This window comes from Pipra filicauda, unplaced genomic scaffold (assembly GCF_003945595.2).
Source record: "Pipra filicauda isolate LSUMZ 115617 unplaced genomic scaffold, ASM394559v2 scaffold291_size933811_pilon, whole genome shotgun sequence".
NCBI lineage: Eukaryota > Metazoa > Chordata > Aves > Passeriformes > Pipridae > Pipra > Pipra filicauda.
In genome coordinates, this window is record NW_024104411.1 from 80,458 (window position 1) to 218,721 (window position 138,264).

Genomic DNA, 138,264 nt, shown 5'->3' on the forward strand with positions numbered 1-138,264 from the left:
TAATTTATAAATCTCTGCTTACAGCTTCAGACAACTTCCTTCTCTGCTTTTCCTTTTCAGCCCTCATCCTCCCACGAGTTTCTGACTCTGCAAGCCCCCAGCTGCCCTCGGCAGGGCGGGGAAGCACCGCGGCACACCCAGGAGCAGCACAGCCATCCCGGGAGTGGAGCACGTCACCGGGGCATCCCTCAGCACCCCAGATAGTCTCTCGAGAAAAACAGGGCTGCCCCACCAGCACCTTTCTGACTGGCTGCCCCGAGAGCTGCTCAAAGGGAGGGGAGGATTGCACCAGCCCAAATCTGCCTGCAGAGCTTTTATTGCTTGGGGAACTGTTTACATCCCAAGGAAGCGCCGCTTAGCAGAGCAAAGTACGCCCACGCTGGGAATGCTTTGCCGGTGAGGTGATCTATAGTCTCTAGGGCAGGTAAAGGTGCACGTAGCCAGGGAAGAGCTGCTGCCTCCTGCCTGCTCTGCCCTGGCACTTGCTGCCCACTGCCATATCCCCAGCACTGTCATGCCAACACAGAGCTGCCACAAACCCTGTCCCACCCCACACTCTGATGCCACCTCTCAGATACCATTAAAGAGGAGCCAGGAGATCCCTCCAGCCGTCCCCTTTCTGCCTGGATGTCCCCTCTCCCTCAGTCCCTGAATAACCTGGATGAGTTTGTCCAAAGCAGAGATGGCTGGAGCAGGATGCTCAGCCCACAGCTCTTCAGGGCTGGACAAAGGCATCATGGCTTTCCAGCCCCAGCACTGCTGGAGAAAGTTGTCCCTGTGGTGCAGATGGACCTTCACTCACCATCACAGCACGGGAACAGGGGGATTTGGGCTGGAAACACACCCCAGGTGTGGCTCAGCACTGCTGCTCACGCTGGAGAGGCAAAAGACAGCTCAGGGTGATCACAAACCTTTATATTTCCTCGATCTGACATGCTACTGCTGTCCCAAGTACACAGATAAGACTTCAATATCTTAACAGCAGGCAGCTGGGAGGGAAAAGCCTCTGATAAGGCAGGACTCCTCCTCAGTTGCAGCCCCAGCTCAGCCTCTGCTGAAACGAAACAAAATCTAATGCCTCAGAGGAATAGATCACTTTTCCCCATGATTACGTGTCAGAGTCAGAACTCTTCTAAACACAGCTTGGGGACCAGTGGTTATCAGCACTGGGTGCAGCCAGTCCGGCCCAGCCGTGCCAGGGACAACCAGAGACTTTGGAGCCACATTTCAGGCTCCTTACACACCCACAGCCAGAGAGAGCACAGAGGACACATATATTTATATCTAATAAAGAGTGTTCCTGTCCTGCCTTAGCCCCCGCTTTGCAACCCCAGCTGTTGCACCCAGACACAGAAACACAATAAACCAGCAACACTCTTTCAAAAAAATATTTATTAACTCATTAAAGTGACCTGTCGCTGCTGCTGTTGCCAGATAAAGTTTGGAGAAACCCCAGCACTCCGAGCACCCGACTCCTTCCAGCCGGAGACAGCGTGAGCATCGCTGGCAGGGCACACGGGGGCCCTGGGCTGGGACCTGGTGGGAGCCGCAGCGGGTAGGGCAGCTGAAGGAATCCTGGGGGAAGGGGGTTGAACACCCCACCACAGAACAGCTGCTCAGATCCGGCAGGGAGGGACCGGCAGCGCCCGGCTCCCGCAGGATGAGGCGCCCGGTGGGATGTGGGGACCGGGGACACCGGGGTCCCCCCTCGTGAGGAAGTGCGAGCTCCTTGGAGCGTGGCCGCTGGGCTCAGCTCTGCACGTTCAGCAGTACGGCTCTGCCATGCAGAATGAGCTTCCCAACCAGGGCTTTGCTTAAAAATCGCCGTTGGCTTAAAAAAAAATCCCAAAGACTGGATTTTTTTTTTTTTTGAGAAAACTAGAAAAGGACCCTAAATCCTCAGAAGTCACAGCTCTTCCTGGCCCTCTGGGTTTCTCTCTTCCCACTCCTTCCCCCAGTAGACCTGGGCACCCGCCATGACCGCTGTCACAACAGCTCCCACCTGTTTCTGCCACCCAAAAATGCCAGTGTCACACACAGAACCCAACCTCCTGGGGCCTGCACCCGCACTGCCACAGAGCCCTTCCTGGTGTCGATGATTGTACATATCCATGGAATTCTTGCTCTTGGCATCCCCTCTCCATCCCTGCAGCCCCTGGGGATGGGGAGCAGCAAGCTCCCCTTATGCCAGACCCCTTGGCAGCTTCACTTGCTCTTCTCCTTTTGCTCCTGCCCACTCCTCCAATGGACAGTGCTCTGGCTGAGTCTGCCTATGAGGCAGGGTTGATGAGCCAGAGCAGGATAACTATTCCAAGAGAACAGGGGAGGAAAGCTTTATAAAAAAATAGGCTCTTTTTTTCTTCTCTCCTCCATACAGGGCAGAGCACTTTTGCCTTTCCCTTCTCTGGGCATCCTTCCTCCCCCTTCCTTTCCTCTGACCTGAACCTCCTCACTCCCAACACGAGCCGTTCTGAGTCTTGTTAGCCCGTGCCCCTCATGACACCACTCCTCATCCCACAGTGCAGCCAGAGAAGAGGCAGTTCCCCCCAGAGTGGCACAGCCAGCGTCCCTCCAGGCAAGTCCCCCCCCTCACTTCTGCTCCGCCTCGTCGGCCACTGCAGTCACCTCGATGGCGGCGGCAGCGTGCTCGTCCCCGGCGGCCTCGGCGGCACCAGACGGGACAGTCACAACCGTGCTCCCTCCAGGAGCTATTTGTGTCACATTCTGGATGGTCGTGCCGAGTCCTGGCAGCGTCAGGAGCTGGAAGGGGCTCACCACCTTCACCACTGTGCTGCCGTCCTGGACCGCGGCCGTGCTCAGCACCGTCAGGTTGGAAGCGTCCGGGTGGATCTCCACCGTGCTGGGGAAGGTGGAGCCGGCGGAGGCCAGCACCGTGTACCCCCCCAGCAGTGGGGAGGCCGGGGAGCTGGCAGCGGGGGGCTGGGTCGGGCTCTTCCCCAGCACTGAGGGCGGGAGGGCCGAGACCACTTTGCCGAGAGGGAGGTTGGCAATCTGGGAGACTGGCACGCCAGGGGTGACTGCGAGCTGTGCTGGCTGGGACAGGACCTGGGAGGTGATGGCAGCTGGTCCAGAGGTGGCCCTGGTCAGCCTGGGACGTTTCAGAGGTGTGGGGACGGAGACAGGAGTGAGGGTCATCAGGACGTTGTTGAGATGCTGCGATTTGTGCTTCAGCTCCTTCGCTCGCTTGCGGTGCTCGTCACACTGCTGCTCCAGAGCTGGAGAGAGAAGAGGTTTGGCTCAGCCTGGATCCTGGACAAGCTTCCCAGGGACTGTGGCAATGCCTGGAGCCAGTCCCACCATGGCTGGTTTAGCAAACACCAGCTTTAACACAAAAGCCCAAAAGAGAAGGCAGCAATGACCAGTGTCACACCAGTCTGAGGACATACCTGCCAAATCCCGTGTGTACTGCTCCCTCGAGCGATCCATCTGGCACTTGTGGCTGGCCAGGACCTTCTTGACCAGATCCAGCATACCAAAGTTCTGGACTACGTTGTTGAGTAAAACAGCATCTTAAAAAACAAGACACAGACCTTTGAGGAAGCAAAATTCCCCATGCAAGCTACTTACGGCTTGGAAAAAGCCACACGACAGCAAACACGTCCAGCTGAGACAGCCAAAATCTGCAGGAGGGTAACGCAAGAGGCTGGGGAAGAGGAGAAGGCAGAAGCCATGAGAAAGGGCAAGAGGTCTCCAGCGCGTAAACAGTCCTCTCCTGCCTAGCAGGGGTGATAAGAAATCTGCTGGCACAGTAGCTGCTTGCTGTATCGTTATTCCAATGGCCCAGATTCCACCTCAGTTCCCAAGCCAAGCACTTGTCCAGACCCAAAGCCAGCAGAGAGGAAGCCCCAGGCACAGGGAATTGGAGAACTGAGGTCACCTGAAGTGTCCCTGAGCACAGCCAAGAGCCTGCCCAGGGAGCAGCCAGAAATGGGATTTGTTATGATGAGCTATGTTCCTATAGTGCCATCCATATATCCCCAAGGAGAAATAAACCCACAAGCCCCTCTCCCAAGATGACTGAGCCCCGTGCCCAGGTCCTTACCCCCGAGCTGCAGCGGGGGATCCTGCGCTCGCTGCTGCAAGCCCTTCATGGTCTCCACCAACTCCTGATGGAACTCGTGGATCACTTCTTCCAGGAGACCAGTGTCTTTCAGACCTTGCCAAAAAGCAAAGGTGTCATCTGCAGAAAGAGAAAGCAAGGAGAACCTCAAAATCCTCAGCGGGGGTTTAATGGCCATCTGCTGTGGGTTCGCTGCAGACAACCCCTGCAGGGGTGCAGTCCTACTGGGCTGGAGGTCAGGGGGCTGGGGCAAGACCCCTGGGCCCAAAGGAAGGGCAGCCAGGGAAGGACATGCTCTCCCAATCTCTGTCCCACACAAACAGGACACTGATGCTACAGAAAAGCCCAGTACTCAGAGCACACCAAGGAAAAAGAATGATTTTATGACCCCTCTGATAGATTTTTTTTTTTTAACCCCTAGAACCACATTTGGCTGTGGCTTTGACATCTTAATGCTTGGAAACAACTTCTTCCCCAGGTGATGCTGCAGCCAAGCCCACACACCAGTGGGATATAACACCACACTTTGCTCCATAAGCAGCAATGGAATAATCCCAGTGGAGATTCATGCAAGGCTGATCTGGCAAGAGGGTCCTTCCTGCTCCTCATCCCTCCTATTTCCCTGTTTCCCCACATCTCCTTCACCCAGCTGGGCCAAGCCTGGCAGGATTCTCAAGCCATACCTCCAATGCTGGTGCTCCAATCACTGGCATCCTCGCATGTTTCTATGGTTATTGTAGCTGGGGATCCATTCACTGCAACCAATAGCAAAAAAGAAAAGAAAAAAAAATTCCCAAGTCCTGATTTTTCCCCTGTATTTTCACGGGCTGTTTCCAAGGGAAGCACTCCCTTGCTGCACTTCCATGACTGCTCCTTTTTATTGGACAGGATCACTTTTGTTTGAATCCAACTCTCAACACCAAACAGAGGGAGACGCCCAAGTGGTTGCTGTGCCAGCTGTACTTATTTTTCCACATTGGAGTGCAATCCCCAGGGATTACTCCTGCAACCCTTGCAGCACAAGAACACATGCTCAAAATCAGCATTTCCCTCCCATTTTCCCCTGCAAACACACCAGTACTGCTAAGGGCAAAAGTCAAACAGATTTAGTCTGATCTTTCTGGCAGCCCTTTTTACCCAGCCACTGTTTGTCTGGAGGGTTTCTAAAGCCTCGAAGGGGAGAGCAGCCCCCCAGCTGTGCAGGGATGCAGGAGGGCTCCCTCCCTCCCTCCAGCTCTGCCAAATCTCAGTGGTTTTGTTACCATAGAGCCAAGGAACCGGCGTCATTCAAGCCGTGCGCAGGAGCGGGATGGATGGGAATCTGGCCAGAGCCCCACGGAGCTGTGCAGAGTGTTTGGAATGCTCAGTTGCTGCCATTAAATCCAATCACTCTGCTCCTTTACTCCACAGCCCTCGGGGCTCTGGTTATTCCAGCACAGCTCAGTGGCATGGGAAGTGTCTCCCATTGATGAGCTGATGTCCATGTTTATCAGGAGGGCTTGGAACAGGTTGGGCTGTGCATTGGCATCACCTTCCCACCTCAACACCAGGATGTGGTGCCATGGGAACTCTGGAGAGCCAGACAAGGGGCTTACCCTGTCCCACAGCACCACTAGGAGCTTGGGACATGGGGAACTTTGGGGGCTGTTCTTCATGCTCAGATGGAAAAGTTGTTATGAAATATAGAAGTATTCCAAAATTAGAAAGCGTTCCAATAAAACAGCCACCTGTAATTACAGGTCAAGTTCATAAAATCAGAGAATGGTTTGGATTGGGAGTGACCTCAAAGCTCATCTCATTCCACCTCTCTGCCATGTGCAGGGACACCTTCCACTAGACCAGGTTGCTCCAAGCCCCGTCCAACCTGGCCTTGAACACTTCCAGGGACAGGGCACCCACAGCTTCTCTGGGCAACCTGTGCCAGGGCCTCACCACCCTCACAGGGAAGAATTTCTTCCCAACAGCCAATCTAAACCTACCCTCTTTCAGCTCAAAGCCATTAAGTTCAGGGCTACAGCTATATAGCCCCATCACTTTTAAGATCTACATTCACAAGTGCAGATAAAAAAGTAATCTGCTGTGTCCCCCAGTTCTCTTTAATCTTTCATCAGACCAACCTGATAAGTGAGCCTTAAATAAAATCCCCTAAATTATTCCAGAAGAAGTCAGGTTAGAGCTGAGAGAAGAAGAGACTCCTACCCAGGCACCCTGTGCAGCAGGAGAAGCCAAGCTGATCCCTATGGACACAGCCCAACCAGCAGTGAGGACAGAAGGGAACTTCATCAAACAACAGCTACAGATTAATTGCAGTCCTCTGCTTCAGCTGCCTGGTTTTGGGAAAGGCAGGAGGCCAGAAGGGAAGCTCCAGCCCTAAGGGACCTTGGTTACGTAGCATGGTTCCTGTGCTTTGATGTGAGGAATGGCTGGACGTACCATCGGCAGAGGCGGGAGTCAGAGGGATGTATTCCGTCGATGTCTGGCTGGTCAGGGACACCCTGGCTCCAGTCAGGTCGATTTTGGTGCTCCGGCACGTGTTGGAACACACCTTAGTGTGCTGGTAGAAATCCAGCTCTCCTGAGTCCATGATCTTCCTGAAAGAGGGGGAGCAAGCACAGGGACAGGCACGTCAGCAAGAGCCAAGAGCTCCGAGATGCAGCTCCTGGCAGCCTTCACACCAAACTTCTCAGAGGCAACAGGAGCCCTTACTGGAGCTGATGAAGTCGTTTGTTGTGGGAGGAAGGGGAGGAGAAAGTCCCTCTCTGGTCGCACCAGCACATCCCCTCAGAAGCTGCAGCTTCCAGCAGAAGGGTCAGCTCAAGTCTCAGTTCAGGGTGAGACCGCAGGGAGCCTCTTCCTTCCTTCCCTTTCTGACTCTACACCTCAAAAAAAGATGGGGCATAACCCTATTCATAAACTAAAATCAGGTCTCTCATCTCAAGCAAAGGGGGTGGCAACACTGGCATTTGGGATCTTCCCAGTCTAAGCACATTGTCTCCAAAGCATCCCCAAGCCTTCCTGGCCAACAACCCCCTGAGCTTCCCAAGGATTCCCAGCTCCCATGGGCTGCTGGGCTTGCCTTCACACATTCCTCCTCTAGTTGTTTTTTCTTTTCCCCCTCAAAGCCCTGCCTTGTCAAAGCCTAAGCCTATTATGCAAAATCTACGTGGAGGAAAAGCTGCTTAAGAGGAATATGGGAGAGGCCTGCATTGAAGCAGAAGAATATAGGGAGAGGCAATGTCACCCTGTGAAAAGAGCACAAAGCCACTGACAATTCCTGGAGAAAGAGGTGATGCTTTTTTATCCTGCCCAAAGGCAGAGACAGACTTTAATTAAATCACAGTCTCAGGCTGGTGTTCAGGAAGACCATAGAAGAATTGAATTACTGTAGTTAAGACTAGACAAGATAAATGCCTGCATAAAGAATCTCTCTTTTTTTTTTTTTGCCAAGTGATGTCAAGCAGACGTGCTACAGCCAGAGCATTAGTGATGACCAGACCAATTCCATCTGGTGGGTCATACTGGGAACCCACAGACAGCATGGCCTGACCACCAGTGACCATTAAAATTTCCAGTGTCCTTACACCAGCTGAGATCTCAGTGTGGTTCAAGTCCTAAAATGACCAGAGAAATATTTCTTGCCCCAAATTATTCCCTAGGCACAAGGACAGAGCAAAGCCATTGGACTGACCACATTTGGGGCCAGGTTGTCATTAAAACAAACGTTTAGTGGTTCATTTGCTCCCTCAGCAGGAAAACAACTGTGCCAAAGGCTCTGTTCTGCCCCACCACTATTCCCTGAGAAAGAAGTGTCCGCAGATAAAAAGGAAGAGACTCACCGGAGCATGATCCCGTTCATCCGGATCGCCCGCTTCCAATCCTTCAGGGTGGACTTGCCTGCCAAGTGGACAAACTCCTTGGGGCTAATTAGGTGATCATCGAACTGCAGAAGGCAGAGGTGCAACATCATTGCCACAAGCTGTAAATAACCCAGGGGTGCCCTGCCAGCAGGGTTCAGCACGGAGCCCGGCGGCATTTCCTGGTGCCCAGCAGTGGGTGCAGCTGCACCGCAGCCTCCACGTGCCATTTAACACCACCAAACCAGATGGCTGGCACATATTTCCCACCCCAGAGAACCCTGGCCAAGTTAAAAAGATTAAAGCCAAACATGGATGGTTAGTTAACAGCTGCTCAGAGCCAAGGGCTTGGGGTCTGTGTGAGTTCGGAAGTGCCCAGCCCAGGCAGGACAGCTGGGAAAAAGCACCCGGAGCTTGTGCAAAGTATCATTAACAGCAGGGAGCTGCTCACACTCCCACTAACAGTGGACTCAGCAAAAGCTGGGCTGCACCAGTAACATTTGGGTCCAGGGACATGTTAAGGCCCACAGGAGAGGGGGAAGAAGCCCATTTGTGGGATCAAAGACCATTTGGTCTTTGGACCTCCTGCTCCCGAGCCCAACCATTGGTATCAGTGGAACCTCTGGCCTCTCTCACAGCACACACCCACTTCTACTGAAAACCAGCTTCAGGCAGCTGGCACACACCTTGCCAACTCTTTCCCTTTCTTTTATTGCCCTACACACCCAGCCATGACTGAACACATGTGCTGACCTAACAGCAAACTGCAGAATCACAGAATTATAAAATCGTTAAGGCTGGCAAAGACCTCCAAGTTCCTCAAGTCCAGCTGCGAACAGGCAGCTCTCTAAAGTGTTACCTTACAGACCATCTCAAAGGATTTCCCAAATCCAGGGCTCCTCCTCTCCATGCCCACATTGACCAACACAGAGCAACACCACCATGAGTGCATGAGAAACTGCTTCTCTTAACAAGGACATGGGCTTCAGTGCAGAGGATGGATTTTAGGTGGCAGCAACATTACTTGCAGCAGTACCTGTCCTCTGCCTTGGGGATGGAGAAGACCATCTCTCCTAGGAAAGGCAAGGACCATCCTTTGGGAGCCCTCTTGCAGCAGAGCCCAAGGAGACTCTCCCTTAGCAGGGTATTGTTTAGGCCATGTACAAATGCCAGCAATGACTCACAGTGCATTAGTGAATTCATGAAAATTTTAACCATGAGCTACCCAGGACACAGTAGCAGCTCTTCAGTAGGTCCCCACTTCTCCAACTATCAACTTTCCAACTGAGCAGATACTGGAAGTGCCCCAATTTCTCAAAATTTTCAATAACACATTTAGTTGAGGCAGCATCTCTCCAGCCAGAACTGCTTGACTTGGCCAAGGCCAATATCAGGTACCAACTACCAGGAAAATTTCCTCCTTTCCCAGCAAGATGTGGTTCTGATGCAGCTACCACAGCTCATCACAACCAGGACAGGCCAGGTGAGCCCACAACACAGGCATGAGCCCAGAGTTGGGCTCTCTGCTCTCACCTGCACACACTTCACATTGATCCCAGGGCACACAAACTTCCTCCAGATGAGGTTGGCTTTGCTGTCCCCGCAGGTGATGGGGTAGACAATCTCTGCCTCCAAACTGTCCTCATCTTCAGCCATCTTCACTTCTCACAGGGATCAGAGGAAGGGACAGATCAAAAAGAAACATGAACCACAGCCCTCCATTCACCTCCTCGAGGCACACATGCAGTGAAAAGCAGTTTTGAAACTCAGGAATGAAAAAAGAGTAGATGTTGCATGGTGGAGTGTATTGGGTTTGTGGCCACCACTCACTTGCACTTTGCTACTAAAGCATCCAACCACCCAAACTTCTCAGGCAAAACAGCCCAGGTAGATTTATGCCAACTGAGCTGCAGCTGAGCACATGGAATCTAAGAAGTCAGTGGTCTCACTCTTGATTAAAAAAAGAAATGAATGATGCTATTTGGTGGAGACACCCTTGGTTTTAGACTAAACCTGGTTTTAAGTCAACTCCAGCCCAGCTGGTCACAGTGTTTGCTCCCTATATTCACTTTTACCTGTAACCAAAGCCAGTGAGTTTGCTGCAAAACTGACATTGCCATGGCAGGCTGGAAGGGCAGAAGCCAGGGATGGCCAGGCACAGGGACTCATCCCGCACCAGGAGAGGGCAGCAGCAGCCCAGCCAGGCACTGCCAGCTCCCTCCTGATCACCCAACCCCCTGCTGCCCACTGGGCTCCCCTGGATGCTGGGAGAGCATCCCTGGTACCCCTGGGAGAGCATCCCCAAGGCCAACAGGAGAACATCCCTGGTACCCCGGTGGCTCCGCACAGCAGTGCCCAGACTTTCTCAGCCAGCACCAGAGCAGGGTTGTGCCATGTTTGGGGTAGTGGAGCTGGCACAGCTCAACCAAAGGGCTATGGAAGGAGCTGACCTACCTAGAACCGCTTCCTTCAGGTGTGTGGAGGCCGTGAAAGCAGCAGCAGCTGCAGCAGCTGCATTTTCAGTCTCCAGAGTGTCTTCATTTATGTCACCGCTGAAAAGAGAGTTGGAGACATCCTTAAGCCATGTGCCTGTGCCACCCCCACGCCCGATGCCCCGTGGAGACATTGCCTCAGAAGTCCCTCAGACCACATTTTCCCACAAGAGCTAAAAGTCAGCTCTGGGTTTGGGAGGTTCAACTCCATTTTTCCATGTGGAGATGAAGAGCCCCACAGCAGGCAGGCCCCTGTCAGCAGCCTGGCTGGCTCTGCCTTGCCTCCCCTTTAATCCCAGCCCCATGGAGCTGCCTCCAGCCCAGCCCATGCTGGAGAGCTGGCGTGGAGGGATGCTGTCAGCACAGCTCCTTGCTCAGAACTCACTGCCAGCTTCTGGCAGCTCTGCCTGAGATTTCCTCAGGAAAAACATGTGTGAAACATGCTGCTGCTGTCTGGGCAAAGGACTGGCTGAATCCCCTGGTATGCAGGATGCTCGTGGGAGTGGGGCCTCAAGGAGCCGCAGAGACACTGTAAAGAAGTTTGACAAATCCCAACAGCAGATCTGTAAGCAGAGATGACATGAGACAGACCCTCACAATCCGATCTCTGAGCCTCTTAGAACCTGATATACCCATGATATCCACTAATAGCTAGATATCCAGCTGCTTCCATCCTTCTCACACTGGAGATCTCTGCCTTCTCTTAGTGTTTTGCCTGCAGATTAACACAGTGGGTCCTGCACAGCACCCACACCCTTGTTGTTCTCACGTCCCAGCTCTCACTGTGGCATACAGAGCCTCAAGCCCCTTCAATGAGTTTTGGTGCACACTCTCAGGGAACAGGCATTTGGAGCTGTGATCAGGGACATGTTCCTCACCCCCTCAACTGGTACCCCCATCTGGTACCCCTACAGATCTGACCTGTGCATCACAGCCAGTGCTCAGCAGGGACCATTCCTAATGGGTTTTCATTAAACCACAAAATGGTTTGGGTTGGAAGAGACCTTAAAGACCATCTCATTCCAACCTCTCTGCCACAGGCAGGGACACCTTCCACTATCCCAGGTTGCTCCAAGCCTTGTCTGACCTGTGCTTGAACACTTCCAAGGATGGGGCAGCCACAGCTTCTCTGGGCAACCTGAGCTGGTGCCTCACCACCTTCACAGGGCAGGATTTCTTCCTAAAATCCCATCTAAATCTACCTTCCTTTTAAGATGTATGTTTGGCAGTGTTATTGAAGATGAGTAATTGCTGCATCAAGCTTGTCCTGCAGGGGAAGGGGGGGGAATACAATTAGCTTTTCACTTCGGCATATAAACTTTCTAGGAAGACTGTATGGAGAAAACAAACCTGAAATCTACCCCAGTTTGGTATCATGGGTGAATTAAAAGATGGTCCTAATGACTCACTGCCAACCGCATTTTCCACCTGCGGTGCCACAGGGACAAGGAAATTCAAGAGCAACTGGTTTTTCCATCCTGATTCCTAACACACAGCTCCAGGGTGGAACTGCAGCTTCAAAGCATCCCTCCCCTTGGCAGCTGCAGGGCAGGTACCTGTGGGGAGCAGCACAGAGATAAGGAAGGTGTGGGTGGCAGCTCGGCCTCACCAGGTGAGTAACTTGGAGATGCTGCTCCAGAGAAAAGAGAGATGGAGACAGATGCAGCTGTGACAGAAAGGGGATGGATGTCACAGTGCCTCTGCACCTCCCAGAGACCAACAGCCCAGAGCCCTGGGAGGGGAAGGAGATGGGTAACACAAAAGAACTCAAAAAGGCAAACTCTTTCCTAAGGCATCTGCACACAGGTGAGTATTAGAGAAGTGGCAGTCTGACAGAAGAACAGAAGAACCGTAACCTGTTTATTTTTCATGAGTGTGCTGCCAGCTTCTTGCATTTCTCCAGGTACATTTGGAGAAAAGTATGTACCACTTCAGCAGGGTGCCAGAGGCAGCAGCCACCTCTGGTGTGCACAGCCCAGCACCCCCACAGCTCTGCCCCTGACCTGCCTCCACCTGCCACCAGATCAAGAATCAACACCAACTTACCAAGAAGAAACCCCTGCAGCAGAAAGTCAGCACCTGAAACAGAGTTTCCTCCAGGACTCCATCGCATTCTCACTGCTCCAAAAAATGACCGAAAGGCACGACTGGATGGGGAGGAATAACCCAGCCCACGCCTTAAACCTCCAGAGGAAAACAAACCAACTCCAAGCTTGTACTAAAGATTCAAGCCACTAAAGTCTGTGTCTGCCATGGAGATATAACTGGGGAGGAGATAAAACCACAAGAAAAGGCGAGCGTCTCCACACTGCTTCTCCCATCCCATTCCAGAGGCAGAGGCAAGAGAAAACACAAACACCTTCCAAGCCCCAGCAGTGCAACCCCCCAAGCCAGTCCTGCCTTTGCTGGTTGCCATGACGAAGCCCAGGGAGGATGGTTCTCATCTTCCTCCCCAGGAGGATCCATAAACCAGATGGGAGGAAGAGAAGAAAGCACGTGTGGATAACACACCAGGCCAGCATCTCCTTTCTCCTCTCTCCTGCCTCGCCTGGGAACTTGAGTGAGAAAAGTCTCCCCCCAAAAACCTTGAGCTGGGGCTGCTGATCAAAAATACAACTACCTTGTCAGAGCACCAAGCATAGACCCTTTCTAATCGCAGACCAAAGTGAAAAGCTTCTTGCTCATTATTATTTTCCCATTTCCCTCTGCCTTTTCCTTAAGAACACACAGACTAATTAAGCTCTTAACAATTGGTTGCATAGGGAGTTTTTTTAATAGCAAATCCATACCCAAAGGAGCACTAGAAAAAGGCACCAGCCCCCAAGCTGAGCTTGGTTTAAGTGCCACACAAGGCAAGTTGAAAGCTCCCCGTGTGAGTGGTGACCAAGCCAACACCGAGGGATCTCAGCCCACACCTGCAGTCACTCTCCTGATGCCAGCTGGGGCTACAGAGGGAAAGGGAGAGGAAGCCAGCATCCCTGTGGGAGTAGAGCCCCATGAAGGCAACCATCCAAAGCCATGAAGAGACTGTGGGTGGCTCATGCTGCCACCCTCCACCAGCTCCACTGCCCTGCTCGGCAAGGAGAGTCAGGCAGGTTTTGCTCCATGACCCCAAAATCTACATCCTTTCCATGGACCCACTACCATCTCCAAGCAGGGGGGAGTCAGGAGTCTGCTCAGCAGCCCTTCTCCAGAGAGCTGCATGGAAAACCCTCAGGGAATCTCTCTTTGTGCCTGCCAAGGTATCTCTGCTCATAGCTGCGACTAAACGAAAATGTTCCTCCCTCTGCTGTGCAGAGCTGTCCCGCTCCTGACCATCCAGGGGACACTGGGAGGGTGAGAAAAGGTTTCCAAGCTAAAACAGGAGGGGAACTAAGAGCAAAAAGAAACCAAACTGACTGAGTCAAACTCTGCTGTGATCCATGTTCCCAGACAACACGCACGTGGATCTGCAGAGGCTCAGCCACTTTACAACCAGGAACCATCCTGCATCCAAGAGCAGACATATCCCAGGTTTCACGTCTGGCTGCTTCTCCACTGAGGGAGCCAAGGAAGTCACCATGGGACAGAAAGCAAGAGGAGTGGAACCCTTCTTCCCCACCATCACCCACTCTTCTGGGAATGGAGAAGGCTTTTGGAAGCACTCACAGACTCAGGATGTGGAGAAGCTGGGCAGATCCTGCCCATCCTAGCAATGACAGCTCTTGCCTCTGCCTGTGTCCCTGTCCGTTCTCTACCAGAAATTCATCTGTTAATGGGTTTTATCCCATTGGATTGGAGCAGCACAAAGGGAATGCACTGTCCCCTTCTGCCCTGCCCAAAGCCCCAGGGCACTGACACAGAGACCTGTTTGAGAAAAGGAGACAAACACCTCCTTCTTCTGGAGAGGAATAAACAGCCACTCACCACCTACTTATTTCAAATACAGGGACTTCTGGATCAGACAAACCTGCCTAGATCCAGCTCCAGGTGTTAATCTGGATTTTCTGCCCACCAAAAGAGCAAAGCACAAAAATGGCTCTGGGCACCATCCCATGAAAAACAAAGAAATAAAGCAAAGAGCTCATCACCACATGGGCCTTCAAGGTACCAGCCAGGCTCCTTGGCCATGGCCCACCTGCCACTGAACAGGCCAGATCTGAACCAACAGCCTCAAATCCAAAATTCCAACAAAAAAGGCAGAAATTAGGCAAAGCAACAGCACTTGGACAATCAGACACGTTCACTCTGGGTTTTTTGAGCAGTGCCTCCCCGTTCAGCACTGTGTGGTTTCAAGGCCACCTCTCTCACTCCCATTGCTGGCAGTGCAGGTTCCTGCAGAGTTTGGCTGAAAAACAGCCCCAAACTCACCCACCTTCAGGGAAGGGGAGCCCAGCTGCATCACCCTCACCGTGCTGCAGCCAGACTCATCCCTTGGAGGTAGGCAGCTCAGTGAAGCAATTGTGAAATAAATAGCAGAAAAACATTGATTTAGCTCCTGGTGTCCTGTTCCAACCGGATTTGTGCCCATTCCAACATCCACATCCACTCAGAAAAGGATATTTTGGGTTGGGGTTTTGTTTTTTTTTTTTTTTTTAGTTTTTTAAGATATAAATAAATAAATAAATAAATAAATAAATAAATAAATAAAAAGGCTTTATTGCTTTTTACTCTGGGTAGCACCAGCTCAAAACCACCAGTGGTAACTCAGCTTTAACAGAAAAAACAGTGGAGCCTGCTCTGCAAGTTCAGAGCTGCAGAGCCCTGGGTATGGTCCTGGGGTGTCAGCAAGGCCCTAACGAGGCACCGGGGACTCCCCGGTGAGCCGTGACACGGGAGGGAGCAGTGGGGGATTAAATCCCAGCCCAGCTGACTACACCAACAGGTGGGAGGGTTTCCAGCACATCCCCTCGGTGTGCACCGACCCTGTCTCTTACCCGTGCTGGGACAGGTTGGTGGTGACCAGCACTGTCTTCACCTCCTCCATGCCCCCGCCGTCCACGGCGCCGTCGGGCGTCGTCACCACCACCACCTCCTCCATGTGGACGCTGACGTCCGGTGTCGCCATCCCAGCAGGAGCGGGAGAGCCCTGGGTCACCAGCTGCCTGTGAAGAAACGAGGGGAAGCCCCGTGTCAGAAGGTCTCCCTGATAGCCTTGGTCATGGAAGGAACATCGGTGTGGTGGGACAAGGGGCTGCAAGGACCACGTGTTCCTATGGAGAGTGGACAAGCAAATCCCCAAGTGATCCTTCCCAGGAGGAGGGATGAGGGGAGGCTCAACCCAACACACACCCTGCAGGCTGGGTGAGAGTGATGGGTGTGGGTGGGACTGAGGTGCAGGAGATGAAGGGCAGAGTATGAGAGAGGTCAAAAAAAAAAAAAATTGGTCCTGGCATCCACCGAAAACTCTGTGAAGATACGTTTGGCAACGCACCTTAACACTGAGCATTTCAAACTATCTCAGAAGGATTTCATGCTGCCAGAGAAGCTCATCACTGTCTCCTTCATGGCAAAAACAGGGACTCTTCCTTCCTCCAAAGTCACACACACAAAATTCAAATTAAAAAAGCATGTCAAGCCCGCAGAAACAAAGTGACATCTGGAAACTATTTAAAAGTGTGCATTTCTAATAAATCAGCAATAGATGTAAGACAACACTCCCTCTCCAGCTCTCTTGGAGCCCCTTTAGGCACTGGAAGGTTCTCTAAGGTCTCCTCAGAGCCTTCTCTTCTCCAAGCCAAACACTCCCAGGTCTCCCAGCCTGTCTCCATAGCAGAGATGCTCCGGCACTCAGAGCATGTCCATGGCCTCCTGTGGACTCACTCCAGCAGCTCCACATCCTTCTGATGTTGGAGGCCCTAGAGCTGGAGGCAGCACTGCAGGAGGGGTCGCAGCAGAGCAGAGCAGAGGGAGAGAATCCCCTCCCTTGCCCTGCTGCCCACAGTGCTGGAGATCAGCCCACGTCCAGGTATGGAGAAGTCAGTGCCAACAAAGCAAGTTGTTCAAGCTCAGACCCCTATGAAGTCCTTCAAGCAGTGGCACAAAGCACGGCAGAGATGCCACTTGGCTCTCGCCACTTCCCCAGGACGTGGCTGGAGCAGTGCCCTGACCCAACGCGTCTGATGTGACTTCACAAGCAGGTTCACGCCCTGCAGAAACACCTGCCTGACCCACAGGGACCCCACAACGTGATCTTCACCTCCACGGAGCCCATGGATTTATCCAAGGTGGACTGGCCCCTCCATGCCAGCCCAGCACAAAGCCACCAACAGAAGCACTTTAGTTTTCACAGCAGTGCAATCGCTCAGCTGCATTCGGCTCAACTACTCCCATTTTTGTTGTCACTCCATCTCCACACTTGTCCTTCCTTTCAGGGTAAAGCCCCTCCTGCAGCATTAGCATCACCCACAATGGCCTCTGCACCAGCACCTGGCTTTGGGATGCTCCGGACATCCCGCCCAGCATCATGGGATTGAACTCCACATGTGCTTCTCAAATGCCTTCAGGGAGGAACTGGCATGCAATGGAGAAAAACTGAGCTGAAAACACAATTAATCTAAAAAGTGACTAAAATCACAGCAGCAGCGGGGTGCAATGGGGTGGTGGAGGGGGACGAGGGGCATAGGGGAGCACCCCAGCTCTGCCAGGGCACAGGGTGCCCACGTACATCCCTCCTGGTGCACCTCGCAGGGTGATGAGGGCGTATTGAGGGTTGCGGGAAAGATTTGGGGTGAAGTGGGGAAAAAAATACAAAAAGGAAAAAGAAAAAAGCATTGCACAACTGGGAGGGCAGGAAAGGAGTTTTGGGGTGCAGCATTGGGACGGTAGAGAGCAGGGAGAGGGTTGCATGGGGGGACACCACTGGGGACAGCAATCAAGGGGGTGCACAGAGGGAGGGGGTGAAGGTGGGGGTGCAGGGAGAGTACTTGGGGGTGCACAGCGAGGGAGGTGCATGAGGTGGGCTGCAGGAGAGCACAGAGAGAGGGGGAGCACAGGGAGGGGGCTTCAAAGGGGTTGCAAAAGGGTGCACAGGGGGTGCATGGAGAGGTGGCTTCACAGAGGGGTGAGATACAATGAAGCACCAGGGGTACTACGGGATGTGGGCTGCATGGAGGGGGGGGCACAGGGGGCTGCGGCTGCACGGGGTAGGGGGGTACACGCGGGAGGGGGAGCTGCGCAGAGGAGGTGCACGGAGGGGGGCTGCCCGGAAGAGGGTTGCAGGAGGGTGGAGAGCGGCTTCCCAGGAAGCAGGGGGGACACGGAACGCAGCACGGGGGGTGGAAAGAGGGGGCCGGAGAGGGAGTGCACGGGGGAGGGGGGGGGGGCTGCGGCTGCACAGCGCGGGGGGACAGGATGCACGCGGGGGAGGCTGTGCCGAGTGGGGTGCACGGGGGGGGGCGCTGCCGGGGGGTGCACGGGGGTCCCCCAGCGGCGGGTCGGGCGGGGGGTCGCGGGCGGGCAGGGGGTGCCCCGTGTGCCCGTGCGTGTCCCGCCCCAACCCCCCGATGCGGGCGCGGGGCGGAGGGGGGGGGGCGCGTGGGCGCGCTCCCGCTGGCAGGGAGGAGGAGGAGGAGGAGGAAGAGGGGGAGGAGGAGGAGGCGGGGGGGCCGCGGGGCGGGCGGGCGGCCGGGCGCTGCCGCCGCCGCCGCCGCTGCCGTAACGTCCTGACGCTCCGCAGGGACCCGGGCGGCGCGTGCGGCGGAGGCCCCGCGGCGGGCGAGGGCGGAGGCCGCGCCGGGGCCGCTTACCTCGGGCCGGGGGTGCCGCGGCCCCCCCCCGGTGGGGCTCGGGCGGTGCGGGGCGCGGCGGTGGGCGCGGGCAGGGCGGCGGCGGGGCCGGGGGGGAGCGGGGTCCGCCGCGCGGCTCCGGGGCCCGCGCGCAGGCGCACGGCCCGCACCGGCTGCCGAGACTTATTTGGCGCGGGCGCCGCGGCCCGCGCTCCCCGTGAAATAGGGACCGGGCGAGGCGCCCGTGCGCCTGCGCGTCCGACCGGGCCGGGGGGAGGGAGGGAAGGAAGGCGGGGGGAGGTCGGCGCGCGCCGTCGGTGGGGTCCGTGCGCGTGGGGTCCTGAGGGGGTCCTGGGATCCCCCCCGTGTGTCCTCTGTGCCCCTGTCCGTCCCCCCCCCCGTGCCCCGTGTGCCTCCGTGTGTGTCCCCTGTGTGTCCCCTGTGACCCCTGTATCCTCCGTGTGACCCCAGTGACCCGTGTCCCACCTGTGTGTCCCCTCTGTATGTCCCCTGTGCCTTGTGTGACCCCAGTGACCTGTGTCCCCCCGTGTGTTCCCTATGTATGTCCCCTGTGCCTCATGTGTCCCCCATGTGTCCCCTGTGTCTCCCCCGTGTGTCCCCAGTGCCCCATGTCCCCTGTGTGTGTGTGCCCTGTGTGCTCCTCCGTGTCTCCTGTCTGTCCCCTGCCCCATACCCTGCATGTCCTTTTCCCATTTCCTGTGTTTCCCCCCAACCATGCCTCCTGTGTACGCTCCTTGTCCCCTGCGTGTCCCCCTCCGGGGCCCTGCATGACCCCTTGTCTCCTGCGTGTCCTTTTCTCGGATCCTGTGTGCCCCCCGTGTTCTCTGTGCCCTGCTTAGCCCCTTGTGTCCCCTGTCTGTCCCCTGCCCCATGCCCTGCGTGTCCCCCTCTGAGGTCCTGTGTGCCCCCTGTGTCCCCTCTCAAACTTTGCATGCTCTCCATGCCTCCTCCATGTCCCCCCTGGGTTTTGTGCCCCCGGAGTGTCCCCCCCACCATGCCTCGTGTGTGTGTCCCTCATGCTTCCTGCGTGCCACTCCTATCTCCTGTGTCCTCCCCGAGCCCTTTGTCCCTCCCTTGGCTCCCCACATGCATTCCAGGGTTTGTGCAAGCCCTCAGCTGTTCATGGCTGGTTTTCATGCACCTCAGGAACACTCTGCACAGGTTTGCTCCATCATGGCAGAGGCCTCCACCTACCTGAGGTGTCTGTGAGCTCTTCGGTGGTGTCCTGTGCAAAGGCCATTCACAGAATCACAGAATAGTTTGGACTGGAAGGAACCATAAGATCATCTCATTCCAAACCCTGTGCCATGGGCAGAGGCACATTCCATGTTGCTTCAGACCCTGAACACTTCCAAGGATGGGGCAGCTGCAGCTTCTCTGGGCAAGCTGTGCCAGGGGCTCACCACCCTCCCAGGGAAGAATTCCTTCCTAATATCCAATCTAACCCTGCCCTCTGGCAGTGTGAAGCCATTCCCCCTTGTCCTATCACTCCATACCCTTGTCCAAGGTCTCTCTCCAGCTCTCCTGGAGCCCCTTTAGGTGCTGGAAGGGGCTCTAAGGTCTCCCTGGAGCCTTCTCCAGTGTTTGAGAAGTGCCCTTGTCCTTGTCAGTGGTTTTCTGTCTGTTGCCCAGGAGCCATCCCTGAGCTGCCGATGGTCCATATGAGCACTAAGGATTGTGCTGTAACTCTGCTCTCTGTGTTTCCCTGGCCACCATGAGCTTTCACAGATTTTGGTGTCATTTCTGCTGTTTCTGTGCCCGTGCTGTCCGGGGTTCGGGAGGCACAAGGGATTTCTCAGGGAGGGCTTTTCACGTGATGTTACCACATTGCACTTTTTCCACAAGTAGATAGCTAATGCACTCTGAAAAGGGAAGAGCCAGGCCAGAGGCCTCAAAAGACATGAACCCCTTTTGGAAACACTTGCTATGTTTCCATTTGTTGCATTTTCACAGTAACCGGGTGAGTGGCTTTTCCCGCCAGGTGTTCAGGTGGTGTTTAGTCTGTTTAGTATTTTTTACACAAATTTCTAATGCACCTGCCAGATACATTTGTGGTGGTTTATTTAATGCTTTTTTCCCCCCAAGGCTCTTCCTTTTCTTTTTCTGTCCTCCCCATCCAAACCAACCATGCCCAATAACCAGCTGCCAGCTCTATTTCCCTCATGTTCTTTCTCACTTGCCAGTTTACCCAAGCTAATACCATTAAAGTGACATTTCGCAAGGAATTGTATTTCTTTTCCTTCTCCAAGATAACCAGCAGTAACCAGCAAGGTTAAATAACCCACTGGAAATGATGACTCCATTTTCCTTGGAAGCCTGTCTGTATCTCTACAGGTGCTGCTGCTGATGTCTCCTCTGGCATCAGCATCCTCAGGATCACACTGGGGCTGGATGGGGCAGAAAAAAGGTCCCTTTTCTCACTACAACCAGCTCCTGGCAGTGCCCAAGGGCAGAGGCCTTATAAAGATGGTAAGAAGGCAGCAAAACCCCAGCGATGCTGCCGTACACCAGTTTTCCCAGCAGTCGGTGGCCTCTTAAAAAGCAAAACCTGGCTTTTGCTGTCTGATCCCAGGACATGGGAAGGTCCTTGGGCTCCTCTTAGCACCCAGGGTAGGATGATTTCACCTCCTGGCACCTTATCTGCTCCCTGCTCTGCCCCTTTATCAGTGGGCAGACTCACTCCAGCCACAGTGCCAGAGAGGCTTCTGAGAAAGGATGAGCTGTTATTTTTCAAACCCAATTACTCTGCAAAATCTCTATTTTTTGGTTGCCCAGGTGAGCTTTTGCATTTACTGTGACAGGGTTGCTGTTCTCTTCCCTTCCCGTCACTCAGGCACAGCTTGAGCACTTTGTAGGGATCCCTCCAGGAGTTATGTAGATATTTTGCTTTCTCGACCTGCTGTTGATTTTTTCAGAAGAGACTTTTGACATGGGCAAGGAGTGACAGGACAAGGGGAATGGTTTTAAACTGACAGAGGGCAGGGTTAGCTTGGATATTGGGAAGAAATTCTTCCCTGTGAGGGTGGTGAGGCCCTGGCATGGGTTGCCCAGAGAAGCTGTGGCTGCCCAACCCTTGGAAGTGTCCACAGACAGATTGGACAGGGCTTGGAGCGACCTGATCTAGTGGAAGGTGCCCCTGCCATGGCAGGGGGGTTGAAATGAGAAGAGCCTTAAGGTCCCTTCCAACCCTAAACATTCCCTGATACTATGATTTTGTGGGTGCTACGGTCTGGTCCAAGACTTCAGTATCGTGTCTTCAGCACTCAGCCCTGGAGGGCTCCACGGTGGGCAGGGCAGGAGGGTGGTGGGAGCCTCTCCATGATACCTCCTGCTTCTCCCACCCCCCTGCCCCAACTGATCCCATCCCTCCACAGTTTCCTCCTTCAGATGACAAAAGGATGAAGGATGTGACTTGAATTAACTAGTTAGAGGGTGGCCATGCTTGGTCTCTAATATATCTTGAATTGTATGGCACTAAGAACTGCTTCTGTTTTCCCAAGACTACTGCAGAGGTTTAGTTTTCTACATCCACGTTTTTTAAGAGCCCATGTTAGTGATCTGTAGCAAACCTCAGAGGAGAAGTGAGCAATGCTGTGTTTGCAGTCAGGTCGTTATCTCCAAAACCAGGAAGGTCACGCTGCAAAAATAGAATTCCTGTTTGTGCAGGAGGCAGCGTCCTGAGCACACGTGGGAAGAGCATCAAGCATGGGCTGCTCAGCCACTGCCACCGCTGTGATGGCCCCAGCACTGTCCTGGCACTGTCCTCCCTGCTCTTACAGAACACTGCCCTGGGAATTAAATTTAACTCCCTCTGCCTTCCCTCAGTTTCTTGTACACAGAGTTCTGCTGAGATCTGTGGGAAGACTCCCACATTGGTTATTTTGATGGGAACACAAGATGTGGGACAGCCCATGTGGATGCTGCTGTTTCAATATCACTTCAAGGACAAGGAGGGCAGTGGGCAGGGATATTGGGCACCACTCATGGTGGCAAAAGCCTCCCCCAAAAAGGTGAGTGGGGGATACTTTCCCCAGCAGCTGGAGCAGTGGCCAGGCACCCTCCCCCCCCATATCCCTGTGGATTACAAACTTCCCTGTTTTCAGTTGCAGCTTTGGGGGCATTTTTGTGTACCTGGCCCCAGGGATGGGTTTTGGAGTGTTGGCCATGCAGGGTCCCATGGGTTAGGGTCCCCTCTCCCTGGTAACCATGGCCCTGCTCCCTTCCACTGTGTCCAGTTCAAGCTGGATCCTTTCTAGGAAAAGCTCATGAAGGAAACATTGGATTTTTTAATAAAGAAGCTCATGTATTCTCCAGAGCTGCGTTTATTGTATTTATTTTTGTATCATATATTTATTGTATTGTATTGTATCTTTCTCGATCTTCCTCTGTGCACACCCTCACTCCCAGCCACAGGGGGTATCAGCAGGACCCTCATTCAAGCATTTATTACTTTTTCCCTCTGACAACTGCCATAAACTGTCATTTTCTGCCTCTTCTGTGCTGGATGCAAAGTACTCGTTGGGCATTCAGATGCTTAGAGTCTATTTCGTTAAATCTTTAGGTCAATTTTCTGTTTAATGCAATTTATTGGTATTCTCACAATACAAAGAGAAGCCTTGGAACTAAACCAACCCGTTTATGGGGAGAGACGGACACATACAGTTTCATACCAACTTTATTTCTTTTTTTTTTCCTTTATTATTTTTTTTTTCATAATCACTTCTTTTGCACAACAACAACCTCAAGTTGACAATGAAATGTACGTGGTAGACCGAAGGGAACCGGACAAGGCTCTGTTAGGGATGGAAAGTCCTTCCATGACACTGCACCAGCTTCCCACCCGGCACGAGGGACGGTGGCCCCGGCTGCGGCGGGAGGAGCGGATCCTGCCCGGGGAGCAGTGGGATGCTGAGCCCTGGGGTCACGGCTCAGCCCCGTGCCCACGCAGTCATCTTCCAACCCTCTGCCTGCAGCCACGGGCCGGGCTCTTCCTCCCGGGATGCACAGCTGCCTATCCCAACTCGATGCTTTGGTACTTTCCATTTCAGAGCGCTTTGGAGGCGTGGAGTCGTTGGCTCTCCCGCGGTCCCCGTGGGCAGGGAGTGTCCGTGTCCCCTTGTCTCGGGGTGTGGGAAACTGAGGTACAGGGGATGCTGGGGCAGGGATCCCCTGCACTCAGGTCCCACGCCCCCCAGGCTGTATCCCTGCACCCCAGGGACCACGGAGCACCCACACTTAGGCGTGGGCCAGTGCCCCTCTTCTGCTTTACTTAACGACAATTGACTACAAAGGTGGAGTTTATTGGTCTTGCTATGTCATCTTGTCCCTAGCATGGAGAGTAAGAAATCTCTAGCACCGTAAACAGCCATTCCCTGACTCATTTCAAGTGGTATCAGAGTGTATGTGCATATATTGTTTCCACGGATGCATTTCTGTGCGCGTGTGCACAGCCGAGTGCACAGCCACTGCGAGGAGGACAGGAATGCCATGGGAGGGATATAAAGGACCCCATGAGACAGGATTGCAGAGCCAGGGCCAGAGAGCCACACTGGGCTAAGCTAAAGCAAGCAAGCTGAAGTTTACATTTGAAAAGGGAGCAGCAAGACTGACCTACCCCCGAGGTAGGATGCATGCAATCGTGAACTCCCACCGGCCCTGGAAGGTCAACTCAAAGGGGACCCCACATCTGAGTTAGAGCAAGATTTTTTGATGACTCAGAAATAATAAGACAAGGAACAGGCTCAGTCCAGAAGAAGTTGGAAGCGCCTATTTATGGACAGAGCTGAGCTCTGCTGTGAGGGATAACATGGGCGCAGAGCTGTAATTTGGGCTACAAGGCCAGTTTTCCCAGCTCTTCTGCGGCTTCACCCATCGCCCAGCTGTTGGTGCCAGCTGGGAGCTCATTTCACTTCAGCTCCTCGATCTTGCCCGAGTCAGAGGCCCTTCCCCAGGAGGGCTCTTTGGGAGGCATATACATGCACAGAATAATGTCACCATCTCGTCCTTCCTTCCTCACACAGCTGCCACACTCATGGTCTGGGCAGGGGTGCTGTGTGTGCCCTGAGGATGCTCTCCCTACTAGGCACAGTCCTGTGTCCTTGTGCTGCTGCAAAAATGGGGCTGAAAACTGTCTGTACAGAGCTTGATTCATACACACCCACAGGAATCAATGGACCTCAAGCCCCACCAGAAGGAAGGTGACCGCGGGAGTTGGGAGTTGCATGCCATGTCCATGACTGCAGTACATGGGAACAGTCCAGAAATGAGGGAGGCTGGGGTAGTATGGATGTTAATGAGGGTACTTGATTAGTCTCAATTGAGGCATGAAATATGCAGCTGCACACAGCCATTAGCATGAAGGGATATGGAAAGGCATGGAATAACCATGATCCTGGCCCGTGCCACGTGCTGCCGGTCGGGCATGGCTCCTGGCCACGATGGGTTTGGAGCAGTGGGTGGACACCCCTCATCCAGCCAACACCGTGCAGCCAAAGCAATCACACATTTCCCTGATAGCGCCCAGTGGCACTGGACAAGCATCAAGCTCCTGAACATCCCTACTACATCCATCTCCACCAGGCAAACACGGCTCTGCGACACCTGAAGCCTCCGGCCCCACCAACGAGGCTGTTTCCTTGGCACAACGTGTCTTGGCAGCAGCTGCCTGATGTTACTGATGCAAAACTCCCCCTGCACATTCCTGCTCCTCTGATGCAGGAGCTCACCCTGCAGTAACACATTTTCCAGCCACATCCGCTGTCCCTCACCTCACCGGCCCGACGGAGGGAAGAAAAATGAGTTTCCCAGTGCTCACACCTGCACAAGCACCACCTGCCAGGCCATTCTGTGTTTCCCAGAGGATTTTTTTGCCAGGGAAAGATATTGCAAGAGTAAGTCCCCACCTGAGACCCAGCTGGGCTACAGAGAGGGGGAGGAGAGAGGTGCCAGGCAGCACAAGGGACTGAGAGGGAAGATTCAGGCAGGAACTGAGCCCAGAGACTCAGGAGCTGTCTGGGAGGATGAGTCTGGCACAGTCTGCCACTGACCACCTCTCTTCCAACACACGCCAAACCTGACGGTCCTCTGGCTTCCCTGGGGCTGCAGGGAGTCACCTGGAACCCCCACACAGGGAGGTTTGGGTCAACACTAAATAATATGTACTAGAACTGAAGCATCTCCTCTATTTCACCTCTCAGCCCTTCCTTCTCCTCCCAGCACGAGGAGCAGCCGTCCCTGCTCTCACTGCCCTGCCTGCAGGACTCAGCTGCCTCCAGCTCCCAATCCCATCATTTTCCAGCTGCTCCCTGGTCCAGCATCCCACCAACAGCCTGCCTTCACTTGGCCCAGCCTCCTGACTCCTTCTGAGCCCCCAGGAGAGAGTGAAAATGGCCATTTCTCTTGTTTTCAACTCCTGCTCATGAGTACAACATTTCTGATAATAATAATCATAATAATCATAGTACTAAAAACAGTATTTACAACAAGCTCCAGGTCAGAATTACACACCAAGCAAACACTCAGCACCACAGAGAGTAGGACAGGGTTAATATCTCGCAGATACCTTCTCAGATCCCACCAACGCGGGACACAGACATTTGACAGTTTCAACCATTTCTTACACACAAACATTTCATTTAAATTACTTTTTAAATTTTTTTTTTAAACTTTTTAAAATTTCTCGCCACTATATGGATGAGGTGATGCTGGCGGTGATGCCGCGCTCTACACAGATGCTTATCTAAGACAGCTGCTACTATAAACTGATCATTAGCTACTGGTAAGAAATTCAACCCTCAGTTTCCTTCTTTGCCCTAAATCTTATTTTATTTTTATCACTGACAGCACAGGAGCTTTCTAACAGCCCTGTCCTGCCCCCAGCCCAGGCCGAGGGGTTCGGGAGTAAGGTAGCCCTTCCTTTTAGGAGCAGAGTCCCCTGATGTCAAGACACGGCCATTGAGAGATCCCTCCCATATCCAGCTGGGACTTTTGGAGAGATCAACAAAGAGCTCCAGGATTTGATCTCCAGCAGTTTGCTCTGTAATGGCGCCGAAGAGCCACAACCACCTCTGGAAAGAGGGAAGGGTGATTATTCTGTTCACTAAGAGGTTATTTCACAACCATGCACCGTCTCTACTGGATCTGCTTTCCTAACAGAGTGAAATCCTGTATTGTGGGAGTGCTGGAGAGCCTGCAGACCAAGTGCCCTCTCCCAGGGCTCCCACAGAGCCAGGGGTGCAATCACCATCCATGGTTCTCCCGGGCTGAATGTCCAAGACCTCTCAGTCCCTGCTTGGGTGGGGAGAGGGCTCCTTCAGTCCACAGGTAACCAGGGTGTCAGGCAGTGCAGGATGGGGCACCTGGCACCAAGCTTGGGGTGAAAACCCTCACCTGCTTCCAAAGGATCACTCTGCTCTCAAAGAATCACCCAAAGATGAGGACTTTGGGTCACTGCCTGCCTGGACTGGCCCTGGATACAGCCAAGAGATGGAAGTTCTGCATGCTGCGACTCCTGAGCCACCCATCCCTCTGCTTCCTCTTTCCTACCACTGGAAAACAAGGGGTTGCTCCCTATTTAACTTCACATACAGAAATAATCACTTTCTTCCCATTATTCTGAAGCTGATTTTTGGCTCGGAGCAAAAACCAAGAGGAGGAAAAGCCCCGGATAAGAAATCTGTACCTCTGTGACACTGCTGGTTGAATTTATTAATACCTTAATTATTTTTTTTTTACATGAGTTTAAGAAATATTTTTTTTTAAAAAAAGGACAAAACCCTCCAAAGAAGCTTTTTGATTGACTGGTCGACTGATTGATTCTCTATTTCATGTGAACTAGTTGCTATTCTGCTTAGAGGTCCCTATGATCTGTGAATCCCCACAAGCACTGACGATTAGGGATGCAGAGAGAAGCGTGTAGCTGGGGGACGAACACCAGGGAATGGGGATGGAGAACTGAATGCTGCATCTAGACAAACAAAATGAGATGTGTTGGTTGGTCGATTGGTTGGTTTGTTAACAGGAATCAGGTGCTAGATGTGTAGAAAAGCCCTTTATCCAGAGATCTCCTCCCGCTGTTCCTTGTTCCTGCGGACTTCGGCTGCGTGCAGCTCCTGCAAAAATGGGAGAGGTGACACCAGGCTAACACTGCCTGCTCTTGTGCTCTCTATTTTCCTCCTGCACCCAGGATTTACATCAGACATAAAAAAAGAGACCGATTTCCCATCCAACACCCCTTGAGGACAGCGAGTTACACCTGCAAGGAGTGAAGCATCATTTGTGGGAGCCCAGAGGTGATGGAACCCACAGCAAACCCATGGATCCCCTCTCATGCAAAGCCCTTTGGCCATACAGCCCATAGACACGGGGTGGGCCTGATCCTGCGGCTCTGAACTTGCACTTATCAAGATTACCCAGACAATGTTCTCTACTGACACATTCCCCCTCCTCGTGCTGCTCCAGAGAAGAGCTGCTCCACAGCCCCACCAGCAACAAAACACCCACTCCCCAGTGCCCATCGCACTGGGATGACCCCACAGGGACCAGACCCCAACCCCTCCACGAGGATCAGCACCCCGAGCCCTCAGCCCTCTCCCGGGGTGCTGCACTCGCCTTCTCGCGCAGCCGCTCCCTCAAGGCAGCGAGATGTGCTTCACGGATCTCCCTGCTCAGCTCCATCTTGTAGTTGAGCTTCTCCTCGGCCAGGCGGCTGAAGTTGTTGTTCTCCTCCAGCGCCTTGTGCAGCACCTCCCGCTCGTGTTCCCGCTTCTCCGCCAGCTGCTTCAGCACCTGAGCCTCCTGGGTCTGCCGAGGGAGAGGTGGGAGGTGACCGGAGAGAGAGGCTCTTCCAGCCCTCAGCTCCCCAGAGGGGCTTTCTGACCACCTCCTCTGCTCAAACCTCTCTGTCACCCCCCTCCACCCCGTAACACTCTTGCTCAGAAGATGTTTTGGTGCCTTTTTTCTGCTATCATAGAATCACTTAGGTTGGAAAAGCCCTCTGAGATCACTGAATCCAACAGTCCCCCCAGCACTGCCAAGCCCACCACTAACCCCTGTCCCCAAGCACCACATCTACATGGTGATGATGATGGAGTCCAATTCCCTGGCTAAATCAGGCTGCAGAACCTCACTCCTTGGTACCTCACCTGACAATTCACACTGGAATATAATAACAAGTGCCAGAATACTCTTCCCAGCTGCTGTAGATTGCTGCTGCTAAGCCAGTTTTAGAGTTTGGCGCAATTAGTGCCTGTCACAAAAAAGTCACTGCTTCTATAGGACATTTCCTTACCTTCCTCCTCTCTTCTGCAGCCTCCAGCCTCCTCTGCAGCTCCTCCAGGGACAGATCCTTCTTCTTGGGAGGGGAAGAAAGGATTGGGCTCTCAGGAGATAAATCTGAAGGGGACTTCAGGATTACTTCAAAGCTCTGGCCTGATGCCCTCTTATCCAGCTGCTTCACCTCCATATCTTTGTGAGGGAAAAAAAAAAAAAGTGACTCTGTGGACCCGTCACTCGGGAGAGTGTTCACCTGAGAGTACCAAGCTCTTCATACAGGAATTAGAGTCCTGTGTGTCCTGACCCGGGTGATTTTGTTTTATCTCCAGAATTTTGCAATTAGTGATCACCTCCATCCCTCCCCCACGTCAATGCAATTAATTTAAAGTCGCAGCATAATTACAGAAAGGCCACATTGCTGCTAATGTCTTGTATGTCACCCTTGTATGTCACAAAGCAGAGAGACTCTGACTCTCAAGCTCCCATGTTGCCAGTGGGAGCATCATCCAAACACTGCTGGAGCTCCTGTGGGAGCAGGTTACCTACCTCCATACTGGTAGATGGTATTGGGATGGGGCTGGGTGTGGAAACAGGAGCAGATGAGGGAGAGCAGAGACAGCTCCTTCATTTTCTCCTTGTAGGCTGAAAAATATGAAATAGAAGTAAGAAGAGATTATAATAACAATGGCAGCTCTTTTTTTCACAGAGAAATGAAGCAAGTACACAAGGAACCCCTTTTGCAGCTACCAGACTTCATGGAGGCTTTTCCAGACTCCCATGGCATGCCAAAAGGTCCCCGAGGAGTGTCTGCCCTAGAGCAGGCTAAATTAGATGCCAGTGTGGCAAATGTCATGGGAAGACACACAGTAGGAATTTGCCACATCTAGAGGTATAAGTTTCTGTGCAGGATTTTCCCTCCAAAGGAGCTGGGACACTGCAGCCCATGTCATTAACCATGTTTGGACAGCTGCCCACACCCTTTCTCCACTGGAAGGAGAATTTCCAGTCTGGAGGATGCACTGCAGAGTCCTCGGTGATCACAAGGGCACGAGCTGCTGCCCTCGTGACAGATTGCAGCAGGTCTGTTTCTGGGGCAATCTTCACCTGTATTTTTGGAGTTTAGCACATTTAAGACAGTGAACTGTTAGCACACTCTTGACAAAGGGCCTCAGAATAGATGGACTTGAAACCAGGGAGGTGCTCTGTCAGGCTGTCAGGCTCTTGATCACATCACTGTAACCCTCACAGCATCACTCCCATGTCTCGGGTCAGCAGCTGGGGCTCAGATCCCATGTCTCACAGGTGCTTTGAGGCTCTGCCCTGGACTGGCTCCTCAGGGGACACCCAGGCATGTGGGGACAGAGTCTTCATGGCTGCATGTCCTGCCAAACCTGCCCCGAACCTCCTTGTGCTGCCCTTGCTCCTGCCTCTGCCACAGGCACAGACATTCTGGTGTCCTGTCTTGTCTCTGCCTCTGGATTTCCCACATGCCCTGGTGCTTCTGGCCTTGGTTTGTCCCTTCTGTACTGAGCTCACATTTTGACCTCCAGCCAGAGGCAACTCTGCAGCTCAGCTGCCAATGCCACCTTCAGAGCGAGACCCTCCCCTGGGCCAGGACAGGAAAACCCCCAGAACTCTGTGATATGAAGAGGCACTAGATGCAGGACAATTTTGAGAAAAGTAGCATCTTGTGTACCACATGTTCTCAGGAACATCTTTCAGGTCTTCTCCTCTGCCTTCCCAGAGCTAATTGAGTGGGAAAACTTATGCCTGCTTCATATATGCACTTATTTTTTCTCCTAGGTACAGAGCTTCATCCTAATTAGCACCCTCCTTTGCTAACCAACCATCCCTGAAGCTCAGATATTTATTGAACAATTTCTTAGCTTGCTCCATATTTTGATTTGAACACCCTGCCCAGTCCTGCTGTTAAATGTAAACCAAATAGGAACAGTTCACATCAGCAGTGCCAGCCAGACGTCTTTGATTTTGTTTTAAATGAAAAAAACCTCTGGAAAGCCTGTGAGAGGCCAGAAGTCATGGCATGCAGCAGTAAGCTAATTCATCTCCTAATGTGCTGCCAAGAGCCCTGAGGAAGCTCCCCGGGAATAAACGAGAGACATTATCATTTATTATCATTTAGACATTATCATTTAATACAAACAAACCAGGCAACGAGGTCGTTGCTCCACCATTATGTCTGGGCCTGGGTGAAACCAAGACATGAAGCAGATGTGCCACACCCCCGACCCGCTCGTTTAATTCAATTTAACGGTCTCCCAGCACTTGTTACAGAGCACAGGGCTTTGTGTTTCATTGCTTGAGCTTCAGTGCTGGCACTCTGTGCAGATGATTCCATGCTGCACTCCCTGCCTTTCAGGAGGTTTGTTGTGGTGGTTTCACAGCTGCCTCCATTCCACCGGGATCCTCCCGGTCCCGTTTTCCCCGCTGTAGAGCAAACTGACCGTCGCCTCTCCGTCAATTAAAATGAAGAGGAGGGAGAAGACAAAAGGGCCCTGGGCTGCGGCAGGGCTGTGATGAGCGCTGGAAGTGCTCCATCCTTGCCCCGTCCCGGACGCTGCAGCTGCAGCCCGGCGCCAGCCGTCATGAGCAATTAGCGGCACAGGGGTCGAGGGAGTGGGGCTGGAGCTGCCGCGGCCCCGGGGACCGGCGGGGGGACGGTCCCAAAGGGCCCCGATCGGCTCCTGCTGCCGGGGTGGAGCGGGGGAAGCAGCGGGAAGGGGGCAGTGGACCGAGCCCCCCTCCCGGACCTTTCCCGGTGCGGCAGCACCGCGCCCAGCCCGGAGCTGTCCCTTCAGGACCATCGCCACCCCCGGGACCCCGCCGGGAGCTGTCCGCCCAGCACCGCCCGCGGGGCCGGGGGCTGCGGCGCGGCGAGGGGGAAGGACCGACTCCCGAAGGAATTACAGGATCATGGGTTTACTAAATCGTTTGGGTTGGAAAAGCCCTCTAAGATCATCGAGTCCAACCATTCCCCCAGCACTGCCACTCCCACCACTAACCCATGTCCCCAAGTGCCACATCCACATGGAATTTAAATCCCTTCAAGGACGGGGACTCCATCACTTCCCTGGACACCCTGTGTCAAGGCTGGACAATCCTTTCAGTGAAAAAATTTTCCCTAATGTCCAATCTAAACCTCCCCTGGCTCAGCTTGAGGCTATTTCCTCTTGCCCTATCACTTGTTATTTGGGAGAAAAGACTGACTCCTGCCTCACTACACCCTCCTTTCAGGGAGTTGTAGAGAGTAAGAAGGTCCCCTCTGGGCCTCCTTTTCTCCAGGCTGAGCCCCCCCAGCTCCCTCAGCCGCTCCTCATCACACTTGGGCTCCAGACCCTTCCCCAGCTCTGTTGCTGCAGCTGCATCAGAAAGGACATGCCAAGAACTCAGTGGTAAAAGATCAGCATTTCAAACCTCAGGACTCAAATTTGCTTCAAAAGTATCTGCACTCCCATTTGCCAGTAGATATAAGGGTTTGAGAACATATTTATGCTGGTGTCCCTTGAACCAGGACAAAATATCTGGCTGGCCACAATATGACATGGCCATCAAGCCCCTTCCCAGAAAGGCTGTATCCAGTGCACAAACGTACATGTTTTAAGAACAATTAGACAGGAAATGCTGAACTTTTTATTTGAGGATCTATTAGCATTTTTATTTCTGCTAAGTCAGCAAAAATAAATTCAGCTTACACTGAACAAATATTTCATTTCTGCATAGATTAATCTGACTCATGTCCTCAGAGACTTCATCCCAAAGCATCACTTCAGTCTCAGAGGTGCAGCAAGAGCTCTGTCTCACTGGTGGGTAGAGGATTAGGACAGGCTGCTCACTCAGGTATGAATTACTGATATTTTGTGTCTCTTTTTAGGCAAACACTGCAGTAGAAAGATCAGCAGCAAATTCATTCACTCTGGTATATCTTCAACATTAACTCATAACACTTCACTGCTGTCAGAACTGGGGTGAAACATAGCAAATGACTGAGTTGTATAAACTAACAGGTGAATAAACTGTAGAAATAATAAAAAATATATCAGAGTCTCATCCTGTAAAGTAGGGTAAACTCATGTTTTGTTTGCTTCAGAGGGCCCTGAGTAGTGATTAAGCTACAATCCAAAAAAGTGCAGTCAGTTCCTCAATGCCTCTGAACATTTATTCCCTGCCATCAACACAGGCTGACTCCGGTTTGGTTTTATTCCCTCGGACACCCCATGAAGCAATCAATATTTATTAAAATTTTTCATCTACACGTATATAATGCTTGGGGAAAATTACTTTCTTCTTGTTTTAAGGAGAAGAAGGGAGACGACCTGGGCCTTCACCAAGGCACCAGGAGGCTCAGGAGGCTCCCACCTGTCTCTGGCGACTCCTTCCCTGTGCTCCCTCTAGTGCTGTAGGGAACATCCTGCACTTCCAAATCCCCTCTGCTTTGCATGAGCAGGAGCGCTACATGCACCATCGATCCGTGTAAAGTGTTTATCTCCAAGTCAACCCCTGGAGACATTATCCAGCTGCTCCCTGAGTGGCTGCGGCGCCGGAGATGGAGGAACGGCTGGGGATGGTGCTGTGCACGAGCAATGGGAACTGTCTTCCTGCTCGACATGTGCCTGGAGGGTGGGGCTCAACACCTATTATTCATCAAAAACTTTTGTTCTCTGCTTCCTAACCAGGTTTTGGTTTGGTGTTTAATGACATCCAGCAAAACAGAGCGAGACCATCTATGCACAACACTGATATGGCGCCATTCACAATGAACCAGAGGCACGGCGAGGCTAATTTATGTGGATTCAGGTAATTTAAATGGATGAAACTGGATGTGCTCTGTCTGATAGCAAGGTCAAAGGAAGGTTATTACAAGAAAATAATTTGGTTTGTGAAGATAACTTTGGAGAAGTAAAAATTGCTTCCATGAGGAATATTGTCTCATGAAAAAAAATGAGAACAGGCCAATTATAAACATAGTCAAAGCTTAAACAGAAGGTAGAGAAGCCAGAGAGCAGGTAACCAAGACCTCCAGCACAAAGACTGCAATGCCACACACACAACAAAAGCAACCACAGTCCTTGATAAGCCTTGAGAGTACAACAGGCTCCAGATATTCTCCCCTGCTATGAATCCTGTCATAAAAATCATGGCCAGACCTTCACTTCAGTCTAACTCATTTCCATCTTCTTGGTCCCCCGCTTCCACAAACAGCAGATCTCAGTCAGCAGCAGATCTCACACAATGAGAAAACAGTAGCATTTTTTTTGTTTGTTTGGGGTTTTGTTTGGGTTTTTCTGGTTTGTTTGTTTGGTTTTTTTGTCAGCTCAGCAGTTGCACCCCACACTGGCACCCTACACCATCTCAGCTGCTCACCATGAGACTTCACGCCCAGGAGTTACCATGGGCTCATGTGGGACCATCCACGAGAACAGGCAGATGTGAAGGTTACTCTGCCTTCTGTCAGGCATCTGCCAAACACTCACCCAGGGATGGTTTCCCATCACCTGGCTCCTTCCCCCCAGGTTTTATTGGCAGCTCATGAATGTCACATCAACCCACGGCCAACGGATCAGCAAATCACTCGAGCTGTAGCACTGGAACATGTGGGTTGCTCCCAGAAAATAACCAGGGGAATCTCCTCTTCTATGGGCTCAGCAGGAGAGAAGGGCCCAAGCTGTGCAGCAGAGCCCTGGCAGCCTGAGATGGGAGTGACTGACTGTCAGGGAGGAGAGAAGCATGGCCTGGGCTGCTCGATAAAGCAGAGGAAGGAGCCAAATGGAAGCAGCTGACCCAGAGTATTTGTGGATTTGGGGCAAACACAGGTTTGGATGGTCAGGTTTGGGTGAGACAAAGGGCTACAAAGGAGTGGGGGACCTGATGAGGCAGCAGCTCATGAGACAAAGACAGGAGCCCAGTGCCATGATGGGTCAGGTACAGACATACTGTGTGACCACAGACAGTCATTTGTCCTCTTTGCATCTTGGTTTCCTGTGCATCAACCAAAGATTATTGTACTTGGCCATTATACAGCGTTATTATTTGTATAAACACATTCAGAGGGTATAAGATTCTCTAGTAAGGCACTAAAAATGTAGAGGTACCTTTAAAGAACAAAAGAATTTTTTGGAAATATACTGAGCAGCTCTTTACCAGTCGGGATGTGCCTAAGTGCCACAGAACAAGCCCATGGTCTTTGATTGCTCTCTGGCTCTTTTTTATCTCTAAATCACAGATTTGGCCACTGGTTTAACTCCCCTCTGGATAGGAGACTTTTGTTTTTGAAACGTAAACTCCCACCTGGAAGAGTAAAGCCCACGTCACTAGGACAACTGGGAGGGATTAGCCAGGCATGTTGTTTCCAGTTAATTTAGGGGTACAGAAGTTCCACTGAGCTTCAGGTCCCTCCAAGGATTATCACCAAGAATCATCAGCCCTGTTCACCCTAATAAAGCTTGAAGTTGCAATCCCCCCTGCTGCCCACACTGCTGTCACAACGGGCTTATCCGCAGCCTTCTGGTTGCCACATCCAGCCACTGAATCCCAGCTCTTCCTTTGCAGAAGGATAAAACAGTGCCTTTACCAAATCTGAACAAACATTGACAGGCTCTTTTGAGATATCTGAGGCAATCTCTGAGAGCCTACGCGGTGCCATTAAATAAGATATGATTTGTATTTTACATTTTATATTTTAGAAAGAACAAATATTTTCCAATGATTTAGGTCCCTCAATTCCTCGTTTGGATACATGTAAAAAAAAAGAACATATATATATATATAAACATACACACACACATATATATATAAATGCCTACAGTAGATTCTTTGGGCTTGTAAACCTTAAGTCCCAATAAAAGTATCATACATTTCTAAGGCCATGTAGACTCCATCGACACCTGAAGAAAAAGCAAATGGTGATTTCTTGAGAACACAGAGAGATGGAGAGCTTGACAGAAAGGCCTCTGAGCAGTGGGCAGTAGAAGTGTCAGGACAGGGCAACACCATGTGGTGTCCACCAATACCATCCAGAAAAGGGGATAACCCAGAGCTACATGAAGTCACACAACTCTCACATTTCAATGCAGGAGGGGAAAACCTCGGGGTCTGCCAAGGCCCTTTTACCATGCCCAGTCATGACAACCTGGTGTTTCCTCTTGGCTCCACCTTCTCAGACACGCTAACGCCAGAGAGAAAAGCCAGCGAGGCTGTCACCTCACTGCATCATTTCATAGTCTCAGGTCCCTTTATTCAACCCAGGTGCTGCAAACGGCGGGGGGATGTTCCGTAAGCCCTGCAGAGCCCAGCCAGACCCCCCGTCCGCGGTGCACAAAAGCACAAAGCCCTGCGCGGATGCTGCGGGAGGAGGTGCGGGGGCTCTGCCCCTGCAAGGGCTGCCCGGCAGCAGGGCCGGCACCGCAGCTGAGCCGGCACTGAGCATGTGCCGCCCATCCCGCGGCTCCAGCTCCGAAAACAACCCCCAGGGCCGGGGGAAAACGCCTGGGGTGGCAGGGAGAAAAGAGAGAGGGCTGCCGGGCTGGGGGAAGCGAGCCCCGTTTCTTTTCATCCCAAGGATTTGGTTGTTTGTTTAGTCTTCCCAAGGGGGGGATGAGCCCCCGGGGCATCAGCCGCAGAGGATGCAGCTGCTCTGCCTTCAGCACGGATCGGCTTTTGCTGAGAATAAAGAAGGAAATAATGAAGGAAGCAAACAAGACTTATTCCTTAATTTAAGGATTTACTTGTCCTTTTCCTCCTGCCTTTCCAGGCTACTCTCCGTTCCTGCTGCACGTGCTATAGGCGATGGGGAGATGAGGAGCTGCTCCTGCAAAGGCGGCTGGGCGAGGCTCAGCCCTGACCATCCCTTGGCACACAGCGCCCTATTCTCCTCCCTCCTGCCACAGCACTGCTTTCCCGTGACTTTTTACCCCCTGAAATTGTTTCTCTGCTTGATCTGAGCCACAAGGAAGCACGGTTTCACGCTTCTTCAAGATCCCAAGCCTCCCTTGACAGCAGACCCGCATCTTTGGGAAGATGAAATATGCTACGGGCATGTGGTGGGTTGGGAGGGCGAGAATGCACCAGCTGGAAAACGCATGTTCTGCCCACGCGTGTTTCATCCTCGTCCATCTCAAGTTCGATGCAACCTTGGTTTAGATGGCCGGTAAGTCTGAGCCTCCCCTCCCACCCCCACTCTGCAAATGAGGTCCAATCCTGCTCAGTAGGGAAGGCAGGAGATGGGTGGCACCTCCCAGGAGTGCACTGCTGCAGACGATCATTGAGACAGGGATACTCACAGGAACACACACAATAGCTGGAGGTTTTCTGTCACAGAGACACATTTTTACAATGCTGCTTGACTTCTTTAATTGCATGCAAAGCCCACTCAGGATCAGCTGCGCCCTCACGGTCTCCCCCCACACACCCCTCCATCTCTCTGCCCTTCTCCCCCCTGCATCTACTGGTCTTTTAAAAGGAGAAAGGAACAGAAAATGCACAGCAGGAAACCCAGGCAAAGGACAGCAAAAGCAGCAAGAAGTGTTTTGCCTGGTCTCCTTCGGGCTGGTTCCTTGCCTGGGGGGCACAAAGCACTGCCTGCTCTTTTTTTGTCTGTCACTCCTGCTCAGCCCTCCGTCCCAGCCCTCCAGGCTCTCACTTTCCCCACCCAAGCCCCTCTTTATGGGCTGCAGAATCCAGAGCCATTTCAAGAGAAAACTTGTTTTTCTAAAAGCAAAATACCCCCTAAACACACCCACTGTTCATTGTACCATTTCAGGCTTTTCTCCTTCACCCACACTCCTGGTTTCAGCCATTCGAATCCCTCCTTCCGAGAAAAAAAGGGGAGACAAGTCTTTAGGAAGCTGGACCGAGGCAGCACAGCATCCTCGGGGCAGGCTGCCATCCTGCAGCCAAACCTGACCAGGCTCCCGGGATGTGATTCCCGGCACTGCTGCAGGAGGGAGGAAGGGCTTCCCTTGCAGCATCTCATTTCACCCAACGCCATCAAAGGGCCGCTCCCCTGTACCATCTTCTAACCAAGAAATGCGAGCTGTGGAAGAAATCCAGGGCTGGGAAGTCCTGAGAATACACAGAAACCCCTCCAGGTTCTTTGGGTTGGCATTGGGGGATTTTATAGGGCATTACTGTCTCTCATCCCTGTCTCCCTTTCCATTACCCATTTAGGCAATACATGATCTCCATAAAACAAAATGTAATTCCTGATTTCTTTACATCCAGCTACACAGCATGCAAATTTTTCTTAGGGGGAAAAAAACCCCCCTGTAACATATTACAAAAACAATATTTAATTGGCATGTAGCAGAATCTTCTAACGGTACAAGGTAATGGCAGCAATATTTTAAATTGGCAAGTTTATCACCTGTCTATTCATATTAAAATAAAAAGCCCACCTGCTATCTTGCATCAGAAGGGTGTGTGTACGGGGGAGGAAGGGGAACAATGCTGCCATACCAGCTACCTCCTCAGCACAGAACTCCCCTGAATCCCACGGAGTAAAAAAAAAAAAAAAATTGAAAAAACCAACCCAAACCTTCAGAATAATGATAAAAAAAATAAAACCCGATGGTTTTAGGAGTGCGTTGATGTCGAGCCGCCCCAGAAGGCGCCTGTCCTACCTGAGACGGTGCTGGCCATGCTGCGGCGGGAGCGGAGCGGGTGCTGCAGGAGCGCAGGAGCTGCGGAGGTGCTGCAATGCTGCGGGGAGGGAGGACTGACTCAGCTGGAGGGGGCTGCAGCCATCCGCGGCGGGGAGAGGCTGGAGCGCCCAGAGAAAGGCGAGGGGTGGAAAGAAAGAGAAGGGTCACTAGTTCAGAATATTAATGAGCGTATCAGGCCTCCTTTCCTGGGTGGCTTTGACGGCAGATCCCTCCCAGGCAAGCCTGGCTGCCAGGAACACAGCCCCACGGGGGAGGGGGGGAGACACACCCAGCCGGGCGCTGGCAAAAGAGGATTTTTCCTCCTCTTCCTCCCTTTCTTGTCTGCTTGAGATGAGCTAAACTGCTTTTCTTCCCTTGCTGAAAGCAGAGATAAGCAAATTCATTGATTTTTTTTTTTTTTTTAAACCATCTATTCCAAGACAGCCTCACCTGCAGGGCCAGGTCGGGGGTCAGGCTTAGCTGGGCTGAGATGTAAAACCCAAACCCCAACCCTTGCAGCAGCTTTAGGCAAACAGCAAAGGGAGGAGGGATCCCAGACAGGTTTTTAGGCATGGGTTTAGCTTTTTTTTTGCACCAGCACTGAGGCACTAAAGGAGCTGCAGTTTGGGGAGGAAACTGCTGTAAAAGTAGAGGAGGAAGAGCAGAATGGAGCCTTCTCACTTCAGTGAGAATTCTCCAGGTTTCTCCCCCACCCCAGGCAGCAGGACCTCTCTTCTTCTCATTTGCTCTCTGTTCTCTATCATTTCTTTCATTTCCATTTGTGGCTCTTGTTAGGGGCCAATGCTTCTGTGATTTTAGAGCATCACACACACATCTGGGAGCAGGGAACCCTCCCAAACCCACACATCTCCCAGCATGCTGCAATGCAGACACTCCCAAACAATTCCAGCTGCTGCAGGGAACTACAGGTTGTTGGAGTAGCTGCCAGTGCTATGGCTTGGTCAGGGGCAGAAGCCACAGGCAGTACCTATTAAATTCAGTTAAAAAACCCAGAGATTTTCCTTTTTTCCTAATTTTTCCCCCCCCAATCTCCAAGTGTCCTATTCCTTCAGCATTGTATTTAAAAACAAAAACAAAAATTATAGAAAATTAGTCTAATTCAGAATAAAATTAACACTACCCACACATTTTCAAAGCGTGTTTGCAACAGGAGCTTTTTTATGACCTTTCACTGCTTCTTGTTCTGTCCAAAGCCTGTTTTGTAGCTTCAACTCCCTCTACTTTCTCCTTGGATTGAATCTCTAGGGCTTTATCTGTTATCTTTGCCATGATCAGAGGAAGGCAGCCATCCCAGGCACCTGACTGCCGGAATAAGTTCCCAGCTCTGTTCAGGATGAGCTCTGGCTTTGATGTACCCAGTAGTCCCAAGAGGGTCTGGCTACCTCTTGTGACATTCTGCATCTTCTGGACATCAATCCTGTACACATTTTATTCCTTTTATTGAAGGGAGGGAAGAGAAGGCTTTCAAGGTGCCATGGCATGTGTCCCACTGGAATACACTGTGTGAGAAATGGGGAACAAATGATTTGGAGGGTCAGGGTGGAAAGCTATTTCCCAACAGTAAAGAGACAGAAAGGCTCTGGATTACCAGGATTTAAAGGAATCAAATAATTTTGGGACAAACAAAAATTTTAGCCTGTTGTTATGGGAACCATCACATCTCAGGACAACGACTGGTAACTTAATCCTCTCCTGTCTGAAAGGATGAAAATAACCTTCATGCCAACCACAGGAGTTTCACAGCAGGTCCTCGTGGCTCTAGGAATTCTTTTGTCCCATTTCTGAAGATTCCTGCTCATCTGGAAGCATCTGGATCTCATCTAGGAAGAGAGATCCTGCCTGGGCAGCCTCTGAACAAACAGGAGCATTATTCCTTTTGCATTTCTTCACAGCACAAGTGTCCTCCTTTCCAGGTCTCCATGACATGGTTCAGCTATTTCCCCACAGAGGTTAAGGATCATCTTTTCCAAGGTTTATATTTTGCATATTTTTTTTTCCCTGAAAATGAAAAATAGTTCAGCCAAGATCTTCCCCATCCACTAATGAGAGGAGAAGGGCTGGTTCCCTCTGCCTGAGCTGGCAGGGAGAGGCTGTTCCAGGTGAAGGGCTGGACTGTCACACAACCCACATTTTGCAAACCTCTCCTCCCTCTCCAAACTCCTGCTTTATAAGAACTCAGGGTTTACCCCAGGGAGCCAAACACCAGGATGATGATCCAGTTTAAGACAACACCTTTATTTACCATCCCTGTACCCCAACACAGGCGCTGCAGCTCCACCAAACCCTCGCAATCTCTCCGCAACCTGAACAAGAAATAAATGTTTCTCTTTAAAATTACAAACCATTGCCCCCCCCCTCCCCGTTTCCTCTGCTCTGTTTTTAGAAGAACCTGGTGCAGCAGTGCTGGAGGCAGCCTGGCTGCAGCCTGGTCAGGTGGGGTCACTGGTGCAGAGGAGCAGCCCCAGGAGATGCGGAGCCAGCGGGAGCTGAGTCATGTTTGCTGTGGACACAGGCACCTGCTGACTCACACTCCTGCTCTGGGCTGGGAGTCTTCCAGCCCTTCTCTCCCAGCAGGTAACACTGCTGCAACCAACAGCTCTTAAACAAGGGAAAATAATCTCATTTGGCACACAGTTGACACTGCTCTTCCATGTAGGAAAGATCTGTTTACAGGAAATAACGACGACACGGTATTCCATGTATTTATGAGGAGACCTGAACCTTTATTGTCCCTACAGGTTATCCAACACTCTCATTTTACAATCTCTACAAAGTAATTTCTTTTGCAGCTTAACCTTGCATGATTGGTATCACGTTGAAGAGCTCACAGTCAGAAACATGAGCAAAACCAGCTGTTACGTTTTGCATGGAGTGCCATGAAGATCCAAAGGAATAACTCCGTGCTCTCCAGCCCATTCTCCATAATTAAAGACAATTTATAATCCAGCCCACTCCCTATAATCAAAGACAGTTTATAATCCAGGGAAGTTCAGCTCACGGAGTTTAAAGGCTGGTGATGAAAACAGCAACACCCGTGAGCTCCCCTAACCCAACACCAAGACAGAGAAGGTACCACATTTTGGGAACAGCACAGATCACACAGAGTTTAATTCACATAAAGTTTTCTGTTCCTTTTAAAATCAGAACTTCTGCACACAAACCAACTGTGCAGCTGGCTAGGGATAGATAATTTTAAAGTTACAACAGAAGAAGACATATCCTGTTCTACATCTACACAGTGACCATCTGACAGCGTGAGATGCAGCAATAAAGCACAGAGACATCTGTAAAATATTTCGTTCCTGCCTTCTCCCTCATGTAACTGCATAAAACGTTTTTTGCAAAATTTGGAGGTCCGGGTAAACCATGCCTTGTTAAAACACCTGGGTCTTAGAAACTGAGTAATCCATCAATCCAGAGCAGTTCGCTGCAGTCACACACGTGTGGAACCAACCCTCGGCCTGAGCACCTGGAATGCTGACGGAGCCGTTCCATGAATACACTGACAGGGGGCTGAAGGGTGGGAGCACCGCGCCGAAGAAAAGCTGGGAACAAAGGAGCGGCACGTTCACCCCAAACAAAAGAGACCCGTCAGAATTCATTACTGCTCCTAAGGCAGGAACCACAAGGCTCGACACAGAGCGGCAGAACCCCTCCCACCCTAAAGGCTGAGGGTTTCACAAAGCCTCCTGTCGTGTTCTGCCCTCTCTTCCCTGCAGCACCGCCCAGCACAAAGCACAGCGGGGTCCTGGACACCGCCCGGCCAAGGGCAGCGCTCATCACACGCTCCTGAGTCCTTAAAAAGGGCAGAAACGCCAGTCCCGGGCAGCCCCGGCGTGGGGCACCCGCACACGGCTGGGAAGCCTTAGAAATGCAGTTTTTAGCGACCGGACGGCCGATTTCTGCCTCTTCGGGGCCCCACCTCGGCCAACGCCCCGAGGGAAGCGGCTGCAGGACCCTCCGGCTGAACCACCTGTCGGGGGAGCGGGGCCTGCTTCCTTCAGGTGCAGCAGGGCCCAAACCCCACCGGGCTTGGACCGCTCCTGCCCGGGACCCCTTAGAGGACACGGCACCAGCCCCCGAGCCGCGCTCGCTCCCCGGGCCCGGGATCCCCCGGGACCCGCCCCGGGCCCGAGGTCGGGCCCGCCATGGCCACCGCCTCCCCTGGCCGTTACCGCGGCAACAGCGCCGCTCTCGCGAGAGCGCCCGCCGGAAGTCACGCGCGGAGCGTGAGTGGGGCGGGCACGTGACACGGGCGCGGGGATTGCGAACGGCGGAGCCGGAGGTGCGGGAATAGGGGAATACCGGGACACGGGAGAGTGTGGGAATACCGGGACACGGGCGTACGGGAATGAGGGAGTGTGGGAATACCGGGACACGGGAGTATGGGAATGGGGGAATGTGGGAATACCGGGACTCGGGAATAGGGGGATGTGGGAATATGGGAATACCGGAACGTGGGCCAGAGCGGGTGGAGGGGACCGGGAACATGGGAACCCGGGCCCCGAGTGCCCCTGAGCCTCCTGCCCGGCCCGCCGGTACCGCCCCGTCCCAAATTGCGTGTGACCTGATTGTCCCTTCGGTGCCAGGAGGGGCCGAAAAGAAAGGTGGAGGGAGCCCGTTTAGAGGGATCTGGAGTCACAGGACAAGGGGGAATGGATTCACACTGACAGAGAGTAGGGTTAGATTGGGTGTTAGGAAGGAATTCTTCCCTGCGAGGGTGGTGAGGCCCTGGCCCAGGTTGGCCAGGGAAGCTGTGGCTGCCCCATCCCTGGAAGTGTTCAACCAGGTTGGACGGGGCTTGGAGCAACCTGGTCTAGTGGAAGGTGTCCCTGCCCATGGCAGGGGGTTGGAACAAGATGGGCTTTAAGGTCCCTTCCAACCCAAACCAGTCTGTGTTTCTGTCATTCCGATAACACCGTGGCAGCAGGATCAGTCACAGCCTGTGTTTCCTTGCAGGCACTGACAGGACCATGCCCAGGATCACTCTGAACGGCATCACAGTGGATTTCCCCTTCCAGCCCTACCCATGCCAGGAAGCCTACATGGCCAAGGTGCTGGAGTGCCTGCAGAAGGTGGGTCTGTGCTGCCTCCATGGGGGTAATTGGCTCATTTGCCAACTGCACAAAATGATTTCTCTAAGAAGAAGTTGTCACAAATCAACTTTCCTTTATGTAGTCTGTTTGCTACCTTTTCCAAGTTTTCTGTGACCTTTTGCTTCTATTTTTATTTTACTCTATGGTTATTGAAAACCCACGTGTCAGGTGACACTCAGTAGAAATATAGATAGGATGTTCCTGCCTAATTTGGGAAAAGGAAATAAAACTGAGCAAGTAGTACTTGTATTCATGCAGTCTGTCCTTTGCTGTCTGGGGTGTCATGGAATCATCTATGATTTGGGTTGGAAGGGCCTCATTAGGTTGATTAGAGGGTCCTACAGGTCGTGCATTGATGATGACCTTGTGTGTGTGTGTTCCTTGGTAGGTGCTGCCAGCTGGTGTTTGCTTTTTGCAGAGGACGTGCAGTACCGCACGAAGACCTGTTCTAGCTGAACCTCCAAATGACTCACTTATTCCCTTATTATTTTATTTCCGTCCACTAAAGAAGGTGAATGGCATTTTGGAGAGCCCCACAGGCACGGGGAAGACCCTCTGCCTGCTGTGTTCTACCCTGGCTTGGCGGGAGCACTTCAAGGACACCATCTCAGCCCGGAAAATCGCTCAGCGTCTGCACGGGGTGGAGCTGTTTCCCGACAGACCCCTGTCCTCCTGGGGCACTGCTGCCACGGATGGTGATGTCCCGAGTGAGTACCACCACCTTTGCCCTCAGGGATGTCAGTCAACACTTGCTTTTGTCTATCTCTTATGATAAACACATGATTATAGAAGTTATGGAGCTGTTGTTGAGCGGCTGAAGCACAGTTTCACCGTTTTATAGGTTTTTCAGGGTGTTTCACATGGTTTTCATTTTTTCTTACAACGTTAGAAACTCATTTAGCTCATCTGGTGGGTGTGAGTTGTTAGATGACAGAATTTCCTGCTGTCTCTACAAGGCAAACTGTTACCATAGTACCAGCTGGGAAAAGAGGCTAAGAATATCCCTAGTTCTTCTGTCCCTGCTCATAATGTTTTTCTGCTTTTTTCCTCTTCTGTTTGGCAGCTTATTACACTGACATTCCGAAAATAATTTATGCCTCCAGAACTCACTCCCAACTTACACAAGTCATTAACGAGTTGAAGAACACAGTCTACAGGCAAGTATGATTTAGGGTAGTGTTGCTATTCAAAGCAAAGGTGGACAAACCCATCTGATGTAGTTATTGTTTGAACTTCTGTGGATGGATATAAAAAGCTATATCCAGAGAAATGTCATTCCCTTACTGTGCCTGAATAGAACCTGGATTTCATTGTTGTTGGGTCTGGTTTATTTTAATACTCCACAGCTTCTCTTATCTTCTTCAATCATAGAATTTTCTGAATTTAGTATGGTTTTGGTTCTTCACTTGGCACATTTACTTATAAAATTACCTTTTCTAATTCCCTTTCTTTATATTCTTCCTGGGCATTTCTTTAAGGCAGCGGGAAGCTGTTACCAAGCTGAATTCCTCAGGCTGATGTAAATCTATGAAGAACTTTGTGGGTTTGTTGTACCAATGCCTGTCACAGTTTTCAGCTGTTGACCTGCCAGTGTGTGGCCGAGCTCTTTGGACAGGCAGTAGTCATTTGTTTATATAGTTCTTGTAAAGATACAACCTTGTGATAAGCAAAAAAAAAATAAATATTGTGAATGTTTGTAGAGCATCAGTTCTGTCACAACCTTGCTCTGAACATCCCCACCAGCTCAAAATGTCTTGTAATGGATGACAGGCCCAGCTGACTGGGCTAAACTGTCATAACAGAACCCAGACTTTGTGGTGGATGGTGTAAGATGCTGCTGTTACCTCCTGCTGTGAGCTGCTGCTGCTGCTTATTAACACTCTCTGCTGCCACAGAAATGCAGTGCCAGAAAGCCAAATAACATGTGCAACAGTTACAGACAGATTAATTTACTTGTTCCGGTTTTTACCCTTGTTTTGAGCTCATCTGTTTCTCCTGAATCTTTCGCTTTTGATACATTGAATCTAGACACTTGCAACTCTGCTCTTCTTTCTTGCCTTGTTTTTAACATTGGTTTTTTGTATCCTGTTTGAACAGGCCAAAGATATGTGTGTTGGGATCCAGAGAGCAGCTTTGCATCAATCCTGAAGTGAAGAGACAGGAGAACAACCACATGCAGGTGAGATCAGAGCCTAGAGAGGATGTACAGGGAGAACACGGAGGCTTTTGTGTCATTTGTGTGTCATTCTTCACTCTGATGTTGTTTAAACCACTGGGGGCAGTAGGGAAACACAGTAGCTGTAAATGTGGTTCAAGGAACTTTTAGTTTCTAGTTTTGTGAGTGCAAAATATGATTCTGAGTCTCTGGTGACATTTTCTGTCCAGAGAAGGATCACAGAATCACAGATGTCACTGTGTAGAACATGACAGTTAATATTTTGTGCTTCACTTTCTGACCTGCCTCTTAAGTGTTTGTCAAGAACGATAATAATTTAGATAGTGCTTCAGTTATTGATTTACCTGTTATTTTTACAACATCAAGGATTAACAGTTTTGAAGAGTACTAATGGCAAAACACAGCAAAATTGTCTCAGAGCAGCTGAGTGTTCTGTGCTGCAAAAAAGAGAGCCTGACTTGCAATGTGGACAGAGGGACACGTGATTTTAAAGCTGAAGAATTGTAATTAGCCTTATTAATTATCTGGTGCTAGAGAAAATTGGTATCTCCTCACCCCTTAACCTGCTTCTCAGTGCTTGACAAGCTGTGCCACTGTGGGCTAAAATAGACTTTGTTTTGCAGATCTACATGTGCCGAAAGAAAGTGATGGTTCGTGCTTGTCACTTCTATAACAATGTGGAAGGTGAGTTGGGCTCACCTTTACTTCACCTGGAAGCAAAGCCCCATTTTCTGGGGAGGGAGAGGTTTGCTAGGCACGTAGAAAAGTTTGGAAGAGTTGGCAGAATCTATCTGTGTTTTGCTCTGTGTTACTGTCTTTCAAGAATGAAATGTTAATGGGTGAGTGTGATGATCAGAGTAACAAGAAGTCTTTGTGTGATACCTTTACCTAAGCTGATGGCTTTAATGTCATGTTTTACAGAAAAGAGTACAGAGAAAGAACTGATTGAACCAATCATGGATATTGAAGACTTGGTTAAAAATGGAAACAAGCACAGGTGAAGGATCCCCTCTGACCTTCCTCCCCCTGACTTGTGAAAATAATGAACACTACTTTTCTGCTCACTCTTATTATTACCTTTGTATATCATAGTTCACGAATTTTGAATGCAATCTTAATATTTCTGCAAGTATTATAGTTTGTATTACTTTTTTTAAACAGAGCTTGTCCTTATTATCTCTCTCGAAGCCTGAAGCAGCAAGCAGACATTATTTTTATGCCTTACAACTATTTGCTAGACTCAAAGGTAACATATGTATTTGCTTTTAAATACAATTGTACTTCTGTTTGTCTTATGTTGGCTTTCAGTGGATAAGCTGTGAAGAATGATGCCTAGCAAGTGGATGCATTATGTGGATACTTCAAAACTGATCAAACCCCAGTTCAAGTTCAGAACCATAGAGGGTGACATTTTGAGGGTTCTCTGTAAATTCTTTCCTACAGTTAAGAAATTGTTTGTTTGTTTGTTTGTTTGAGATGTTTAGATTTTTGTAGAATTAGCTTTGTAGAATGTGGTGCCCTTCTGGTTGGGGATATTCACCTTCTGGACACAAACCTTCAGTCACACACTATGCAGTATTTTTGCATGTATCCTGAGACATTTTTGTTTCTGCAGCAGCTGCATGATTTCTAGAATAAGGAAACTTCAGTAGAGATTGGACATATCCCTTGGAAATAATCCCTTGGAAGTAATGATTTTTTACTACAACAAAGCTGTTGTAATAAGTTGCCCATATTTCATGGATAGAAAATGAAACCTCTGAAAACTCTGTTGAGGAAACTAATGTGCTGACATCTTCATGCAACTTGGAGTAATTCATGAATTATAGCAAAACCCAGATTATGCTCCACTGCTGCAGAAGGACCAAATGCTTAATAAATTAAAAACTAAATTTAAAAAGTATCCTAAGCACCATAAGCAAAGAAGCTCTGTGAAATGAGGTTACATGGTGTGGTACCGGTGGGGGTGTTTTCAGAGCATCCACTTCTTGCAAAGACAACAAAATTTGTCAATACAAGACAAATGCCCTGCTTCACACTCCACTCCAATTGCCAAAAATAGTAACTGAAATGAATTCTGTTAAACTTGTACATCCCAGTATGGTACATCTGAGGTTATTTGTTTATAACAAGTCGTAACCTCTGTAAACTTTTACATGATGCATTTTAACACCTTCGTTTCCAGAGAAAGTGATTCTGTGGTTTCTGTATTGATTAGCCACAGCCTTTACTTGCTGTTTTTCCAAAGGGAAAAACCAACCCAGCTTCAAAGTAGATGAAAACCCAAATCATCCAATTTCCCAGCCAATCAAATCCATACTTCTCAGTGGCCTTTCTGTCCATTCCCTTGTTCTCTTTTTTTATCTTTAGAGTCGGAAAGCTCACAACTTAGACCTGAAGGGGACTGTGGTAATACTTGATGAAGCTCACAATGTGGTAAGTTGTTCTGGTCTGTTGCCATTTTTCATCCACAGAGAAAATAGACTTGTGTCCAATTACAAACAGTCTATAAAATCTGTACTCAAATGTATGGTTTTGATACTCATTATCACAAACAGTTCTTGTTTCCATGACAGTTAAAGGTTTGTGATTTAAGTTACAGTCCTTTGACACTGCTTTTTTTGACACTGTTTTTTTACAAGGGGATAGTTTCTTTCTGAAAGGTGCATCTCCAAATTTATGAGGTGCTTATTTTCTTGGAGACTTCTCTTCCAGGGTCTAAGAAATCATGAAAGATCCATTCTTGAAGCTCAGCTGCATCAGCTCCCCCAAGTGCAATAGATAGCAGACACGGCTCTTGTAATATTTCCAAGTCTTCACTCATAGAGGAAAACAAGAAAAAACAAATAGTGCAGCGTTGTGAGTTCTTCTTTTAACTGGCTCAAAACTGCAGCCCTTTGCCTAAATGATGAATTGCAAAGGAACTTGAAATATGTCCCTTTTTTCTGCCACATGAAGAACCTCCTAGTGGGATTTCTGCTGAACAGCTGTGGTTTCTGGTCTGATTGCATGTGTCCTTTCAGTAAACAGCCACACCAAGGTCTACTGTGCTTCACTAGAGAGTGAAATTGCATAGTTGCATTCAGTATTTGCTCCTTTCACCAGAATATCTGTTTTTCTGTTGAAAAATGAATGGAGATCCAGACATAGTTGTTTGGGGTTTGGATTTTTTTTTCCCTTTGTAGTGTTTAAAAAGTACTAGTTGATGTGCCTGCATGCAGAAGCTAACTAGAACAGCTACTCTTTTTGCAATAGTTCTCTGATGGTATTGCCTGTTCCAGGTTAATATGTGGAAACTTAGTGATTACCCCAAAATAAAATGGATTTATTTCTGATTAGATTGTTTACACATGCAGCTAGCTCAGCTTTTTTTTTTCTTTATAACTTGTTTCTTCATAGCTATTGCAGTCAAATTTTTGTGTAGGTTAGACCTTACAATTTATCTTTGTTCCTTGGGGAAAATGATTCTTTTTGTGAATGAAAATTTCTGGCAAAACTGTATGTGAATTAATTTTCAAAGTCAGAGAGAGTTTTGTCAAATTTGTCGGTTATGAGTGTTTAAACCATTACTTCTTTTTTAATAGAAAGTGTGTTTCCTTCCTTTTCTTTAATAGTATTTATTTATTCTGCCATGTGTTTTGGCCCAAGTTTTACGTAGGAATAATAAACATTTTACTGTGGTTTTTTATTTTTGTTTTCCTTTTCATGGTGTCCCTTCCCTTTATTCTCCACATCCTCATCTCTGCAAAATGAAGAGGGGCAAGGATCATGTCTTCCTATGAGTGAATATAGGGATACAAGTATTTTCTAAGAGTGTGAGAGGGACCAGAAGTAGCTTTTTTGAAGGACGAACTGATTCTCTAAGTAAAAAATTTCCTGTTTGAACAGTTTGTCATCAAACAATTACTGTCTGTACTCTGTAGAATGTTAATAACATGGACAAGGCAAAATCTGTTCTACATTTCAGAAAAAAAGGACACTTAGTAAAAGTCAGTCTTCAGGTGCTTATAAAATGTCCTCTGGCCTGAGCTGGAGATCAGAAATGAAATCAAGCCCAGTCATCTGGACTTCATCATCTCTGACATTGCCCGAGCAAACAGCACACAGAGCAGTCAGAAAAATTCTTCCATTGCTTATATTTTAGGAGAGGTTGTGTGAGGAGTCCTCTTCCTTTGACCTGACTCCCTATGATTTGGCTTCGGCGATGGACGTGATAAACGTCGTCCTGGAGGAACAAGCCAAAGTCGTTCAACAGAATGAAATCAATGCTGAATTCAACATGGAGCTGGCCAGTTCAGGTTTGTTGGCAACCACAAATCGCTGTTCCTCTGGGATTATAGGGTGCCACTGGAAAATACTGTTAGGGAAAGTTTCTGGGAAGTTTACGCTCTCATTAGTGGATAAATTATTGTTAATTAGTAATTGCTGCCAGACACGGAAAGATTTGATGAAACCAATGTGACATGAGGGGTCATGGGAAATAACAGGGAGGGGAACACGGAAGATGTCTTTCCATACACACAGTTCTAGCCTTCATAGTTGTAATTTGTGAAAAGGCACAAAGAAACTGGGAATGAAATAGGCATGAAACAACCTCTTTGAAATCTTTCCTTTCTTCAACAGGACTGAACATGGAACTCGAAGATATAGCAAAGATCAAGAGTAAGCTTATATCTTGTGTTGTTGAAAACCGTTGTTGAAAGAGGCTCAAAAAGTCAGCAACTATAAATCAAGCTCATGTAGCATTTCCATAGACCTTGCTTGTAATGCTGACATTCATGGAAGCTTAAGTTGTCTGGCTTGTTCCAGGAATTTTGTGAAGTGTTTAGTTAATTTTTTCTCAAGAAGAGAGATTTGGCAGATGAATGCATTGCTTCCTTCTTTGCTAGAAATTCCCTTGTTTTCTGATCTTGGAATTACATTAGTTGCATCATTCTGCTGGAACAACATGATGCTACCTGAAGTTAACAGCAAGAGCTGAGATGTCTCACGTTTACAAAGCATTTCTAAAACCAACTTTCCCTGTCTATAAAGAAGAGTTTAACATTTATCTTGTGACTTAAGCTTCATCTAGGAATTGAGATCATGGAAGTTCTTAGAGTTGAATATGAATATTTAAAGATGATACCTAGGAAATTGGTTTTGATCATTTTGATTTGTTTACAGACTGAAGAGAACAGCTGGGCTGCTGTCTTTGGTAACAGCCTTTGTAATAAAGTACGTTTGAAAAAGAGGCTTAGATATGTCCCAGAAGTTAGTTTCTGTGCACCCTGACTTTTTCCTCTCTTGATTCTCTTGAAGAAATTCTTCTTCAACTAGAAAGTGCTATTGATGCAGTGGAGCTGCCACTGAATGGTAATGGAGTCACCAAAGAGGGAAGGTAAATTTCTTCTCATTAATAAGTTTACATGTTAAAAGTACAGCAAATTCTAGACCCAGGTGGAGCTGGGTGAGCTGTTGGGCTCTAGCCCTATTCTAGTTTCTGGGAATAGTATTTATTGACAGCTTTGGGTTTCCTTAAATCCCCTGTCCGTGGTAATCATTATTTCTGGTGGAACTTACTGGTGTTTCAAGAGTGGATATGTGTGTATGCCTTGGGTATTCTGTGCTGGAAAGAAGCTCCTTTCAATTTTGTGTTGTGATTTAGGCACAGGTACCAATGCTGCAGTGAGCTGTTTGAGGCACCTCAGAGCTCTGCAAGTCTATTCCTACCTAAACTAATGCCTGCTGTACATTGTAAAAATAATCACGGAAATTGCATGCAAATCTGCTTCTAAATTAATATGTTGGAGAGAAATCATGGAAAATGGGAGTGATGTAATCAATGTGCTTTCTGTCATGTCAATATTATCCGCTCTATTTATAAGCAAACGCTTAATTCCTGTAAAATTTTCTTTCTCATGGAGACAGAAACATGTTTTACTGCTTGATGGTGAAATTGTTGTTATGAAAGAGTAACAGTAATTGTGTCCATGTGATTCTCTACAGTGTTTACCCATTTCTGCTTTTTCTTTGTAAATTGCAGCTACATCTTTGATCTGTTTGCAGAGGCTCAAATAACATTCCAGACCAAATCCTCCCTCTTGGAGTCACTGGAGCAAATTTTACAGTATCTTTCAGGCCGTAAGTGTATAAACTTGTTAGTTGTTTCACTCAGGCTTTTCTCTTTAGTGCAGGTGATTGGAAGTTTGCATTGTTAAGGGGGAGGAGGAGAAAGGCTTCTTTGTTTAGAATTAAATTGTAAAGCTTTTAAAAACTAAAATCTGACTGTGAGGACCTGTGTCTTTTTATTAAGACTTGCAGCAGGGTCCTCTGCGTGGAAACATGTTTTTTGTCTGTTCATGCAACAGAACTAATTTTAAGAACCACTTTGTGTCAAAACCTGGGTGTGTGCCAGCATGTGCATGTGCATCCATAGAGGAATTTTGCACAGACACTATTTTTCTGCAAAACCAGGTGCATTGTGGGGTGAAGCTTGTTGACATTTTGCTGATGGCCCCTTTAGTGTTTCAAGTTCTTCCCTGGTAATGGAGTCAAGAAATATAAATGTTGGGAATCACATAATGTGGGGTTTTTTTCCTTCATTTAACAAGCTTCTGTTCTGCTGTCTGCCAGCATCTTGTTCTTAGTTTGCCCTTCTGGAAAGAAAATTCTCCAACTTCTACATGTGTTAAGAAAATGATTTACTTCTTACTAGCAGACTCTTCAGAAAAAAACATTGAAGGGACTAGAATAGACTGTTAGTTCTGCAAGTGCATCCTAGGACAACACATCTATCCTTCCTTTTTCTTTCCCCAGCATCTTTGTCCTTTTAGGCTGTTTGACAGGTGCATCTGTTGATCATTTCTGCTCTCAAATCCCCACCATCCATGTATTTCATATGTTCCTTTAGCTGCTCCTCTAATCACCGTTTCAAGCACACTAGAGCTGATTGGGAAGGGCTATTTATAGCTGGAGCAAAGGTTTTTAGCAAGGTTTTTTTAGCAAAGGTTAATTTTCTCTCTGCATAATGGACTAGTCAGTTTTCTGTTCTTTTTTCCGTGACACTAATATAAGATACATGAGCTTTTGAAAAAAGTAACCAAACTTTAAATGTGTTTATCTTGGTTTTGATTAGCTCCTATCCAATTTTTAGTCTAGAGGAACCTTAAGAAGTTTATGTAATTTTCTCAGATGACAGTTTCCCAGTGTGTTACAATTTTCCTGGCTTGCAATGCCAGTTTTATGTTTCTCCTTGCATCTTGAATAATGATGAAAAACTTGAAATCATTTGTTTGTTCAGATAATAGTTTCAAGGCTTTGTATTCAGCATGTTGAGCTGCTCGGATAAGATGTGGATATATACAAGAGGATGTATATTTGTGTTGTAAGAATTGTGTGTTTCTGTCTCCAGGTACTGGGATATTTATCAATACATCTGGATTGCATAAACTCTCAGATATTATCCAGGTAAATAATTAATGTGTCCTCTATAAACATCTGAAGGACAGAAGAGTTGGTTTAAAAGGTGTAGAAAGGCATTGGATCCATTTTATTTTTGATGGTGTGTACACTTGTGCAGTGGTACAAGTCTATAGTTTCTGAGGAAAAAGCTGCTGCCTGATGGGATGGTCTAATGTGATTTTTGCACAGGTTGTTCTTTTGCGTTTCTGGTCTCTCCTTTTGGAGATGCTGGATTTAAACTAGCCTGGATTTAGCCTCCACCAGGTGGAGCTGGGTTATTGAGCTCTTTGCTTTTTAGCAGCAGCATTTCAGAATACGAGACCTTCTCATGAAATAACAGGACAGGCTAAGGATAAAAAGCAAACAAAAGATAATTTAACTGCATTTTTTTTTTCATTTAATTATTAACTTAAGAGATCACTAAAACAAAAGTCTTTTCAGTGCTGCAGGAACCGAATGTGACACCTGTGGGTACCCACATAATGCTTTCAGTCCTCTCCCCGGTGTGCACTTCCAAAACTTTGATTATGAAAATTCTGAGCCCCATAAAATTAGGGGGTACAGTGGGCCAGTGTCCTGTCCAACATATGTGTCCAGAGGGGCACCAGAGAATAACACCCCGTTTAAAACTAAAAATGAAGAAATGTATTCAAAGTTTGCAAACCTGCATAATAAAGACAAGCTACCTGTCTGTGTTTTAAATGATCCTGGTAGATTTGCAATACTGAACTCTGAATGGATGGATGTTTGTGAGGGTGTATTTACAGTGGCATACACAGGATTTAATTTTTTTATGAGCGGTTAAACAAAACCTTTATGTATGTTCTGATACAGTAATAGCAATTTGTGTATGCTGGTACCAAAATGATTTATACTGGGTGGTGATGTCACTGTTCTGAGGGCAAGGTGAGGTTGTGCCTAATTTAAATTGGTTTCTCAGAGATTCAAAGCTGAGAGATGAGAAAATTCAGAAGTAGGAGCGAGGTCTCCTGATCCCAGTGACCTGTGCTACAGGCCTGGGGATAATTGTCTGGGTGTGCTCTTTTAAGCTGTGGATAGTGACTTGAATTTGGAAGAGAAAACTCAGATCCCTTTTCTGCTGCTGAGGACATGCACATGGACAGTCACTGCAAATGATCTGCCATGGGATAATTTGCTATCCTGAGATATTTTAAAGTAGGACCAGGACAGAGTTTTCGTTGGTTAAACACAGTGCTTGCTGCTTGCAGAGCCTTGTCTTTGAGTCTTAATTTATCATCAACTTGTTTCAATTAGTAGTCAATTTTTTTCTTCCTTTTTGAAGAACACTTACCAAAATCACCATATCTTTGGCTATTTTTCAGAAGTAAATATTTCCAGGAATTGTATTTTTTTCCCCCGCTGGTGGAGAACATCTTTCTTGTTTCAAATAGCTGATATTATTATGAGTGTGGGTAATTCCTTTTAAATGTCTGAAGAAATTTTGTTTAGAAAAATTAACAGGGGTTATAAATATTTGAGAACAACAGCTGTTGTCATTGAAGTTGAACTGGAATGTCATATGTTTGAAACAGCATCATCTGTTGTCCTGAGACATCACATATGGGAAAGGAGAAAAAGCATAACTGTTGATAGAAACTTTTAATTTAATGGACAGCTAGATATGATTACAACTTGATTGTTTTTCTAAGCAGAGTGTTATTAGGGTTGAGTATCACGGATGACATTTTGGTCTGAAGGAATGGAAAGAGTTCTTTTATGCTCAGTTGTGACTGTGATCTTGTGAATGTGTTCGTTTATCCACAGCTAGAGTCATGAACAGTGTGAATGATAATACTGTCATCTGTATAGTTTGAATATATTTAGATATTGGCTTGTATTTTTAGAACAATGAGAGAACCATGTGGTTAGCAGGAGTCGCCTATGAAAATCTTATTTATTCAAGAATCTCTGTCTTATTAAATAACAGGAGCAAGGAGATATATTTAAGGTTATCACAGCAGTAACTTTTGTGAAGGTACTTCTCAGTGCAAAAAACACATTTGGGAATTTGCTGGAAGCAAAAATCAAAAATATATATGTATAAAAAGTAGTGTGGCCAGCAGGACCAGGGAGGTGATTGTTCCTCTGTGCTGGGCAATGGTGAGGCCTCACTTCAAGTGTTGTGTCCAGTTCTGGGCCTCCTTGTGGCAAGAAGGATATTGAAGACCTGGAGGTCCAGAAGAGGGAACAAAGCTGGGGAAGAGTCTGGAGCAGCTGAGGGAGCTGGGGAGGCTCAGCCTGGAGAGAAGGAGGCTCAGGGGGGACGTTCTCGCTCTCTGCAACTCCCTGACAGGAGGGGGGAGCTGGGGGGGGGTCGGGCTCTGCTCCCAGGGAACAAGGGACAGGACAAAAGGAAACAGCCTTAAGCTGTGCCAGGGGAGGCTCAGGTCGGACATCAGGAAAAATAGAGGAATTTTTTCACAGAAGGGGCAGTCATGCATTGGAACAGAGTGCCCAGGGAGGTGGTGGAATCACCATCCCTGGAGGTGTTCAAGGGAAGGCTGGATGTGGCACTCGGTGCTCTGGTCTGGTTGGTGCTGTGGGGGTCGGTCACAGGTTTCTCTCGATGGTCTTGGAGGTGTTTCCCAACCTCAATGATTCTGTGATTCTGTTCACCTCCATTTTGCAGACAGTGTTCAACATCGATCCCCCAGAAGGCAGCACAACAGGTTTCCTTCCACATCAGGCAATATCTAAATATTACAAGGTATGAGATTTTTTGTGTGCTGCGTTTTTCCTCTCTGCTATTTCATCCCTGTGCTTAGTGTATCCAAGATTCAGAAGGATGTGGACAGTGTAGCAAATTATGATATTAATTACAGGAAGGGAAAAAAAAACCCAGAACAAAAAAACCCCACCAAAGGAACTATATTTAGTTTAGATTCTGAGAAGGGAGCTACACAGCAATTTTTGAAGAAACTAAAATGAAATTAGGAAAGTGCAGCAAATGTGAATTTCTGAAAACTTTGATACTGCATATTATGCAAGAATTGTTGTGTTCTTCCAGTAATCTGTTCTTTTTAGTTTAGCCCATTGCCAAGCAAGTTCAACAGAACCACTGAACCTCCTTCCCCGAAGTCGTTACAGTTTATTCAGAGTTTAGAACTTATGGGCTGTGCTGCTGTAATGAATGTAAGGAACAGATCTTTTTCTAGATATCATATTAAGTTTAAAACTTGATGCTATTTTGGTTGCCAAATGAAGCAAGTCCAGAATAGTATTTTATTTCTAGCCTGCATGTTTTATGCTGGTGGAAATACCCAAGTAATGAGGTTCTGTGTTTCTGCTCAAAGCCACTCTCATAATCTGACTCAGAATGACTGGTTGAATGAACTTTTTTGGTTCTTAGAAAGTTATGAAACACCGGAAGCAAAACAGGAAAGAGGAAATAATACAGCCTTAGTAACAGTGTAAGAGTGACACTAATTACGTTAATTACTCTTAAGATGGGCTAGCTTTTTTGAAGGATGAACTGCAAGTTCCTTTCTGTAGCCATTTCTAGAAATGTTTTTTATTTTCTTTCAGGTACATATTCATGTGGATAACAGTAATCAGAAAAAGAAACAAAGGACAGATCTCTGGAATTCATCATCTTCAACAAAACAAGGTACAGGACTGATCTTGGGGAGGTTCACGCAAAAGCTGAATTGAAAACTCCTTAACTGCTCCTTTCTGGTGCAAATAAAAGAAAACAAGCACAGCTCCATTGTGGATATGATAAGCTGGGGAGGTGCTTTTTACTTTTATAATTACTTCTAAAGGTGAGGTGACATAAACCATCTCAGTGTAAAAATTCCTTGGTGCTTTGTGAACTGCTGGAGTTCTTCTTGGGCAATTATTCCAGTGAAAGAAAATAATCTCCATGATGGAATGGTTGGTTGTATTGGTGTAGAGAAAATCTTCAGAGCAACCCAAGAATGGGAAACCCTCCTTCAGGCTTGATTCTGAGGTTTATGACATGTTCTGTTCTCCTCATACCAGCTGTATTTCTCTGCATAACTGTTGTGTTAAACACAAAATTAGTGTTGAATAAGGCCTGTAACCACATTTTTTACAAGAAGGAGACTCATGTATAGCTACGATGCTGAAAAAGTGTGCCAAAGGTATCAAAAGAGTAAACTCCATGAATGTTCTCTGTTGAAATGACTCATTGTGGAGGTGTTACAATTGGTTGGCTCATTCTCAAGCTCTGCAGTGATTTAACAGGGATCTTGGCCAGATCATGTGAATTCTTTGCCATAAAATGCCATGCCTTGAGGCACTGTTGCCTTCTCTGGGAAGACCTACTTTGAGCAACTTCCTAAGTTCTTCAGAGCGTGTTGTCAGTTCTTGATAGTTTCAGCCTTAACTATACTTTTCAGTCCTTGTTCAGTTGAGCTTTCTCCCTCTCCTTGTCTCTCTCTTCCCACCTGTTTTGTTCCTTATGCTCTGCATAACTTGGGATCTGGAACAACCTCAATATAGCCATGCTTCAAAACAACATATTTAGAAGAAAAGAAACTTGGCTTCTGAATCAAAGTTTATCCTAAGCCTCCTGTAAAGCTGCACCGAGCTTGGCTTTGTTGGACTTCAGCATTTATTTTTAATATTTTTTTTAATAATTAGATGGAAAACAAAAGGTTTTCTGATTGGAGAAGAGAAATATAGATCCCTTTACCTGTGCTTTCTTAACAGAACATTCTCCAAGGATCTTTGTACATACTTTGCCTCGTAACTATCAACTTAGTTAAGTGCTCAGTAATATGTGTTTCACAGAAGTCCTTTAAGGACAAAAGTAACGGTTTTCAAAGAATGAATTTCCACAAATTTAATGGTTTTGCACGTAACATCCCCTTAAATGTTTCCACAAATTTAGTACTGTTTGGTTATCTGCAGATGTTTTCCTGAGATGTTGCTCAATTGGAGTTTAAAGTTACGGGAATAAATCTAAGAAGATTTAGTTAAAGATCTGTTCAGGAAAAGGCTACTGCAGACACTTTGAGTTTATTGCATAATTTGGAGGATTTGTACGCAAAAATACAAAGCAGTCAGAGAATTCTGTGACTTAGTAGATGCATTCTGATATATTTGCTTTTCAAATAAAAACCGTATTTACAAGTACATGTGCAACAGACCCGAGCTTGTTGAGACTTGTGCTATGTGCAAGCCTAGCAGAGGCCAGACATGACTGATCAAGTCTCTGGTTTCCTGTGGTGATATAGTTAATGGTATAGAAATAGTTTAAGCATTTAAGAATAGCTGTTTTCCAATGATTTGGTGGAAATTATCCGCTCAAGCATCGTTCTCTACAAACTGCAATTGGTGAGGAAAAGGGGCATAGCTTGGGATGGCTGATGAGATTCCTGCCCGAGCCATCTATGCACAGATGCTGCCTTATGTCACCAATATTGAACTGTTGCAGTTTTACATTAAGATAAAACACCCTTACTCTTGGTTTGCTCTAAATCACCGTGTTGCAAAGTGTTAGCAAGCCATTTCTCCTTGGATTTAGCTGTCCTTGTGCCAGGAGTGGAAAGAGCTGCTGCAGGGATCTGCTTTGTGTGACACCCAACACTTCCTTCTGGCGAATGGGACCTTTAAAATGGATTTAATATTGTTAAACTTGAAGACATAACTGCAGCACAGCTGACTAAAAATGTACTGCAATCCCAAGCTCTCCAGGAACTGGATAACTGGTGTCTGGCAGCCATCATGCTGAGTTAGAGAAATTTGTTTCCAGCTGAGCACTGATGAGGGAAATGTGAGTGGTTGGTGTCTTCTTCCAGGCCATCCCATATTGGCCCAGTTTGCTTTTATGCTGGAATTTCTTGGGCTCCTGACGTGAGTTTGCTCTTGTCTTTGGATACTTTTTGGCCTGTCCACATACAGATCCAAGCTGATTTGCACCAATTCTTAGTGTGATTTAAAGAGATACAAAACTCGCTAAATTTTGGAATGTGATTTTTCTAGAATTTGGGCATTGTCTGTATGGGTTTGCCCAAATGAGATGGAAGGGCAAAACTTTAGCTAAGAATAGATGTTCTCTTGTAATTCAAAGCAGTAAGTGACTCACTGGACAGATATTGATGGGGATTTCCTGAAAATGTCAACTTTTTTTTTTGGAAATACAGGCTTGGAGTGAAGTGTGTAAATTTAAAAGACATGCACAGATACTTGGATGTAGGTATTTATTTTTTTTTCCACTGAAACTAATCATACAGAATGGAATCAGAAACAAAAACTCATGTTTTATTTGGCTGCTCTTGTTCCTGACCTAGATGTTTGTTTCCTTCCCCTGTTCCCGTGTCTCTGAGAAGCTGGTGCGAAGTTTTCAGCAAGGCCAACAGTGGTACAACTCTTAAGCTGACCAGTGATATAAATGATTGGTGTGATTCATCTGTGTTTCTTTATATTCTTTCTGTTGATAACTTACAGTATGCCAGATTTCCAGTGTCACACTTACTGCATATCCACATCCCACAGAAGATTTGAGCTGAAAGGTTTGGCAGTCGCCTGTGGGGAAAGTGGAAAGTTTAGATGGAAGGTTTATAGCCATTGGAAACTCCTCATGGAGAAAGGGTTCTTTTTTCCAAGCAAGTGAAGGGTTGGAGATCTTTTCTTGTATTAGTATATTATGAGGGAGCAATGACCTTTTAATGAATAGTAATTAAATCTGAGAAGGACCAAAGCAGAACATACCATAGATCTGGAATTTTACCTTCAAATGCTGCCCGTTTTACTTTCAGAAGTTCATGTGCAATGTGCCATATGCTAATTTTTCCACGTAGACTTGCTTCCTAATGTTTTCTCTTTGTTTGATACAGGAAAGACTTTAAGCTATTGGTGTTTCAGCCCTGGCTACAGCATGCACGAGCTCGTTCGACAGGGAGTCAGGACAATTATCCTCACAAGTGGGACTCTCTCCCCCCTCTCATCATTTACAATGGAAATGCAGATGTGAGTACCTAGATGTGGGAACAGTGCCATTCCTGAAAGTGCAAATCTGCTCTCGTGATTTTAGGGTTTATTTCAGGGTTTTTGAGTGTTTTTCCAGAAAAGCTGTGGATGCCCCATCCCTGGAAGTGTCCACAGCCAGATTGGACGGGGCTTGGAGCAACCTGGGGAAGGTGTCCCTGCCCATGGGAGGGGCTTGGAACGAGATGAGCTTTGAGGTCCCTTCCAACCCAAAACAGTCTGTGGTTCTGGAACTGGTAGCCTGTAGGGAATCACACAATGAGTATGACTGGGATCTTCCCTTTGTGTTTCTTTAGCCCTTTTTCTGTTTGCTTGGAGAATCCTCATGTTATCGATAAACACCAGCTCTGGGTTGGGATCATTCCAAAAGGACCTGATGGAACTGTGCTTACTTCCACCTATGAAAGAAGGTAATGAACTTCCATGTGGAATTCTGCTTTGAAATTTTGGGTTCTAGCATTTTGGGTTCTGCTTACAGGAGGATGCTAGTGAAGTAAGGGGGTCTCTCTAGTGCTTTTCTTGGATAAGCACTGTGCTGAATAACAACACCCTTTAACTGCTACTACTGAAAATTTAGAATTTAGAACTTTAGGTCTGGAATGGGTCAGATGTCGAGGCACTGATAGTCCTTATTGACCCTGGCCAACCTCAGCTTGGACCTTCACCCACAACCCTGTCTCTTACAGAGCAGTCACCCTCACAGACATGGAACTCCATCCTAAATTTCTTAGCTGAAGACTTAATTGACTGAAACATGTTTGCCACAACTATTTTTATATTTAAAGCTTTTTACCATAACTAGTCTCTCTTTCAGCTTTGTGTTGCCTTCTTAAGGAAAATATATCCAAATGTTTGTCAAGCTTTTGTTCATAGTTTTTCTTACTTTTCTCTGGCCTTCCATCATTTTGCCTCTGTCTTTGTGCTGTTCAGAGCAGACAGTGCTTCTGCTGCTGGCAGAGAAGGCCAGATGTTCCACAGAACTGGAAGGGGACTCAACATCTGTAATGGATCTTTACAGAGAAGCTGTAGTCTGAAAAAACCTCAGGCTACATTTGTCATCTTCAGTTTAATGTGCCATTTCAGTTTTTTTTTGTTGAAGATATTGTCTTTTAAAAAGGGAAGGTTGAGGATTCCACACCCCCCCAAGGGCTAGAACAAGGCTTTTTTTGGAAGAAGGGAATTCACAGAGTTCACTGTGTTTTGGCAACATCTGTATGGTGATACTGGTGTTTGTAGGTCTATAAAAACATCTATGTTAGGTTTTTCCCCTGCATGTATAATTTTTCTGGGAAAGCAGTACACAGAACTACAGGGCGGCAAAAGAAACCTAAAGACATGAGAGAACAGGTGAGTTTTCAGTCAGGGCTGGAAGAACATAAATATGGCTCATTGGAGAGCAGGGCTTTTCAGTTGAAGATGAAGGGATTTATTATGAGTAAATAATAACCACAGTAACCAAATTCACCCTTTTTGCCCTGTAGCAACCACACCTAGTTGATCAACAATTATTTTAAATAGTTTTAACATTAGCAGGCTTGGCAGCATTGTAGACTTCTCTGGCAGAACTCTCACTTTTATGTTGTTAGTATTAATCATAAAACTCATATGGCTTCCCGTTTCTATTTGTGCATTTTGAAAGTATTGAAGTTTAGATGATCTGTGCTTAGTAATAGGAATATTTCATAGTATTAGTAAAGTGTAGTCAAGGTATTACTAATTTTTGTCCTCGGTACGGGTACCTGCCACAGGAAGGAGAACAATTGGGAGTCTGGATACGCTATTTTAGGTTTTAGATGATTATGATATTTAGATGTGTATTAAAAACATAGAAAAGGAACTACAGTGATGTTACTTGATTTTTCTTCTTTGTAGGTTTTCAGAGGATTATTTGTCTTCTTTGGGAAAAACAATTGGTAAGTGGAGTGTGTGGATTTCAGAAATGAGTTGATGACCACAGTTTTTAGAAATCTAAAAAGAGCAATACTAAAGAAGGTGCAATAACAGGAAGGTAAAAGATCACAGTGCAGATCTGAATGCTGTTTGGTTTTGTTTACTTTTGTTTGCTCAGGCAGCTGGCTGCTGTGATAGCACACAAAAATGAGTTTGAGTCCCTGGCTTAATGTTTCCAAGTCAGGAGTAAATTTTTTTTGTCAGGAGTTTGTGTTTGGGTCAAAAATGTGATTCCTAAACACAGAAGGTGACAGAAACTAGAAAATTAGAGGTGATGCAGCCAAGGGCCATTTGCAGAGCAATTAAGGATCACATGAAATTAGTGCAATTTCTTGTCTTGTTTCTGTTGTTTTTCCTCTGCAGTCTGGGTTCTCCATCCCAGGATGAAAAAGTCCTCAGCTACACACTTGTTTGTCTCGTTGCAGGTAACATTGTGCGAGTTGTACCACATGGGCTGTTGGTGTTCTTCCCATCATATCCTGTCATGGATAAGAGCCTGGAATACTGGAGAGTATGTTTATTGCTCTGCCTTTATTGGGTGGTTTGGTTACACACACTGGACAGTTTGTAGTTATGCTATTTAACCATGGTAATTAAAAACCTTCTAGTGGAAGGTTCCATACTCGTGGCAGGGGGTTGGAACTTAGATGATCTTAAATATCCCTTCCACTCCAAGCCATTCTGGGATTGTATGAAAAATCCTTTGCTAATAACTAAGTTATAAAATCTGGTCAGGCTTCTTTTATTTTGATCACAGTACGCTGGAGTGCAGTGGTGTAGAATCCAAACCCAAAAGAATCCTAATATACAATCTCATCTGATCTCACACTTTATTTAATTTCACCAGACTTCTCTTTATTAAACCTCCCAAATTAGAATTGTTCTGAGTGTTTCAATCCCAATATGAGCATTTCACTTTTAATTGTAACCATTGCAACTGTAACTTTTGTGAATTCTATGCCCATAACTTGAGTGTCCTTGGTAAGACTTGCTAGACCAGGTAAATGCTCCTTTTTGAAAGTGGATGCAGGGGCAGAGTTGTTGTGCTGTGGGATCTGGGAGATGAGTGTTGGAACTCACCCACCTGCCTAATATCTGAGGTGCCCCAACTGCAAGGAATCACTGTTGGTGCTGTTAGGATTGCTTGTTTCTGCTTCCATCTCTTCCTGTGTTTGGCAAGAGTGAAACAGGCTGTGGTGGGGAAGCAGTGACCACTTCTGAGCATTTCTGTTCTCGTGGGTACTTCTGGTATGTGCTCACTTTGACGTGACATTTCTGATCTGTTCCTTGTCTGTTTAACAGGAGCATGATTTTGCTAAAAGAATAGAAGAAGTGAAGCCAATGTTTGTGGAACCCAGGAGCAAAGGAAGCTTTTCAGAGGTTGATTATTTGCATTACATACCTCTATCATCTTCAGAAACTGTATTTATGTTGAAATACCTCCTCTAAGATGTGTTTAGGTGTGAAACACCCAAATTTTTATCCCAGGATGAAATTAAAACTCTGAACTCTTCTCTGAAGTGTAATTCTTCTGTGCATCCTTCCCGTCCTCTCTTGGATGGTTGTGCAGGGTACAGTCTTCATTTAAATCCGGTGATGTAACAGCAGCTAAAATACACGTGTGCTGAGTAATCGAGCTGCTAGAAAGCTGTCACTTGAGTAGTCAGCATTTGTTAATGTTCTGCAGGACTTTTCCTCCCAGCTCATCATGCTTTCCCAGCGCTGAAGAATTGTGCAGTGTCATCTGTTTATTTATAGCCCTTCTGTTTGCTTCTTAGAGTAAATAATATCCGTGAGCTGCTTTCCTGGTTTGCCAATTTTACTTAAGGATCTGCAGAAACACAAGACAGTCCGCGTTTTACCTCCTTATCAGAAGTATCTGACATTAATCTTTTATGCTTACCCAGATGTGTTCTAGATTTCACAGTGGTGTAAAGGTTTTGCTAAGAAAATGGCTCCTCACATTTGCAATTAGTTGAAAGCAAATACATTGTACTAAGCCAAATTAATCACGTTTGAGATCTTAGTGTACAAGTCAAATTTAGTTAGTACAGGATAATAACCTTCCTGCTCTTACTTAAACTTGTTTATATTTTAGGTGATTGATGCCTATTATGATAAAGTCATCTGTCCTAAGTCCAATGGAGCTGCATTTTTGGCAGTGTGTCGGGGGAAGGTAACTGGGAATTTGTTTCATCTGAGATAAGATTATAGAGTTGACAGAAAAAAACAACACTCTGGATTTCAGTACATTTCCGTTATTTGACTGTAATTATATGTGGGGATAAAACCAAGTACCCTGAAGCTTTTCCATAATTAGGTCACGTTTATATCTGCCTCGTTGCTGTTACTGTTAAAGGGACACATATTTGATGTCTTTAAAATGGATGAGTATCATAGTTATATTTCATGTTGGCTGCTCACCAAAAACTTAACACATTAGATGAGAATTGTTTTGGAGAATTGTAATTAAACATGTTAGAACAGCACTGCTGAAAACCAAAGGTATTCCTTAGCTTCAAAACACATTATCTTCATGTTCTCTGGACACATTTGGTGGCCCTTCCTTTACGTTTTCCAATGCTGATAAATTGACTTATGTTTATCAGTAGAAACATTTGCAAACTCAGAAATTACTCTTAGAGCCTTTTTGCTGCTGCTTACTGTGTAGCAAGAGAAGATCCAACTTGTTTTGAACCTTTGATCCCAGTCTCCAAAGAGGTTTTTGGATCAGTGAAGAAAAGACATAGCTTTCTCCAGTCTCATAGCTGAGATTGGAGAACTGATTCAGCTGCAAAACAAACTAACTTTTTTTCCCCTCTAATTATTTTTCAGTCTGTTTGATTCTCTGATTTTGTTAAGTGATTTGCCAACACAGTGAGCGTGTACAGGGCACGTGAGTGACAAATACTTGATGGGATGTCAGCAGCACAGCTGGTGGACATGGCACTATAGTCTGAATTCTGAGCAGATTTCTGGCAGGTTTCTGTTATTGCTTTGGAATGATTCTGTTCATTTTTACTGTCAGAGAAGGTTTGTTGTGTTCTTACCATGTCTTGTTAACAAGTCAGGGTATGGATGGTTTAAACATAGGTGTTGACTGACATTTAAGATGTTCTCAATACAGCTGTAGTGCTTATCTGGGAATAAGACAGGCATTAACAGTGTTGGCTGAGCTATGCTTTGTCAAGGTCTGCTGGAGGAAAAAAACAAGTTTAAAGTCTTGGTAATAAAAGCAAAAAATATAGTTGAAGCTATTCATAATGTATTCATAAACTACACTTGGCCAGGGAATTAATTGAATGGAGAAAAACAGCCAACAACTGCTGAATTGCTCTGAAATGTCACTTCAAACCCTGTTGATAATGGAAAATTCTGTCTCTTCAGGCCAGTGAAGGCTTGGACTTTGCAGATGCAAATGGACGAGGAGTCGTCATTACTGGGCTTCCATTTCCCCCTCGTATGGAGCCCAGAGTCATTTTGAAGATGCAGTTTCTGGATGAAATGAAGAGAAGTGGTGCAGGTGCACGGGTAAGACTGGGCAGCTTTTCCCTGGTGGCTGTTTGCAGGTTTGTGTTATCGTTTTTCCCTCTTGTCCCTGTGGGGTTTGGATTTTTTCTCCCAGCCCTATGGAAGCACGGATATCAAAAAGTCAGACAACCTTGGGAGTTTGTCACAAATGTGACTTGTTTTCAAATTCTGTCTCCAGTGGCACAGTCTCAAACAAATATAGGCTCAAAAAAAGGCTGTAATTAAAGTTTAAGTCAAAAATCTTTTTATGTGTTACCCATCTCTCTCTCTGAGAGATTTATTTCATCCAGAGAGAGCGTGAGCAGGAAGAATTGCCTGTGCTGGCTACTTTGGGGATTGTGGGTTAGGGGGTGTGGTAATGTGTATTGGGGTTTTTGTAGTTTGTTTTGGATTTGGTTTATTATTACTTCAGGCACGAAAATTAATGACGTTATAATTAAGTTTGTTCTGCAGCACAGTCATTCTTAAATAATATGGTGAGTCTGTTGTACTGCCAAGGCTGTCAGTGCACCTTACATGAAATAGCCCCTCAAGATGGACGTTGCTACTGGAGTTTTCTGTGCTCTATAATTCAGGTGTGATATTTGAGTCAACCTGTGTTTGGTTTTCTTCGGCTCTTCGAGATTTGTCAATACCTCTTGTCTAATGCCTCTTTTTTTTTTTTTTTTTTTTTTTTTTTTTTTTTTTTTTAGAAAAAAATAGTGACTGTACAGCATGGAGAAAACATTTTACCTGGTAAATAATATGAATTCTTCCTCCCACCTCTTGCAGTACCTGTCTGGGCGTGAGTGGTACAGTCAGCAAGCGTCCCGGGCTGTCAACCAGGCGATCGGCCGGGTCATCAGGCACCGCCAGGACTATGGTGCCATCTTCCTGTGTGACCAGAGGTAAACCTGGGCTCTAGGACACAAGCAAACACCATAGAATCCCAGAATGGTTTGGGTTGGAAGGGATCTCAAAGCTTATCTCATTCCAACCTGCTAGACCAAGTTGCTCCAAGGCCCATCCAGGCTGGTCTTGGACACTTCCAGGGGTGTGGCATCAGCGACATCAACAACTTCATATCCCAGCATGGGTATTTTGTGTACAAATGTGCTGATGTTGCTGTCTGGAGAAAGCTACAGTTCATAATAATTGAATTATTTAACGTAGCAATTTATATAAATATTGCACCACTTCAGGAAAGTAACCAGATTGTTATCTCCTGCCCCCCAAATATACAGTCTTGGAGCCGCAGAAGGAGATTAATGGTATTAATGGAAAATGAACTAATTTGTTGAATTCATGTTCCTAATACCTCTGGAAATTATGTGATAATAATTTATGGTTTTGCATTTCCTCCATCTTTCACTTGAGAAGGCAGTCACCAGCACTGCATTGTTTTGTGGAGGATGGGAATGAGGACAGATTATATTAGAGAAACAATTCTGTGTTTATCAGTATACTATAGTAATATTATACTGCATTAATATCCTTTCATAAAATGTTAATTAATATAATAGGTATATTATGGGTAATAAGAGTTTGATAGCCATCAATGCTGAGGCTCGACTGGGGACAGTCTGGGTTCAGTACTACTGTTCATGTTACCCAGTTACAGATTTTATGGACAAAAGATAGGAATTGCCTGATTGCCTGGTATGTGGTATCAACAAAGCCCTTTTCTCTTGAGTGAAGACATCACCCCATTATATTTACTGCACTGTTTCAAACTTCAGTTGTCTTGCTACTCCTCCCTTTTCCCTTTAGACACTGATCTAGAATTTGTTGATTTAATTTAGCCCAACCTGGCAAATAATTTTCTTGTTTTCCAATCGTACACAGGTTCACAACTGGTGATGTAAGAGGCAAACTGCCCTCGTGGGTCCGTCCTTACGTGAGTGTTTATGACAACTTTGGCCACGCAGTCAGAAGTGTCTCCCACTTCTTCCGCGTTGCTCAAGAAATTGTAAGTGTCTATAAAAAAACCCTCACAAAACACACAGCAGATTTCCTTAATAGTATTGGAGACTGGGAATCCTAAGCCAGGTCAGAAATGTGAGAGAATCACAGATGATGTCAGATTGGAAGGGACCCATAATAATTGTTGAGTCCAGCTTGTCACTCCTCACGGGACTTAACACAGAGTCACTTGTCACTTCTAAGCATTGGAAGATTTACAGGAAAGAAGATATGCCTCATCTTTCTCCAAGGGTGAGCTGGGACAGGATGTTGTTGTTGTGCTGGGCAACTCATTAGGTTAGATCACAAAAATAACTTCCTCTTCCAGTTCCTCCTGAATAAACATGGCCTCTATTGGGTGTTATGCAAATCCTGGAACCGATGTTGGCATCCAAAAGCTTTTTACCTCAGGGAGAAGGCATGTGTGTGGAATAACTGGTCATACCCTCACATTTAAATTGAAGCTGACTGGTATAAAGAGTAAGACAAACTATCAGTTGTTATTGCAGTTCATCACTAGGTCATCTTTACTAATACAGCTTCTCTCTTAGCATTAAGAAGGTAGTATTGTCTGTAATAGTTCCTTGATGCAAAAAGTAATATTGTAAAAAGACTTCCTAATTGACTGGAGGAAGTTACAGAAAGAAACAGGCTGGAAGCCAGAATGGAGAATTCTTTGTTCCCAAAACGGAGGTTAAGATTAAAATAAACACTTAAAATTTCACATACAGACTTGGATGAGTTCCTGGAAGACACTTTAGGCAAATACAAGTTGTTCAGACAAATAAGTTACAGATGGGTGATACTGAATGACTTGATCTTTTCTTATCATCAGTGAGAGTTTTGTGGTAAATGAGAACCCCAGTCTGATGTGCTTTGCCAGAAGAAGCTGCATTAGGAAGTGGTTGTTCTTTAGAAGGTCATGATCCTTTTTCTGGTACCAGCTCACTTAGTGCTGAGCCTGCTTATTGCACTTCATCTGTGTCACTTCCAAGCTGATCCTTTTCTTCAAAAGCCCATAAATCCTGGGTGTTTAACAATCATACTATCAAGGGTTATTTGGGGAAAAGGAGATGTCTTTGGGTTGTTGCTGAGATTTTTGATTGCAAAGGGAGCGGAGTAGAAAAATGGCTTTTGCCTGTTGTAACACTTTGCAAACTGCTTGCAGATGCCCCCACCCCTGCCCCAGTGCCCTCCTGGCCACGCTGGTTCCCTAAGTGACAACAGTTCAGCACCATCTACTTCATCTGAGCAGATCCCCTCCGTCAAAAAAGCGAAAAACTTGGACGACCATGTCCCCAGTTTGAAGAGGAAAAGGAAAGGTAGGTTTGTGTCCTCGCAGATACATCTTTTTGTTTTGAGCTGAACCGAGAAAAGGAGGATCAAGAGACTAGAAAATGAATTGGGAAAGAAAGCAAGGAGAGTTCAAAGACTGATGGAAACATCTGATCAGAAGGGACATAGTTAGGCAATAGAAAATGGAGGAAACCAGTTGTAATTACAGAGCAAAGAGGCAGATGGGGCCTGAAAAAGTGCCCCACAGAACAGGAATTTGGTGGAATATCACAGGTAGTTTTGAAAATGAGAACAGGAAGTTTCTGACTAATACTGACTTCAATATGTTCTTCTTCCATCCTGTTGTATAAATGACTCTTACTCAGTAATCTGGCTAAGAAAAGAAAAAAAAAGGACATTGGAACAAAACAGTGTTTTAAATTTTGTGGTTAGCTAATGCTGCAGGATAAAGCATTTCTCATGTCAGATATTTCAGCACTCTAGATTGCTTGCTGGTTTGGAACAGAACAATGCACTTGTGTTTAAAGCTCTGGTTTCAAAGCAGTTATGAGCAAGTGTGAGGGTGATTTGACATTAAGTTTAAGCCAGTGTTGACTGCTAATTGTTGTTGAAAGGGATTACTTTGGCTGCCACTTTTTTCCCCCCGTCAATTCCCAGCTGTGCAGTTTTGCTCCTTCCTTTGATTTGAGTCCATCTCTAGTGCAACTGCAGAGCGAGCAGATGAGCTTTGCTGAAGCAATTTACCTTCCATCCCCTTGACTGGTAGATCCAGCTCAAAGGATGGGCTGGAATGTGGGACTGGAGGTGAAGGGAAGAAGCTGCATTGCCTGTTTTGAAAGGAATTTTCAGTTGCTTTGCATCAACTGGAACGTCGAATGTGCCTGTAATCATAGTTTTGTCTGGAGTTTTTTGTACTGACTTTTCAATTTATATCACAATATACTCCCATTCTTCTCAAAATGGTGACTTTTCTTAGTGACTGGCTGTTGAAGTAATTTCACAAAGTAGTGGAAATACATTTTTTAAGAGAGTGACTTATAGAAGTATCAGAGTGATACTAATTTAACCCTACTTGCAGCTCTAAATCCTTATATTTAAAACCAAATATACCTGGATCCTGATTAGTGGAAATATGTATTCTTGCAACCTTGGTGACAGTGTCTTACAGGTACTGATACTGTGAGAACTGTAGGCTTTAAAAAAACTTGTTCTCTTTGAAAATAATGAATCATGTTTCATACCAATATCTCTTAGAAACCCAGTTTTGGGGAAATCCACAAAGCTGAAGTAATTAAAGCAGTAAGACTTTTACCCATTGATCCTAAGCTATTTTGAGGTTAAATAAGACCATCACTTCAGGTGAAACTTCAGGGAAAGTTTGAAAGCAACCTACCAGGTTGTGCTAACAAATGCTTGAGCAATTTTGGGCGTGATTTATGAAAGCAGTCTTCTTACGAAGTGATAAAATGCAAGTTTGCAAGATGTGGAAGATTATTTAATCCACCAGCACGTCTTTGTGGATTGCTTCGCAAGACTGGGAGGTATCACTCAGTCAAAGAAAATGCAAGAGATATAATGTGGAATGTTAATTTGTCATCTGTGTTATGCTTTTGATGCCAGTAAATGGAGAGGGAGCATCCAGCCTGTGTGTGGAATATGAACAAGAGTTTGTCTCGCCCAGAAGACGGTGTGTTGGGCTCCTGGATGCCCTGGAGCGCAGTGAGAAGAGCAGTGAAGATGCAGAGGAGGAACCTGACTTGCCAGGAGAGGAAAAGGTAGTGGCAATGGTGTGCAGAATACTTGTTATAAGTAAAAATCACAGGCTTTAAAGCAAAATGGGTTTAGCATGAAGAGTTCCAGCTCAACCCTCTTTCAAAAAACTCACTGTAATCAGCACTGATAACTGCAAGTTCTCATAATTAATTTAATCAAAGGGTTTCCTTGCCACGTTCAAGTAGGTGATCAACAGGTAGGTGCTTGTACTGTGCTCCAAGGCTGCTGACCAGGTGGATTCCTGGAAGTTAACCACGCTCTCTGGGAAGCAAAGAGCTCTCAGAGGAGAGGTTGTTAAATACACAGTTTGTCCTGGGTGGAATCTGTGTCAGCTCTTTGTGTGAGGCCAGATATTGAATTAAAAAAAGGGTGGGGGAGGGTTTATGAATTAGAAATTGCTCTTTGAGATTAAAATCTTTGATTTGCCTCAGAGAATGAATATTGCAGACTGGTGGAATATTTTATCTAAATCAAGAATCCACTATCGCATTAAGATCAACAAAGCTGCTTCTGTGCTGTTCATTTTCTTTCCTCTTAGATTGGTATTTTTAATGCATCAGTGGTTAGGCTGTATTCCTGCTTTCCCAAAATCCCTGTTTGCAGTTGTTGGAGGGGTGGCTCCCTTACCTGGCTGCCATCAGAGGAGTATTTTGGTGCTGGCTTGCAAACTAGCACGTGGACTTCAGGAATGCCTATTGTAGCATACCCAAGTAGTTTGCTTAGGAGAAGAATGCCTGCAGGAAAATGTGGAGGTGTAGGAGTATCTGGGGAATATTTGAGGAGGCCTAAGGGAGATGGAGATGTGTACAGAACAGAGGGAAGGTACCAAGGATAGCAAATATTTAACTTGTGTGCAGCCAAGTGGGAAATGGGCTCCACCACCCATGAGCCACCATGGCACAGACACCAAAACTTATTCTTTGGAAAGCCTGGCACGTTTCCAGGGAGTTGGTAACTCAGCTACAGTGCCTTCTTAACACAGCTGCACTGCTTTTGGCAGAGCTCAGCATTTCCTGGAGCTGATAGACCTGATGGCTTGGTAGTCACTCAGCTGGTGTCCTCTTTCTCTGTTTGGCATTACTGCTTCTCTGAGGTTTATGCAGAACTCTGGGGTCATCCTGTGCTGCTCCTAAACTGGTGACCTGAGTGTAGTCCTGAGACATGCAGGGCCTCTGAGGGAGCCAGCTTTCACTCTGAGTCCAGCCTGGAGCTGATTTACTCAGTGCTGGATTTGGACTGAGGATGGGGTTGGTGTGATTTCCTCTATTTCTTCACCGTCCAGCATAGTATCTGTGTTACCATTTTTTCTTTTATCAAGGTTATACTCCATCCTTGTTCCCTAAAAAATGGAAATTTAGCTGCTGTCATCCTGAAAGAATTTGCTTGCGGTGAAAAAGAATAAAAGTCTTTGTCATCTCAAAAAATCAAAATGCAATAAATAGTCTCTCAATCCATGTAAATAATGACTTGGCAGTTCCCCATAATCAGATTTCCTTGTGAGATATGTCTCATGGAAACTTGTCTTGGAAGCCTTATTTCTGCTGGATCCTGCTGTTCAAGGTGGTGCCTTTGCATAGCACAGGAGTAAAAGATGGTTTTGATAATTTTTCTGACTTACTGTGTGTATCATACATATTTGACTTGCTGCTTATATTCCAATTCTTCATTCCCTTTCATGATGCTTAAATAAAATATATCTAAATGTGCACTTAAATCGTGGTCAGATTTGTCTAGAATTGGGTGTCCTTGCAGTATTAGGAGTGTACTGAAGGTTGTATTTCTGGGTACAGCAACAGACTCCACAAATTGACTCATCTGAAATTATTGGCCAAAGGAGTTGTTTATTTTAGTGATGGTGTTTAGCTGCAGTTAGTTTAATTTGGCTCTGAAGCTTTGTGATCTGAATAGCCACGTTTGGAAGTCACAGTGGAATTTAGGGATGCTCTTATGTTTCACTGGTTCCTCTCACAAGTGAACTTAAATGAACTGATAGTCACATACTTGCCATGAAATTTTTATTGGGCGAGAGCAAAGGAGTAACTCATTCCACATTGCTGCTTTCTCAGCAGGTGTGGAGAGACCAGCTGGCAGTATGGGGCTGTCCTGAAGCTTCTTCTGTTCCTTGAGTGATTGTGTTTAAGGTGGTTGATACTGATCTGATATTGGAGCTTCTGCTTTTAAGCAATTCCAGTTCTCTTTCTTGAGAGCCATTCTGTGTTACTGGGAATGGGAGCTGCTGAAGAGCTCGTTCACCCACAAGTGTTTCTGCTACTGTCTCATCCTACCTGCCTGATATTTTCTATAACACTGCTTAGGCTTCCCTTCTCATTATCCCAAAAGCCTGATACATGTTTTCTTCACAAAGAGAAGGACTTCCAGGCAGGAAAGTGAAGGGGTATCTGAGCCATCGGTTACACACAGGTCTGTGTACGCTCCCAGACTGCCCTGGAATGGTCTGCTATGAGTCCAGTTTTGCTTGATCAGGAATCAAGACCAGCTTTGTCTTTAATTTCCTCTGTTTTGGTCTTTCTTTTTGACTTGTCCTGTAAATTATTACCTTCTGGAAACAGATATGTGCCCATGCTCTGTTGCAATAATTTAGGTTGACTTGTTTCACTTTGTCAAATGGTCTCTCAAACTGAGTTAACAAGCTTTACTGCTGGAAATATCTCAATTAAACAGACAATAACTGTGAAAAGCATTTTTTTTGTATGTTTCTTATTGTCTTTTTGTCTTCACAGGCACATCGTCTGTCTACACTTTCCCTTCAGTATGAGAAGAAGTTAACAGATGAGCAGAAAGGAGGAAGGAAGAAAATAAAGCTAGTCAGCAATACAGTATGTGTTTCCCTGTGTCGGTGCCATCCCTTTGATCTGTAGATTGCTTTAATTTGAATTGGAAATTTCCAGGCAGACAGATGACTGATGCCAAAACAAGCATGTTTTTTCTCCAAATTGTAAATACTTAACAGCGCACATCTGAAATCTATTTTGTGATCTTTCCCAAATCCAGACATCACAGACCAAATCAAGCACAGGTCCCAGTAGAGCTAATAGGTGAAAAGAATTGTTTTCTGGCATTGAATGCTTTGTGAACAGCTTCTCCCAGTGACCAGGTGTGGTGGGTGGTTTCATCTTTTCAGTAGAATGGAATACTTCAGCTGGGAGGAACCTACAATGATCAGCTGGTCCAGCTGCTGGTAGAGCCTCAAATGGTTTAACTGACCCGTTTTGGGTAAGGGATCACATCCAACCCCACCCTGAGGTGGGTCATCATTGTGTGTTAACTTTGCAGTTGTGCATTGTAGTTTTGCCCTGTCTCCAAACTCAGTTAACTCATTAGGCAGCTAATTGCCTAAGAGTTACTATAAATTCAGGAAAATTCCCTGGGTGACTGTGCACCAGTAGTTGTCCAAGGTGCTGTCCTAACTGGATGTTGCCTGTCTGTCAGTCTGTCATCTGTCAGTCACCTGGCAAACAAAACTGATCCTGAAGCCGATAATATCCAGGAGAAGGGAGAGAAGGAAGAGAACAGGTTCATGCAGAAGGTTGTGTTTGCAGTTTGTTGGTGTCTGATGTCATGATGAGTCAGCTCAGCCTCCAGGCTTGGAGTAAATATCATTTTATCAACCCTTCTCCTAAGAATATAATTGTGCAATGATTATTGGCTGCCTTCTCTAGGAATATTTCACTGAAGCAGAGAAGGTGAATAATACACGGATACAGGGGTGACTACCAAAACTACAACCTGTTAGGTGAAAGCATTCATAGTTTCGTGGTGAACATGGTGGTGGTGCTGGGTGAACGTTGGACTTGAGACATCTTAGAGATGGACATCTTAGAGATCTTTTCTGACCCTAATGATTCTGTGATTCCATGATACCAGCACGTTCAACGTGCTGTCAGAATTGTAAACATACCGTTTCTACCTGAATTCCTGTGAAAGTAACTCAAATCATTCTGTACTGAAATTCCTTCCTGCCCTCCCAGCAGGCCTTTAGGAAAGCTGAGCTACCAGAGCCAAAGAAGGCCCGAGCCACCTCGTACATCGGCACACTGAAGGAGACCCTGAGCCAGCAGAACTATGAGCTCTTCTCTAAGGCTCTGCAGCAGTACAAGAAGACAAATGACTTCCATACCATGTTATCCGAAATGAGCTCCCTCTTCATAGAGGATGAGAAAAAGCACATCTTGTTACGAGGTACATCTGGTGTATTTTGTGTACCCCTGGTGTATTTCTGTGACGTGACTTTTGTCTTTTAAGTAAACTTGGGTATTTCGGTAGTATTTTAGATTTGAAGTACAGATCAGTCAGGATGGTCATCCTGAACATTCATCACTTTATCTCCCCAGACCACACAGAAAATCTTCTCAGTGTAATTATCAATGTTAGCTTGCATGTTGACTTGAAGAAATTTACATTCCATGGAAGTTTGTGTTATTTGAGACTTTGTCTAAAAGTAGTGTAGCTTATTCCCTGTGACTTACGAGTTCAAGAGTGTGGCTGGGTGAGTTGGATACATGCATTCATAAGGATTCAGTGTTAAAGCAGTAAATAAATAGACAGAATATCTAGAGAAATTTTCTATTTAAATAATGGTAAGTATAAAGCAAAGGGTCTGGGCAAACATGAGTAGTTACTGGATTAGCTGGTATTTTCCTGACTTTTAACAACTGCACTGACAGGAACTGAACTCCCATCAACATTTCTTCTAGTTTAACAGTGTTTTCTGTGTGACTTCTCATTTCTCTCTCAGCTTGTGAAGAAATGGCCAGGTTTTTCTCTGACTTTTTTCATCTTCTGAAATAATAAAGGCCTAGTTATGGGTCTCGTAAAATGTGTGAGGTAAAGCCTAAAGTTAAGGAATGGGAAGCTCAGTATGAGCACTCAGTACTAAGAGTAACCACAACTGGTTTCCCAATTTGCTGATGATCTATATAGATAAGAAAATATTTGATAATCAAATCAAGGTCTGAGTCTAGTTTTCAAGAGTGTCAGGCACCTGAAACCTAAAGCTGATTTGATGTTTAGGCTTCTGATTGGCAAACACTCTGTAGTGAATAAGTAATGTGAGGTGTAAATTAACAGTCTATCAGTTATTTAAAGTATCAGCCTCGCAGATACTTGGACCTCATGGTTTGAGTCACATCATGTCCTATTTCACTGGGAGGTGTTCCTTCATATTTACAGTGAAAAAATGACAGTTTTTACCTACTGATAATAATTTTGCTCAGTGTTTGCATGGTAGCTGACCTTTGTGTAACTTATAAGTGTGCTTATTGTATAAATATTAGATAAGGGTATTTAGATTTTAATTAATTTAGCTGCACCTTTTTATCTTCTTATTGCCTAACTTTGAAGTCCCGCTGTTGTAGGTTTCTGTAGCATTTGTGGATTAATTTTTTTTCTTCTTCTTTTTTTTATTTTTTTCCTCCTTCTTCCCTCTCTCTAATGAAAGAATTTTACCAGTTTGTTCGACCTCAGCATAAAAAGCAGTTTGATGAAGCGTGCTGCAGCCTGACTGGAGTGGGCTGTGGCTACAAACCTGAGCACAGCCTCCTGCTGGAGGAGGGGGAGATCCTGGCCAAGAGAGCAGGTGAGAAGCTGGTTTCAGTTGTATTGTTTGAAGGATATTACCCAATCTTCGAGCAAGATGTGTCTAATACAGAAATGCAAGGATGGAAGGCAATTTAATTTAATCAGTGCTGAGCTAAGTCTCTGCTCTCCATGATCCTCTTGCCTTCCCCTGAGCATTAGTTACTGCAGAGTTAGTAATGATGCCAATTTATTTCAAAAGGTGATTTTACCGATCTATTTAAATCATTCATCTAGTCTGGGGATTTAAAAACCTTGTTTGTTCTTCTTTGCTGCCACGTAGTGCCACCAGAATTGTGAATAGGCAGTGATAGTGTCCTCACAAAGCTTGTGAAATCTTTGAAACCATGAAGCAATAAAGTTCTAAAAAAAGCAGGGTCTTGGCTCATCATCAGAGAAGTACCTCTGTGTGGAGTCCCAGAATGGTTTGGGTTGGAAGAGACCTTAAAGCTCATGCAGATCCACTCCCCAGCCATGGGCAGGGACACCTTCCACTAGACCAGGTTGCTCCAAGCCCTGTCCAACCTGACCTCGAACACTTGCAGTGATAGGGCAGCCACAGCTTCTCTGGGTTGTTCAGGTGTTTTCAGCATAGGATGGCATACTTTGAAATGCACCTTTCTTTGTTCGTTCTTCCCTAAATTCACTGTTAATGGACTGGTTTTATTTAGCAGAATCAAAACAGAGTCAGCAGAAAAGTGCATTCTCCAAGGCCTCACGTGCTCAGCTGAACCCTGGGCTCCACCTGAACCAGGGAGGATTCCACTTGGCAACACGACTGAATAGTGCAGGTACCCTTCATGTTTAATAAAGACACAGTCCCAAGGCAAGACCTGTTATGCTTTATTTCCCCTCTGACTGTCAGTTCTCCTAGTGGGAACCAATGTTCATTGTGCTCACCCAGCACAGTGGCTCACTCCCTGTAGGTAGAAGTGATGGTAATTCAGAATTTTCAGCAGAGATCACACAAAACAAAACACAAAAGCCAGTAAATTAAATCAAGGTGGATATGAAAGAAACCAGCTGAAGCCAGACTTTTGCACTGAGAGACTGAGCTGGGAAAAGGGTGAGTTGAGCACAAGTCTGCTGGGCTTCCTGTTTGTCCAGGGTCTGTGAAAGAGAGCCAGTTAAGTGATGTAGCTTTAGATTATGTCAGTCTGAATCCAGGTATGAAGACAAAACCGTTTCTGTTTTGTTCTGGGTGTAATGTGTGCATTCCTCCTGTGGACAGTCTGTTTTTTCTGCAGAAACAGAGAGTAGCAAACGTAATCTTTGTGTGCATCCCTCTAATGTCACTCTGCCCATTAGTTATCTTTGAACTCAAAGGCTCAGTTATTATTTGATTACTGGTCTTCCTGAGAAAAGCTGGGAATTTTTTGTATTTCTCACAAGGAAATGAGTAGGATCGTCGGACAACTTAGAAGTCTTTCTTTGAAGGGTAAAGAATAGTCAAAGATTAATCCCTTCTTTAAAAAAAAAAACAAACAAAAAAACCAGTTTCCTGGAAGGCTTTAAAAGCTTTTCTTGTGTGAAACCATGTTGTTCTTTTGATTTGTTTTCCCTTTTGTTTTGTATTTTAAGAATATTCAAATATTTTAAGAATATTTGAATAAAACAGAATATTTAGTAATTATTTTGTCCTGAAACCATTAGAGTGGTTTCACAGAAACTTGTTTCCACTAAAATTAATTAAGAAAATAATAGCAGTAAATGGATATGTTGTTTCTGTTGCTCACTTCTTCAGTAGAAAACACTCCCATGGAAGTGTCAGAAAGCTCTAGGATACTGATTATAAAATGCACACCCAGGTTTTTTCCTTTTCAGGAAATTGAATGAAACCCATGTTTTGAAACTTAAATATCTATCCTTCTCTAAAGAACTTTTAAAGATCTAAATGCCAAAAGATAAGGCAGGTTAATTAAATCAATTTCTTACCATATCCTTCATCCATATTTGCATGCCTGTAATATGCAAACCAGAACTTTTTCCTCTGACACATATCAGAAATTAAAGATTGAGATTTTGAGCAAAGTCCACTTGGAGTTCAGCAGGATGTTCCAAGCAGCTCCTACCTTCTGCTGTCCTCCTGCATTGCTCTTGTGCTCTCTTGAGTGTTATTTCAGATTAGATAGTCTTTTTGACATTATGTTTTCCTGCTGGAAAACACCTTGCCCCACCTTTTCTCCTTCTATTGTCAGGGGGTGAGTAATCTGTCCTTTAAAATTGCCCATATGTCAGGCCAGCAGAGTTGGCTGACTCATCTGTTTAAGATGCTTTTACTCCCTCAGTGGAGCACAAAGCCTGATTTATTGCTGACCTCCATGCACAGTCTTCTGTGTCACCTTTTGCTCATTCCTTAGCGACCTTCTGACACATTTCTCCATTTGAAAATATCAAAGAACTCCAGAAAATGCTAAAAGTGATCCCCAGAATTATTTTGCTCCATTCCCATTTCCAGGAGCAGATCTGGCTCTGCCAAGGCCATGCTGGAGGGAAGTGTGTGGCTGGGCAGGTGGGGTTGGCTTTCCCACTTTGAAGTAGTCCAGAAACCCCCTGTAGATGAAATGAGAAGTCAATGTGATAGAGTGACCCGTTTGTCTCTGTTTCTCTTCAGGCTCTTCTCACGTGTTCTTTGTCTCTCAGGGCGGAATGCCAGTGGAGCTCCAAGGAAAGAGACTGAAAGGCCTGCAGGCTCCAGGAAAGACCATCACCAGGCCCTCAGGACTGCCTATCTCAGGGATGTGCAAAGGGCTCTGGGCAAAAGCACTTACAGCCAGTTCCACAAAGCGTTGCTGGCTTACAAGAAGACGGATAATTATGACGCGATGATCTCGGTGATCGCAGCCCTCACCACGGAGAGACCACAGGACTTTCATCTCCTACAAAGTAAGGGATGGGGGTTTTTTTTAATCACTTTTATTTAGCTGGAAAGATGTTGGTGCTGTCATCTCGTGTGAGATCTCATCTTTCGGTTTAGCAACCCGGATAAATGGAGCAGCAGGAAAGATGCGTTCAATGTACGTCGTTCAGAGAGCAAAAAATGTCAAGGTTATAAAATGTTGTTTCTGTCTGTTCAGTTAGAAATTGTCCATTAAAAACATTTGACAAGACCTCAGTAATTCCAGTCCTAACCTTCAGCTCTGCTAACTTCAGTCAGATGCTTTCATGCCCATTTTTTCTCCTCAATTACTACTTCTTTAGGAAGAACAGTGCTGACTATTGAACCGACTCAATTTTGTTCTCATAGCCAAAATGATTGCTATACTGGTGCTAAGCTCTTAGGTCACTTCCAGGTATTGGGGTAAGCAATCACACTTTGGGGTCGTTATTCTTTTACAGAGCTTTACCTGGAAATAGTTACGGATCTGTGTCATACTTTTATTTTCTCTGAAGTGGCTTGTTTTATTTTCCTTTCATGGGTTTAATGATGGGAGAATTTAGGAAGCTGCAGGTTTTCGAAATTTGAAATTGGACTTTATTGTTTTAAGAAGAAGAGGAAGGGGGCTTGTGTGATGTGACACTTCAGTTCCACCTTCTCCCATATCTCTGGGGTGAACTCCTCTGCAGGAAATTACACATTTGGTGTATGCTAGGAAATGCTGATGGAGTTTTGTTTTGTTGTCTTTAGGAAATAACAGTAAGTATTAATTGACCTTGAATAGATATCACAGTCTGCAAATTGCCAGAAAATATCTTTTTTCTGGTGCATTAACTAGTTGGATGAGTCTTGGCACAGTGAAGAGTGGGAGGGAAATGAATTGTGGGGTTCTGAGTCATAACGTCCCCTTGAGCACTTGTCTTACTGAGCAAGTATTTTGACCTCAGAGGACTTTGTGATAGAATTGTCTGTGCTTGGCAATAAATTAAAACTGGGGTTTTACAGAATCTGTGTGTATGTGTTGTGAATCCTTGTCAACCAAACAGTAGCAAGAAATTTCCTTTCTGAGAGTCTTTCCGGATACTGTGTCAGGTTGAAGTGCTGGGTTGTAGAGAAAAGAAGAATTTCAAGGTAAGTGGGGTTGTTCTCCATACTGAGTACTCATCTGCCTTCTGGCAAGGAAAACCCCATAATCATAAAGACCACAAAAAAAATCAAGTGTTACACCAAGCTGAAGATACTCTGGGGAATATGGCTGATATTGTTCAGCTTCCAAAGAATTTCTCCACTCCAAAGAAAGGAGTCTTCCGTGGTTGGACGTTGATTTTCATATGCATTTGACTGTGCTTTCCTTTGGCCAGGGTTTTGCATGTTTGTGCGTCCTCACCACAAAGAGCAGTTCAAAGAGATGTGTGAGAGTTTGACTGGAATGGTCTGTGGTGAGGGGAAGAAGCAACTGCAGCAGCCAGTGCAAAGTGAAGGGAAACCCCTGAGCTTGGAGAGCTGGTGCACGAGAGGAAACAGCCACATACAAGGTTGGTAATGAACAATTGCCTGAAGTTTAGAATCTTATTTATTAATGATGACTAGTGCTCAACAGCCTTAGAATGGTTTGGGTTGGAAGGGACCTTAAAGCTCATATCTCATCTCATCTCATTCCACCCCCTGCCATGGGCAGGGACAGCTTCCACTAGACCAGGTTGCTCCAAGTCCCATCCAACCTCACCTTGAACACTTCCAGGGATGGAGCAGGCACAGCTTTTCTGGGCAACCTGTGCCAGGGCCTCACCACCCTCACAGGGAAGAATTTCTTCCTAATACCTAATCTAATCCTGCCCACTTTTAGTTTAAGGCCATTCCCCCTGTCCTATCACTCCACGCCCCTGTGAAAAGTCCATCTCATGCACTGGAGCCTCTGTGCCCAAGGCATGTAAAGGAGGATCAAATACACTGGTTGTGTCCAAACTGGGTTAAAAGTACCCCACCCAAACAGGTGTAAGATAAAAGGTAACATGAGATGAGGAAGTGCAAGGAAACAATGAAGAAATTAGTTACAGTTTTGCCATCTTTAGACTGTGAAGTGTATTAAGGGTGAAGGCAGAATTTTTGCCTCTAAATGGGGTGGGAGCAGGAGTGGATCCACTCTCTCTAGGAAGAATTTCCACAGAACTAAAATGGCAAAAAAGTAGTTATTCAAATTTCTTTCTCTTCTTACACAATGACAACTTAGCTGAATTTACTGCCGGTTGTGTTCTGCAGAGTCTGTGTGTTGTGTTCTGCATGACACAAGTTTGTATGCTGGTTTTCTCTTTTTATCCCCAGATGCTTCCACTTCTAAGATTGACGTGCCAGTGCAAATTCAGAGTAAGATTTCCTCGTTTCGCTTCAGCCAGAAAAATGAACTTGAGCTGCCAAAGACTGAAGTATCCAAAGGAACCGGTAACGTGAGGGCACCCACAGACTCTGGAGTGGTGCCCATCTTTCCCCTGGATATGGAACCAGAGTTTGGTAGGTATAGCTGAGGTTTGGGGATGCCATTCTCCAATACTTGGGAATAAAGATAAGTTATAGAAATGAGAATTACACTGATGGCCTGTGAGATGAGTGGTTCGTGCCTGTATTTGCTCAAGTGCGACGTGGTTTAGCGTGGTTTGCTGAGCAGCATTTGTACTCTCTGCACCTTCCACGTGCTCTCAAAGTGCTTTGTTGTCTTTATCACAATGGTGCAATAGTTTCCCAGGAATTTACAGAATTTTTTCTCTACAACTTCCTGGTAAAGGAAGGATGTAATCTGAGTTTCTAAGTGGGATCTGAAGCACCGGGAGACTGAGTGACGTCTTGTGAGAGAAATTACGTAACAGGGCCAGGTATTGCACTGTTAAGGTGGTTATGGTTGTTGTTTTCTGGACTGCACTGGAGACGTGGATGCATAAGAATTTCACAGGTGATTACTGGATTTTAGTCATTTCCTCTTTCTTTCTCCCCCTCTCCCCATCCTCCCCTGTGTTCTAGGAAGATTCTACTGCTCTCACTGCAAATCTGAGGATGATGTGCCCTTTAAATGTCCATTATGTGACTTCACTTGCTGCAAAACATGCTGGGAGCAGTTCTTAAAGGTTCTCTTGTTTACTGGTCTGATTTTTCCTGAAACTGCTGGAGAATTTTGTGCTTTTCATGAGAACCATGTGAACAAGCCTAGAAACAGAATTTTGCTGTTTACAGAAAGAACACCCAAATCCCGATGGAAGATTTATCCCCTGTTTCCTTATTTTCTGTGTTTTACGATGTGATTGGAAGCAGACCTCTGCTTTAAGCTGGGGATTTTACACATTTGCATCTTTCTGAGCTGCCTCCACGTGTTTTCCTGTCTAAAACTACAAAGGCAACAAGCTGTGGAGTCAGCTTGAAAAAAATGTGTCGGTTTTTTCATGTGTTAACCGTTATTTTAAATTTTTTTCTGAATTATTTTCACCATTTTCCCCATCAAAATCCTACTGTAAAGCACTATCATGAGATGAGGGAAATCAGGAACAGGCTTCCCAGGGAGGTGGTTGACTCACCATCCCTGAGGGGATTCAAGACGTGGCACCAAAGGACGTGGTTTAACGGTGGCTTTGGCAACGCTGGGTCAGGCATTGGACGTGACAATCTTAAAGGGTCTTTCCCAGGCAAATGATTCCATGAATCTGTGGTTCTAAATTCCCGCTCAAGTGTCTCCTGTGTCATCCTGTCTGTTGGTTTTCCCATCTGAGTAAGTTGGTGGTTGAAATTCTTTGGGCAAGAGGATGTAGCTGGTCCCGTGGTGCATGTGTTCGGGAGCATCTTACTCAACATTTGACGTGGCAGCCAGGGGTTAATAATCTGGGTTTGGAAGTCTGCTACAAGAGCTGAGGGGTTGCTGAACATTCAGTAGGCCTTGCTGATGAATATTTAATTTTTCCATTTTTGCCAAAGTGTAATGGGGATGAATATCTGACAGGCAGAATCCTCTGCTGCAGAAAGGGCCCCAACAAAGTGACAACAAGAATTTTACTAGTGTGTGTTTATATTCTCTGCTGCTTGAGATTTGAGTTGATTAAGGACAGAATGAGCTCCCTAGGGAGTTATTTTTAGCATTTTAGCATCCCACAGTGTAGTTATGTTGTCTCAGCCCATTAATTTTGACCTTATAAATATCTGGGGAAAACCTCATTCCTTTTACCAGTAAGATGGAACTTGTAGTTGTTATTTCATCAGTTTAAGAATCCACAGGATTAGAACTATTGTATATTGAGCAATTGTACCACCCTCTTCTGTGGTTCTCATCTTGAAATTGGTCATTTTGAGGTCTGGATTTCTTCTTAATCCTCAAGTGAATGGGTGTTTTCATAGCTCATAGATAAATGACAACCTGCTCAGCCTAATTTTTTTTAATGACTCTTTTATCTGACTGACATGTCCTAGACCAGAGATTAGAGTAGTTTGACCTACTAGATTAGATTGTGTTTCAGACTCGGGTACTTGAGAGCATCCAGAGGAGGCAGCCAAGGTGGGAAAGGACTGGAAGGCACCTTCTAGGAGGGATGGCCGAGGACTCTGGGCTTGTCTAGTTTGGAGAAAGGAGACTGAGAGATGAGCTCATGGATCTCTGCAGCTTCCCAAGGAGGGGACGTGGAGAGGGAGGTGCTGAGCTCTTCTCCCTGGGATCAGTGTCAGGATGCATGGGAATGGTTCAAAGCTCTATCAGGGAGATTCAGACTGGATATTAGGAAAGATTCTTTACCAAGAGGGTGATCAAACACTGGAAGAAGCTTCCTAGAGAGGTGGTCATTTCCCCAGTGCCCTTTATGGTTTAACTTCTGTTGGACCCTGCAGTGGTCAGGCAGTTGGACTAGGGGATCACTGTAGGTCCCTTCCAACTGGAAGTGTTCCTTCTCTTCTATCCAGATATCCAGTGCAAAGTCATGTTTGAGGAAACGAGTCATTCCCTGTGTGTCATTTATTATTAATGATTTCAATCTTTGCCACTTACCTGAATAATCTTACTTATGACATACCTTTTTGGCTGTCTGTGTAGAGGAGTCTTAAGTGGCTCATGATGTGATTCAAGTGTCATTTGGCTAATGAAAAGTCAAATAAGAGGGTCATAGAATGGTTAATGTTGGAAGAGACCTTTAAGATCAAGTTCAACCATCACCATTACTGTGTTCACCATTGAACCATGTCCTGGGGTGCCACATCCACATGACTTTTGAACATTGCCAGGGATGGTGACCCCATCACTTCCCCGGGCAGCCTGTTCCAGTGCTTTCCAACCCTTTCCACAGAGAAATTCTCCCTAATATCTAAACCTGTTGTAGATTAGGATATTACTTGGACTGATGCAGAAATGGTTCTCCCAGTGCTGAGTCAGAACTGTTCTCTGCTGATCATGGAGCTGAGAAGGAAGCACAGCCTCCTGGGAGAGCACAGGATTGCAAACAGGAAGACTATTCTGTGTTTCTCTGAAACCAGTCCCAGAGGAGCCACCTCCTAACACATCCATTCTTTGGGAGGTCAAACAGGCAATTGGCTCCATCCGTGACAGGGGTGTGTTTGGGACAGAGTTACCTTTACCAGCAGGAAATGAGCAACCACGTCTGAGCTCTGAGCTCCCATCAGATGGCATTAAGCTTTGTCAGCTCTGACTGGGCTGTGTTTGAAACTCCTTTTTGCTTTGCTAACAACTTACTCACTGTTTTTTCAGCTCAAAAGTCCCTTGGTGCGGATTGTCCCCCGAGGAAGTGACTAACAGCCTCATTCACAATGCAGGGTTTGCAAATTGTGATCTTTTCCAGTTTGTTGTTGTAGTGAAATACTGGTGGGGAGAGGCGGTGAATGGTTTTGGAAGCTTTTAGAAGCTTTTGGAGGAGCAGTCAGAATTCCCTGCAGCTGCAGGGGTATTAGGGGGATTAGTGCTGGAGCATGTTGGGTGATTCACTGTGCTGGGGAAACCTTGCAGAAACTGGGCCAGGGCACGCTGCTTTGGGGTGTAGCTTTTTCTCCAGAGCACTGTTGCTGCTTTCCAGTGTTTAAGTGCATCATTTATTCAAGCAGTTCTTCCAGAGAAAATGAGTTTTTCTCATTTAGACTATCTGCAATATAAGCCAATAATACCAAATTTCACAGTTATATTTTACACTTAAAACTGTCTTTGGCAAATCACTGTCTGCTGGGAGGTAAAGTGAGTTTTTCTCTCCCCATCCATTTATGGTATTTAAATTCATGTTTCTAGAACCAAAATCCTACTGCTAGAGCCTACCTTGCAGTCTGCACCCTTTCTTGCAATGACTTCACACTGACACGGCAGGGTTAGATTGGATATTAGGAAGAAATTCTTCCCTGGGGGGAGGCCCTGGCACAGGTTTCCCAGAGAAGCTGTGGCTGCCCTATCCCTGGAAGTGTTCAAAGCCAGGTTGGACAGGGCTTGGAGCAACCTCAGATAGTGGAAGATGTCCTTGCCCATGGCAGAGGGTTGGAACGAGATGGGCTTTAAGGTCCCTTCCAACCCAAACCATTCTGTGATTTTAATTATGAACTTGCACACTGCAGGGAAGCTTGTGCAGTGCCACTGATGTAGGTGACTATCATTTTAGCCTCCTGAGGTGGCAGTCTTCTCCCATAGAATAATTTTTTAAAAGACTTTTTATTTTTTTTACTGTCTCCCCTTTGAAGTAAGCAGAGCATTTTAGTTTTACCAGTAATTTGCAAGCTATGAAAAGAGCAGTTGGGATTCACGTGCAGGTCAAATGACTTTAAAATTGAAGATTAGGGAAGAAGCAAACTGAAACCTGAGTGGAGAAATGGTGCCTCACATGCCCTCATGTCTCCTGCTGAGAAAGGTGTGGGGTGCTATGAAGAAATAAATGTGCTTGGTTCCCCTACAAAGCTCTTGATCATGACCACGTGTGCCACCCATGTTCGGGTATGTCCAGGACACTCGTCATTCCCATCAGTGCAGGAGGAAGCAGGGATTCAGGGAACTCATGAGCCACTTGAGGGGACTTTACTCAAAAGTACAGCTGTACTTCACAGCAGCTCTTGCAGCTCTGCATTTCCTTGTTCCTGTATTTTTAGTCGTCCAGATGTGTCATAGCTGTAAATTAACCTGAGACAACTGCTGTAAAGTTTGGTGCCGCTTTGCTGGGAGGCTTTTTTCTCTTCTTTTTGCTACTGGCAACAAAATAATTGTGTGGGAACACTGAGGATGCAAATGGCAGACAGGATATCTGGGGGACTGACCCGTGAGTAGTGTGGCTTGTGATTCACGTTGGACAAAATGTGATAGAGAAGTTTAATATCGTGGAATCATAGAATGGTTTGGCTTGGAAGGGACCTAAAAGCTCATCTCATTCCAACCCCCTGCCATGGACAGGAACACCTTCCACTATCTCACATTGCTCCAAGCCCTGTCCAGCCTGGCCTTGAACACTTCCAGGGATGGGGCATCCACAGCTTCTCTGGGCAACCTGTGCCAGGGCCTCACCACCCTCACAGGGGAGAATTTCTCTGTAAAGTCTAATCTAACCCTGCCCTCTTTCCATTTAAAACCACTGCCCCTTGTCCCATCACTGTCTGCCCACATAAAAATTCCCTCCATTTATGGTGTTTCCTCCATAAGAAATACATTATCCACGTGTTTTGTTCATTGCTTTCTACAGGTGGTGAAGAAGTGCCCCGAGTGCTGCAGTGACGTGAAGAGGAAGCGATTAATCCAGGTTTTCTTATGGTCATAATCCCACCCACGGGAAGGGCAACAAGCCCCCTGTGCCCAGCAGAAGGTGGTGGCTGTGCTCCAGCTCTGCCACTGAGCAGGAGCAGGATGGAGGTTCATGCAAACCCCTTTGATCTTTTCCTCTGGATTACGATGCACCAACACGTATCATTTTCCTACGGAGGGGGTCGAGTCTGAAAGGTCTTGCTGCAGGAAACAAAGCAGGACATTGTCTTCTGTTGGAACTAGGAAGGTTAACTTTTTACTTGTTTTAACCTGTGAATTCTTCTGTGGCCACTCTTAGGCTGAAATTTTATATCCTTAGGGGCATCTGTCATTTACATGCCCTTCAAGGAATACCAGACCCTGGGAAAACCCCAGGAACGCTGTTACAGTGAAACTGAGCTTGCTAAGGAGGCCAGACTACCCATCCATACCACACCGGTGTTCCTGGAAGAGGTGATTCACATTCACTGGTGTTTGGCAGCAGCCACTGTCTCCAGTAGCAAAAGATACTGAAAGGATCATTTTTTACAGAAATTTTCCAGTGATGGATAGTGAGCAGAAGCTCCCTCTCATCTGTGCACCCCAGAACCTTATTCCATCTTCCATTGTGCTGGGATTTTTTGAAATGTGCTTCTGAGGAGCCTTTATTCTCTGCTCAGTGCCAGTGTTTCCATGTATCTGTGTTATCTGATGTTTGTTTTCCAAGAAGAAAAAGGAACTAATCAATCTAAAACTTAAAAATATATCATGTTAGATGGGTTAAAAAAAAATTCCTTAATACTTCCACTCTCTGTGAGTAGTGGGTATAAGTGGTTAACCTGGAAAATTTTATCAATTTTAAATCTAACATAGCTGCTGTAAATAAGATGGTACATAAAACCCTTCTGTTTTATTTGGGTTTGGTTTTATTTAAAAAAAAAAAAAGGTTTAAAAGAAATGACCAGATATAAAAAATACTGGGTATTGGGTCTCAATGGTCCTGGTAGGAACAAGTAGAAAGGTTAAAATCACCCTGTTGGTGATTTTCATATCAATGGAATTTGGAAAATTTTATCCTAATAAAATTTTATTGTTAATAATTGATAAAACTGAAAACCGAGTTGAATTTTAACAAAAGTTCTTATTTCCCTGGTTATAGAATTCAAAACTGGTGTCACCAAAGCAACTCCATACCTGAAATGTGCCTAATTTTATTTGTTGGTCAAGGGGTCGAACCTTCGCAAGTTGTGCCGAGTGCTTTTCATCATCCTTAGTTCTCCTTTGCTTTCTTAACAAGTAAAGCAACTCCTGCATTGTTGAAGGGATTTTTTAAATAAATAAAAGATGCTCCCAGAGGCAGCAGATCAGGCTCATGTGTCATGTTTTGCCTTTTTGGGGTGATCTGGGTTTTCTGACTGGGGCAAAGTCCCTCAGCTGCTCCCAAGCAGGTCCCTGTCACTCCTTTTCAATGCCCATTTTTAATTCTGGATGTATTCTCCTGGCCAGGACGAGCAGGGGAAAGGGTGAGGCTGGGAGCAGTGAGTGGTAAAATGTCATTTATTGGTGGATAGTTCAGTGCCTGGTTTGCTCTGAAGGTCTCTCCCAGGAAGCTGCAGCTGACTGCTCGTGCCACTGGAGGGAAACCACAGCACAGCCATGAGTCTGAGCATCTTCAGGGGCAGTGCCACATAGTTTTGGTCAGTTTTGCTGATGGAAATTACCTGCTATGGGCTCCAAAAATGCTGCCACATCCAGCAAGACTAAAGGAAACACTTTAAAACATGCATGGGATTGGCTGGGACAAATATTATGACACTTTTTTTCCCCCCTTCAACTAAAATATATTTCCAGCTGTGCTTTTTCCTGGAGTTGTTTTAGTCTGGAGACTGTTCCTACCTGGGAATGCTCCATTGTTAGTGACAATGCTGTTCCAGTGCTCTGCCACCCTCCATGGAAAGTTATTTCTCATGTTGAGGTGAAACTTCTTTTGTTTTAGTTTGTGGCCATTGCTCCTCGTCCTGTCACTGCACACCACTGACAAGAGTCTGACACCCACCTTTGAAATATTTATATGCATTAATGAGACCCCCTCCCAGTCTTTTCTTCTCCAGACTGAACAAGCCCAGCTCCCACAGTCTCTCCTCCAAGAGATGCTCCAGACCCCAAATCATCTTTGTAGCCTCTCCAGTAGCTCCTTGCCTTTCTTGTGCTGAGGAGCAAACTTGCTGAGGGTGCATTCTATCCCTTCGTCCTGGAAATTCTTTCTCTTGGTCCTTGTCTGTGGCTTATCTGCCCTCAATGAAACTCTCCAGCCAGGTGGGCTCAGAGCTGGGCTTCCTGCTGGGTCCAGTCTAGTGAAGAGGTTCATCAAAAAAAAACATCCCTCAAGGGGCTGTGCCTCAGTCTCCGGGGTGTGCTGGGAGATTAGTTTACTAATTCCTGAGATGATACATGCTGACAAAGCAAAGCCCTGACAGTCTTCAGCTCCAGGGTTATGTCAAAACAATTTACAAATCATCACAATTACTTTGGAGAGCTACAGGGGATTGAGATAAACTAGCAGTAAAATTAAAAACCATTTTAGAGAGATGTGTGAAACTCAGCCCATCACCTGTTTTGTGTAAAGTGCAAATAAACACAGCCCAGACCCTGCTGTCAGACCAGAGTTCTGATCCTCCTTGGCTCCTGCTGGAGTCTGAGGACTTTCTTTAACCTTGATGGGTAGAAACTGAACTTACTGGAAGGAGCTTTGGATTCTTCCTGACCATCAAGGTTTCCTTCTCCTTCTGGGTAGCAGAGAACTGGGTTTGATTTTCTTGGTGAATGGTGTGTTTAGCTCTTGTAGGTTTGGTCTTTAAGAGCGTTAAGAATGAAGTCCAGGAGATTCTCCATCCTCAGCCCCAGTGACTGACAGCTGGAGGTGAGAGGCTCATTCCCCTCTTGCAAATGCAGGATTGTTAATTCTCTGTACTGATCTGCAAAATCATGTGGCTGCTGGCTCCTGAGGAGAAAACCTCCACGTCCTCTCAGGTCCTCACTGTGGTTCCCCACATTTCCAGAGATTTTGCATTTGGTTTTTGAGCATGTGATCTGGTTTTGACTCTTCACCGATGCCTGTTCAGAGGGAATCTGGTGAGAAAGGGCAGAAGGACAAAGTGCAAGAGTCCTGTGTATTGAAGCAGTGGCAGTGCAGGGTGAGCAGGCAGCAGTACATGCTCTGCCCAGCACTGTACCTGCAAGGCTGAGTTCAGTTTCCACTGAAATCCTTGAGGTCCAAGACTTATGGCAGTGTCACCTGTAAGGGATTTAAGTGCTGTCCCCCTCAGCTGCTGGATGTTGTGGTCCCACAAAAGGTACCTGTGAGTGTTCAGTGTTACAGCTGGACACAGCGTCATCCTCGGTGCTCCCGGAAGGACAGAGTTGAAGCTCTGAGCCGGCTTTAGGAATGCAGTGCCTAAGCGCTCAGATGGGGGCTGTTTTGGCAGGCTCGGTGACCTCGGAGGGTGAGGGACTGGGATGGGGTCTTGCTCCAGAGCCCCTGGCAGAGCCGGGGGGATGATCCCCACAGCGCCGGTTCCACTGCCTCCAGCCAGGGCCAGAATCGGCCCCTCTGGGCTGCCTTTGGGGGGGCAAACTGTGCCCTGACAGCGAGAGGCAACTGCTGTTACTGGGAAGTTATTTGGCATTTACAGCCGGGGAACGGGGCGCGCTCGCGGGGGAATCTCCCTGCCTTTCCCCTGCCAGAAAACAATTCCACACCGACCCCCTGTAAAACCTACAGAGCTCTGAAAAACTGTGCGAATCCCACCTTCCTCCTTCCTCCGCACAGGCAAACGCACTTTATCGCCCCGAAAGCTTCACTTTCAGAGGCAAACGCAGAAACGAGAGCGAAAGCGGCGCTCAGGAAGAGGGGGAGCGCCGGGACGGGAAAGCGGAGCCGGTGCCGCCGCAACGGGGGTCCGGGAAGGCTTCGGGAGCCGGCGAGGAGTCACAGGGGGCAGGAGAGGTGGGGGGGGCGGGATGGAGCAGTCGCTTGCGCAAGAGGGGTCTCTCAACACGAGGGAGGGAAGGGGAGGAAAGGGAGACCCTGGCTGCTGCCCCGCCACTTCACCCGCTTCTGCTCCCCCTCGGCTGAGGTGGGCTGGGGGTGACTTTCCCCCACCCCAGGCGATTGCGCGTGTCGGGCGCTGCGTGGGAGTGCGGTCAGAACCTCCCGCCCGCAGCCGCTATAAGGCTCTGCTCCGTCCCTGGGCTGGGAAGAGCCGGCATCTCCCTCGGAGGAAGGGCTGACTCGGAGCAAAGCAGGCGAGGAAACTCAGTCCTTCCCAACAGCCCTTCCCTATATAAGCTCTTCCCAACAACCCTTTACTATCTGCCCTTCCCATTCTCCTTCTTTCCACTTTATTGCTGGCCGGCTGGCCCCACTGCGGCCGAGAGGAGCTCCAGCCCAGCCAGCATCAGCCCCTGAGAAACCTTCTCTGTCTCCTCAGGTTTCTGATCCCGGCGCTCAGAAGCCCCATGCTGTGATGCCATCCTGCCACATGCCGAGTTTGAGGCATCCATCCAAGGTAAAGTGCTGTCTGCTCGTCAGGTTGGGCACATGTGCTTTGAAAAAGGAAAGTGGGGGATAAACAAGCTCTGGGATTCTCCAGTACTATCCCGAGCAACTGGGTTTCCAAAAAAAGTCTTTGAGTTCCTATGGAGCATGCTACGTATTTGCTGGTTTGGAAAACTTCCCTTCTGCTTCTTGATCTGCCAAGGTCTCTCTTATCCCAGACAGGGGGAACTGACTGGGATGATAGAGGGGAATGTACTGGACCTGCTTTGAGTTCTGAAAGAGGGAAATGGGGTTATGAAGGTATCACAAATGGATTTGGGAAGGATGCTCTGTCACCTGGGATGGTAAGGGAAGGCACTGGGGAGGCACAGGGGGCAGCAGCTCCTCCCCGGTAGCACCGATGCTTTACCCCTGGGGCTGGGGACAGCATAGGGAGGGAGGATGATTTCTTGTACCTACAACAATAACAAGTTCTGTAACAGCAGCAGCCGCGTTTGCTGCTCCCGCCTCTGCCAGAGGACGAGCTCAGGGCTCTTTGCGCTGTCTTTGCTGCAGTGGATGTTTCCCCCTCTCCTCCTATTCCTGGCTGAGCTCGGCTGCAAAGCCCAACCCACGTACCCATGGAAGGACCCCGTGACGAGCGAGAGGCTCACGTGCCATCAGTGCCCGCCGGGGACCTTCGTGTTTCGGCACTGCAGCAGGGACAGCCAGACCGTGTGCGAGCCCTGCCCGGAGCTGCACTACACGCAGTACTGGAACTACCTGGAGAAGTGCCGGTACTGCAACGTGATCTGCGGCGAGAAGCAGGTGGAGGTGCAGCAGTGCGATGCCACGCACAACCGCGTCTGTCAGTGCCAGGAGGGATACTACTCGGACATGGAGCTCTGCATCAGGCACTCCGAGTGCCCGCCGGGCTCCGGCGTGGAGAAACCAGGTAAATACCCAGACAAGCAGCGCTGTGCGTGCTCACAAGGCTCTTGTCACATCCCAAAATCCCCGCTGGAGCTAAAAAATCAAGGAAAAATACAGCAGCCAATGCTTGCTCATAGCCTGACCTACTCCCTTTTAGCTCACTGTCACACTGCCATCCTCGCTGGCATGTGAAACTGCTCCTAATTTTTTTTTCCAAGGAGGAATGTGGTTGGGTTTTCCCTCAGCTTTCACTTCGAAAGCCTGTGAAATCCCCAGCACCACACTTAGGTGGGACATGGCAATCCCAGTTACCTCCCTCACCTGCTGCAACAGGCAGAGCCAGGCTGTGACTTGCCCATCCCCGGAGCAGCTGCTGGCTCTGTGTGGCTCTGGACAGGTGAGAAGGTCCAAGTTGCTCCTGCTCCTCCAAGAATTCCTTTCTTTCTGCATCAGGTAGCCCAGGAGCTGAGAAGGCTGATTGTCTGGACTGAAAAAGGTGGCTGGTGATGCAAGGGCAGGGCTGGTGGATGTGTGTAGCCCTGGGGCTGGGTTTTGTGGGTTTTTACTGAGCAATTAGGAGAACAATTTGTGTTGAAAATATGCAGTGGATACATGGCCAGGTTCCAAACCCATAAAATCAGCCTTGTTTCAATTCATGAGTCTGACACTCCATCTCCTTGTGTTATATAACTCCCAAGAGATTTTAAGGGGTTTATTTTCCCATTGTTTCCCCAGTACAGATTTCTCTGGTCCCTTAGTTGCTCTATGTGTATGTGTGCAAACTTTCTGAAAATATAAGTTGCCTAGAAGTGGCTTTTACTCTTTCTCCTTTTTCTTGCTCCCCCCTGAAACACCAAGGACCAGGGTCTGCCTGGCAACCACAGCTGGGTACAAACCAACCAGCGTGGGCAGCACCAGCAAATCCAGCAGTATTTTGCTTAATGCTTTGAAGTGGGGAGGCTTTTGAAGTGCAGAGGCTTTTGAAGTCCTTCCATCCACAGCATTGAAGAGCTCCAGGCTCACCTGTCAGAGGAGAAATACCTGTTGTCTTCAGCTGATACTGAAGGCTGAGGTTTGGGGTTTAATTTTCTGTAGGACATGACAAAATGCAATAATACAGTGAAAGGGGAAGTAGGTCTCCAAGCAATACAGGGAAGCTCTTTGAAATTAAACATGACATTTGTCCAGAGGGTTGGCTGTAGGACTGAGGAGCCATGTGAGCAAGCTGAGGATTTGAGGAGAAGCCATTTTTTTTGTTGTTATTATAATTTATTTTTTACAAATGTCTTCTTGTGTGGGAAGGACTGCACCCCAGCCCAGCCACCTGAACCCCACAGCAAGGACCTCAGGGCTGTCAGTGATGGTGTTGATGGGGATGATGTGCACTGGGGGCTTTGATTCCTCTGGGGGACATCAGCTTCTTTGGGATTTCCTATTTACAAGGAGTGGCTCTGGTGTTGGGGTTATAGCTGGGCTGGCTGGGACTTAGAATAGAATGGTTTGGGTTGGGAGGGACCTGAAAGATCAGACTTCTCTTGGGAAAGCCAAAGCAACAGACTAAAGTGGGGTGCGACAAGGTAGAAATTGTGTTTGCAATTAGATCTGTGAAAAGAAGGTGAAAGGGGTGTGAAATCTGCTGTGTCAGGGCTCCTAGGGAACGTGCAGGATGCCTGGTGCAATCCTGGCTGCGTGGCACTGTTCCTGTGACACCACGGGCAGGGCTGGCCCGGAGCCGGGGTGGGAAGTGACGAAGTGCTTTCATCTCCTCAGTGACTTTTACTTTCACTTGGCTGGGAGCCTCTGGCTCCACTGGGAACAAAGGGCTGGTTTGGCAGCTCACCCACTGGCCCAGCTGCAGCTCCTACCTGGGAGGTGGCCCTTTTCATAGCAGATGAGGTGTCCTCTTGTGTCAGCGGGCTGGTGACAATTTACCAGCACGGGCTGGGTGAAGGCTGGGGAAAGTGTTGCTGTTTGCCCCACACAAGAACATGCAGTGCCCAGGGGAGTTACAGGCAGTGATCATTTCCAAAACATCACCCTCACGCTCCAGTGGTGTCTGGCATCGGCTCCTACCTCTGTTCCCGGCTCGTCACCTGACAGTCCCCTTGTCCTTCTGTGCACAGGTACCCCCTTTGAGGACACCAAGTGCCACGAGTGCCCCCCCGGCTTCTTCTCCTCCAACTCCAGCACTGATCCGTGCCAGCCACACCAGGACTGTGAGCAGCAGGGGAAGGTGACCAACGTTCAGGGCAACCAGTTCCACGACACCCTCTGCACCTCCTGCAGACTGGGGAAAGGCAACACCACGCAGGGACCAGGTGAGATGCGGCTCTGTGGGCACAGGGGGTGCCAGGACCACGATGCTGCCGGGGCAAGAGCAAACATTCTGGTGACTTTCTCCTACTTAGATGCAAAATGAAGTGAAATGGTTTGTAAAAGTATGGAGTGATCCACAATTAATAATAATTATGGGTAGAATACAGTCTGTCTGTCTGCCTGCCTGCCTTCCTCTCCCTCCAGTGTCAGTCCCATAGTGCAAAGACAGGTTGCTGGGCTTAAGCAATGGCCACCACTCAGAACAAAGAGCTGGCAGTAAAATCCTGCTGGATCTTACCAGGAACAACTGGGAATGCTGGGACAGGAGGACAGTTTTGGCAGCCTTTTGACTGTAGCTGATAACTGATGTCTGATGGTCATGCAAACAGCCAAGGTGAGAAGGGCTGAGGGATCCAGCTTGGCTCCTGGCATGGATCCTGTGCTCCCTTTTCCCGGACTTCAGCCTGTTTTCTGGAAGCTTTTATTGCAGCATGGCCTGGTCTCGTGCAGGTTGAACATAGCAGAGTCCAAGGTTAGTCAGAGCTGAGCATAGGGTGGATTTTGACTTGTCAGCTGAAAAAGTAGAGATGTGGTGTCAACTGTGTCACTGCAATGGTACAGATGAGCCTCAGTGGAGGTGGAAGGTCAGGCAGGAGCAGCCAGTGGGCACAGATCAGAGAATCCCAGAACCCTGGGCTGGAGGAGACCTCAAGGACCATGTGGTCCAACCTTTCTTGGCAAAAGAACAGGTGCAGGGCAGAGCAGAGGGCTGGCTCAGGGGTGATCTATGACAGCGAGGAGGCTGTTTTCCCCAGCTGCTCTCGCCTTTCCATCCTCTCCTGGCACCACCAACCCAGGCATTTCTCCTTACCAATCCTGACTCACACTGTGAGTTCCCTGCCAGGAGCATGATCTCTCTGCAGAGAGATGGAAAGCTCTGTCGTCAGCAGGACACGGTCCTGGGAGTAGGGGGGTGGTCAGGTGGGGGCAGCATCAGCAGCACGTGCATCAGGAAACGGCCCTGCAGCCAGACCGGCCCCTTGCAGCTATTTATAGAGGAGAGGAGGCCCCAGCAATGGGAGTTGAAGGGTATTTTTAACTCTGTTTTGTCATGATTCTGCTCAGGAGGCACACTGGGACCTGCTCATCATCAGCCTGAGCAGTGGAGCCCAACCCACCCCACTGTAACCAGTGAAACCGTTCCCAGTTTGCAACAGCACGAAACTGAGTTATCTCTCTCTCCTTGACTGAGTAATCCTTTGGCCTTGGTCTCTTGAAAATTCTTTGTTTTCATTCCTTTTTGCTGGATGCCCTCCAGCAACTTCCACAAGCTGGGGCAGGATCTGTCCCAGTGCCCTGATTGGGGCTGTGCTTGGGGCTTGTCCTGTCACAAGATGTACAAATCTGCATAGGAGAACAGAAACTTGCAGGAAAAATAATGTGTAAACACTTATTGCAATTAATCCAGATTTTTCTGAACTTTTCCTCTTCCTCTACTCCCCAACGGGGAGGAGCCTGGAACAGGTATAGTTACTTTTTTTCAGAATTACAGAAACTTTTACACATTGTTTTCCAACTGCCACGTGTAGCATGGGTCACTGATGGGAAGTTCAGCCCTCCACTAGAACAGGTTGCTACAAGCCCCGTCCAAGCTGGCCTTGAACACTTCCAGGGATGGGGCATCCACCACCTCCCGGGGCAGATGTCCCACGGAGAGGCTTGGCAGGGCTGTGTCCTGCTCTCCAGTGTCCCAGGCTCACTTCCCTCTAACCTCCAGCTATTTCCCCCCACCAGCTGTAGAGGACGACTGTGAACAAGCCATGATAGACTTTGTGGTGTATCAGAACATCCCCGTCAAGAAGCTGAAGCGTCTCCAGCAGATCCTGGAGCGCTCACCAAGGAAGCAGCAACCATGGACCAGGGCAGCCATCCAGGAGAAATTCCGGACTTTCCTCACTCACAAGAAAGAGGAGCACTACGAGGTCATCAAGAAGCTGCTGGACGCGCTGCGCCTTGTCAAGCTCCACTCCATCGAGGAGGAGGTTCGCAAGCGCTTCCTGCTGCTCTGAGAGCACGAGCTGGACTTTTTGGGTGCTTTTTGGTTTGGTTTTTTCCTTCTGTGCCTTCATTAATTTATTCATCTTTCCAAGCATAACTTGAAAAGCAGCATGAGAGATGAGTGATGGGTTGGAGCGACACTGTGCTGTGGCATCGGTGGGATGGGATGGATGGGATGGGAGGGATGGGATGGGATGTGTGAACAGCAGTGTCCCTACAATGGCACAGCTCTGGGAGCTCTTCAGGTGTTGGCCACTGATTTTCCAGCCCTTGACAAGGGTCAATATTTTATCAGAAGAGAAACCTGCACCCAGGGTCATTATTTCCGTGAAGAACCCAGTCCTCCTTGGAGAAAACTGTCTGGCTTTGTTTTAAACTGTGTAAGTTTGGTTTCGTTGGAGGGTTTAATTATGTAATGGTATTTCCCACTGAGGATTCACTTGCATTTGTTTGTCACACTTTAGTTTGAGAAGGCAGTTGCTGCTGAGGCACAGGGTGGCGGAAAGTCACTGGTACACCCAGCTTGAAATGTATTTCTTAACTACCTATTTTTATACCTTATGTGAAAGTTGTTTTCTAAAGAAGTTATTTTATTATACAATTCTCTGTCACCAGAGTCCTTTCCTAGTCTCATTTGGAGGTGATGTTGGGAGTCCCAGACTGTCATATCTGACCCTGCTTACCCTTGCCTGCTTTTTGCACATACTTCTCACCATGCTGGCATCCCTGCTCATGGCATGGGGTTGGAACAAGATGAACTTTAAGGTCCCTTCCAGCCCAAACCATTCTGTGATTTGGTGATCACACAATACCAGCCACCCCGCAGCCCACCAGCTCCAGCCCCTGTGAGCCATGGTAAGGCCACGTGCCAGTGGGATGCAGTCTGTCTGCGCTTGGATTTGTGGCCAGGGTGAAGCTCAGGTCTCTTGGCTCAACCTAACCATGTCCCATCTGAGCCCCAGGTTTGTTCCCAGACCCAACCAGATACTGCAGCAAGCAAAGAGTTGCTCAGTCAGCCAAAGACCAGGCTTGGGGCACTTGTGCTGACTGCAGAAGGGTTTTTTAAGCAGATGTTGCTTAGGAAAGTCAACAAGAGTGACCCCCTCAGGCATTTTCCAGCCTGTAACAATGATGACGGCAGAGCTACGTTTGCCTTGAATGAGTTGGACTTTTTATAGCTCTTTTTTAACTAAGCAGTTGCCAGGAATAGTTTGTGGTTCAAAAGAGGAATATTTTCCCCCAACTTGGAGCTATTTAAAGCTCTCTGAAGCATGTGCTATGTGGAAGTGCCCCCACACTCGGTTTTCTCTGAGGCAGAGTGCAAGGCAGGACACCCAGAGCTGATGGATTGAAGGCAGGAGCAGCCGGAGCCTCCAGCATTGGCTGCAGCTCCTTGAAGGATTCCCATCCTGCTGCATTGCAGTTAGTCCCGACTCAGCACAAAGGATTCTGTGTCCTTAGTCTGAAATGGAACAAGAATGGAGGGTTGTTAAGTGCAGAAACCACCTCCTGTTCTTCATCCACACCACCGTGGCTTCTTCAAATATGTGGAAGTTGAGGAGGAGAGAAAATGGGAATATTATTGGCAAGAAGCTGATAATCATTATCTTAGATCCTGGTTTAGTTGGGTGACTTTTAAAGAGAAAGAGGTGCCTTCTCTGTGTATTTTTTTGTGATAGAAGACCTCAGTGCTGAGGTGGAAGTCCCTATGGGGCCTGGTGGCTGAGCTCAGGGTCCTGGGACACTTTGTGTGGTCCTTGGAGCTTGCTGCCCTTCTCACCAGCAAGGCAAAACCTGGGGTGTGGGCTGAAGGCTTCCAGCAGCTACACAGGGAGCCAGCTCTGGTCCCTGAACTCCTGGATGAGCTGTGTTTGTTCTGGCAATGCCTCATGGCTGAGGGCTCTGGATCTGATCAGGCACTGGCAGAGGTGGAAGCAGAGCGGCCATGGAGAAGAGCCCAGGAAATGTTTTATTTCTGCTGAATGCTGGTGCAGAGGAGGGAAGTTTTGGGTCTTTTTTATTATTTTGGGGGTTTTACCAACCATCGTGAGTGCTCTGTCCCACCTGGACACCAGTCTGCACAGACCCTTTGTCCCTTCAGATAGAGCAGATGCAGCAGATGCTTTGACAGGCTTGCTCTCACCCAGAGGTTTGCCAAAGTTCGTGGCCCACAGCTGTGACTCCAAGGGGTTAAACACCCCATGTAGGTGTGGAAGGGAGAGGAGAGCCTCAGCTACTCCCCATCTTCCTGAGAAGTGATGCCTTGCTGAGCCTCGTGGCCCTCCCAGCACGAAGTGTGGGCCCACCATGTCTGACCCCTCCTTGGAGGGGGATGATGAATGTCTGGCACCCATGTGCTGTGCCAGGTTGCAGTGGGAACCACAGACCTCAGCTTGCCAGGGCAGGAGAGGGTGATTAATTAACTGGGGATGGCCCAGATTGTGTCAAAGAGCTCTGCACTCCCAGGTTGCCCCTGCTGCCCCCAGCAAACGCAGCACTGAGGGGCTGGGGAGGGGGTGATGCCCTGGGCCAGCAGCAGCTCCCTGGCTTGGTACCACCAGTGTGACTTGCTCTGCCAAGGTGTCTCCTGATGCTGAGGTGGTTTGGAGCCTCTCCCCAGGTCTCTCCCTGACCTAAGTCCCCTCATTGCTGAGTTAGCTGGAATTTCTGCGCCAGGAAGTTTTCTCACAGACAGGATGACTGGGAAGGTTCTGGTAAATACTGACCATTATAACAGTGGCCAAACACCCCGGCACGTGAGTTCTGCTCAGCCTCCAGGAAACAGGCTTTGCTGGAAAAGCCAGGATGAGCACTGCATGGTGCCAGTCCCAGCTCCTCCCACATCTGCTCCCACCACCCAACACCCGGACCAAGGCAAGCAATCCCAAACCACCCTCGAGCTGATCATGAGATATTTCACCTTTTCAGCTAATTGAAGTTAAGAGGATGAAAACCCCTTTTGGTTTCCACTGAAGTTTCCAAAGCCCGGAGAGAGAAGAGGAAGAGTCAGCATCGTGAGCTGTTTCCCTGATGGTTTAAGTGACTCTTTACTCATAAGCTGTGGCTGAGGACAGCACATGGTAACATCTAAAAGTGGATGCAGCGCTCTCCCGGGATGACTCAGATATTCAGTACACAGAAGATAATTTTCCAGATGCTTACAAGCACTATATAGAAAGCCCAAGCCCATGCTGCTCTCCACGTCAGGCTGTTAAATGCTTAAAACGGGATAAACTCCCACAAAATGATTTAGTTGGTTTAAAGTGCTGAGGTGGGTTAGGTCGGTGCCGTGGGCTCCTCGGCCACCTCTCACCACAGCCAGGTGTGGCAGTGACTCAGGTTGGCAGTGATGCCTCAAAGCCCAGAGCACCAGCAGCAGGAGCTGACGTGCTCCCGGCCTGCTCGTCGCAGGAGCCGCCGGGACACGTTCCTCTTTTGTGAGAGGAGAGCGCCCCGAGTGCTGGTCCAGCTCCAAGGGCTTGGAACGGGTTTAGGTGAATGATTAACGTGAGTGGAAGGAGTCAGTGGGAGTTTCTTTGGTGAGGTCACGCCTTGACCTCACAAGCAGGTAGAGCCAGGATTGCTGGAGGAAAACAAGGGTGGGGATTTTCTCAGGTGTGCAGAGGGATGCAGAGGGGATGGAACCAATGCAAGCACATAATCCAGCTTGTCAATGCAGGCTGCAGCCCTCTCGGCCCCGGGGTTGCCACCTTTTCACAAGGTGAGTAAATTCACTCTCCTGCCTGCAGATTTCCCCTTGTCCCCACCCTCCTGTGTCACTCAGCGGTGTCAGTGGGCTGAGCCCTCCCAACACTGTGGGAGAGGACTCAGGGAGTGCTGGTACACACCAAACTTGTTTAAATTCTCCCATCACTATTCCAGAGGCGCTAATTTTATCTTGTTTTGAAGCACACTTCTAACCTTCTGACTGTAGCATTTTCCCTTCCGGCTGTAATACCCTGTGTTGTGTGTCCAAACTGTCCCTGCTGAGACTTGTCCCTCACTGCTGCTTCTGCAGTGACCAAATGATGGGACCAAACTCCCCAGTGCCACTCCTGGAGGGGGACAGTGCCAGCTGTGTTGGAGAAGCAGAGGTGATCCTGAGAAAGTCCATCCTGTCCTAGAGCAGGAGCAGGGATGGCTGAGGTGTGCAGGGATCCTGTCCTAGAGCAGGAGCAGGGATGGCTGAGGTGTGCAGGGATCCTGTCCTAGAGCAGGAGCAGGGATGGCTGAGGTGTGCAGGGATCCTGTCCTAGAGCAGGAGCAGGGATGGCTGAGGCATGCAGGGCAGCCCAACCTGTGGGACAGAGAATGTGGACGTTGGGAGCTGCTCTTCTCCCACTGGGTCTCACTGCCAGAGTTCAACAGCCATTTGGACAATGCTCTCAGGCACATGCTGGGATTGTTGGAGTGTCCTGTGCGGGTCCAGGAGCTGGACTTGATGATCCTTGTGGGTCCCTTCCAACTCAGGATATTCTCTGATTCTATTAGATCAGACACTTTTTTTCTCCCCTGACCTGGCTCCCAAGGTACTCAGACTGTAATGCTCAGGTTCTGGGCACTGTCTGCCCTTAGCTTGAATAAAATCAGAACATATTAGTAAACCTTCTGATGCCCTTTAACTTACAGGAGTTTTCTGGGTGACACAGTCATGGCCACAGCTACTTATCTGTACACAACACCCTTGCTGCTTAGAACCACAAGCCCTTGCTGTGTTATTGTCTGAGTCAAGAGGAGACTTCCCTGAGCAACTGTTTGCTTGCCCTTGAAAACAAAGGCTTTTTCCAATTACACAACGTCTAGGGAGGGAGGACAGAAAACCTGCTGTATCTAAGTGACTAAACAGTATTGGGGATTCCAGACCTCACAGTGCCATGAGGATGTGGGGAGAACTGAGGTTCCCATCGTGGTGTCTTTTGTCATTGCTCACCCAGGAAGAGCACTGAGCACTCAGTGCATCAGGATCCTGTGCTCTCCACGTGCTCTGAACACAGAGGAGCTCCAGCAGTGTGGTGGCTTAGCTGTAACATGTGAGTGGAGCCAGGAGACTCGGTCATTTTCCTATGGAAACACAGGGAATGATGACTTCCCAGCTACTGCTGTGAAGACATGAGCTCAGCAAGGATGTGCACTGGGTAGTCAGTGCTGCTGAGTCTCAGGCATGTGGGCTTCAGGGTGTTTTTGACTGGGAAGCATAAAGGACCAGATAAAGGTCTGGAGGGTCCAGACTGGCATCAGGGACTTGCTCCATTCAACCTCAGTCAGATCACACAGATTTCCTACTGCTGGTTTTCATTTCTGTCTCTGCTTCCTTCTGTGATACTGGAGCTTGGGAGGTGATGTATTAGACTTATTCTTCCTGTAAGTTAAGACTAGAATTCTTTAGCTGGGAAACTCGGGGGGTAATAACAGGACTGTACATTCCCCATTCCACGACTCTGAATCCGAAAGGACAAATTAGCTCTGACAAGATCAACCCTGAGTTCTTCTTTTGCTCAGTTTCATGTGTTGTTTGCTCTCACGTCAGGGAGGAACAACCTTGCCTGTGATTCAGCACCTCTTGTTTACAGAGATCCCCTTTGATACACCAGACGCACTCACGAGACAGTTACTAGTCTTTCATAGCCTGTGGTGTGAGCTATCCCATGATCCTGCCTCTTCTCATGGCATGGAGATGAGCTGTCAAAATTTCCACCACCCTGAGGATGTGGGTGCAGACCTGGGAGATCTTAATCCTCGCTGCGTGGGATCAGTTGGTTTTGGTTCAGCTGTTGTCCTTCTCCAGGAAGCCACAGCTGCCTTCACCCCACTGCTGTCCTGTCCAGGGCAAAGGTCCCCTGCCACAGCGTGGTGGCTGATACTGGGGTTATGACATGGAACCACAAATATTTCATGTAGAAACAAGCCTTGTTTGTGTCAGAGGAGCAAAATCTTTCAACAGGGCAGGACACCCCTCCATATCCCCCAGGTCCTCTTGTTCCCCTGGCAGAAGAGCCCATCTGAAGGGCTTTGGTCACAAAACCCAGCAAAAGCTCAGCATAGAGTAGGACTTGGTGATCTTTGTGGATTCCTTCCAACTCAAGATATTTTATGACTCTACAAAATGACCCTGCATTCCTTTGCCTGTTACTGTTACAGGAGGTGCTGTTCATAATATACCAGCTTCTGGGAACAACAAATTCCTTATTCCTCCTTATGAATGCCTTGTGGAACCCTTTTACTCTTTGTGGGAGCATAACTCAAAAAAGAAAAAAAAAATTCTGAAGGAAATCTCCAATGAGACAGTATCAGGTTCTTTGACTTCTGAGAACTGGCAGAGGAGTTCCTGGCTGTGACCTGAACTGGAACACAACAGAAACAACTCCAGAGGTTTCTGTTTCAGGAAAGCACTTAAAGATACGCTTAATTTCACACTGAATTTAGTTTACCCTCAGAGCAGTTCTGAGGCCATCTGTACTGAATACAAATGGCTTAAGGCTGCACTGGGTCAGAGGCTTGGATTAGTTCCTCCAAATGTTCAGCATGAAATGCATTCAGCTGAAGGATGTACACTTCAAAGGATGGAGAACCATATAATCACAGAATCCCAGGTTGGAAGGCACCTCCTGGATCATCTGGTCCAAACTTTCTTGGCAAAAGCACAGCCTAGACAAGATGGTCCGAACACATGAGTTAGTAGTGTTAGTAAAGTACTGGTCCAGCAAGGATTTTGTCTCAAGGCAAGTACACCAGGTAACATGTGGGAAAGGTGAGACTGTGCAAGGACATCCTCAAAAAAGCATGTGAGTGATGTGGTATTCAAGAGGACACTAATGACAACATGGAAATGTTGAAACTCATTTGCCATCAGCAGCTGTAAGTAGAGTGCAACCAAGGAATGAGGAGATTCCTGCCTCCAGAAAGTGATTGTACATGTTTAAAAACAAATGTCAGGCAGAATTCCAGCACAGTGTAAACTACCAATGTTTCTCCTCTCCTTGTTTCCACTTAACAAGCTCCTAGGTTATGGAAAAACTTTAGCTAATTTTTTCCCTAGTAATGCTGCATATTGTGCTGTCCATGTTTTCTGTGCCAGATCTCTGTCATTTTCCATGAAGTCTGATTCTTTTCAGTACCAACTTGTTGCTTTACCAGGAATTTTAAGCATCACTCCCTTCTGAGGTAATGGTTGTCAGGAGTGAAGGCTTGTGATCAGATGTAAGTTGTGCAGACAAAGTTGTACAAGAGCAGACACTACTGACAGCTGGGACTAGAGCCTTGTGAAGGTGGTTTGGGAATAAAAAAGGGCAAAGTGCATGTAAAGAAACTAATGGAAAGCCCCTAGGAGTTTTCACAAAAGCTGGTTTTACCAGAGGAGCACAAAAACAACTCTTAAGGGATTTCAGAAGCACAAGGAACAAAACCCAAGGGCAATGCTACAGGAAACGACAAAGTCCAGAAAAAAATCATTGTGTTATCCACCAGGAATGTTTTACATGGGATTTCCAATGGGTGTAAAATCCCATTGCAAAAAAGCACCTGTTCTAGTTTCTCTGACATCATTGGTCCTGATAAGAGCTCAGCAGAGGGCGATGGCTCTTCCCACCTCCCCATTGCCTCTTATCTCCCTGGAGAGAGATTTCAGACACATTTGAATAGAAATCTGTACCAGAAGGGAATTTTGAGAGGGCACCTGACCTAGAAACCATCTGCATGGCGGGGTCAGTTCACTCTCTTTCTTGATTGTCCGAATTGCTTTTGGGAAACCTACAGACAAATACTCAAGAGTTTGAAAACAACCCCAAGGCTGAAGGCAGCCCCAAGGCTGAAGGTAACTCAGCTTGTGGTGCTGCTCTGGGTGAAAGGTGAAGACTAGCAGCAGAGCCGGATGCAGAGCCCTGATGTTTCATGTCCTCCACGTGTTGATACTGCTGGCTGTGGCTGCCAGGAATTACCATCCACATTAATCAGATTTTTTTAATTTGAAAGGATAATTGCCAAGAGCAGTGACAGTACCACTCATTACCTTCCTTAGCAGACCTCTCTAGAAGTTCTCTCCTTGAATTAATACCACTTGCCAGCAGAGACATCCCAGGATACTATTCCAAAATACAGTGAAACGCCTACATCAATTCAGAGTCCTTTGAATACTTTAATGCAGGTTTTTAGCTGAGGAATGCTGCAACCTTACATTTTCCAAATGTGCACTGGTATCTCAGTCAGTGAATCACGAGCACTTCTGGAAATCATGACTAACCCACAGGCTCATGCTCAGCTAAAACATCATTGCTGAGGAGACTCGCTCGAGATTGTGATCTGTATGTGTAACAGCAGATCCCTTCCCTAAACAAACCGATGGATGTGCTGGATGTGTCAGCAGAATAGAATTAGGATCTTAACGAAGAAAAGACTAAAAATAGCTCAATTAGGAACAAAGCCACCCTGCAGCACTGCATATTAGGTCCACTTCTTTATGACGGGCTGATTTAAGTTCGGCAGAGTAGGAAGGATGGCCAGGGCACAGTCCCCAAACAGCCTGTTTGCTTCACCTTCACCAGATGTTACTGGCCAGAGCCTGGACTAGGATGTTGGACTTAACATGAAGCTGTGTCTGACTTGTCCTGGTATTTTCCCCCTGGTTCTGTGGGACAGGATGTCCTGGGAAGTGGGATAAGCTCTGACATCAGCACCCCCCAGATGTTAGGCCCCATGTCACTGCTGCCTCGTGTGAGGACGGGACAGGATCAGGTTGTACCAGCCAAAATGCTGTAACTCAGTTACTCTGGTCTTCTCAGAGTTCCAAACGAAGATGGGATTGCCAGCACACAGACAGCGCTGGGATTCGCAGATTCGCTGGGATTCTAAAAGCCTTAGAAGTGTTTTTTTAGCTCTTGCCTCCCGCTGCTCCCGGACCACAAATCTTTGCGTAGGAAATTCCAGATGGGTGAGAGAAATGTAACCATCTGCCAATGTTCAAATATGGCAAGAGGAATCACTGCCGAGCTTATTAGACACTTACCTTTATCTCACGTACAGCACGATAACAGGGATTACTGAGCGGATGTTTCACCTTGGGAAGACAAAGCAGCTCTTCAGAGAAGCACGTTGCTGTGAGCTGGCACGGGCAAAATAGGTCCAATGCAAATGTATCAAAAATCTGAAAACTTGATTTCATTTGAACTATTCAGAAATGTCCTTGCTTTGGTTAAGGTCTGGGGGGGGGTGTCACTTAAGCATTTTAAAAAATTCTGTGGCTCCTGTAAGTCTAAAACGGGATAAATTACTAAAGTTATGATCAAAATATAAAAAATGTCCCACCTGGTACCTGCTGGGATACTGCTCTGGAAGCTGTGAATTAGAGTGACCTTTTCACTGCTGGTTTCAGAGAAATTCTCCCTGGTTTGTTATGACCATCACATACCTACCATATATGGTTCATACAAACGTACCACAGCTCAGGCATGTCTGTGGGAGAAAGGCTCTCCCATGCCTGAGAACTTGGAATCCTGAGCTCAAAACATTTGTTTTAATTTAAGACCCCTGACGATATGAGCAACAAATCAATCTGTGTCTAGAAACTGTTTTTTCCCTTCCTGGTCTCCCAGGGAATAGGGAGATCAAGAGATCTGTGGAAAGCTTGGAAAACCCCTGGTATCCCACAACACAGACTAATTGACAACACAAGCTAATTGACTGAAGCAATTTGTCTCTCAGCAAGGTATTTTTGTTCACTAGTTACCGCTTTACATCTTAATTGTCAGTACCAACCCTATCAACCAAAACAGCCAGGGCCACAAAGTCACCTGGAAAACAGCCAGGCTTTCCAAGGTAGCCCAGTGAGAGAGATTTCCCTGACGATCAGTGGCCACTGGGTCTCCAAAACTTTTGTACTCTTGAAAATCTCGGCGCTACATCACGTGCAGCAGCCAGAGAAAGTGCCACTTCCTACAGTGGGTGAGTGATTTCCAAGGGATCCTCCACATTCGCAGGGCACACCAAGACACCTGACCGGGTCAGTAGGTCTGCAAGAGCCTTACTTAAGCAAGGAAAAGCAAGATTCTGCTTCCCAGTTTGCAACTATTTCCACTGACTTCATGTGTTTAACGACACAGCCCAGCTGCTCCTTTGACCTAAATGTGAGTGAATGAATGTTATCTCTCCAAAAAAAATCTGCAGTGAGTTGCACGCGAAAAACCCAGCAGAAAGTTCTTTGACACACACCAACCCACAGACTTTAAACAAATACTGCTGACATGCTCAAGTACACCTTGATTAATGGCCCCTTCATTTTGTGAGCAAACAGCACCAGGAATAACTAAACCAGGTCACAACTGACAAACCCACTGCCAAACCACCATCGAATTCATGTAAAATGAGATACTCAGGAAAATGTTAGTGATACATCAGCAGATCTAGCTGAGTAGGTGAGGTAAGAACTGAGCACTGTTTGACTTTGAGTGCTGCCTGTCTGTTCTTTCTTACATTTCAAAAAACTAGAGGGCTAAGTTCTGCTATTCCCAAACATCACTTGTTTCAGCCAGAGAAGTTCAAAGAAGTAGGAAGCTTTATTGCATACTGATTTCTCCCTGCCTAGAGGTTCTGCTTTTGGCCAAGAAGGATCACAGAGAGGGCCTCGATTCATTCCAGTTACAGAAGATCCCAATTACTCTTAGGATTAAAGAGAATGAACAAAGAGATTGGCAGTCAGAGCAGGGTAGTGCTTTTGGAGTCCATGTCCTGGTAGGAATACCCATTTCAACCAGCGTACAACCATGCAGTTGGATTTGATGGTCTTCGAGGTCTTTTCCAACCTTAACAATTCCATGATCCTATGACCATTGTGCAGTTGCTGGCTTCCATGTCTGAATTTACCACAGGTCAAAGTTACAAGTCCTCATGCCGACTGAAAATCAAGTTCTAATCAACACTGTTTCTCCCCACTACACAAACAGCAGCATAACAGGGCCAGTGACACCCTGCAGACTCCACGGGGCTGGAGCAGCAAGGGATCTTCTCAGTTAGGAGGGACAGCCATTCCTCAGGCTGCTCCTCCCCTCCCACATTCACCTACACAGTTCCTTCAGGAGTTCCTTCATGTCACTGGCCTCCAGCCTGTTAGACTAACAAATCAGGAATCACAAAGTAAAACAGTAGAAAATTAAGTCCTTTGCATCTGCAACAATGTGTAGGTTGCTACATAGGATGCTCTCAAGCCAAAGACTTAACACTTAATGTAAGAGATTCCCACCCCCCACCCAGTTGGAATCCTTGGCTCAAGTTTTTTAGACACAGAAAGAGAATATTTGTCTCCAAACTTAGGGAAGAATCAGGCGTAATAGGAATCCAGTGGATCACCTTCTTTAAAGGGAACACAAAACTGTGTGGAAAAAGACTGTCTGCTCCTTGGCTGACTTGGAATTCCTTACGTGATGTCCTTCTTTCTTGGGGGCCGGTGGATATTCCTCACCACGCACTTCACCATCCATTCGATTCCTTCGTTCACCCCTTTGCTAAGGAAGTAAGATAAGCAGATAAGGTTTTAAAATAAATCATCAACAAGTAGCAAACAAGAACAGAAACATGGTTCAGGCAGGCCCTGAGCCCTTACAAGAGAAAGGGAAGGGCTCTGCCCTGCAGTTATTTATTGCCATTACTGTGTTATTTCTCATACAGGCACACAATAGGGATCTGATTTCTTCTAACTCCATCCTTTGCATATAAACTCCATCCTTTATTTTTCTGGTGTCTGTACATGTCTACATCCAATTTAGTCACCGACTCTGTGGAAACCTTGGGACGAACAAGCATCAAACAAACCTGACAGCTGGTTTGAGGTTATTTTGCCACAAACCTCACATCAGTTGCATCAGACCTTCCAATCGTGGTTCCATCTTTCTGTTAACTGTCTGTGCTGGGGCTGCCAAGCAAGTCACCACCTCGCTGGTCTGCACAGCTCCCCAGCCAGGACTTCCACAAGTTATTTATTGTTTTAGTGCAAGCTCAAACTGGAATTTTGAAAAGAAATTCCACACAGACCAAAACTTGAAGCGTTTTAAAAGGTTGCTTTTCACCTAATACTTCTCTTCCAGTTAATGTTTAACCATTTTTCTTCTGGTCACTCATCTGCTTAATGGCACGTGTTTTTTGTAGCAATGCAGACAATAGATTTTTTTCATGGTTTAAGGTTTTTTAAGAGGGTTTTTTTTTGCAGTTGCTTGTATGATAACACAGATTTCTTGCTAGATTTAGAAGAAATCTCAAAGCTCTGGATTTAGCACAGGCAGAAATTCAGCCAGGAGTGTTTCTGCCATCTGGAACAGAACTTTCAACTTGCAACAAATAGCACTTTTCACTCAAAGAACTGAAAGTGTAACCAAAGTATTGCAAGATTCGAGGAGCAGTAGTGACGCTGAGATGTCAGGAATCCAGTGGGTTGGTCAAGGTCGTGGCGTGCAGCTGTGTACAGCCAGACTTTGGTCTGTTTTACTCATCAAATTTTAAACCAACGGGCGTCCCTTTGTAAGAACTCTCTTGGAGACTGTTACATTACCCACATCACAAAGCTCATCAGCACACCAAAGAACATGAAAGCAAGAGCGTAATTATGGCAGCAGCAGCAGAGCACCCCCCATTTCTCTGGCAGTGGCATCAACAGCTGCATTTTCAACTGACTCCTTAACTTAAAAGCCAGGAGCTGCAGCAAGCCAGCATCTGCAAGGATTATTGTGTGTGGAGAAGTCCCGTTGCTCTCAGCCAGCAGTACATTTCCATGCGGTTTCATAGGCAGGATTTATTGATGAAGTTACTGACCTGGTGCATGTCCAGGGTTCACACACAAGTCAGTGCTGGGAGGAAGCCCAGCTCCTTTCAGGGGTTAGTAAATCCCATAATGCTGCTCTGTGTGTGACACCCCACAGCTGCTCAGTCAACCAAAACTCCATCCATTCTCATACTCACCCAGTCAAGGCTGAGCAGGCTTGAGTCAGGCAGTCTCTCTTCCCAATTTTGTTAATGCAGTCACTAAATGCTGTCTTGATGTCAGGTATTGACAGACAAGTCTGCAAAGGGAACCAAAGAAGAGCTTGCTTTCTGTGCTGCAAGAGATGGCAACCTTCTTCCACAACAAATCCTACCGTGTCTGCAGTCCTGCTTTGGTCAGGATGGCAATGCTGGGAGGTTAAACCCCCTCACCCACCAACACAGCAAATTCACCTCTTTACATTCCAAAAAAATTAACATATTCCTTTTTTCACTAAAGAGAATGCTGTTTGCAGACAGTACACACACACATTTGTGCACTTCTAAGCAAACAGAGTCCTGAAAATAAGCACAACCTGCACTCCCTCAGGATACTCCTTCCAACCCACCCCATCATCACACACAGCTTCTGTCCACCAGGACACTACAAGAGATTTACTATTTACAAAGGCTTTTGAAACACTGGACCTGCTGCAAGCCCTGCCCATCTTTGCCAGCAGCCTGGGCACTCTCACAAAATGGCTTGGATGTGATTTTTTTCAAGTTCTCAGCACATTCCTTGCCACTACAGGCACAGCCGCCCTGCACCTGTCTGTCTGCATTCAGAGGAACGCTGGCACCACTGAATGCAGCATGTTTTCTGATGCCTGATATCACTGTGCTCTTGACCCTCTGCAGGTCTTGAACTTCTGTGAGGCTGCCAGAAGGCTGCTGGGAAGTGGCTTTACAACACAAATCATAAACCCCCTGATAAACAAGTGCATTACTGACACAAATCGCAGTGTTACCACAAAAATCTGATTCTTAGAGCTACAAACACAACAAAAGCAAACCTGCCCTAGTGAAGTCTGGACCTGCACCTCCCTGAGCACACAAAGCAGCTACAAGAGAAATCACCAGCCTCTAGATCCTTCCCTGATCTCAGTGCTTGCTTTTTCCTCAGAAGTCCTGGATGAGCCATTTAAGCACTTCAGCTGGCCACGAGCCCACCTTTCCTCCTCTCTCTGCAAGGACATTCTGTACCTTCAACATGGCTCAAATATGTGCTTTGACCCATCCATGAGGCCCAAATACACGCTTTGGACAAGTTTACAAATTTACACAAATGCCAAATTGGACCCTTGTGGGTCCTGAGGATCGGCCAAGCAGATGTGAGCCCTGAGAGAACAGAAATACGGAAATTAATGATACCAGCCATTTATTTTGCAAATCACTGGTTCTGGAGAAATTAAATACAAGAAACTTCCATGGAGATAACCATTCAACAAGTAAGCAGGTTTCATTGCTTATAATAAGAAGGGTTCTTAAGAAATGCCTTGAGAGGAGTTTAACTACACCCAGTTCATCCACTGTCCTCGACTCCATCGGTTGTGCAACTTTTGATGACTGTACTTTCTTATGACCTCAAGCTGCATTTCAAACTTGCCCTTTCAATGAATGACCTGGAAACCATATCCAAAAATGTTACTGACATCACTGCACCAAATTCCTAACAATTTAGTTCAGGATTTCTGTCAAGTGAAAAAGGCTCAGTTCATATGAATGAACTGTCACTCACAGGAAAAATAGCTAATTTTAAAAAAACCCAAATATTGACTTTAGAGGGAGTCAGACTGGACTTGGGAGTGGGAATTCATACCAGCAGGTCTGGAAGATGGGCAAGAGACAACAACCAACCAACCATTCTCTATGGGTTTGTAAAACATGCTGCTTTAGTCTGGTATGGCATTCACTGCCCAGTAAGAAAGGCAGGTCCAAGTGCCTCCTGGTTTAAGCCACAGCTCTGGACAAATCAATTACCCAACAAATGGGAAGGTGGAAGAGCTGCATGTCAGTAATTTGAACTATTTTTTATATCTTTGTTTCTTTTCTGTCAATGAGAACTTAGCAGCAGGAAGACTAACTCTCAAGGCAGCTGAAATTGAGCAAATGTTTTTTTGAAATATAGTTTAAGCTTTAAGTTTAATATCATTGTATAACAACTTCCCCTTTTCTGAATGATCACACATTTTAAAATATTTCTAAAATAAATATGAAAGTGTTCAAGGTAGGAAATAACAATAGACAGTAGTCAGACTGTCCTTGATTTCTACTTGCACGGGCAAAGCAATCAGGCAACGAACATCCCCAAACCAGCTGGCAGACCAGCACAGCTGCACACACCCAGGAGCACAGAGAACCCACATCCTTCAGCTCACCCATCCTTTGAGAGTCCGCTTTTCCCAGTGCAGCTTACAATTATAGCCATTTTTTCCTCCCAGTATAATCCACTGTCATCACTTCCCTTTCCCACCCTCTGGTGTAACCATGGCCTGCCCCACTTCCCACAGAACTGTCCAGCCATGGCTCTCTCCATGGAAACTTGCATCAGAGTTTTGCTCCTGAGGAGACTTTGCACCTTTCACATTGTTGCAGCAGGGTGCCACTGCATCACAACACCACTCCTGTGCTGTGGAATAACTTTTTCCCCTCTAGATGCAGTAGAGCAGCACAGCAGAGGGACAACACCAATGTGGACAAGCCTTGTTTTAGTCTTTGAGGGGAAGCCACAAACTGGAATCTCATCTTACAGCAGAGGATGAGGCAGATTATCTGTCACTCCAGCAAGGGGCACCTGAGCTTCTCAGGCTCAGGGGAAAATGTCAGCTGTGGCTTCCAAGTTCCCCTTGTCTCCCAAGAGAGACCTCCCCAGACACATTACAAAATATTTATTTACAGATGTGTTTTGTTTCTCAGCTGAAACCACATAACTCAAAAGCTTGACCTGTGACCACATCAACAGTGCCCATTACAATAACACAATCCACAGTGACCTTTCAGGAGCTGGTTTGGAGGAACCTCACACAACACATGACAAACCATATTTCCATCTCAACTTCCCCAAAATAACGCCGTAAAACATCTTTTCATGAAGGCCCCTCAAGGTATAATACAGCCAGGACTAAAGCAAATTCTTTTTATCAACTGGGTTTGGAACAGCATTACCCAAATTAAGACTCATCAATTGCTCACCTAAAAATCTATCAAGCAGCAAGGCAAGTTTTAAGCAAAAAAGGATAGAGTCTATCCGTTCACCAAAGACAATGCTGCTGCTTGGTCTCCTGTCAGGATAAAACCTTACAGGATAAAACCTCAAGTGCAGCCTCTTCAGACATCTCAAGAGTAATCAATCACCAGAATGGAACTAAAAGAGAAACAACAGGAATGTGAACAGCCTATTCCATAAAGAGTCTGAATTGGTATTTTGCAGTCTGTGAATGTATTTCATCCCCTGATATGACCAAATACCACTTGTGTCTGGCAGTGCTGAGAGGACACAATGAACCTTGGGGTAGTGGTGCCTGTTCACAGCAGAATTCTTACACCTCATGCAAATTCAAGTATTGAGTCAGAACTTTTGTTATCTTACTGGGAGGTATGTAAACTTCACAAAAAACCCCAAGTATGTCAGATGTTCTACTTCTGATGTATTTGCTGGCCTCTCTATAAGTCATCATCCAGAACTATCATTCACCTGCAAATCCCAGCAAGATTAACAGACCACTCATCTTCCCTTATCGTGGTTCAGGATAGAGGAATGCTGGTGAGAATTCCCTACTACAGTTACATGTCTGGAGATCCAGAGCAGAAAAATCTCTATCAATGATAATCCCTTAATGTTCAGTTTTATTCCAGAGGTCTTCCATTCTGCTATACTGGAAGAAGAGAACCAGGCCACCAAGTTTTCTAACCCTTGCTTAAGTGAATCTGAATAGCTACTGAAAAATAAGCTATATCCCCTCAATGATTTGCTAACAGCATTGATGTCTCTGCTGTGTGCATATCCAAGATCAGACTGCAGGAGTGAACCTCAAAACATCCAGTTTAGGTATTTGTTACAAACAGGGAAAGCCCCATTGGGTTTAGCTTTGCTAATCTCTTGTTGCAGTTCTACGACTGCATAAAGGCACTAAGTCAGTGGGCTGGCCTTGGACCCTCCAGAAGGGGCAGGAAGTCAATTAGTTTTTATCTTGAGAGCCTGCTCCAAATACCTCTTTCTAGTCATTTAAAGAAGTCCACTTGTTCAGTTATTTGTCTTTAGTCTGACTAGAGTGCCAGAACAGCCAGGGTCTGCAGTGTGCCCATGAGAAAACATGCATATACAGCCACAAGGAAAACGGGGACAGCTTTCCAGCTCTAAAGGCAAGAGTGCAGGCTGCTCCCTGCAGCACAGCTCTAGTGTTGCATGGAAATATGAAAGTTAATATTCTGGTTTCCACACAGAAAAGACTATTCTCCCACATCCCAGAGACCACAGCGAAGTCAGGACCACAAATCAGGAGTTCTGTCTCAATCTCATGCTGTGTTTTACATGGAACTACATTTCTCTTAATTCCACGACTAGATATTCCCTCAGACAATCTCATGATCATCCAAAACTCAACCTGTTGTGTTGTACATGTGAAGTGTAACCAAATCCTCCTGTAAAGCCAAAGTGATTTCTGTGGAAGTCTCAAGTACTTCCCACAAGTGCAATCACTTGGACAAGTGTAAAGTCCAGGAGAAGAAGGTGAGAAGTATTTGCATACTCTGGAACAGACACTGATCCCAACTGCCAGGGCTGGTGCTCCAAATCCTATTGGAAGCCTCTGGCTCCATCTAGAGATGAATCACTGGAGCTGCAGTCATGGAATTCCAGGTACACCGCAGGGGGAAGCAGGAGGAACACACGGAAAACACCATGACCACTTTAGGCACACTTCCCTTTTTTCCATTCCAGAGGAGAGGAGGATGGCCCTGGATGGGTCACCTAAACACTGTACCGCCCACAAACCTGGCAAATCCAAACCATGACCTTTGCAGTTCGGATGTGCTGGAAATAATTTAAATCATATTGCAAATCCAAACCAAGACCTTTGCAGTTTTGGATATGCTGGAAAGAATTTAAATTATGTTACCAGAAAAGAGCATTCCTCGTCATTCCCTGCTGACATAGATGGAATGCCTTAGGACAAACAAATGTTTCATTGAACAGATCTTATCAAGTTGTGGGAGAAGGATGATAATGCCTCACATACATTTGTTGTGCTGTTCCTGGGTTTTAAAAGAGCAGCATAAACAAAGTGCACTAAACACTTTTTTTTTTTTTCTGAATAAACAGGAAAAAAACAGTATCAATATACCCAGTCACGGTATGAGAAAGACCAACCATAGCTATGCAGTTTGTTCTGTTTACATAAAGAGTTCAGAACTATGTGCCTGTAGGAAGCTCATTTGTGTCACTGGAAAAAAAAAACAAACAACTAAATTCAAAGCAAGTATTTCCCATGGCAGCAAAATCCCATAGGATCAGCCCAGGAATGCAGCACAAATTTAACGTGAATGCAGAGCTCACCTTTCCAAGGCTTATTTGCTCATTTATGAAAATCTGCAAGAATCTTACCTCTACATCCTGCTTGTTGGCCAACACCAGAATGGGAACCCCTTCCAGAGCTTCGCTGGTAATCATCTTCTCTACAAAGCACAGAAATAAAACCAGAGGCTTAGCCAGTTCTGAAGTTGTACAGACGCATGGCACAGACTATCTGGACAGAGGGATGAAGCCAGAGGCTCCTTCTTGCATTACAGTTTCATTTGATACAACCTTTTGGGTCAATTTTCTTCACACTGTACTCACCAAAAGCTCTTTTAGACTCTGAGAGCCTCTCCTCATCCGTGGAGTCAATAACGTAGATCACGCCGTGAGATTCAGCGTAGTACTGCAAGGAGAACACAGGGCTTGGTGTCGATCCACTGCGACCGTTTGTTCCTCTTCCTGATTTTATTTTAATTTGGTAAAATTTTGGTACACACAGAAGAGATCTGCCAGTTAGAGCTGGCTGTTTCCATGGTGTGTCTCTGGGAGAGAATGGAGGCAAACAGAATGTGCTGCCCGTTCTGTTTGCTCAATATACCAGGTGAGAAAGCTCACCTGTGTCCCCCCAAAGCTTATCTCTATGGCACAAGCCCCAGATATGGGTTGGTAATTGCTGTCTGTAAACAATAATGCAAGTATTAAGTATTATCTTGGCTCATCTTGCACAGATATAGTTGAATCTCTGAAAAAGTGTTGATGCTAAATACTGGGGTTACAAATAAGTCTGTGTGATTACCAAATGATAGTACTGGTTCAGTTCTAAAACAGACAAAACCACGTCTAAAACAAAACACAGAATGGTTTGGGTTGGAAGGGACATTAAAACTCATCCAGTTCCAACCTCTGCCAGGGGCAAGGACACCTTCCACTAGACCAGGTTGCTCCCAACCCTTTCCAACCTGACCTTGAACACTTCCAGGGATGGGGCAGCCACAGCTTCTCTGGGTAAGTTGCATAAATAAAATAAATTAAAATAAAATAAACCCACATCTCTAACCTTGTCCCAAAGTGACTGCAGTTCCTCCTGCCCGCCAAGATCCCAGAACATCAGCCGAGTTTTGCCAACATCAATAGTACCAACTAGAGGGAAAGAAGGAAAGACAATCCAGTGAAAACTGGAGGTGTTGTAAAGCACAAACACCTGCAAACGCCACTGAGAAATCTGAGGCAGGATAGGTTTGTAGGGGAACAAATCACAGGAAGTGGTTATTTGCAACAACAGAACAAAACCTGCACAGTGACCACAAATATAAAGTCATACCATATAAATAATATCAGAATTGGACCAAAGAATGAACTCCAGTAAAATTTAGCTTGAGCATAGCACTGAAACGGGATTCATGGGGTTTTTACACTCCTAAGCTAAGAAAGCCTATTTTATTCTCTACAAAAAGACTTGGGTAGTTGGGAGGTACAGTCTCTGCTTCCAGGAACTATTCTGCCCTTGTCAGTTCTTAAATATTTCAAACAAGAATCAGCTGTTGTCCAACTGTGCAGGAAAGCTGAAAAAATTCCAGATGGATTTACTTACTGTTTAAGCCTACAGTGGTTGTGATTTTGGACAAACTCATTCCTTTGTAGTTCTTGTTAAATCGGGTTTTAGTTTGTTCAAGGAAGGTCTGAAAAGGAATGAGACAAAGTATTTACTGCCAAATATTTTACTTGCTGAGACAATCCTACCTCAAACCTGCCTTTTAATTTCTGCAGAATCCTGCTAGAGCAGATACTGTCCTATCTAATTCTGGACAAACCACTCTCCTTGCTCCATATTTTAGCAAGGAAAGAAGGGATCATAGGTGATTATGGGATTACCAAAGCCTCAGCCACATCCCTGAAAGCCTGTGCTAAATTTAAGTACTGGGGGAAAGTTGATTGTTCGGTGTGACAGCACTAAAATAACTCATGATACAGCTGAAGAAAGATTGATCTGTGATGGAAGATTTATCTCTGGAGGCTGTTTAGGATTGTGTGTGCCCTCCACAGGGTGATAAACAGCACTTACAGTTTTACCAGCATTGTCCAAACCCAGGATCAGGACACAGTACTCGTCCCTCTGGAACATGTATTTATAGAGCCCTGACAGCAGCGTATACATCCTGCTCCTGCAAAAAAATGCCAGGAATTCATTAACAAAGAGGTCATTCCCAAAAGCCTCTCATTCCACAGCGTGAGCTCTTCCCAACCCCGGACAAATAAATGACGCTGCTCTTTCATCAGGAACTCTCACATTTGGGCAACCCCAGGAAAAATCACAGATTCGAGAGAGACCATGAAAATGGCTCAAGATCAAGTTTTCAAATGCACACGAGGGAGGGATTATCCTCCAAAGGGCTGAAGCTCTGTGTCTGCACACAGTGCCCAGCACCTGCTGCAAACTCAGCTCTCACTTGACAACTATGTCTGCTCAAAGGGGAGCTGAGGAATACTTTAAACACCCCTTGCAGTAAATATAAGACCCAGAGAAGACAAAGTGAACTTCATACAAATACACAGAGCAGGTATTTTTAAGAAAGAATGCACAGGTCAGTCTCCCCTCCTTGTTCTCAATCCCTACAAAAGCACCGTGGGGTCTCTATTGGCTGAACTGAGTGCAGAGCATCCTAAAGGCACATAATTCCTCTTCTTATCTTAATTTCAGCCTTATCCAGCAACAGCCTTATGTAGTGGCACCCATCAAACAGTGCTTTGTCATCTCACAGACCAGATACGTGAGCTGCCCAGCAAAAAACCACAAAGCTGAGAATCAAAGCAACACCAGCACCTGCAGAAGCCCACACTTGTTGCATTTTCAGTTGCTGGATCTGCACACACAAGGCAGAGAGGCTTTGCAGGAAGCACTGGCACCAAGTGCTCCAGCTGACTCACATGCCATTGCAACAACTCCCCTGTTCAAATACAGATAAAGGGAACCTCAAGGCAGAGACTCCGAGAGGCAGCTGCCTCTGAGCAAGTGCGTGGTTAAGCGATCGCTTTGAAGTCAAACACCGTCACCTAAAGGGAAATAAAAGCGCTCCAGGGCAGGAATCGGGGGTTTCATGGTAAGGGCACCTCAGGGCGGAGGGGCTTGATCCGCACAGATGGGATCGGGACCCTTCACCTCCAGCTGTGCGAGGGGGGAGCTCCTGCTGTCCCCGACGTGATCCAGGGTGTGCCCGACCTCCGGTCCGCTCCTCTGTGACCCGGGAGATCCCCCCATATCCAGGAGATCCCTCTCCTCCTTCCCTGTCACAGCCTGACAGGGGTGAAGGCGCACACGGGCCCTCACCGCCATTTCCCCCTCACGGTCCCAGCGCCAGGTCCTGGCCCGGCAGGTCCGCCCCAAGCCCAGTCGTGCCCCCGCCGCGGCCGCTGCCACCCCCGAGCGCGGCGGGCGGGGCTCAGAGCCCAGAACCCGAAGCCCGAGGCTCCTCACCCGGCACCGGAGCCGCCGCCGCCGCCGCCTCTCACGACTACCCAGCACCGCCGACCGCCGCCATCCCGCGCGCGGAGCTCTGGGAATTGTAGTCCCGGCGCCTCTGTCGGGCCAGTGCTGGAAGTCTCGGTGGACTGCAACTCCCAGAATGCACAGCGACACCACCCTCCCCAACTCTGACGAGCTGACGCGTTGGCGGAAGTTGACGCGCCGTAGCCGGAAGTGGCGAGTGCCATGGCGGGTGTCATGGCGGCGGCTTGCAGGGCTCGGCGCTGCTGAGGGAGGAGCGGGGCCGCCGGGGCGGCGGCGGCGGCCGGGGCGGTGCTGCAGCCCCCGGGAGCCGGGGGAGCGCCCGGGCTGCCGGAGGAGCGGCGCCGTGGCGGGGGAAGGCAGGGCCGGGCCCGGCCTCTCGTCGGGCGCTTCCGTCTCCTGTTTCCAGTGGGACCATCGCCCTGGTGAATTCCGAGGGAAGGAGCAGGACGGCGTGTGGATGTCGCTTCTGCGAACTCGTTATCTAGAGAGTTCTTAAGTAAACGCTGAATGTGTTGTGAGTTCCCGCGGGTAAAGGCGCCTTTGTTGTGCCCATAATGGATGAGGAGAGTCTGGAAGCGGCGATCCAGACCTACAATGCGCAGCTGGAGCAGGTGGAGCTGGCGCTGGGGGCCGGCCAGGACCCGTCGCAGCACTCGGACCTGGTGCAGCTGCAGGAGGATCTGAAGCAGCTGATAGAACTGACCGAGTCCAGCCTGGTGGCCGTGAAAAAGAGCAAACTCCTGTCCGCTCTGGACACAGATGCCTCCTCCTCCTCCCCGGCAGGTCTCCCGGGGCAGGATCCCAACCTGGAGAGCTCTGCCCAGGATGAGGAATACGCAGCTTTTAAGGAAGCCATTGCTGGACTTGGAGCAGATGAGGAGCCTCCAGGGAATAACAACGAGATCTCCTCGGAGAGAGGGGGAGAAACTGGTTCTAAAAACGAATCCAAGTGCAGCGAAGAGGAGGAGGAGTCAGAGAGAGAGGAGGAGGAGGAGCTAAGTGGGATGAAGGTTAAAGCCCCCTACTACAGCTCCTGGGGGACCCTGGAGTACCACAATGCCATGATTGTGGGCACAGAGGAGCTGGAGGATGGCAGTGCAGGGGTCAGGGTGCTCTACCTGTACCCGACCCACAAGTCCCTGAAGCCCTGCCCGTTCTTCCTGGACGACAAGTGCAGATTTAAGGAGAACTGTCGGTAAAGAAAGGGGGGTGGGAGGGATGAATCTCCTCCTAAAGTGCCCTGCGTTGCTCTTTTTACCCAGTGAAATTATGCCTTTACATTTTTAAAACATGCTGTGGTGAGCAGTGGCATCAGTTGGGCTGTTTTCTTTTAGCTGATGCAGAGTTGAAATGAAAAATCCCATGGGAAAGCTGCAGAGGTATTGCATGATTGAGTGGGTAAATTAATAGGCAATAAGTATTTTAAATAAAACACCCAAGTGTGTGGTTAGTGCACACATTCCAGTTGCACAGGGAGATTGTAGAGGCTCCATTTTTGGGGATCCTCACCAGGAATGGCCTGGAGAAGCCTGAGGGGATGGTGAAGATGGATGGGGTGGAGCCCTGCCTGTCTCTGATCTTCTTCAGGATCTCCAAGGACGTGAACTTTTTTACTGGATGTGTAAGCAAGGAAGTTTAATTCTCCAGGGTGGGATGCTTGCTTTGTTACATGGCATAAATGACATGTTTGAAGTGAAACATGAACAACTTGTGGAATTGCAACAACACGTGGTCAAACCTCCCCAGTGCCCGGGGGAGGTTCATCACTGGGACATTTCCTTTAGAGAGGGAAGGGGTTTTTATTTAAAGATTCCTGTTCCTCCTTCCCTGCAGGTTTTCCCATGGCCAGGTGGTGTCTGTGGAGGAGCTCCAGCCTTTCCAGGAGCCCGACCTGAGCTCGCTGGGGGTGGGCTCAGCCTGCCTGGCAAAGCACAGCGACGGGATATGGTACACGGCCAAAATCACTGGTGAGGGGGGTGAGGGGGCTGCCCTGCAGCTCTGGGGGAGGGTGGAGGCTGATGGTTACCTGGATATAAAACTTGGCTGTTGTGGTTAGCGATAGAAAAATGTTAAACTGTGTGGCTGCAGCCCTGAACTGAAAATCTTGATGTAGCTGAGACACCAGTCTGAGTGGTGTCAGACTTGGGAAAGAGAGTGTAGGACGAAAAGGAGACATAAAGGGCAGGAATGTGGAAAGGAGATTAGTGCAAAGTCATTAACTGCTCTGAAAGGGAAGAGGCAGGTCCTGCAGGGATTTGCATGCATGTTAGGTGAGAATTGCAATAATCTGCTCTTGTTTAAACAAAAACCAGAGGAGCTGGCCCTGCCCAGCAGCTGCTCATACAGGCTTCCCTGTGTCCTGGGAAGAGGGAGGACTTATTCCCTCTTTCCATCTTTCTTTTAACTATTATTAATTCAGAAGGGAGCAAGTCTAACTTCTCTTTAATTCCATTTCTCAACAGCCCATCTCTCTTCATTTATAGAAATAAACTTTCAGGTATCAACACAGTCATTGTGGAAGTGGCTTTTCATTGCAGTGGGTGCTTCTCCCTCCCAGACAGAAATGAAAAGCACAATTTATGCCCAGAATTTTAAAAAACATGTTCCTTGGGCCTTCCCCTGCTCCCGTTCGTTCCTCCGGAGCTGAGTCTGGCTTAGCCCCCTCTGTGCTGGGGACTGACTGGAGCTCCTGTCCTTGCTGTTGCTTCTGCAGATGTGGACAGTGGCTACTACACTGTGAAGTTTGACTCCCTGCTGCTCAAGGAGGCTGTGCTGGAAGGGGACAGTGTCATTCCCCCACTGAGAAGTGAAGATGCTGCCGAGTCTGATGAGTCTGACAAGGACAGTGTCGATGATTCTGGTTATGCCAAAGGTAAGAGAGAGAGGAGGGCATGAGCAAAAGCTTCTTGTGATCTTGGTCTGCCTTTCTCTGGGACTGAATGACTGTCCTGGAGCTCTCACTGTGAGTGTCTCACCTCTGATGAAAGAGCAGTTAATCTCTTTATGTGTTCCTGAAAGGTAGAGAACAATAATTAGCTGTTATGGTACAATTGCCAACTAAAATCTTTGCTTTATGCAAATCACTGGGCTAATGAAGGCTGGAGGTTTCCATGGGAACTTCCACAAGGGTGTGATGTTTCAGAGTTCCAAACTCAGAGCCTGTTTCTTATGTGGCTGCCTCAGTTGAGCTAATAAGTGAATCAGGAGATTCCCTCATCCCTGGGGTCTCTGTGCAGCTTTGTGACCCAGGACTGTGAGATCCCAGTAACTGAGTGTTGGGTCCTTCCAAATGACTTCTTGGAGGTTACACAGGCATAGCAGTGTCACAGGGACAGAGTCATGTCCTAGGGCTCTTAACATTTAACCTAGCAGAGGTTACTGGATCCTGATAACACAGAATTAACACCGTGGCTTAGAGGAGCCTCGGACCAGAGGCAGGAGGCAGGAGCTGGAGGCACAGGATAAGTAATATGTGCCGCTGTGCTAGATTTTACTCTGATGTGTGTCACCATCCTGGAGGGATGGAAAGGAAGCATAAAACTCCTGGGTGACTGTGCCTGGATCTGGGAGGTGATATGTGCATTAAATTGAGATCTCTCATTTCAGTCACTCCCTGTGCAGTGTTCATGGAAGGTGACAACTCAGTAGGAACTAAGTAGGGCTGGAGGAATGGCCAAGTGATTTTAGGATGGGAGAAGTGAATTGTACTGCCCCATGAGGGGGTTTCATGCTGTGTGAGTGCCCCCCATGAGGGTTTTGCAGAGCAGCTTTGTTCCTGTGTTTCACTGATTTTCTCTCCTGTGCCACAGTGATAGATTCAGGAGTTCCAGAGAACGGGGAATGGACTCCTGCATGCAGCTCCTCTTTTGGCGGCTGGGAAGCCCATACTCGTGGCATTGGCTCCAAACTGCTTGTTCAGATGGGATATGAGTTTGGAAAAGGTAAGGGGAGGAGGAGGTCCTGGGGCTGTTAAGGAAAAAAATCAGATTTTGGGTGAAGCCAGAATTTTGCTGTGCTGAAGGGCCCGTCACCTGAGGCTCAAGCGATGTGATAGATCACAGGTGTTGGAGGAAAGAGAGATGACTTATTTCATGGAAGTACAGGCATGTGGGGCACCAAGCCCTGTATGGTAATGGCAAACATTGGAGGCACTTGGAACCTCGGTCAAGTTCATGATCAAAGCCGTGAGAACTGCTGTGTGAGCGTCAAGAGCCTGTAGGTGGAAGGGAGCTGATCTGCAAAGCTTCTGATGTCTGTGTTAACACATCTGGCTCTGGACACAGACTTCAAAGCCCGCTGAACTCGCTGCTCCCCACCCAAATTGCATCGAGCCTTGGGGGCTCTGGGAGGGTGGCCCTGCTCCCTGTGTGTCTCCGGTTCTCTCAGAGGAACCAAACCAGTTTAAGTAGAACTTGGCTGGAGAAGCTGAGAATGTGAGGCTGAACCTGGTTTCACAGAAACCGGCCTGGCGGATGGCCCCGGGCTTGGAATCACAAATCTTCTGCTGTGAAAGGCTCTAGGCCTGGCCTTTGCTGCTGCTCCCCTTGCTTGGACAGTAGTTACAACTTTTGGTACCTCAAAAGCCTGTTTGCTTGTTCTAAGCTTGTGACTTTGTCAACGTGATCCTGTGGTGGGAGGTGACTCAGAGAGGGGATGTCCTCACTTGCTGTAATCACTTGGTGTCTCTCCTCAGGGTTAGGGAAGAATTCTCAGGGCAGAGTGGAGCCAGTGCAGGCTGTGGTGCTTCCTCGAGGGAAATCCCTGGACCAGTGTGCTGAAGTGCTTCAGAAGAAGAAGCAGGGAAAGCTGGACACAGGCAAATCAAGGAAATGCCGAGCGAAGGGAAACAGCTCCGGACAGTCTGGCGGCCGGAAGCCCCCACGGAACGTGTTTGACTTTTTGAATGAGAAGCTGCGTGGGAAGAGCACTGGGGACAAGGCTGGAGGGATGGCACTGCCCCAGAGGAACAGCAAGGAGATCTACCATGCCAGTAAGAGCACCAGGAAAGCCCTGAGTGTCCACCTCTTCCAGACCGCGGAGAAGATCGAACAAACGCTGAGGGATATCAGGGGAATCCAGCAGGCCCTGGAACGCAACACTGGGCGGTAGGAAACATTCCCTTTGGGACCGAGTTCTTGGTGCTTCTGGGAAGGGGTGGGCTTGAAATGAGGTGTGGGAGGAACAAGTGAAACATGTGGATGAGACCTAAGGGGAAGTAGAGGAGAGAGTTCAGTGTGTGCTTCGGACCATGTTGGGCACTGGCAGATGTGTCTGTGGTCCTTTGGCTGGAATTCAGGCTGTGGGAAAGAGAGGAGCTCTCTGAGGGAAGGTGTTGGAGTCCTTTCTTTCTCGTGCCCACCACTACAACGTTGCTGTTGAGCATCCCAAGAGGACATTTTCTAGCCCAAGTTGTGCTAAGCATGAGGTTCTTCAGCGGGTCCCTTGTGCTAATCCTACAGGAAAGGGCAAACTCTCCTGGGATGAGGACAAGCCTTTGATGTTGCTATGCAGGATGACATTGTCACCGTGCTTTTTGCTTTCAGGCACAGCATTGCTGCAGCCAAGCTGGAGGAGAAGCTGGCAAATGCTCACAAGCGGCTGGGGCAGCTGCAGGCCCAGGAAGCCAGGCTGCAGCGGGAGCAGAAGAAAGCAGACACCCACAAGAAGATGACTGAGTTCTAGGTGCTGAGGAAGGCATTTGACTGCAGAGATTGTCCTTCTAGTGCTCCTGGCTTCAGAGCCTGGGTGAGCAGTCCTGCTCCTCTGGGCCTCAGGCTGCCCAGCCTGAAACTGGGTGGAAAAGGAGCAGTTTCTGGATGCTTCTGAGCTCTGCTGGGACTGGAGGGGGAAGTACACATCCGTCCAGCCCCAAAAGCATTCCCTGAGCTGGGCCCTGGGTGAGGACTGGCTACACGAAATATGATTCTCTGCTCTCTTGCACACTTTTTTCCTTTAGTTTTCCCTGCAGTAGCACCTCTATCCAGAGTCTGTGACTGCTCAGGTGATAACACTGCTGGCTGCAAAGCAGCTGAGGGGGCTTGGACAGCCCCACATCCTGCCATCAGCTGTGGCTTCTGTCTGTAGCCCCCCTGACAAACACAGGTGCAGGCAGGGTCCCGAGCATGGCCTGGCAAAGCAGAAAAGGCTTGTGCTGGGAGAAAACATCAAAGGCAAAGTGCTTCAGCTGCTCTCTGCCTTCTCATTTTTACTATGGGATTTATCTGAGGACTCCATTTTTTGAGGGAGCAGTTCTTTGTAGCCTTATTGTAAGGAAAAGACAGAAAACTGGCAGCTCAGAGGTGGGAACTAGCAGCCTCAAGGAGCAGATTTCAGCAGTTTGCCTGTAAGGGTATCCCAGGACATGCTGTAGCCTAACTCATTTGGCTTGGCATGGAAGGTTGTGTGGTTCCACAAGTAGAGTGCCAACACTGGGGGAATAAGCCAGCAGTGTAATGGGATTCCCAAACCCTAGGAACAACTCCACAGGGAGCCTTGTGATTTTTACCACCGTTAGTTGGGTTTTTCTGTCCAAGGTGGCTCACTGAACACAGGTCCTTTTACTAAAAAACCTCAGGACCCAGATCCAGGTTGGACTGGGCCCTGGATGAGCACAAAGAGCAGAATCTGTATGTGCCCAGCATGCAGCCCTCCAGTGGGAGAACTTGGGGCTGGGCTGGGAGCAGGCCAGGCAAGCCAAGTGCCCTTCCCTGCACCATGGAGAGTCTTTGGACAGGAAGGATGTTCTCTCCCCTCTGTTACATTCTGCGTTGTTGGCAGCCAGTCCTTGTCCCAGAGGAGATGGTGGTTTCATCAGACTGTTTCTGGTGGGATTTGTGCATTGTAAAGGCTTTTTAAAAAAAAAAAAATTGCAATTCATGCCAGTATCTTAAGGACAGAGTTTTTTCTTAGTTTAAGAAACTGATTTCCTTTTATTCTGTGAGTCACTTTTCTCATGAAAAGGTTTGCTCCTTTAGTACCCCCATTTTTTTATCTGTGCCTAAGAAGCCTGTAAAGCTGTCAGTCTGGGCAGGGCTGTGCCTGCTTGCAGGGCCAGGCTGCCAAACTAACCAGAAGATCTGAGGCTGGAGAAGATACGATCAGAGCCGTTCAAGTCATGAGGGATTTCGCATTGCTGCAGACACACCTCTGAAAACACAGCGAGACAGCAAAACCAAACGAGATCTTCAGGAAACCTGTGGGAGTGGGTCTCTGCTCCTGAAGAGCACCTGGATCATGCTGTGGATGTGGAACTGGCAGGGGCTGCCTTGGGCACTTCAGCATCCATCAGTTCCTAATGGAATTGGCTGTACTATCCTCATTGTTCTGAATTTGTGTTCTCCACACACGGGGCTCAGTTCTGGGGTTTAACAATGGCTGCTCAGAGCCCTTCCCTCACGAATGATGTTTGTTTCCCACACTTGAGCGTCGAGTGGTGACAAGGGCTGATGTGCCAAGCCTAGCATGGGTGCTCACTCAAGTGGCCCGTGACTGGGGAGCTGAGCAGAGAAATTTTTTGGGTTTGTTTTGTACTCTGAGACTGTTTAACATCATCTTTTTAGAACTGGGTGTATTAGCCCCATGTCTCAGCTCAGTGGCGTTGTGCCCTTCCTTGGGATTTCCACAGCCTGCCTTGTCAGACTCCCAGTGGCTGCCACCTCCCACCCAACACATCCACATCCCCGATGAATAAAGTTGGTGTTTATTTTCCCCTCTCTCCTTGTAAGGCATTGCTCATTTGCAAGGTAATGATGATCTGGGGCGCCCCATTCATTCCTTGTATTCCCCTGAGCACCCGGACCGGCCGGGCGGGGAGCGGAGCGCGGCAGAGGGTGCTGGTGTGTGCCGGGAGCCTGCGAGCACAGACCCAGCCTACCCTGGGGTGAAGCCACCGCCTCCGAGGCCAGGAAGCTGTGGTGTGTGTGCTCTCTGTGTGCTCACAGCCAGCTGCTCCTCACAGAGCCTGGGAGTGGGAGAGCTCAGCGTGTTTGAAATGCACAGGAACCCCTAATTGGGATTTACTCGGCGGGATAAAAGAAATTAAATTCTCCAAGCTGGCTGGCAAAGAGGAGAGCATGACTGGATCCTTGTGCTGCACCGTCCTCTGAGTTCCTGCAAAGTAAGTGGTGTTGGCTTTCCAGTCTCGGGAATCTGCAGCTAAATGGGGAGGGGGGAATACTTTAAGACCCTATGAGAGTATATAGAAGTCACAGCGTTGTTGGAGGTGCTGTTGCAGCTGGCTAGACTGGACAGGCAGGATTCCTGCTCTGCTCTGGGGAAGTACCAGCTGCGTTAAACCTTGCGAGTTGGGCTGGAAGCTGTGTGCCACTCCTGCAGGCTGTGTGCTGCTCCTGGAGGCTGTGTCTCACTCCTGGAGGATGTGTCCCACTCTGTGCTTTGTGCTCTGCTGCTGGGCTTTAAGGGAAGAAAAGGTGCTGGAGGTTGTCAGCGCTGCTGGGATGTCGTGGCTGGAGGCTGAGTGGGAGCCGATTGGTTTTGGGATGAACAAGTGGAGTTCAGAGGTGTGGGGCGTTGTGGGGGTTTTTTCAATAGGAAAATTTCCAGTTGTGTTGTGGAAAGGGGGACTGGAGTTTTGCTTGTGTTGAGCTGTGGGTGAGGAGGCTTGAGAGTGTGGTCGCTGAAACACTGTCCTCTGTAAACCTGAGGTTATTCACAACTGCAGAATGTGTGGCAAGAAAACCACTGTGGTAGGCAGGTGGTTCTCAAAAAGACACGTATCACCTCAATACATCCTGTAGTTTGGAATCTGCCTTCCCATAACAGCAGATCCGAGCTCTCCACTGGTGTCCTCCTGTAGCTCAGCTCTGCAGAAAATCTCTCCAGCAGGTTTTTGCCTTAGAAGAGCATTTCTCTGCCCAAGTGAGTGAGTGTCCCGCGATCAGGGAAGGGCAGGAAGAAAGAAACGCGCTGAAACTGTGTCAGCCTGGAGAAAAGCCCCGCGGTGTGGGCGGGTGATCACTTAGCTGGAGGTTTTAAAGTTGTATCTTCTCAAACGCTACTCCAGCAATGGAGCAGCCATCAGAACTGCAGCTGGAAGCGTGCATCCAAGTTTGGGGACATTTGGGTTTGGCATTTAGAAATATAGTTAGTCTTTTCTAAATGAAATGCCTCCAGAGATGTCTGACCATGAAATCCCTCCTTCCTGCTGCAGAGATGAGTGAAGTGGGTGAGATCTCGTGCCTGCTCCGTCTTAGAAATTGTCTTAAGAATCACTAATTGCATCCCACGGTCTAGGGCAGATTCAGTGTTGTGACTAACTGTAACAGGGCTTTCATTTTTCATAATTAAAAAGAAAAAACCCCATCTACTTCTGCTTCTTGGGCCTTTTTTGCAGCACAACTCCCCAGGGTACCTGAGAGGAGTTTGCTGCAGCCGTGTGCACAGTTGCTGATTGAAATCAGCTCAGAATGTTCCCCCTGGTTTCTTGCAAAAACAGGCTTTGAGTAGCTTCACAGACCTTCTGCTCATCACCCTGCACTCAAAACTGTGTGGTTTTATCTGGGGAGATGAATCAGAGGTCGGGCAGAATCAGGAGCAGCACTGAGTTTTACAGTGAAGTTGATCTTGTTTTCATGAAACCTGGCTGAGGAACTTGCGCTTTTTGTAGGAGTCACAAAAAACTCCCACATCCTGGAGTTAACAAACCATCTGCCCTTCACGGTGCCTGTGCTGGGGTGTCACGGAGGGGAGTTATCCCTCCTGGGCCGTGGGTGTGTGTCGCACGTACGCAACGGCCGTGGCCGCCCTTGCCTTCAAAGCCATCTGGGCTTGCGGAGCCAGCACGTTGTGAAACCTCGTCTGCTGAGTCTCCTGCCCCAGGGAACAGCCCCAGGACTGGGAGATCGATAACTTTATTGGCAGGAAATTCAGGTGTAGGTTTTGGAAGGTCTGGTTGAGACTTTGCCTTGCAAACCTGCTCGGTCCTACCCGAGCGGCTTCAGTCGGGCGCTGAGTTTTGCTCGCAAATACGTAGTTTTGGGAGGCCCAACGAGTTGTCCAAAGTGGCTTTTCCCAGTGACTGCTGAGCCTGCAATAGACAGTTTCACTGGTCAGAAATCCAGGAGCAACCACTCAGCTGCACAACTGAGTAGGTCAGAAGAATTTCTCTGTATTCATTTCCACTCAGGAAGCCTGTCCCTTCTTCAGTCTTAAAAATTCAGGGATGGAAAATCCCCCCGTTGTGGGATAAGCTGCCCCATGTGTGCCTGCCTCAGCATGCTGAAAGCTTCCACCTCGATTCCGACATCGCACCAGTTCCCGACTGTTGTTCCTCGTTAGAACTTTGTCTGCTGAACCCCAGAGCCTGCTCGGCTCTGCCCTGAGCACGGCCACTCCTGCAGCCTGTGATCCCATCACTCTAATGAGCTGAGTGAGTCCAGCGAGGAGCTCCAGGCTCTGTCTAACACGACAGCCCTGTTGCAGGTAATCCATGTAATTAATGTATGCTCAGACAGAAAAGCTGTGTTGTCTAATTAAAAAGTCGTTGGAGAGGGAACAGCCTTCCCTTCCCAGCTCTGATCTAAGCCAGTCTGTCCAGCCTGGTTAGTCCCTAAAAACTCTCTGTCTCACTTTCTACCTTGAACTAATTGGTCTCCAGGGTTCAGGCTTCAGTCAGGGCAGTTTCCAAAGGCATGGGAAGTTCTCAGATAAAAGGGTGCTCTCGGATAGAAGGGTGCTGCGAGTGGGCAGAGACCTGCCAGTTATAGGGGTAAAGATGTTCCAAAGATGCTGCAGTGTGACATGGAGGTCAGGGCAGTGGGGACAGTGGGCACAGACTGCCCCGCTCACTGTGGAGCTGCTGTAGCTTCTGAGATTCACATGAGGCAGGATGGCTTCTCATCAGAGCTCATCTGGTCTTTGTCATCCGGATGGTGATATGTAAGAGGGTGAGTAAGAGGCGCTCGGTGTGCCCCGCAGGATCTCTGGGTGCCCAGCCGTGCTGGTGGAAGCTGTCCTGCTCAGCTCTGCCCGGGGACCCTGCTGGCCCCGTCTGGATCGGCTTCCGTGGCTTCTTGGAGCCGGGCTTTACTCCCGGGCTGGGAACTGCCTCCGCCTCCTTTCGGCGTTTCCCGGGTGCGGGTCACAGGCCAGCCTTTTTTGGAGCGCAGGGTGCACTGAGCTGAGCTCTGCAGAGCCGGGAGCCGCAGCCGCCGTCGACGCTGGGGCAGGTGAAGCTGTGTCAGCTTTTGCTTTGGGTTTGCAGCGCGCTGACGGCTGAGCAGGGACGGGGATGGTGGGACAGGGGTCACCAAGAGCCTCCCGGGAATGATCCTGACAGGCTGGGGAGCATCTGCACTTTGTGTCGGGCTTCCCAGCACCTTTGTGCCTCTGCACCACTTGCTCTGGCCCTGCCACTGCTGCCGTTTACAGGAGAGGACTCTTCCCTTGAGGAAGGTGCAGGGACAAGGGCTGGATTTGGGCAAAGCATGGCTTCAGGCAGAGGGAAGTGGTGGAAAGGTTGGGCGTTGTCTGCTCTGTCACAGCAGAGAGCAGCTGCAGACCTGGGACTGTGGTGGCGGAGGAGAGGTGGGGTCTGTGTGAGACCTGCTGCAGTCAGAGGGTGTCTCGTGGTGTGACAAGGGAGAGGAGGGGAAGATGGCTGTGAGGCCGAAGCTCTCTCCATTTCTGGGAAGCTGAATCATCTGCCTGTCCTGTCTGGCCTCCCCTATGCTTGGGAGTGGTGTCACCTCCATCCCACAGCCCAGGCGGTGTCCCGGTGTCCCCAGAAAGCACTCTGTCACTTTTTAAGTGACTCCAGAGGTTTTCTGGGGCCCCTGGCAATCTTCTTTTCAGCATCTCAGTGGCAACCTGGGAGCTTGAATCTCGTTGGGTTTGCTGGGTTGGTTTTTTCAAAAGGAACCAAAAGTTTTCCTGGGATGTGGCAGAGCACCTGCTCCTGGGTGTCCACACTGGGTGGGGCACTGGAGGCATCTTGGTCACCCTGGGGAGGGCAACCACTGGCCGGAAAATGGGACTCCCAGTGCATGTCCCCCTCCAGAGGGGCCTCTCAAGTCATGGAGCACCATTTCATGCTGTGGTGAGCCCGGCAGTGCCTGGCTGCACCCCAGCTCATGTTCTCTCTCCCCAGAGCTCAGCCCCACGGTGGTGTTGGAAGCAGATCCCCCATGGCTGCAGCCGGTGGCGAGGGGCCGGTGGGGACCCCGCTCCTGCCGACCGGCGCTGCCCTGGCCCTGCTCGGTGGCCTGGTCTACCTGGGTGCCCTGTGTGCTGCCTGCAGACGGTACGTGCTGCCTGCAGCCCCTCTGCTTTCCCTCCTGGCACTGGGATGGGGCTGGGGGCCCCTTGGTGGCATTTGGTGGCCACATGTGGAGACTCTGTGTGTGCCCATCCTGAGCTGGCACTGCTGGGATCTGCTTCTCTGCTCGCCTCAGACCCCAGTGACCTGTACCCCAGTGCCCAGGGACACCTCCTGCACCCAAAAATCTCACAGGAGCAACCCAGAGAGGGCTGAGCTGTGCGCAGGATGGGCAGGGTGGGTGATGCCAGTGGCAATGCCATGGGTGGTGCCAGTGGTGCCCGGCACAGCTCAGTTGTAGGATGCAACTGAGACCTCCCCAGCCAGCACAGACCCTGCTGCAGGGCTGGGGAAAGGAGCAGTGAGATGTGGTTTGGGGGATGCCAGGTTGGGGTCCTGGGGCACCTGCTCCTCACCCCTGGCTTGGCCACCCACCTTAAGCTCAGCTCCACTTCTCCCCACAGCAAGGGCAGGAAGAAGGTCGCTCCAGATGGGGTGAAACTGGTGGATGAGGTAAGCACATGTTGGGGGACAGGATCAGCCCCAGGGGGGAGCTCTGGGGCCCCCAGCTCCCAGACATGAAGCTGAGAGTGTGTGTTCCCAGGCCCTGCTCCGGCAGACACAGCTGCGGTCACTCAGCAAGTCTGACACGAAGCTGCATGAGCTGTACCGGCTGAAGGCCAGAGACAGCGGTGAGTGGCCATGGAGCCAGGGGAGCCGAGGGGCTGGTGGCCCTTGGCAAGTGCCTGCGGTCCCCACGCTGCCTGGGGAGCACACCACGACATGCACACCCATGCTGCGGTGCCGGCGTGGTGCTGGCACAGGGGTTGGTGCTGCTGCCTCCCCCATGTCCCCTCGTCTCCTCTCCTCTCCCGCAGCCCAGCGCCCGGCCAGCCTGGATCTCCCCTGTCCTGCAGCCCCCGGAGCTGAGTCCCTGCTCAGCTCTGGCCTCCTGCACCGTGAGCTGCCCCGGATTCCTGTCCCCGAGCCACCGGCCGCCTCCCCAGCCCCCGACCAGACCTACTCCAACCTGCTCTTCACCCCACTGAGGAAACCAGCAGCAGACACCGTCTATGAGTCCCTGGCAGTGGGGGGGGAGGACACCCCAGTGTCCCTTACACCCGCTGGCACCCAGGTGTCCCCCCCGCGGGTGGGACATGGGGTGGCCGATTACGCCTGTGTCCATAAGGTGAAGAAGGCAGTGCCTGTGGAGGTGCAGGATGGGGCCATGGCGGGACCCTCTGGAGCACAACAATGCTGGGATGGCACAGGCAATGCCCCCCGGGCCAAGGTACGATTCTGGGGGGCATCAGGGATGGGGTACAGAGCAAGTCGTATAACTCCCTGCCTCCCTGTAGCACCTGTGTTTGGAGCAGGGTATAAATTAGGCTACTGCATTTTCACTGGGGCTTTTTGGGGAGGCAGAATGAAACCAAAACCTCAAGGGGCAGGCAATGCCCACGATGCTGCTCTCTATGCCCCACAGAAGGCTTCCTGGGGTGCGCAAAAAGTGGGATCCCCAACAGTTAATCCACTGCCAGGATCCTCTTGCGGGGCTGTGAGAATCTGGGGGGGTCACAGGCACAGGGATACCCTGCAGTGGGCAGGGATCACCCCCAAGCCCCCACCCAAAAAAGTTCCTTTTGCAGCTGGAAGAGATGTACTCGACAGTGTGCAAAGCCACCAAGAAGAAATCCCAGGTCCCTGCATCGACCCCAAGGGCCTCAAGGGAGGCGGGTTCTGGGTGGCCACCCCCCTGCCAGCAGGAGGGTGCCCCAGCTGGGTGCTGGACCCCATCAGCCCAAGGCTCCCTGGACCCCTGCTATGAATCCATCAATGACAGAGCCTGGACTGCTCAGGGCCGTGGCCCCGACCCTGACTACGAGGCTGTGGACATTAACTGGAAGAAGGCAGCGAAACGGGACAAGCTGGGGAAGACCTGTGTCCCTGAGAACCTGTACGAGAGCGTTGGGGACATTTGGGCAGGGGAGCCCCGGAGAGCCTCCACCCGGACGACAGCCAACGGGCTGGAGGTGTACATCACCAACCTATAGCCCCCCAGGAGCAGGATCAGTGCCACAGTGGGGTCCCACCATGGCTGGACACTGTCAGTGCCCACAGACAGGCACCTGCAGCCCTGGGGCATCCCTGCACATGCTCTCTGTATATATTTCTGTTACTTTTCTTTAAGTGTCTTTGTCCCATCCTATCCCAGCTGGTGCCAGCAGGTTGCTGGTGGGATGCCCCAGGGTGGGCAGTTTGGGGGTGCTGGGTGCCGTGTGGGACCCCAATGGGACAGGGCTGGTGGTACCACCAAGACAAGAACAGGATGGGGACCAATCATGTTTTGGGGCAGGGGGTGGCAGGACTGTGGTCAGCCCTGTCAGGGGCTGCAGGATCAGACCCTCATCAGGGGTTTTATGCCATGAGTGAGGGTCTCTGTCCTCCTCCTGCTGCCTTGGGTAGACCAGGGCCCCCTCCAGCCCCCAGGAAGCCCTGAGTGACTTTGCTTCCATCACGGAATGTCCCTTGTTATGGGGAGATGGAATCATCCCTGTGCTTTTATGGAATCATAGAATATCCTGAATTGGAAAGGACCCACAAGGGATCATTAAGTCCAACTCCTGGCCCTGCACAAGACAACCCAGAAATCTCACCTTGTGGGTTGTGGACTGTGGCAGTGTGGACAGTGGGCTCTGCTCCATCCTCTGTCTCCCCACTCCCACCCCTTCAGAGCCACGCAAGTGTGTCTCCGTGGGCAGCCATCACCCGAACACCATTAAAAGGTTGAGAGGGTGTTAACACTCCTTAACTGGATCTAAATATGTGATTCTGGGGGCTGGTGCTGCTGCAGCAGCGACGCAGCGATGCTGGTGCTGGGAAAGCCCCTTTGGGCACAGTGTGACTGTGGGTGCACCTGCTCTGCATGGATGGTTTGGCACCTCCGAAATGGGGACATGCAGCCACCAAGAGCTGCCAAAATGGGATGGCCTTTGCCAGAGCACTGACTTGCTCAGGAGCTTTGTACAGGGTTTGGGCAGGAACTGGGGCGTATTTGCACAGCACTTGCTGCCTGCTCACCTCCCGTCTCCCCCGTGGGTCCTGCAGCCTCAGTGTGCCAAAAATTGAGTGCTTGGGAGAGCTGGACGTGCACCTGGACCCTCAGACCCCAGAGCTTAAGCTTTCCTCCTCTTCTCCCCACTGGGAATTGTGCATCCCTGCCCCAAGGGATGCCCAGTGCCCTCCAGGCAATGCCACGATGGTGGCCCGGGTGTAGCCCAGCTGGCCAGGGGCTACCTAACATGGTGGCACAGTGGCCTGGTGCTCGCTGGAGCCGGGTGGAACCTGCGGCCCCTTTGCCGTGCCGTGCCGTGCCATGCTGTGCAGCAGGAAGCCACACGCCTTCCTTCAGCAGCTTTGCCCCCACACCGCGGCAGGTGAAGAGATTAAAACCGAAAACGCGGCGCTCAGCAAACCCCGCCGCAGGCGTTAGAGCCGGAGGCACCCCAGCCTTCGTCAGCCCCGTGCTCGACACCAAACCACAGCGCCCGCTCGAGAGCTGCTCCCATCCCCCTGCCAGATAAGGGCTCCGATAGAACTCGGCTGGTGCCGGTGCTGCCACGCTCTTCCTGCTGCCAGCCTGGCAACGGCGCCTGGGCTCCCCCCGCGCTGCCCCCGGCCGCATCCTTCCCCTGCTCCCCTTCTCCGTCATCCCACCCCACAAAGCCGGGTCCCCCCTGCACCACCTGAACCCCCTGGAAGCTGTTTTGGGCTGCGTGGCCCCACACAGGAGCATCACCTCCTTGTGGGATCAGAGCAGCTTCGCTCTGGGGCAAAGTGGGCCCTGTGCTGCCCCAGGGGCCGGCATGTGGGTACCACTGTGCCACCTCCATGGGGAAAGGAAGGCTTGGCATGGCACCTGGGGAGGGGAAACTCCTGTTCTGGCAGAGCATCTTCCCAACCTGCCCCAGCAGCAGCAGAAGCAGCCCACTGTGCAGGGCTGCCTGCTTGCCTGTAATTCCTGCGGGACTTCGGAGAGCCAGACTCAAATAAAAGAACAACTGCTCAGTCCTCAGGGCGACGGAAAATGTGCCTGGAACCCTGCAGTCTCGAAATCTGGGTAGCGAATGAAGAATCCACCCCGAAACGTCTCGGAGTCTCGCGATCTGGTCTGGATGGTTGAGGTCAGAGCGAGGGGAACGGGTAGGGCTGGGAGCACCCCTCCTCGGGCCCGGGGACAGACCTGTACGGGGCTCTAAGTCACGCTGCGAGGGGATGGTGCTAAACGGTGCTATTCCCACAAGAGGGAGCGAGCAGGAGCCCAGCGCACGCCGTACGGTGCAGAACGGGGCTGCCGTGTAGTCCTGCACTCTGTAGGACATTGCACGGTGCTGCAAGATGCTGTACACACCGCACGGTGTGGCACCGCACGGTGCTGTACTGGGCGCCGTGCGGGGCTTTGTACCGTAAGTATCCACATCCCGCATGTCCCTGCACCCCGCAGGGCTCGGTGGCTGCGCGGCATCACACGGCTCTGCACCCAAACCAGCTCCACACCTGAGCAGCTCCGCACCCTGCCCAGCCCCACATCCCTGCAGCTCACTCCCGCACCCCGGCAGCCCTGCACCCCCCAGCAGGCAGCCAGGGGAGATGGGAACTGTGGGCACGACTCCGGCTCCCTCTGCAAGACCACTTGGGAGAAAGTCATCACAGCCCAGTCCAGAGCCAACTCGGCCCTGGCAAGGACATCCAGGTACCACAGGGGCGTCTCCCAGGAATGCCAGTGCCGGGAAGGTGATTCTTGAGGGTGTCCTGTGCAGGGGCCATGAGTTGGACTCAATGATCTTTGTGTGTCCCTTCCAACTCAGGAGATTCTATGGCTCTAGGGTTCTATTTTGGGATGGCACCTTGCCGACCCCCCCCGCCGCCCGGGCCGGGGGTCGGGCTGGTGGCACCGGGGCCCTGTGCAAGGGCGGGCGATGCCCGTGGAGTTGCACAACACCGAACGGAGCTGTCGGAGCCGCCAGCTCAGCGCTTCGGCCGCCGTTAACCATTAAACCAGAGCAGGGGTGGCGGCGGAGACTCCCCCGGCACCCCCAGGCTCCTCCAGGGCCGCGCTAAAGGGGGCTGCGGGGCCGGACCCACCCCAGGGACAGGACAGGACGGGGATGAAGGCTGCTGCGCTTCTTCTCCCGTTCCCCCTGGGCAGGCTTGGGGCCCCGCGGGCGTCCCGGTTCCCGGGGGACGCTGCTAATCCCTCCCTTCCTTGCAGGAGGACCCCGCGGGCGGCAGTCCCGGGGTGATACCCGGGCTCTTGGCCGGGCCCGTGGGGGCTTTACCGGTTTGCTGCTTTATTTCACATTTAGGAAAGCACCTGGACATGGCGCAGGGTGGAAGCGGCACCTCCAGCCATCCCGCTCCCTTCCCATCAGAGCAGGGAATAAGGTGTAGCCAAAGCCCCCCTGGAAGCAAGCTGGGAACATTGCCTTCCCGGGCAGGGCATCCCCGGGATGCTGCCCTAGCACCCCCAAAGTCCCTGAGCCGCGGGCTGCTGGGGGACAGGCAGGGAGACAGGGTGGGGACAGGCAGGGGCCACCGTCCGGGACAGACACACGGACTCTGTCCCGGCCTCCAGAATGCAGGTTGGTCAATCCAGCAGCAGCAGGACCTGGTGGCCCCTCGCCGGCCCTCCCGGCCCGGGGGCAGTCGGGGCAGGTGAGGAAGAGCATGGATGGGAGGCAGCTCGGGCTGCCCCAAGCACCCCGGAACCCCAATACCCAGTACACTACAAGTACCCCATGCACCCCACATACCCAGAGCACCCCAGAATCCAGTGCACTCAGGGCATTCCAAGCACCCCACGTACCCCTTGCACTGCAGGTACTCCATGCACCCCACATAACCCTGGGCACCCCAGTACCCCCTGCGCCCCCTGTACGCTACACAACCCACACACCCAGGGCACCCCACATGCCCAGGACACTCCATGCACTCTGTGAACCCCATGTACTCCGGTACCTACCTCAAGCACTCCCAGTACCCCAAGCACCCCGGGCACGCCACACCCAGTCCTGCCATTCTGGATGGGTTTGGGCAGCGATTCTTCGTGGTGGGCAGGACTGACCCAAATCGATTGGGATTGGGGACCGCCCTCCCACCCCAGAAATGCAGACCACACCTCCTTCCCAGCACAGAGACACTGTAACTTTTGGGGGAGCCCTATAGCCAACTTCCAGTGGGTCTAAAACTTCCGAGGGAATTTTGGGGGGGCCATATAATTTTTGGGGGAGTATCACTTTGTGGGGAGCCCGCAACTTTTGGAGAACCCCTCTAACTCATCCGCAGCCCTATAATTTGGGGGGGGCCGGCATAACCTTTGGGGGAGAAACTCCCCGAGTTTGAACGCTGGAAAGCTTCACCCCGGGAAGTCTGAAGAAGCTGCCGGGAGTTGAGGGGGGGGGGGGCTTTTTTTGTGGGGGCGCCCCGAATTCCTCGCCGTAACAACAAAATCGGAGAGACTTTCGGGCGGGGAAGGTTCCTCCGCAACTTTTTGGGGTGCGCCGCGACTTTGGCGGGAAAGCGCGGCGTGGCTTCACGGCGGCCCCAGACGTGCCGGGAGGGGTCCCAGGGGTGCCGGGACGTGGGGAGGCAGGGGGTGACGTTGGTTGGAGCTGGTGGGTGGGATGGGGGGGTGTGGCGTATTTTTGGGGGGTCCCGCGGGCAGCGCCCGGCGGGAGGGCGGGGCGCGCGAACATGGCCGCGGTCGGCGGGGGCGTGGCCGAGGCGCGGAGGGGGCGTGACAGCGGTGGGCGGGGCGAGGGGGCGTGGCCGCGCGGGAAGGGGGGGCGTAGTGACAGCGCACCACCGCCAATCAGAATCTCTGAAAGCGGCGACCGCGCTCCAGCGCGCGCGGCCCGGCCAATGGCGAGGCGCGGGGGGGGCGTGGCCAAGAGGCCGGCGCCCGACCCCGGGCCGCGCGCGGCGGAGCGCGCTCCCCCCCGCCCTCGCCCCCCCGCCCCCGCCGGGCCGCGGCCGCTCCGCGCATGGACCCCCCGCGCCCGCCCGCGGTCCTAATGCCCGCCCGCCGCCGCCGCCGCCCGCCACCGCCGCCCGCCGGGGCCGCCGCCAAGGTACCGCGGGGGGGGCGGCGGCGGCGGACATGGGGGTGGGATCCGGGGGAGGTGGCGGCGGCGGCGGCGGGGGGGGGCGGTGACAGCTGACAGCGGCCCGCCCGAAAGTTTCCCCGCCGGTAAAATGGCGCCGCGATGGGATAAACTTTGGCGGGGGGGTGTGTAGCGTCGGGGAGCCGGGGGGTGGTGGGTTACACACACACCGCACACCTCCCCCCTCCCGCGGTGGGATCATCCCTCCTGGATCGCAGCCCTGTGCGATATTCCAGGGATCTGCCCTGGGAGGGATCCGCCCAGCGCCGCCCTTCGGAGATCAGCTAAGATCCGCTTGGAGCGGGATCCGCTTGGAGCAGGATCAGCTTGGTGCTGGACCACCTGGGATCTCCCTGGAGCCGGATCCCCTTGGCGCCGCAGCTCAGGCTGGGGATGGTGTCTGGGATTGGCCTGGCAGAGACAAGTGTGCTCCCAGCGCTGGGGATACCTGCTGGATCCTGGGGGATCAGCTCAGAGAGGAATAAACTTGGGATGTGGATCCCTAGAAGGGATCTGAGCTGGCATGTGGGATGTGTGTGCTGCCATCCTGGAGCTGCCTTGCAGAAGAGTGTCAGGTCATCTACTGGCTCTGGAGATCCCTGCTGGATCCCTACTGGATCCCTGCTCATGGTCCTGTGAGTCTGTCTGTGGAGGGATCCACTGGTTGCTGATGCTCAGCCAGCAGGTGTTGGCACTGGGATCAGCCTCCCGG

General features: G+C 48.5%; 8 protein-coding genes across 18 annotated transcripts in view; 5 read left to right on the plus strand and 3 right to left on the minus strand.

Moving 5' to 3' along the window:
* Nucleotides 1–1,374: 1,374 nt before the first annotated feature.
* On the minus strand, nucleotides 1,375–18,261 carry GMEB2 (glucocorticoid modulatory element binding protein 2). 4 transcript variants are annotated; one of them, XM_027710680.2, is made up of 11 exons: nucleotides 17,074–17,308; nucleotides 16,836–16,919; nucleotides 15,344–15,511; nucleotides 10,390–10,487; nucleotides 9,469–9,599; nucleotides 7,918–8,021; nucleotides 6,515–6,672; nucleotides 4,765–4,836; nucleotides 4,064–4,201; nucleotides 3,408–3,530; nucleotides 1,375–3,236 (listed from the first exon to the last, which is right to left on the minus strand). In XM_027710680.2, the coding sequence occupies exons 3-11, from the start codon at nucleotides 15,472–15,474 to the stop codon at nucleotides 2,590–2,592; spliced, it is 1,602 nt and encodes a 533-aa protein (XP_027566481.1). In that variant the 5' UTR covers nucleotides 15,475–15,511; nucleotides 16,836–16,919; nucleotides 17,074–17,308; the 3' UTR covers nucleotides 1,375–2,589. The 4 variants fall into 4 exon arrangements, with proteins under 4 accessions (XP_027566481.1, XP_027566482.1, XP_027566480.2 ...); XM_027710681.2 differs by lacking the exons at nucleotides 16,836–16,919; nucleotides 17,074–17,308 and adding an exon at nucleotides 18,155–18,261; XM_027710679.2 differs by lacking the exon at nucleotides 16,836–16,919 and having other exon boundaries at nucleotides 9,469–9,596.
* Nucleotides 18,262–22,698: 4,437 nt separating this feature from the next.
* STMN3 (stathmin 3) lies at nucleotides 22,699–38,321 on the minus strand. The gene is made up of 5 exons (XM_027710608.2): nucleotides 38,062–38,321; nucleotides 28,973–29,068; nucleotides 28,443–28,618; nucleotides 27,764–27,955; nucleotides 22,699–27,264 (listed from the first exon to the last, which is right to left on the minus strand). Exons 1-5 carry the CDS (start codon nucleotides 38,078–38,080, stop codon nucleotides 27,205–27,207), a joined length of 543 nt encoding a protein of 180 aa, XP_027566409.1. The 5' UTR covers nucleotides 38,081–38,321; the 3' UTR covers nucleotides 22,699–27,204.
* A 3,763-nt stretch (nucleotides 38,322–42,084) lies between these two features.
* On the plus strand, nucleotides 42,085–87,843 carry RTEL1 (regulator of telomere elongation helicase 1). Of its 7 annotated transcripts, none has more exons than XM_027710624.2 (35): nucleotides 42,085–42,388; nucleotides 43,063–43,178; nucleotides 43,708–43,906; nucleotides 44,263–44,356; nucleotides 45,297–45,378; nucleotides 45,999–46,059; nucleotides 46,297–46,372; nucleotides 46,537–46,621; nucleotides 47,746–47,811; nucleotides 49,520–49,673; nucleotides 49,999–50,037; nucleotides 50,677–50,755; nucleotides 51,401–51,498; nucleotides 52,769–52,824; nucleotides 55,469–55,546; nucleotides 56,365–56,446; nucleotides 59,643–59,775; nucleotides 60,090–60,203; nucleotides 61,666–61,706; nucleotides 62,169–62,254; nucleotides 63,046–63,123; nucleotides 63,842–63,919; nucleotides 65,131–65,274; nucleotides 66,046–66,161; nucleotides 67,099–67,222; nucleotides 68,384–68,537; nucleotides 70,132–70,286; nucleotides 73,026–73,121; nucleotides 74,274–74,484; nucleotides 75,743–75,880; nucleotides 76,551–76,670; nucleotides 78,523–78,765; nucleotides 80,119–80,292; nucleotides 81,080–81,265; nucleotides 86,437–87,843. In XM_027710624.2, exons 2-35 carry the CDS (start codon nucleotides 43,077–43,079, stop codon nucleotides 86,466–86,468), a joined length of 3,774 nt encoding a protein of 1,257 aa, XP_027566425.1. In that variant the 5' UTR covers nucleotides 42,085–42,388; nucleotides 43,063–43,076; the 3' UTR covers nucleotides 86,469–87,843. The 7 variants fall into 7 exon arrangements, with proteins under 7 accessions (XP_027566425.1, XP_027566426.1, XP_039238897.1 ...); XM_027710625.2 differs by having other exon boundaries at nucleotides 74,277–74,484; nucleotides 76,554–76,670; XM_039382963.1 differs by lacking the exon at nucleotides 86,437–87,843 and adding an exon at nucleotides 81,770–85,154.
* A 3,073-nt stretch (nucleotides 87,844–90,916) lies between these two features.
* On the plus strand, nucleotides 90,917–96,858 carry TNFRSF6B (TNF receptor superfamily member 6b). Its single transcript, XM_027710627.2, has 4 exons — nucleotides 90,917–91,042; nucleotides 91,588–91,966; nucleotides 94,068–94,262; nucleotides 96,055–96,858. Exons 1-4 carry the CDS (start codon nucleotides 91,001–91,003, stop codon nucleotides 96,327–96,329), a joined length of 891 nt encoding a protein of 296 aa, XP_027566428.2. The 5' UTR covers nucleotides 90,917–91,000; the 3' UTR covers nucleotides 96,330–96,858.
* Nucleotides 96,859–106,843: 9,985 nt separating this feature from the next.
* Nucleotides 106,844–118,147, minus strand: ARFRP1 (ADP ribosylation factor related protein 1). Of its 2 annotated transcripts, none has more exons than XM_027710674.2 (8): nucleotides 118,083–118,147; nucleotides 116,673–116,772; nucleotides 116,202–116,289; nucleotides 115,668–115,750; nucleotides 114,932–115,013; nucleotides 114,698–114,768; nucleotides 109,255–109,355; nucleotides 106,844–107,807 (listed from the first exon to the last, which is right to left on the minus strand). In XM_027710674.2, the coding sequence occupies exons 2-8, from the start codon at nucleotides 116,763–116,765 to the stop codon at nucleotides 107,720–107,722; spliced, it is 606 nt and encodes a 201-aa protein (XP_027566475.1). In that variant the 5' UTR covers nucleotides 116,766–116,772; nucleotides 118,083–118,147; the 3' UTR covers nucleotides 106,844–107,719. The 2 variants fall into 2 exon arrangements, with proteins under 2 accessions (XP_027566475.1, XP_039238902.1); XM_039382968.1 differs by lacking the exon at nucleotides 118,083–118,147 and adding an exon at nucleotides 117,936–117,955.
* Nucleotides 118,148–118,338: 191 nt separating this feature from the next.
* On the plus strand, nucleotides 118,339–125,827 carry ZGPAT (zinc finger CCCH-type and G-patch domain containing). The gene is made up of 6 exons (XM_027710472.2): nucleotides 118,339–119,310; nucleotides 119,949–120,082; nucleotides 120,829–120,987; nucleotides 121,925–122,056; nucleotides 122,809–123,220; nucleotides 123,659–125,827. Exons 1-6 carry the CDS (start codon nucleotides 118,670–118,672, stop codon nucleotides 123,795–123,797), a joined length of 1,617 nt encoding a protein of 538 aa, XP_027566273.1. The 5' UTR covers nucleotides 118,339–118,669; the 3' UTR covers nucleotides 123,798–125,827.
* Nucleotides 125,828–130,258: 4,431 nt separating this feature from the next.
* Nucleotides 130,259–132,639, plus strand: LIME1 (Lck interacting transmembrane adaptor 1). Its single transcript, XM_027710474.2, has 5 exons — nucleotides 130,259–130,374; nucleotides 130,854–130,902; nucleotides 130,994–131,081; nucleotides 131,268–131,680; nucleotides 132,039–132,639. The coding sequence occupies exons 1-5, from the start codon at nucleotides 130,259–130,261 to the stop codon at nucleotides 132,441–132,443; spliced, it is 1,071 nt and encodes a 356-aa protein (XP_027566275.1). The 3' UTR covers nucleotides 132,444–132,639.
* Nucleotides 132,640–136,375: 3,736 nt separating this feature from the next.
* Nucleotides 136,376–138,264, plus strand: part of SLC2A4RG (SLC2A4 regulator) — a 5,188-nt gene continuing 3,299 nt past the window's right edge. The window contains exon 1 of the mRNA XM_039382969.1: nucleotides 136,376–136,498. Within this exon, the coding sequence (XP_039238903.1) occupies nucleotides 136,376–136,498 (123 nt within the window). The remainder of the gene's footprint in view (nucleotides 136,499–138,264) is intronic.

Bases quoted from the DNA above. Each gene is read 5' to 3' on its own strand.
- LIME1 (XM_027710474.2), top strand. From the start codon at position 130,259: ATGGCTGCAGCCGGTGGCGAGGGGCCGGTGGGGACCCCGCTCCTGCCG. The intron at 130,375-130,853 runs GTACGTGCTGCC...TTCTCCCCACAG, and splicing joins CTGTGTGCTGCCTGCAGACG to CAAGGGCAGGAAGAAGGTCG. The intron at 130,903-130,993 runs GTAAGCACATGT...GTGTGTTCCCAG, and splicing joins GGGTGAAACTGGTGGATGAG to GCCCTGCTCCGGCAGACACA.
- TNFRSF6B (XM_027710627.2), top strand. From the start codon at position 91,001: ATGCCATCCTGCCACATGCCGAGTTTGAGGCATCCATCCAAG. The intron at 91,043-91,587 runs GTAAAGTGCTGT...TCTTTGCTGCAG, and splicing joins GTTTGAGGCATCCATCCAAG to TGGATGTTTCCCCCTCTCCT. The intron at 91,967-94,067 runs GTAAATACCCAG...TTCTGTGCACAG, and splicing joins CTCCGGCGTGGAGAAACCAG to GTACCCCCTTTGAGGACACC.
- STMN3 (XM_027710608.2), bottom strand. The intron at 28,619-28,972 runs GTAGGTAACCTG...TCCCTCACAAAG, and splicing joins TACCATCTACCAGTATGGAG to ATATGGAGGTGAAGCAGCTG. The intron at 27,956-28,442 runs GTAAGGAAATGT...CTCCCTCGGCAG, and splicing joins CTGCAGAAGAGAGGAGGAAG to ACCCAGGAGGCTCAGGTGCT.
- GMEB2 (XM_039382967.1), bottom strand. From the start codon at position 17,255: ATGCAACCCTCTCCCTGCTCTCTACCGTCCCAATGCTGCACCCCAAAA. The intron at 15,512-17,073 runs GTACGTGGGCAC...GTTTCTTCACAG, and splicing joins CGAGGTGCACCAGGAGGGAT to GCAGCTGGTGACCCAGGGCT. The intron at 4,837-6,514 runs GTACGTCCAGCC...TATTGGTTGCAG, and splicing joins GACTCCCGCCTCTGCCGATG to TGAATGGATCCCCAGCTACA.
- ARFRP1 (XM_027710674.2), bottom strand. From the start codon at position 116,765: ATGTATACGCTGCTGTCAGGGCTCTATAAATACATGTTCCAGAGGGAC. The intron at 114,769-114,931 runs GTGAGTACAGTG...TGTGCTTTGTAG, and splicing joins AGAGTCTAAAAGAGCTTTTG to AGAAGATGATTACCAGCGAA. The intron at 107,808-109,254 runs GTGAGTATGAGA...TTACTTCCTTAG, and splicing joins GCCTGCTCAGCCTTGACTGG to CAAAGGGGTGAACGAAGGAA.
- ZGPAT (XM_027710472.2), top strand. From the start codon at position 118,670: ATGGATGAGGAGAGTCTGGAAGCGGCGATCCAGACCTACAATGCGCAG. The intron at 119,311-119,948 runs GTAAAGAAAGGG...CCTTCCCTGCAG, and splicing joins AGATTTAAGGAGAACTGTCG to GTTTTCCCATGGCCAGGTGG. The intron at 120,083-120,828 runs GTGAGGGGGGTG...TTGCTTCTGCAG, and splicing joins GTACACGGCCAAAATCACTG to ATGTGGACAGTGGCTACTAC.
- RTEL1 (XM_039382963.1), top strand. From the start codon at position 43,077: ATGCCCAGGATCACTCTGAACGGCATCACAGTGGATTTCCCCTTCCAG. The intron at 50,038-50,676 runs GTAAGCTTATAT...ATTCTCTTGAAG, and splicing joins AGATATAGCAAAGATCAAGA to AAATTCTTCTTCAACTAGAA. The intron at 60,204-61,665 runs GTAATGAACTTC...TCTTCTTTGTAG, and splicing joins ACTTCCACCTATGAAAGAAG to GTTTTCAGAGGATTATTTGT.